General features: G+C 42.6%; 1 protein-coding gene, 1 long non-coding RNA gene and 1 pseudogene across 3 annotated transcripts; 1 reads left to right on the forward strand and 2 right to left on the reverse strand.

Moving 5' to 3' along the window:
* The first annotated feature begins 8,882 nt into the window (after nt 1–8,882).
* On the forward strand, nt 8,883–54,011 carry LONRF1 (LON peptidase N-terminal domain and ring finger 1). Of its 2 annotated transcripts, XM_059909194.1 has the most exons (12): nt 8,883–9,667; nt 23,259–23,377; nt 24,405–24,527; nt 27,565–27,714; nt 28,232–28,472; nt 28,571–28,667; nt 29,983–30,097; nt 33,245–33,366; nt 35,769–35,927; nt 36,040–36,202; nt 42,047–42,199; nt 52,656–54,011. In XM_059909194.1, the coding sequence occupies exons 1-12, from the start codon at nt 8,956–8,958 to the stop codon at nt 52,812–52,814; spliced, it is 2,313 nt and encodes a 770-aa protein (XP_059765177.1). In that variant the 5' UTR covers nt 8,883–8,955; the 3' UTR covers nt 52,815–54,011. The 2 variants fall into 2 exon arrangements, with proteins under 2 accessions (XP_059765177.1, XP_059765178.1); XM_059909195.1 differs by lacking the exons at nt 36,040–36,202; nt 52,656–54,011 and having other exon boundaries at nt 42,047–42,157.
* On the reverse strand, nt 24,380–104,158 carry LOC132356414 (uncharacterized). Its single transcript, XR_009499850.1, has 4 exons — nt 104,012–104,158; nt 101,230–101,343; nt 30,741–30,912; nt 24,380–24,512 (listed from the first exon to the last, which is right to left on the reverse strand). It is a non-coding gene; the product is annotated as an uncharacterized LOC132356414 (long non-coding RNA).
* On the reverse strand, nt 61,506–62,969 carry LOC132356717 (alpha-ketoglutarate-dependent dioxygenase alkB homolog 4-like; annotated as a pseudogene).
* Nucleotides 104,159–142,924: the final 38,766 nt, after the last annotated feature.

Here is a 142,924-nt window from a genome sequence, read left to right on the forward strand (position 1 = left end):
TCTTGGGGGCTAAAGAAGGTTTTTCCAGTGAGCAGAGACATCTCTTGCAACTGAAGGGGACACAGCTGAAGGTGAAAAGAGTGGACAGTGTCTAGTTTCCGGTGGCGCTGTTGTGTGTCTTGACTGTGGATGGCTATCTTTACAAACTTCAAGGGAAGCTGCCTGGTTAGCTCCAAGGTCTTTGTAGGCCCCGGCCTCTTTCCCTGGTGTCTCGCCACACCTGGCGCGCCGCTTACAGCTGGTTGGGCCAGGAGCATAGCATCAGGTAATGAGAGGCTGGGGCTGGTGGATCCCCGTCACCATTTGCACTTGGCGTGTCCGTGGATCACTTCTCTTTGCTGGTCTGGTTAAAGTCGCTCTGAAAGATCGCTGCGAACTTGAGTTACCACACGCTCCCTTGTGCAGGTAGTAAGCACGCTCACTGCACGCTGCTTTCCCCTGGCTAAGAAGGTAACGCAGACGCGCGGATGCGCAGCTCACGGCCATCATTTATCAAGACAGCTCTGCATGCCTCCGCATCTCGCGGGCCTCCTGTGTTCCGCAGGCCTGGCCGGCAGGGGGCTGAGCCGCAGTCTGCGCAGGCCCCACTTCTGCTCCAGAGCCCCCGGGTAGGGGGCGCTCAGAAGGGAAGGGGGCGCAGATTACCCTCCCTTCGGCCCTTTGCAGCCAGCTGGGGACGAGCCTGGGGTCTGGATCCAGACTGCGCCCATCCGAGGGCACCGAGCCAGATGTGGTGGCGCACTCGGGAGGGGCCTCGCGTAGCCTCGCGGACAGGCCCGGTCACCTTCGCATCCCTTGACCTGAGCCGAGATGCTCAGCTTCTCGCCTTCTTCTGAGCCTCCGCCTGAACCACCCTGTGGGGCCACCTTTAAGCCTCTGCTGCCGTTGTCACCTGGAGCCGCCACACCGCCCTTTACCTTTTGTCCCCACCCCTCCGGGTAGGGACACAGCCCTCCGCCCCCAAACCCCGCCACTGCGCTGACACCCTGGGTGGAAGCGCGGTGCGCTTGTGTCGACTCCGCCTCCATAGGGAACGGCCGACCCCTCTGGGGGCAGACCCAAGGGGGGTTTCTTAATTACAAAATGAAAAATTTCACATGTGGGCCCAAACTGCTTGGTTTTACACTGGAAAAGTATGAAAAGGCAGGGGTCTGTTTGTTCAGAAATGACAGCCTCTCTGAGCTGGAAGGGACTTCAGAAATTATGTGTCACAACCCCCTCATCGTACACAGAATTGGAGAAACTTTGACCATGGGTGTACAGAATCCAGGTGGTTTACTCTCTGGGTAAAAGGGGTTTTGGCCTTACGGCACACAACAGTGTCTTTTAACTCACACCGTCTCGGCCGTTGCAAACTTTTCTTATGTGTTGAAGTGGCTCTATTTTTTTTTCCCCAGATAAACACAAAACAACTTTGATTTATCATATAAACAATTCCAAGACATTCTTGAAGCAAGTTGTTTATGTAAACAGATATAGATGAAAGCTTCATAAACTCAGCTCTTGCTGGCTGCATTTGAGTTATTTAGTTATATTTGGAGCCAGATAACTTGGCCACATCAAATTTAAGGGAAACAAAAATGAGCTGTTTTGTTACTCAAAGTACCCCTTCTGGTCAGAAAGATTTGATCCAAATCTAGAGAAGCCTGCCTATGGGACAGGCCTTAATTTTTTTAGACCAGAGTTGATGTAATAGGGGACAATGATATCTTGATAACTGGATTAATAAATCTTCTAAGGCCAAAGGCACTTGTAGAAAAATTACCCTGGTAATAAATGTGCATGTGGGAAGCTTTGGTTCCCTCCACGCTGGATGAGAAGTATTGTCACCTTAGACATGAGTCAGATTTCAGGTCCTGAATTTTCACAGACAAAACCAGAGTCAGGATCAGGTTAAATTAGTGGCCAGAATTCTGGGGGTTCATATGAGTTAATCAGCTAGCACTGGGAAGGGTCATCAGAACTGACACTTGTATACTGAAACATGTTCCTATACTTCACATTTTACTTAGAGCTCTGGTCAAGGCATTTCTGATTACAAGGCATTTTATTCAAATTTATCACATGTTTTTGATTTGGTTTCCTAAGGGAGTTGATGTGATTAACTAAGTAGAGACATAAGAATATGAGATCTATCCTACTGGGTTAGATCCCTGGACCATTCAGCCCAGTATTCTCTTATCGACAGAAATACCAAAGGATGGATCATAGGAAAGCATTGTCTTCCCTGACTAAATTAAATTTCGGTAGAGTCTGACTTCCTTTAGTAGTATTTTAATGTACCAATTCTTAAACTTGTTCAAAACCCTTTAAAAATGCATTTTGTTTATTTTTGTGATAACTAGTATTCCATGCTGGATGAAAGAGTTCTTCGTGTTGTTTATTTATCTCACTTAAGTTTGAAAGAATGTCCGTTCTTACTTAAGTTTGAAAGACTGTCGCTTCATCTAGCTATGTCACAGCTGGAAAAGAAATGGAAAAGAGATCCTTCTCTCTGGAGCAAGGCCCTAAACCAGCCTGGCCTACAGCATGCACTGGACGCTGAATAAAGATGACCTATAATGCGTATCAGTCTGTGTTCCATATCTTCCTCCTCCGCTTCTTTCTCTTAACTTTCTCAACGACTAACCTGGTTGCTTATTCTACCATTATGTCCTTATTCTGACTCTCTGATCTATACATGTTCACCTCCTGGTTATGAACTCTTCCATCATCTCTCCTTTTTTTGACACTGACCTTGTAGACTGTCTTGGGACACAGATCATCTGACCTAACCTAGTCACTGGTGTTTTCCTACCTAACATGCATGATTTCCTCCACCAGTTCCAACCCCCTCCCCATACAATCAACATACTTCAGTCTTTCAGATAAAATTCTACAAATATTCACTTTGTCCAAGTCACTCATTATTTTATGAATTGCAAACTTGAATCCTTATGATTTATCTAATAACTCAGATTCTAAAAATGTCACAAAGGAGCTGAAAATGAGCCAAGCAAAGGTACACTGCATGCCTTTATCCTCTAAACCAGGTGACAGCCCAGTCAAGCTGTACAATCCTGGGAATGTACAAATGAAACAAAACCACGTGGGTGGGGGATAGGAGCAGGGGCTCCTCTGTATTCGATGGGTGTGGGGCGTTGACTGGGGATTTACCAGTTTACCAGATTCCCAGCACATACATGAACTTTCAAGGAGTAAATTCACTTGGTGTTCCTTTTCAATTAAGGTGATATTACAACTTCTCTTTCTCAAATTTAATTATTATTTTGTCCAGTCCTTTCCTAGGAAATCATGTTATAGGTCCATTCCGCATCATTAAATCCATAGACTTCACTCTCCCCTGTAGCTGTGGCACAAATAGCCAAAGCCATCACAAGCAGAAGCTGAGCATCAAAGCACACATGTGTGTAAGCTCTGTGTACCGTCTGTATGGAGCACCAGAGTCCCTTCCTTATTCTTTCATTCAATAGTTTTTTTTATTGAGGACCTATTACGTGTTCTAGACACTGAAAATCCAACAGAGAATAAAGCAGTTTATTATATAAAGTTTTCCCTGTACAATTTGTATTTTGGGGGGAGACAATAAACAAGAAAAAGAAAACATGCAGTATATTAGGGATAAATGCTAAAGGTAAAAAACAGGAAAAAGAGATAGGGAGACCAGGGAAGACATCACAGGTGCCATTTGCTCAAAAGTCTAAAGGAAGCGAGAAAGGCAGCCTGGAGGATCTCAAGCAGAAGAGCATCCCTGGCCAGGAGAACAGAAAGGACCAAGGTCCTGCAAGGCCGTTGTGTCGAGAGAAGTGTGAGAAAAGAGAGCGCAAAAGAGCTGGAGGGTAGGATAGACAAAGTACTGACTTCTGGGCCATGGTTGGGACTCTGGATTTTCTTCTGAGTTAAAATGAGAAATAGATGCTGTGTTTTGAGGAGCATAGTGTTTATGTTTTAAGGAGATTACTCTGGCTGCTGTGCCGATAACAGAATGAAAGGGCGTCATGACAAAAGCAGAGGCCAGTGGCAGCAATCTAGGTGAGAGATGCTGCTAGTGGCTGGGACCAGGGTGGTGGCAGGAGGGGAGTGAGTTGGAGTCAGAGTCTGGATACACTCTGAAGGTAGAACCAAAAGGATTTTCTGGCCCACCATATGTAAAGTGTGAGAGAAAGAGAGGAGTTGAGGATGACTCCAAGATTTTTTTGACCCATGTAGGCATCCTACCGGGTCTTCTCAGATGTTCCAAGACTTTCTGATTTTCCCAGGAGTTTAGTAAGCATTTCTAAATAATAATAGTAATAATAATGCTAGATCTTATCCAAACGAATAGTGCTTTATAATTTTCAAATTATTAAAGCTTTATTTGCTGTTAGGCTGTTTATTTCTTTGTTTTCTTGATTTATTTACACATGTGCACATATATATATTTGCTGCTTATAATTTTTCTCTATATCTGTTTCCACTTGCAAAATTTTTTCTCTTACCTAAAGAATACCAAGACCATTGTGTTATTTTAGGAGAGATGCTGATAGCTTGAGCCAGGGTGATGGTGGGGCTGGCAGGGGTTTGGGAGCAGAGGAAACAGTGAGAAGGGGTCAGAGTCTGTATATATTCTGAAAGCAGAACTAAAAGGATTCTCTGGCAGGCCCGATGGGACATATGAGAGAAAGGAGAAATGAAGAATATAAATTGTCCTAGTGTGTTAATGGTAAATGTCTTTTTATCCCCGATGAGAATGAAGAATATTAGGTGGTATCATTACTTTGTGTGTGACTCATTCAACAACGATTATCTAGTGCCCTCAGTGCTAGAGACACCTCAGTGAACAAGATGGGCAGAAATCCCAGTTCTCAAGGAGCTTACATTTTAGAGGACAGAGACACTTATATATATATATATGATGTCAGGTGACAGTAAGTGCTAAGGTGAGGGGTTGGGGGACAAGAAAGGAGGATAGACAATCCAGGAGAGTTTATATGTAGTTAATTCTTAGAACTTGTTAAATAATGTATGGGATTTTTTTCCTATGTCTGTTTCTGTTTAACAGCTTGATACTGGGAACTGCATTCATTTTATCAATTTGACTACCAATAAAATAGAATATGGGTTACATAGTATTTCTAGGTTATTCAGAGTATTAGAAAAGAATTAAGAATGGTGCCCTTGAGCACTTCGACAGTGTTCCCCAAGGGGATAACAGAATACTTTAATACTGGGTAGTATACTTGGTCAGACAGTAGTCATTGCAGGCAACTGGGTTTAGACATCTACTTACTGTCACCTCTATTTAACCTACTCAGTTTGTCCTCATTAAGGCTCTTCACTTAGAACACCATTATAGCAATCATATACTGTATTTTTAGCATCTTATATAAATTTCCCCACAAATGCCCGTTATATAACCAGCTCCCCTCCCCCCCCCCCAGGCTTTCCTCCAGCCTCTCACAGATTTATATAAGGGGCGAGGAGGGGTGTATGGGGGGATTCCTGTCCAGTGACTGCAGATGTTCATGTCCCAGAGATGGTTCTCCCTCCTCCTCCGGACAGGGCTGGGCGCGCACCAAACAAGTGTGCTTCTCATCCCTCTTCTCAGCCTTCACCTTCTGCTCTTATATTTTCATCAGGTGTCACATTGCTGTGCTCCTGTGTCTGGGAGGCTCTCTGCCTCCTCTCACTGTGTTCAAACCAACCCCTAGGACTCAGCTCCAGAGGCAGAAGGCACCTGAAAGAGAGTTCCAGTTCTAGCATTTTTCACATGGCAAACGAGGCTCAGCAAGGCCAGGGGATTTCCTCCCGGATATAGAGGCATAGATGTGGTCAAGACCAGGTCTCTGGATTCCCTTTCTAGTATGACTTCTATTAAAGCAGCAGCTTCTCAGGTCTAAGAGTCCCCGTGTATGTAAAACGAGGGGTATGCAAGGTGGCTCTAAAGTCCCTTCCATCTGTGCGTTACGTACTGATACGCTATTGGGTATGTACTGATTGTTTCATTTTAGAATTCACTGTTCTCAGTGCATTGACTAGAATGTTACCAACTGAAATGAATCAGGAAGAGGACATAATTTTGCTTGGCTCTTTAAAGCTTAAATTCAGTTTCTGTTTTTTTAATGGTAAGAATGTGAGGAAACAAATGGTAAATTCACCCACAGTAAAAAAAAAAAAAAAAAAAGAAAGAAAGAAAAAGGGGTTCAAATACACATCTTCAGCTGACTTGTGCACAGGAAAAGCACTATGTTACGTGATTCTTAAATAGTTTATCTAACTATATCAGGAAAAGTCTCCTTCTGTTGCAGTGGGGCGGGGGAGGGCAGGGATACGCAGGGAATGATGGTGATAAGCATTTTCCAAATTAGGAAATAGATATGCTTTTCTTCTTACTCTCTTACATAACTGATCTATTTTAGAAGACAACACAAAAAAACTGAAATGAAATACAAATCTCATGATTTTACTACTTTGTTAGCAAAGACACAAGTAACGCTGGAAGGGAAAGAGAGGAGAGTTTCACCCCATCCTATTCCTCTTGGCCCAGAGGACTCTTTTGGTTTTTTTTTTTCCACAGGATTCCCTCTCCTCCATGGCAGCCTGCTGGGTGAGTCAGAGACCAAAGTCCAAATTTTAGAAAATGAATGAAGAAAGATACTAATTTTTCTCTCCTCTGAATTTAAAAAGCAGTCGCATCAAAGTACATATCCTCTTTTGGTGGCATAGCATGACAGACAAGTGACCGGTCTTAGAGCCAGTGATCGTTTTGCCCCAGACTTCCTGATTCAGAGGGAAATTGTGCTGCACACAAAGGCCACAGAGGCAGTACAACCTCTTACATAAATAAGTTACATAAATGAGAACCAGTTACGTAAATGTATAAACGGGCAAACAGGAATTATAATCATTCACAAATGCCAAGGAGAACACGGCAAGATTCCTCCTACAGTCCCATTTTTCCCCCCTCACATTATCATAATTGTACTATTTTATTTCACACCAGAATCAGATGTGGCTATTTGTCACATTTATTGGGGGAAGAAATTCCAAAGGACAAATGATGCTTCATATTATTTTCTGAACCATATATTTTACTTTTGGGGGAAATTCCCTAATAAAACCTGATTTGAACTATACTTGATAAGAAACATAAGCGTGTTTATCAACTTATACTTTTTTTGTGTAATCATGAACACATGTATTCATTACTATTGTACATTTTGCAAGCGGCTCTTAAGGATAGGAATACATCACAAAAGTAAATGTCCATGGGCATAAGGATATTTGTTTTACTACTTGTGGTTTCAAGTTTCAGATGAGTATGTGGGCATCTGACTAATGTCATTCTTCTGTTTATTGAGGGAAGGCAGTAATTCAGGGGTCTAGAATTAGATTCAAGGTTGTACTTGTGAATCAATCCCAATACACCACACTTCAGATGATTAGGAGCTGCTCCTTGGGTCTCAGCTGGCAATCTGTTTCAGGTTCAATGTGGATGTTGTCTTGGGGGCAGTGTATCTACGTCTCTGAAGTCGTGAGATTTGCTAATTGTGTAGTAGAAACACATGTAACTCAAAGCAGTTTTGAGCCTAACTGCCTGTTCTCTGTAAAGAGGGATGTTGATTAAACGTTAGCCAGTTTCAGACATAGCATGCTCAGGTTAAGAGTCCTTTTAGCTCCATTTTGAAAATCTCATGTGAAATATTTTTATCTAAGATCTAATAATAGTGGAATGTGAGTAAAGTGATCTTAAAACGTTTGTATATTATTAGCTGTGTGATTTTGGGCAAATAACTTTCCCTCTCTGGGCCATTGTTTCTAACTATTTGAAAAAGGACAGCATTAACAATCTAGTACCTTATAATCAAATCTATAAATATTTTCAACGGAGAGCTTTAAACCCGCTGCCACCAAGTTTAAAGGAAATATAACCCATTATACAAAAACCAGATCATTTTCCTTCTCTTCTGTGGGCAAAACTGCAGACCTTGCTTGGGTTGCAGTGATATGACTTTCCTGTGAAAAACATTCACCTGGTGTTTTCTCTTTAAAAATGCCAAATATAGGCCTTAGCCAGCTGTTGGGCAGTAAATGAGATGTGGAGAGGAACCTGTGGGCCTCCTCCCTCGCGATGGGGGGGCGGGGTTAAACCAGAAAAGCATTAGTAATTTGGCACCACGGAAAATTGTCTTACACTGTGGAGGGAGTCGCGTCAGGTAGGTGAGTGGAGTTATTTTGTTCCTAAAGTTGACCTACTCTAGACTTGGGGAGTCACAAAGTCATCAGACTGACTTTGCGCGTTCCTAAGCCCTCTGCCTCTATGTGTCCGTCTGTAACTTGGGCATAAACTAGAGAAAACGCAGATGAGCACCTACACTACACCGGGAGGCTCCCAGGGGCCAGGAAGAGGGGGCGGGTCCCCACTCAGGTGGGCGTTTATGTCAGGGAAGGGTGGGCAATTTGGGCCTCAGTCCCGCGAAGCCGGCCGCCCGGCAGGAGAGCACCCACGAAGCAGGGATTAGGGGAGAGTCCGCGGCAGGTGCGGGGTCGTCCGGCGGAGAAACCAGTGGGGCGGGGAAGGTCTGGGCTCCTTCGGGCTTTGTTCGGTTACAAGCCAGGCCCTTATTCCGGAGAAGCCAATTAGATCCCCGCTGGGGGATCATCTGACCTCGCGTCTCCCGCCAGGAGGGGCTTCGGGAGGGGCTGGGCAGGCGGTAGGCTCCTCGGGGACCCGGTCGCGGGGCGGGGGTTGGGGGGTGGGGGGAGAGTGCGGGGGAGTCCCGGGCGCCTCCGCGCAGCCCAGCCCCGCCCGCGCCCGTCAGGCCCCGCCCCCGGGGCTTCCCGGGCGCGCGCCGCCCCGCCGTGTCCGCGCGCCACGCCCCCCTGCTCGCGGGCCGCGTGCGGAGCCGCGCGCCCCGGAGGCTCCGGGACCGTGGCAGCGGGCGGCGGCGGCGGCGGAGCAACCCTTTGCGGGCCATGTCTTCTCCGGCCGTAGCGAGGAGCTCCCAGGGAGAGAGCCAGGAGGCGGACCCCCGGCCGCGGAGCCGGGGCCGGTTCTGGGAAGTGGGCGGCGGCGGCGACCGGCTGGAGCGCGCGGCCGCGGAGTCGGAGCGCTGGGAGCTGCTGCTCCGCCGGGGCGAGCTGCTGGCGCTGGGCGGCCACCTGAAGGGAGCGCTGGAGGCGTACGCGGCGGCGCTGCGCCGCGGAGCCCCAGTCAGGCCCGAGTGCCTCGGTACCCTGGTGGACTGCCTGGTGTTCAACTACCGGCTCCGCCACGGGCTGGGCTGGAGCGCGACCCCGGCGGAGGGCGCCCACCCCGGCGCCGGCGGGCTGCTCAGCTGCCTGGGCTGCCGGGGCTTCCTGAGCGAGCCGGTGACCGTGGCCTGTGGCCACAGCTACTGCCGCCGCTGCCTGCGGAGAGAGCTCCGCGCCCGCTGCCGCCTCTGCCGGGACCGGCTGCCGCCCGCCGCGGCCGCTGATGCTGAGGGGACCTCCCCGCGGCCGCCGCCTCTGGCCGCCGCCATCGCTGCCTCGGGCTTCAGGACCAGCGTCGTTCTCAACCACCTGGCCGAAAAGTGGTTCCCGGGCGAGCGGGAGAGAGCCCGGGCGGCCGGGCGTCTCGGGGAGCTGCTGCACCAGGGGCGCTACCGGGAGGCCCTGGCCGCCGCCTGCGAGGAGCTGCGAACAGGTGACCGCGCGGGCCCCGCGACCCCACCCTCCTTTCCCCGACGGGCGGGCGGCCACGAACTCGCCTACGCCCCCGGGAGGCTTCCCGAGGCCGGCTGCCGCTCGCGGGTCGGGTCTCGGGGTCCCGGAGGGTGTGGGAGGGGGCGGCGCCCCGGGGTGCTTCGGTCACAGTGGGGATCGCCCTCGAGCCGACTGTGACGCGGCGCGGGGTTCCCTCCGCCGCGGCCTGGCGCTGTGGCGGGCGCGCCCGGAACGGAACGGAGCGGAGCGGAGCGGAGCGGCGCGGCGCGGGTGGCCGGGCGAGGCCGCCCGAGCGCGGGATGGGGAGGGAGTTGGGCGAGCCTGAGCGGCTGCTCTCTTCCTGCCGCGCTCTTTCCGGTAATTGGCCGCTCGGGCCGGGCCGGGTCCGCCACGGGGAGACGCCAGCCGGGGCGGGGAGAGGATCCCCAGACGAGGCTGGGTGTGCAACGTATACCTTGGTCTCCCACAGAAATCACCGGGGCAATTGGAAACCGCTGGAGGCAGAATTGCATAAGCGGGGGGCGGGGGGGCGTTGTGTAACGGGTGACGTCCGGTGGGCGTGGCAGGAGCTCGGCGCCCGCACCCCGCACCCGGAGGCCCCGTGGGCCGCCGGGCTGCGGAGCTGCTCCGGGTTGTTCCAGTCTTAGCTGAAAACGCCTGCCGACCTCGTTCCTCTTGATGATTTCCCCCTGTCTGCGTCCGAGCGTGCTTATTTCAGAAGCACACGTGTGCTTACTTTCGAAAACACCAAGTTCACGGTAAAGATAAAGAGGCAGTCTCTGATCGAGTTCGTTGCCACGCTTGTTTCCCTTTCCACTCTTGATCAAGCTGTGGGGAAAAGGCCTTGAAGATCTTTTGTCTGTTTCTTCACCTCCAAGAAGCAGTTTCGGCCTCCTAACTTAGGCTAGCACTTCTTTTTGGGCTGTGGAAAGGGACATTGCCGGAGTTAGTTCGCTATGTAAAATGAAGAAATGTTCTTTAATTCGGTGGTTTTCTACCAGGGGGATTTTACTGCCCCCCACCCCACCCCCAGGGGACATTATCTGGGGCAATATCTAGAGAGATTTTTGGTTGCCACCCCATGTGGGAGTGGTGCTGGTACAGCTAGTGGGTAGAGGCCGTGGATGCTGCTCAACACCCAGTGATGCACGGGACAGTCTCCCACACAAAGACCAGGCCCCACATGTCAATTTTGTCACTGTTAAGCCTTGTGTTAAGTAAGTATATTTCAAGACTAAGGTCTATACAGGCATGGAATGACACTTGGGGAAATAATCCCCAAGAAAACAGACTTCCAAAATATAAACTGATGCTAAGTATGAGGTGCATTCATAAACTGTAACTGAAAGTATCTTGTAGGTCTTTTACACCAAGTGCCCAGTCACTTTGAGCTAGTAACTGTGTTGAGCTGTTTAATACCTTTAGAGTTCAAAGCACAAACTTGGCATATTTTCATGTTTTCAGTATCTTTATGGGGAGTAGCAGTTATAAAATAGAATGATAGATCCAAAACAAAAGAGAACTATTTGGAATACAAAATTCCAATACAACTCAGCCTCTCTGGGTGAATAGAGTATGAATGGTGAAGTACAGACCATCTAGGACATGGTCCTCATTTTTTAAAAATTAATTAATTAATTAATTTTTGGCTGCACTGGGTCTTTGTTGCTGCGCGCGGTATTTCTCTAGTTGCGGAGAGCGGGGGCCACTCCTCGCTGCAGTGCGCGGGCTTCTCACTGCGGTGGCTTCTCTTGTTGCAGAGCACCGGCTCTAGGCACGCGGGCTTCAGTAGTTGTGGCACGTGGGCTCAGTAGTTGTGGCTCGCGGGCTCTGGAGCGCAGGCTCAGTAATTGTGGCGCACGGGCTTAGTTGCTCCGCGGCATGTGGGATCTTCCCGGACCAGGGCTCGAACCCGTGTCCCCTGCATTGGCAGGCGGATTCTTAACCACTGCGCCACCAAGGAAGCCCGGTCCTCATTTTTAAAATGAAGCAGAAGCTGCAGCAGTGAAATTACTTGCCCACAGTCACACACAGCCAGCTGATTGTGGAGGCAACACCATGTCCTCCATTTCTTCTAAATGTTGGACCAGGGTTCATCCTACCGGTATAACTCATCCAGTGAAAATGTTTAACATAAATTTCCAAGGAAGTTTTTTGTCACTAGTGTAAAAATAAAGGATGAAACTTACTGACAGCCCTATTCAGTATTAACATCCACTGATTTAGTGGTTTGACCTCTTAAATTAGGCATTTCATAAGAATTCAGGTCCTAATCCATGGAAGAACATGGAGTACATTTACTAATTAAGATTTAGCTTAATGTTTTATGACCAATAATCTTTTAATTAAAGAAGATTTGGGGCCTGGGGTTGAGGGTATTATTTTTAACAGAAAAAGACTGAAAGATCTATTCTTTCTCCTTTTTTCAGTTTGCATAGACTGCACGTGGGAATTCTGTCCACTCAGCTGCTTAATTCTACTTTTGCAGGACTAGAACCCAAGTCTCCTGACTTTCACCTCATCAGTCTGTTTTCCCCTCTTTTTTTTTTTTTTCCCCTCATTTTTAGGTCTTTCAAAAATCATTAATTCCATACTCAAAAATGTGTCTGAATGGTACTAATGAGGATAATTTTTTTCATCCTTTGAATTTTTAGTGCAAAGTAGGGAAAAAATCTTAGAGCTAACAAATTATAGTTGGTAAAGTACAGATATTATGTGTTTAACAGTTTATGGGCATAAATAAAAAAGGTTTAGTAGAGTTATAAATGTATTTGTACAGTTAAGCTTTAAATTTTTGAGAGCCAGTTATGTTAGGCATTTGAAATGTATTTATATAATTATACAGCTGTAGTTACTTAAGATACTTTCATTATTGTTAACAATGGAAAACGACCTTCACTATAATTTCTTCATATAATTCTTACAATGAAACAAGTAAATACTATTAACTAGAAAAAATAATCTAGTCTACAGTTAGCCCACACACATCCAAATTTAATCCCTGTCAACAAGAAAGGAAAGTTAGAAAACCTTTGCCAAAATCAGAACGTTCCCATTGAGATTACATAAGTTTCTGTTGAACTGAAATATATTTAGATAACATTTAATCCATTGATCTTTTGGTATTAACTCTCAGATGTTTCATAACTTTGTCTTTTTAGTATTCAAGGATATTATGTAAAAGTCTTTTCTGCATTGAAACTTTATACTTAAGAGTCTTGAAATAATGCAACTTTCCTGTGCTCTCTTTGATTTTTTTTCAATAAAGATTTTCTCCCTTTTTGTTTTTAATTAATTTATTTTTGGCTGTGTTGGGTCTTTGTTGCTGCGCGCAGGCTTTCTCTAGTTGCGGCAAACAGGCTAACTCTTCATTGCGGTGCGCCGGCTTCTCATTGCAATTGCTTCTCTTGCGGAGCATTGGCTCTAGGCGTGCGGGCTTCAGTAGTTGTGGCACGTGGGCTCAGTACTTGTGGCTCATGGGCTTAGTTGCTCCACGGCATGTGGGATCTTCCCGGACCAGGGATCAAACCGATGTCCCCTGCATTGGCAGGTGGATTCTTAACCACTGTGCCACCAGGGAAGTCCCTCTTCCTTTTATTTTTAATGAATTTTTTACACTGACTTGCCACTCTCCCCCCCGGAAGAAGACCAACAGAACAGTATAATTTACAGTTTGAACTGGTTAAAAAAAAATAAAGGTCATAAGGAGGAGAATATTTTATTTGAAATACTTGGAGAAGGAAAGTTTTGTTTTGAATATTAATTATGTAGTCCTTGACTATTACCAAGTATTTTAAAATTCTTTGTCATTTCATTGTCATAAAGAATCCTGTGGAGTACCATTATCCTCAGAGGGAAATTGAGGCACCTAGGGTTAGAGAATGCAGTACAGCCTAGTAGTTAGAGCTGTGCATGCTGGTGTCTGACGACCTGGGTTTGAATCCCAGCGTGGCCTCCACCTGCTCTCTGGCCTTGTTGGGCCTGTGTCTGACCTCCCTGTTTTGCTTTCCTTATCTGAAAAGTGAGAATAGTGTCTACCTCATAGAAAGATAGCAACCATAACAACAGCCTAGGGCTGTTGTGAAAATTAAGAGTCAAAACATGTGAAGTGCTTTGAATGGTGCCTGATGGATAAATACTCAGTAAATATTAATTAAAATATTTTTAAAATGTAAAATTTGTGCTCCAGCAACAAGGCGATTTAGCTAAAATTGAAATCTAAATCTTATAATGTCAAGTCCTGCTCTTTTCTACCACATCAATATTACCAGAGTGAGGGTTAAATCCTGATTCTCGCCTGCATATGTTAATTAGTAGTAACATTTTAGCATACATCAATAAAATATAGACATTGCAAGGCTTTCGTTATAAAAGGTAAGTCAAATTATAGGTAGATACTGAATACATTTAAAGAAAATGTAAAGGGTTTTTAATATCTTAGTCAACTAGGTTAACATGAAGAGATTTGAATTTAATTCATCAGTAAACTTATATATGCCCTAACTTATTCTGCAAAGTACCTGAAACAGTAAACATTGACATTTATATGGTGCTTTATACTTCACTGAGTATTTTCACTTCCATTATCTTAACTGATTCTTACAAAAGATCATGTGAGGTAGGAGAGCATGTATTAGTACCCCTAATTCACAGATTAAAGAGCTCCAAGAATTTTAAGTGACTTTTTTTAAGGCAAATAAGTAACCAAATTAGAACTGAAGAAAAGAGCTACAAGAATTTTAAGTGACTTTTTAAAGGCAAGCAAGCAACTGAGTTGCAACTGAAAGCAGAAATTGGGCATGTGAATATTGCTTCTAAGACTGAAGTTGATTTTTAAAATTAGCATATAAAACATAAATCTTAGGTGTTCTTGCTATTCATTTAACAAGTATTTATTCAGTGCTTACTGTATATGAGGCATTGTTTTAGATGCTGGAAATACAGAGGTGAGCAAAATCAAGTCCCTGTCCTCATAAAGTTTGTATTTCTTGTTTCTTTTAAAATTGCAGCAAATTGGCATTTACAGTATTGAAAATCACCAGAAAAGGGGCTTATTGCTTAACTGATTTCTAACAAACTGAGCCTATATCCAGTATATCTGTGATTCATCTTTCCTTTAATTCAGAAGTCACTTGAAGGATTTTTGCGGTGCCTCAGGGTTACTATAAAGATCAGTTATAACAGCATATTCTTATTGTTACAGATGAAAAGGGGGGTATATAAATAACTCTTAAGTGCTGTGTTTTAAATAATTTCCATGTTTTTACTTTTTTTAATTCATCAAATGATGAAAAATTTATCAAAACTCAGTTATCATAGATTTCTCATTATTTTTATATTAACCTTTGGCTTATTCAGAATTGTTTTTCTATTTAGTGGAATATTTCTAAGAGGCTTAGATATATTCAAGTGTAATTTTAAACAAATTTGTATAGTATTCTGCCTCTTACATTGTAAAGATACTTTTCAAAATTGTTATGTTTTACTGTAGAAGGTGAATGACTTAAGAGAACTCTAAAATGCAAGGCAGAAGTTTCTGTTCAGTTTTTTTCTTTTTCTTTGGTAAGATAAGATCATTCTTTTCTTTTTTCTTTTTTGCTTCCCCTCCTTTTGTCCAACCTGCATTACTGATCGCTAAAGATATTTCTCATCCAGCTAAGGTTTATTTGGGTAAAAGAGGTAGAAAATACTCTTCTAATACCTTGTATCAAGAGTTAATCTCATTTCTTTATCAACTTGTTTTCAAATATTTTGTAATGTTAACAGTAACTGTTATTTATTGAACACTCTTGTGCCGGGCACTATGTTAACCGTTAACATGCACTATCTTATTTAGTTCACAAAACAGTCTTAAGATGTAGGTATCGCCAGCATTTTATAGGTGAGGAGACTGAGGTTCAAAGAGTTAGGTAAACTGTCCAAAGTGGATCCGAAGCCAGATCTTCTGAATCCAATGGTTAGGATTTTAATTAGTATGCCAGACTACTATTCCTGGACTTTATTAATCAATCACTAACAACTTGTCAATTGGCAGCTCTTAGTTTAACTGTGATAACCAAGTTCTACCGTACTGAACGGGACAAAGAAATAGAAGCAAAGAAATTTGGTATTTCAGTTAGCCCTTGGAATTCCTGAAACAGCTCAACATATAAATATCTAAGAAAAAAGACCCTCAAGAGAAATACTTACACATGAACAATCCAGATAGCCAATAAATAGTTTTAAAGGTCAAACTCACTGAAAAAATGCACATTAAAATAATGATGCTATTTTCATTTGTGTTTTCCTAGGAAACAAATACACAGCTTCTGGGAGTGTAAAAAAAGTTTTATAAAAGAAGGGTGAGCAGAATGTATTGAGGACTGTGTACCTGTATAACTTTCTACACAGTCACTCAACTTTATAGAAAATAACTAAGGAAATAAACTGATATGTAAAAGCTTATAGATACATGTTCATTGCAGTATAGCAATGAATATATAGTAATGAATTTTTATATTAGCAAAAATTAGAAGTAATAGGGAATTTTAAAATAGATGGTATACGTAGTGGAATAGTTTGTAACCATTAAAAATCTTGTGGAGGGCTTCCCTGGTGGCGCAGTGGTTGAGAATCCGCCTGCCAATGCAGGGGACACGGGTTCAAGCCCTGGTCTGGGAAGATCCCACATGCCACGGAGCGGCTGGGCCTGTAAGCCACAACTACTGAGCCTGCGCATCTGGAGCCTGTGCTCCGCAACAAGAGGGGCCGCGATAGTGAGAGGCCCGCGCACCGCGATGAAGAGTGACCCCCCCCCCACTTGCCGCAACTAGAGAAAGCCCTCGCACAGAAACGAAGACCCAACACAGCCAAAAATAAATAAATTAATAAATAAAAATTAAAAAAATGGAGATTTCTTTTAAAAAAAAAAAAAAAAAAAAAAATCTTGTGGATATAATTACATTGACAGAAAAAGCAGATTATACACAGTATATATGGTATATTTTATAAAACTGTACATTAAAAATGTAATCTACACAAACATAAAAAGTACAGGTTATATGCCAATACTGGTTATTTCTCAATTCATGAGAGCATGAATTGAGGAACTTTAGGGGACAGATTTTAATGAATTTCTTTGTGGTGGGAAAAGCATTTTTAATTCTTAATTTTCTGTATTTTTCAAAGTTTAAATATTTTATAACTTTTGTTATTCAAAACAAGTTTCTTGAAGATGAAATAAATGATGTGTACACTCCTATTACTACCCATCACGTACTGGAAAACAGATGAGGAATCACCACTCTGGAGAACTCTCCCTCCACAGCCCATGTGGGGCCTTGGACAACTTAAAACTAGTTTCCTCATTGTAGCAGAATTTTATTTCAGTCTTTTTATTTGCCTAATGACTCACAGTATTACTGGGTTGAAGAGAAGAGAAAATGAGGGCATGAATTGAGAAGCTCAAGGGGACAGATTTTAATGAATTTCCCCTGGTTCAGCAAACATTTATCAAAGCCAGGATTTGAGGATACAGAGACAGTAAATAATGGAGGGAGCTCAAAAACAGATTTTTAAAATTAAATAAATGCTGCTCAAATACAGTAAAGGAACACAATCATAATAGCAAACACTTAAAATAGTGCTTAAAATATACCAAGCCCTGTTCTAAGTACTTTGCACACATTAACACTCTCCCTCCCTCCCTCCCTCCCTCTCTCTCTCCCTCCCCCCTCCCTCCCTCCCTCCCTCTCTCTCTCTCTCTCCCTCTCCCTCTCTCCCCCTCTCTCCCTCCCCCTCTCTCCCTCCCTCCCTCTCTCTCTCCCCTCTCCCTCTCTCCCTCCCTCCCTCTCCCCCCTCCCTCCCTCCCTCTCTCTCTCTCTCTCCCCCTCTCCCTCCCTCCCTCCCTCTCTCCCCTCTCCCTCTCCCTCCCCCCTCCCCTCCCCCTCCCCCCTCCCTCTCCCCCTCCCCTGTTATTACCATAGAGGCGAACAGCAAGAACTCTGGAGCCAGGCAGCTGGAGGTAGCATCTAGAATCCACCACTTACGAGCTCTTTGATCTTGGGCAAATTACTTAAACTCTCTGTACTCAGTTTCTTTATCTATAAAAATGTGGACAATGTTATACCCACATAGGATTGTTCTGAAGGTTGTAAATTATTTAGAACAGTACATAGTTTGTTGTTATCAAATAACTGTATTAGCTGAAAAAAAAGCATCTCACGTAACTTAAATTCTTGCCCTTTGCTTTTTTGTGGATATTTTTGCATTAAAGAAGTCTGCTTAGTGCATCACACGGGGAGATCAGCTCAGTGCTTTGTGTCCACCTAGAGGGGTGGGATGGGGAGGGTGGGAGGGAGACGCGAGAGGGAGGGGATATGGGGATATACGTATACATATAGCTGATTCACTTTGTTACACAGCAGAAACTAATACAACATTGTAAAGCAATCATACTCCAATAAAGATGTTTAAAAAAAAAAAAGTCTGCCTAAAATTAGTTCAGTTCTTCCCTTTGGGGTAGATTTTGTTTAATTTTTTATTTTATATTGGAGTACAGTTGATTAACAATGTGTTCGTTTCAGGTGTATAGCAAATTGATTCAGTTATACATATACCTACTCTTTTTCAAATTCTTTTCCCATTTAGGGTATTACAGAATATTGAGTAGAGTTTCCTGTGCTATACAGTAGGTCCTTGTTGGTTATCTAGTTTAAATATAGTAGTGTGTATATGTCAATCCCAGACTCCCAATTTATCCCTCCCCCCACCTTTCCCCTTTGGTAACCATAAGTTTGCTTTCTAAGTCTGTGATTTCTAAGTTTATATTTTGTAAATAAGTTCATTTGTATCATTTTTTTTAGATTCCACATATAAGCGATATCATATGGTATTTGTCTTTCTCTGACTTCCTTCACTTAGTATGATAATCTCTAGGTCAATCCATGTTGCTGCAAATGGCACTATTTCATTCTTTTTTATAGCTGAGTAGTATTCCATTGTATGTATGTACCACATCTTCTTTATTCATTCATCTGTCAGTGGACATTTAGGTTACTTCCCTGTCCCAGCTGTTGTAAATAGTGCTGCAGTGAACACTAGGGTGTATGTATCTTTTCGAATTACCGTTTTCTCTGAATATATGCCCAGGAGTGGGATTGCTGGATGGTATGGTAATTCTATTTTTAGTTTTCTGAGGAACCTCCATACTGTTCTTCATAGTGGTTGTACCAATTTACATTCCCACCAACGGTGTAGGAGGGTTCCCTTTTCTCCACATCCTCTCCAGCATTTATTGTTTGTAGATTTTTGATGATGGCCATTCTGATTGGTGTGAGGTGATATCTCATTGTAGTTTTCATCTGCATTTCTCTAATAATTAGCCTTGTTGAACATCTTTTCATGTGCCTCTGGGCATCTGTATGTCTCCTCTGGAGAAACATCTATTGAGATCTTCTGCCCATTTTTTGATAGGGTTGCTTGTTTTTTTGATATTGAGCTGTATGAGCTGTTCCTAGATTTTGGAGATTAATCTCTTGTCAGTTGCTTCATTTGCAAATACTTTCTTCCACTCTGTGGGTTGTCTTTTCATTTTGTTTATGGTTTCCTTTGCTGTGCAAAAGTTTATGAGTTTAATTAGGTCCCATTTGCTTATTTTTGTTTTTATTTCCATTACGAGGCGGATCTAAAAAGATATTGCTGCAATTTATGTCAGAGTGTTCTGCCTATGTTTTCTTCTAAGAGTTTTATAGTATCAGGTCTTACATTTAGGTCTTTCATCCATTTTGAGTTCATTTTTGTGTATGGTGTTAGAGAATGTTCTAATTTCATTCTTCTACATGTAGCTGTCCAGTTTTCCCAGCACCATTTATTGAAGAGACCGTCTTTTCTCCATTGTATAGTCTTGCCTCCTTTGTCGTAGATTAATTGACCATAGGTGAACAAAAACTCAAGTTTATAGCTGAGGAAACTGAGGTACAGAGGGGTTTGCCAATTTGCCCCAGTTCACAGCGAGTGAGTGGAGGAGCCAGAAGTTGAACCCAGGCAGTCTGGCTTCCAGGCTCATGCTCTGAATCCTTACGGGATGCTGAGTGGCAGTAGACGCAAAGGAAAGCGTCTTGGAGAAGAGACTGGTGAGCTGAGTCTTACTGGATTAGAAAAAGTTATCCAGACCGAGGGGAGTTGGTTTGAGGTGGTCTCACAAAGAATGCTAAGGAGGAAGCTCTGTGAAAAAAGGAGGAGACGTGAAGTAGAATGGCATGCATGGGGCTGAGTGAGTAGCTAGGTCTTGTTGGAGTCAAGTGGGAGGCTCATAACGATGGGAAATAAGGCTGGAGAGATGGGCAGGACCCAAGCAGGGAGAAACTTGGATGTTGTGCCAAATGCCTATTTATCTGTGGATGGTGAGGATATAGGTAAAACTGGAGGCAGGGGGTGCAGTGAGCAAGCTGCTACAATAGTCTTAACGATATTTTGGAAGCCAAAACTAAGGCAATTAGCAGTAGGATTGGAAGAGACCAGGGATGGATTTGGGAAATATTAGAGGAGGTAAAATTGACCACAGTTAAGAGTTTGATTTGGGACGTCAATGTTACTAACAGAATATAGTGACCAGACACCTTTTTTGGGGGGTGGGGTGTGAGAAGTGTACTGAACTTGAGGAAAAACACAGCAGGCTGTTGGAAATTTGATGCACCTGGAGGTAGAATGAGACAATCAGATGTGGGATTTAAATCACGCTCAGTACACTTAGCCCAAACCCCATCTTTATACTTCATTTTTCCCACAAATTGAGTCTGTAATGTGCCAGGCACTGCATACCTGCAGCTGTGGACTGAGAGGCAGGCCCTCCCGGTGGCCTGTGCAGTGAGGTGACTAGTTCATTCCAGCGTCTGCAGGGCCAGGTAGGGGGCAGACAGTAAATGTTTGTTGCCCGTTTCACACCTGAGTTAATCACACACACGCCAGGCTGATGGCGTTTTTTTTTCAGTTGCCTTTCGCAAAAGTGGACACGGAGGGCAGACATTCTGTATCCTTAGGCTATTCGAAGGGCCTCAATTAGTGCATTTGGCTCTTTTTTTTGAATTAAGGATCTGCAGGAAATAAGTGGGGTGGCCCTAATCTCTTTTAAAACATATTGGAGAGTGTGAACTCAACTGATGAGGTGGGTTTTTTTCCCCCCCAAACAGAGTCATTCAAATGTAGTCCATTGACATTTGAAGTTCTCAATAAAAACATGACCTATGAGGATTTGGGGAGCAAGAGTTTTAAAATATGATCCTCTTCTCATCTCTTCATGGGCTCCACCTCTTTTCTAATCCCAGTAGACACGACCTTTCCAGGGAGTCTGGATAGCCCGAGTGCTTCTGTGTTGAGATGAGAGGGGCACAGTCCTCTCTTGCTTCCCTCAGAGGGGAGAAGCATTGTAGATTGACTGGGTGCTTTAAAGGCGGAGGTCTCCTCCACCCCTTCCCTCAGTGCTGCCCTAGAGAAGCTGCGTAAAGGGCACCACTGAGCAGCGAGGCCTTGATCAGAGGGTGCGTTACTCATGAGGTCCGAATGTGTACTGCATCAAGTGTCATGCCATGGGGACTTGCTGTAAAAAACAACATGTGAGAAGATAAAAAGCCCAGTGAGGGATCCGTGTGTGGAGTGGGCTGCTTGTTGTGACCGTGAACCCCCTGTCTCTGGAGGTGCTGGAGCACAGGCGGGGTCCCAAGGATGCTGTTGGAAGCACCCCAGCTGTGCACGTCCTGGTCACCATCCTCTCCAGCTCAAGGGTTTGGGTGCTGCTGTAGTGACTGCTTACTCCTTGGACTGGTCTGGCACACGTTGCTCTCTGTTTCCCAAACTCCAGTTTTGCTTGTGAAATCAGGATCACATGGTGCCATTTCACAATAGAATTTTCTAATGAGACTGTAAGCTCTTCGAAGACAGGGATAAAGTAAAATCTTTTAAACCCCCGCAGGGTCTAGCTTGGTGCTAGGACTCTTCATTCTTGATTGATTAATCACATGGAGCTTTCAGTTTCTATGCGTTTTTGTTCAAAGATAATGATTTACAATTATATTGCTTTAAGAAACAAAAGATGGAATATGCCAGACGTGTCTTTTTCTACTGAGGAAGTAAGAAATATTTTCATGAAATATTAATTTTATTCTTGAAAATTTTTCATTGGTATAAATCTGAGGGAACAATATAATTCGGGTTCTCAAGTACCAGCAACTGAAAAAGGCCTGTCTAATTTAATTGTTAAATCTAGATTTATCTGTAGAAAAGCAATCATTTAAAAACTAGAGTAGGGACTTCCCTAGTGGTGCAGTGGTTAAGAATCCGCCTGCCAATGCAGGGGACACAGGTTTGAGGCCTGGTCCGGGAAGATCCCACATGCTGCAGAGCAACTAAGCCCGTGCGCCACAACTACTGAGCCTGCACGCTAGAGCCCGCGAGCCACAGCTACTGAAGCCAACGTGCCTAGAGCCCGTGCTCCGCAACAAGAGAAGCCACCACAATGAGAAGCCCACGCATCGCAAGGAAGAGTAGCCCCCGCTCACTGCAACTAGAGAAAGCCCGCGCGCAGCAACAAAGACCCAGTGCAGCCAAAAATAAATAAATTTATTAAAAAAAAAAAACTAGAGTAAATCAGGGAGCTATTAACGAGTTTTGTTTTATTATAGTTTTTTTTTGGATGAGGCATTACGTGTCTTTACACCCTTCCCACAATGAATGCTTTGTTTTATAAGCATACATTTTGGAAGCCTCCAAAGATGAATAGCTTTAAAAGAAGAGTCAAGTTATGTCATCTGTAGATGTACTGAAAATTAGTTTCTGGCCTAGACTTCAGTTTTAGAATATATGTACCTGTAGTAGTTGATTGTAGTATCATAAATGAACCAAATAAGTGTCTGAAATTTTGAGTGCAATTGGATACTAGTTTAGTTTCTCAAGTAGTGATGGAGAACATAGTGAAATTATCAACAAAGCTTTTTTCCCTCAAATATTTGAAATTAAATCTGTCTGGGGACTGTCCAACACATTTTTGCTAATGGCAGGAATTAAAATTTTTTCCCTCTTAAAAAAGCTGACTCTTATCAACCCATTTCCTCCAGAAGCAGGATCACTGTGTACTCTCCTAAGACCGTGCCTTGGTCAGTCTTTGTAACTATGGGGTCCCATGTGCAGTGGTTACACATATGGTCATTTATAAATAGGATTTCAAAATTGGTATAAAAAAGTAAGATTTACCACAAAAAGGCAAATCTTCTAAACATCTAAGACATGAGTCTTTTAAATTTTAACAGAATGACCTATTTTAAGAAAACATTTTCTTAGGGATGATTATTCATATTATAAAAATATTTTCAGTTTTTTTAAAAAGCATAATTTCCTCCACTAAAATAATCTACTCATAAGGATTTGATATAATTATAAATTGTAACATGCTAGTGGGTTGCACCTGTCCAGTGCTTGGTTCACTGCCTTTGCTTTGGTGGTTACTGACTAGATCAGTTCTTAATCTAGTGTGATGTATTTTGTGGGTTATACAATAATCTTTTAAAAATAATCAAACCTTCATAGTATATTTATTTCAGAGCCCAGCGACTTGACTCTGAAAATTTACAGAGCTGAATCATATGCTGGTCTGCGAGAGTTTAAAGCAGCCATAGAAGATTTAAATGCAGTTCTCTTTCAACTGCCAAATTGGCCTGAGGTAAAATTACTGTCTTACATTTGCGTACATTTACAAATTTCAACTGCAGGGACTATGCATTCAGTTATGGTTATAAATTATAATGGAATGGATTGGGTGATTCTTTAAATACAATATAGAGTTCTAGAAATCTAAGGTCAATATTTTGAGTGGATGAATATCATGACAGTTTTTTAAACTATAAGAAACCTTTGTCTCCTAACCAAAGAACAACCTGAATTCAAGGCACAGAAAAAAACAGACTTTAATATACAGCATTTCCTCAAAGAGATACAACTGGCCCTATTGCAGAGCTGGATCCAAACTGGTTATCAGTGGAGGAGGTTTTATCAACGGAAAGAGAAGAGGTCCTTGAGGCTGAACAGTTGACTGAGGATTGTGATGGGAACTGGATGATTAGGCTGTGGTTTACTGTGGTAGATGGGGTCAAAGGAGGTTGCCTTGCCCATGCTGTTTTAAAAAAAGACTTGCAGCTTGTATATAATATATAATCAGTTTACTAATTCTCCTTTTTATCAAACTGCCAAGGCAAATTAGTTCATCTCCCATATATATTCTTTAAGCTAGAAGTCATTTTTTTATGTGACTTTTTCCTCCATTCAAAGCTGTGCCTTTGAGGACAGTATAGTAAGGATGCTCTAAAAGTTATAAATTAATAAGGAAAATGATTCAAAATCCCGTGATGGCATGTCTGGTTAGTACAAGTCCAATGAATGTTAAGAGGGAAAATGATCGTACGGACAGCTTTACAACTGTTAAAAAGAAAGAACCCTCTGGACTTATCATTGAAGGGATATAATTAGCAATGTGGTTTTGAAGTCATTTTCTGGGCCTCAGTTCCCCCATAGGTGCCTCTCCAGGGTAGGGTGTAAATATGCCTTTAGAATGCTTGGGCCTCCTCAGAGTCATTCAGAGTTTCAAAATGAGTATTTCCAAGCAGACTTTTTTTTGTTTTCCCCTTGATACTGATTTTTTTTTAAAAAACAATTCCATCCGTAAAAGTCGTGTATATGTGCTTTTATTGAAGGTCTACTTCAGGAAAGGAAAAGTCCTCCATGATGCTGGTTTTTTAGGTGATGCCTTACAACTGTTTCTTCAGTGCTTAGCGCTTGATGAAGATTTCGCACCTGCAAAGCTAGAAGTAGAAAAGGTAATCAGTTTACCAACTATAATACTTCAAGGTAGGGCTACGACACAGGTCTTTTTACAAATGCCAATTAGAATCTTGGGGTAAGAACATAAGGAGTGTCCGTAAGTCAAATTCAGTAGCAGTTTGCCAAGTAGTTTTCAGGCTTATATACTTATTAGCATACTGAATTCTTACCGAAATCAAAACATTTCATTCAGAGATAGTTAAATGCATTATTTTTGCCTAGTTAAATTTAGATGTTCTCTAATAGTTTGTTCCATGGGAGCCAGACTAATCATCCTTAATTAAACATTGTTGTCATGATGTTCCTGCTCAGGAATTTTTATTGGCTTCCTTTGCCTCTCATTTCAGGTCTCAACTTTGCTTGCTTTCCATGGTTGCCAGTAGTATTGCCCCACTCAATTTGTTTTGCCTTAATATTCTCAGTACTGCATACATCCCTTTCCAAAGTTTGTACAGTGATGTGTCAGTAGGTGTTAATTAAGCGGAAAAAGGGAAGGGGGTTCTCTGATCAAATGACTTTGGAAAACATTGGGTCGAACCAAACCGATTTCTTCAGATTTTGTCAAGAGTTTTTGCTTTGCTAGCATGACAACAGCATTCAGCTTTTGCCAGATTTACCCACAGAGCATCTGGGATGACTAGAGTCTTTGAAAAATGTTTTGGGAAAATCTACCCTAATATAATTTCAGTGCCCTGTCATGATGCTCCCCTCGATGTCCCCCAAAGATGCCACATTATTTATTACCTTCGTAGTGTTTCTCGGAGTGTGGCTTTTTTTCAGAATCATCTCGGGTGCATGGTAAACACAGAGATTCCTGGGCCCTACTACAGACCTTTGGAATTACAATCTCCGGAATTGGGGCATAGTTTAGTTTAACAAGCACCTTGGGAGATTCTTATGTACCTTGAAGTATGAGAATTTTGAAATTTTTCTCAGATTCCAAATGCCTTATGAATACAGCTAACATTGCTATATCCTCTATAAGGTTTGTTTGCATACATGTTCTAGCCCACTGATTGATTTAACAAAAAATGGTTTACTGTTGTGTGTTTTCTGACTGTTCTCTTTGCTAGAGTGATCGCCCTGGTGAGATTGCAGACTTTTTAAGGGTTTATGATTTTGCATTTTCCATGCTGCTGGATATCCTTAACTTCTGTAAATATTTGTTTGTTCGTTAATAAGGTCAGGTGAATGCAAAATACCTACTACCTTGAAATATTTATTTTTCCTCAGTATTTTTTTTTTGTAAATTGTGGTATAATTTACCTATAATAAAATGCATGAATTTTACAGTTCAGTGAGTTTTGAGAAATTATACAGTCACGTAACAGCACCCCAATCAATAGAATAGTTCCATCATCCTAGAAAGTTCCCTCATCTCCTTTCCAGCAAATCCCCAATCTCCCTGCTTCCAGAGGCAACTACCGTTCAGATTTCTATCACCATAGAATAGTTTTGCTATTCTACAACTTCGTATACATGCAATCATACAGCATATACTCTTTTGTGTCTACATACTCTTTTGTGTCTGGCTTTTTTTGCTCAACATAATATTTTTGAGATACATCCAGTAATTTTTTTCTTTTTTATTGTTTACCAAGTATCCCATTGTATGAACACACCACAGTTTGTGATATTCACAGTTAGTGGCGATTTTCATTTCGATTGTTTCCAGTTGATGCTATGGACATTCTTATACAAGTCATTTTGTGGACATACGTTTTTATATCTCTTCAGTAAATACCTAGGAGTGGAGTTGCTGTGTTCTAGGATGGGTGTGTGTTTAATACCTTTTTTTAAAATCGGGAAATGTAAAAACATACCCAAATTTTAAAATGTTTGTTCATTATAGATGGGGTATTGCTTGAGCACATACAGATACACACACTTTTGTTTACATTGTATATATTTCCTTTTTAATTACATTGTAAAGACTCATGAAAAATTCTGATTTTTGTGTTGAGAGACAGTACAGCTGAAAAACCAAACCTCCAAATTGAATCTTTAAGAAATCGTCTGCTGTACATATACACACAGCTTATTTGACAAGCAAACAAATTTGAATCCCTCTCATTTCCTTGTAGCCAGGTTCTTCCTCTGTCTTAACCACCCTGCTTCTTTGAGAGTTTTAGACATATTCCTGAGAGAAGCACCCAAGATTTTGATACTGCAGCTGCCTCTCATATCGGACAGCTGCCATTTGGTGCCACAATTAATGCTGGGCAGTGGTGACTGACTGTGCAGGTCACTTGTTCAGGGAGAAACTAAATTCATTGTAAACACATGGAATTTTAGAGTTTTGTAGTTAAAGGTCCAAGTTCACATAAACACTCTTAAGTCCACCTTAAAATATACATTGGGATGAACCATGAACTACTTTGACAGGATAGGACTCACTGATGTTCAAAGGTAAATATTTTCCACTTCTCTTAAGATCTCTTCTTTCTACAAACCTCATATTAAAACGTCAACCTTGGACTTCCCTGCGGGTCCAGTGGTTAAGACTCCGTGCTTCCAATGCAGGGGGCACGGGTTTGATCCCTGGTCGGGGAACTAATAAGATCCCACATGCCTCGGGGTGCGGCCAAAATAAATAAATAAATAAAACGTCAGCCTTTACCTTGGGTACCTTCTCAGGCTACTAAACTCACCACCCCGTGCCTTCCTTTTGAATCATGTATTTGAGGTGATTGATTTGACCCCATTGAGGCACACCTTGGTTTTGCAAGACTTTTTAATCAATATGGAAGTTCTGCTTTTTACTTAACCTTTTCCTTCCCTGCTCATTAAAAATAAAGTTGGCTACAAGTTTTCTTTCTTTTTCTTTTAAATTGATGGATAGCTGACTCGGAATATTATATTAGTTCTAGGTGTATGATATAGTAATTTGATATTTTTGTAGATTATACGCCATATGAAGTTATTTGCTACAAATTTCCCCCAAATTCTTAAATATTAGGTAACTTTATATTAAATTATCCTCAACCAAATATTTTATATTTTTCATTACTTTTTATAATATTTCTCTTACAGATTTTATGTGATTTATTATCACCTGAAAACTTAAAAGAAGGCCTGAAGGACTCTTCCTGGAGTTCATTACCATGTATTAAAAACAAACCTTTTGGTTTTCCTTCAGTAATAGAAGAGTCTCATTGTGCCAGTGAGCTTAGCCCAGAGCAGGTAAGGGGGTGAGTAAAGACAATCATGGGCCTAGTGTATTTCTTTACAAGATAAGATCTTCACTTTCTAGTTTCAAGTACTAAAATCTGTTTAGGTACTTTCAACCTAGTAAGCGTTGTCTTAATAGAATTTCATCTGTGGCCTTTTCTTTTATACTGAAAACTTTTATGTAAAGTATATGCTCATTAATCACAAATTTAGGTCATTCAATGTCAGAAAACTTTCAGTCGCTTGGAAAATATAGAACACTGTGTTTATTTCAGTTTCCTTGGAGTAGGAACTATATTAGCATAACTGCTTTAACCTTATTATGATGTAAGCCAGCTTGATGTCCAGGGCTATCTAAGTACTGGCAAAAATCACTTACTTGCCAGGGTTTTAGAATTAAAAGTTGGTGCTGTTTAAATGAACAATAAAATGAACATTTTAAGACATCGAAATTTCAGTTTGGTTCTGGCGAGAATAAGGATAGTAAAGAAATACAGTTAGTTACCCTTCTTTGTTGTATTTTTTGTAGAATGAAGAAATAGCAGAGGTCACTTCAGAGACTGTCAAAGGAAGCCTAAACCATGCTCGGTCAGCACAGGCTATAAATTCAACAGACATGCCTGCCAGAGAGGATTGTTTAAAAAGAGTGTCCTCAGAACCTTCACTCTGTGTTCAAGAGAAAGGTGTTCTGCTGAAAAGAAAGCTGTCTCTCTTAGACCAGGATGTGATTGTAAATGAAGATGGAAGAAATAAGCTGAAAAGACAGGGAGGTAAAAATTTCACTACACTCATATAAAACACATTGATTTATTTAGAATGGCCTTCAAACTTCTTCCTAAAAAAGATAACCCCATCTCTGTTTTAATAGAAACTCCCAATGAAGTCTGTACGTTTTCATTAACTTACGGTGACATCCCAGAAGAATTAATAGATGTCTCAGATTTTGAGTGTTCTCTCTGCATGAGGTAAGTATGTACAGTTTTATAAAAGATGAATATTTTATATTAATGTAAATAAAGTACAGAGTAGATAAAGGTAATCTACTCTAATAACAGGCAATGTGAAGTAACAGAACAGTGGATTAAAAATCAAAAGATATGAATTTTAGTCCTAGGTTTCCCTTTCACATCTTAGGCAAATAATGTAATCTCTGAACCTTATTGAGCTTTTCCTTACTTAGAAAGTGGGGTCAGGGTTTGCATAGCCTATATTGAAGTCCTGTAAGAATCAGATGACTAAAATATAAAAAGTATCTGGGGAATTGTAAAGTACTATAAAAGCTCTACATGTTATTATTGAGACTCCATGGTTTTAGATTTGGGTAAGAATACAATGATGTATTGTGTGTATGTGATTCTATCTTGTTTGTATATCTATCTTAACTCTAAAATCTTTTTTTAAGTAACATTGGATAAGGATTTCCATTATGTAGAACGCTTGTAATTCTAAGACTGATAGTTTAAAAAGAACATTTTCCAGGTACATAAACTGTGCTGGAGGCAAGGGAACGGTGTAAAGCACCCGGCACTGTCCACACCGGGGGGGGGGGGGGGGGGGGGGGGTGGGTGACGAGAGGTATTTCTGAGCAAGTCCCTTAATTCTGAGTCTTGGCTTCTTCATCTGAGGCGAGGGGATTAGACCCAGATGATTTCTGAAGTACCTATACATCTAACAGTACTTCTAGGAACTTCCAAAGTATCATGTTTCAGGAAATAATTATAATGTAAGAAAAATTAGTTTTTCCATATTGTTTGAATATTAAGCCTCCTATTTCTTTAGGATTCAATGGTAATAATTTAGTGGATTATTTTGTGAATTTCATATAGTAAGGCTTTTATAAGCTTATTAAGAAAACCAATTTTAAAGTGATGATAAAAGAATCTGTACAAAAACAAATGAGTAATTATTAATGATATAGTTTACATCATTAATTTTGCACTAAGTCTTTGAAATCTGGTGTGTATTTTAGATGCACTGCACATCTCAGTTTGGACCAGCCCCATTTCAAGGGCGCCATAGCCACATGTGAGTGGCAGTTATGTTAGTACAGCTCCAGGCCCCCAGTGCAGGGTACCTCTGTGGATGGTGAACTTTTAAACGCTTCAGGAGGATATACTTGTATTTACCACTACCCCTTCTCTCCTCTCCTGCCCACCAGACCCTCCTTCTTCCTCCTCTACTCTAAAGAGAGATTAGTGTTATGGTTCCATTATTAGTTCGTTCAGTTTTCCCAATGGATAGTTTATTGTGAAAACTAACATGTATTTTGGTTGATTTCAGGTTGTTTTTCGAGCCAGTAACAACCCCTTGTGGACATTCATTCTGTAAGAATTGTCTTGAGCGTTGTTTAGATCACACACCATACTGTCCCCTTTGTAAAGAAAGCTTAAAAGAGGTAAACATTTTTATGCTTATCTGTTTATTGGTCTTAAGTGTAGCAACATGGTTTGATTGTATTCAGCCATGGCAATGATTAATAGGTTCAGAATAAATTACATTGTATATGCTGAATGACCAAAAGGGGTTCTGTTTCGTTACCGGTATGCTAGTGTTAGAGAAAAGTGAGTTTGGAGAGGGGAGGAGAAAGCAGGGAGGGTCTGAAGGCCAAGACCCCTTACTTAATTTTTTAAACAAAGGAGGTGTGGTCAAGTACCTGGTCAGGAATCTATTGAATTTTAATGATGACAGTACTGGGGAAGCCCAACTGCCCTGCCTCCCACCACCATTTTTAGGCTAGATTTCAGGTCTAGTCCAATCCCCTTAACATCTGGAGCAACTGTGTCCAGTAGAACTTTCTGCATTGATGGAACTGCTCTGTATCTATGCTGTCCAACATGGTAGCTACCAGCCACATGTGTAGAAGGAACTGTATTTAAAATTTTGTTTAATCTTAATTAATTTACATTTCAGTAGGCACATGTGAGTAGTGGCTACCGCATTGGACAGCACAGCTCTAGAAACTGGTGGCCTGGCGAGAAGAGAGGGGGGCACAGCTTCCCACTTCCCTCCTTGTCTAGTAACTGAAAAGCACTAATCACCTGCATTAGCAAACAGCTGCATCTCAGGTGGGTATCTTCCATAACCAGTGGGAGAGCAACACCCTCTCAGTCGTGCTTGAGTGACGTGAAGTCCCCAAAGGTGAGGCCAAAGCCTTCGAATTCTGAGTTCCAGTTGCAGTGGTAGCATTGATCAGGGAGAGTGCTTCTGTCCCTGGATTGTTTGAAGAAAAGAAGTGTCTTCCAGATAATTTAAAAATTGATAAAACCATTTTGCTATTGAAAACACAGTTATTTCCTATACATAAAACATAGCTCTGTACAGATATCCTATGGCATGTAGCATAACCAGCCTATATGTAGTAAAACAGAAAACCACATAAAGAATGTTCACAAAGTCAGGAAACATAAGATAAAAAAACTTCCTTCTTAAAGAGTTTGTTAGTTATTTCAACTAGTATACTCAATGTTTTCAGGTGAAGTACTCTAAACATGCTGTCTTTCCTGGTTTTCCAGAGTTTTTAGATACGCTCATATATTTATTATGCTTTTTTCAGATTAACATTTAGATACATTGCTTTAAATTTAGAGTTCTCTCACCTGAAAAAATGTCTGGACTTTTAAGGAAAATAAAATAAGGATATTATTTTAAAACATAACATACTGTTTAAAAATAACTTTATCCTTTGTCCTGACCTGAAGACACCCTGTATAATATAATTGGTAAAGTCTAAATATATATTTACAAGGATAAAATTGACGTGCTCTACAGTTTTCTACTTCTCCTACTTGTCATTTCATTTTGCTCATTTTTTCATTTGAATACATTTTAAAGCAGTAGCAGTATACTAGTCCAGTGATGTAACATTTTTTGTAGCAGTATACTAGTCCAGTGATGTAACATTTTCCTATTGTTGGGTATGTAAGTTGTTTTATTTTGTTTTAGTATACTGTGGTTTGTGTCTTTGACTCTTAGGGTAAATTCCTGGGAGGAGAATTACCGGATCAAAGGATGTATATTTATAAGACTCTTACTAAAACCAATTGCCAAATTGCCTAGGTTCCGAGTAATGTACAAAAAATAGATTCTTACCAGTACTGTAAGAGAGGCTGTACTTCCCACATTTAATACATGAGTCTTAAATTTTAAAACATCTTAATTTAATAGAAAACGGTAATGAAACTGCTTTTATAGTATCTGTCATTTGATTAATTTTATAATAAACTCTTCAGTTATGTGTGTACATATTATCTGCTCAGGAGTACGTCTCTCCAGTCTACAGCCCAGTGGTTCTCAAAGTATGTTCCCCTGACCAGCAGCATCTGTATCCCCTGGGAACTTCTTAGAAATACAGATTCTCAGACCCTACCCCAGAGCCACTAAATCAGAAACCCTGGGGTGGGGCTCAGCAATCTGCATTTTAACAAGCCCTGGTTCATGCTAAACCTTAAAAACCACTACTATAACCCATTTCCCCACCATTCATATTTCCTACTCTGTACTTCATTGGATAATGACAAAACTTTTTGCTGGATCTACAGAGAAAAAGGTGGCTTCTCTTTATCTTGTGATTGTCTCCCAAGAGTTTTTCCTCATTACTTTTATTAAATAATTGGTATTGGGCTTTTTTTTTTTTTTGGTCCAAAATCCTGCACACACACTGACCTGGTCCCTGGCCCTATGCAGTTCTTAGTTTAGTTACAGAGATATAATGTACCCCTGTCCATGTAATATAGTGTGGGGTATGGTAACTGCCTTTTATATGGTAAAGGTGGTAACTGCCTTTTATATGGTAAAGGGTTAAGTAAGGGATTCTTGGGAGACAAAAAAATAATTAACACTTTATGCAAAAGGTAAAATTGGAGCCAGATCCTGAAGGATAGTCAGATGGCTTTTGGCAGTTGGAAGAGAGAATAACACAAAAATGCATGAGGGTGGCAGTGTTCAGAGTATTAAGGGAGTGGCACAAATGGACCATTTTATACAGAGGGTGGCTCACATAGGAAAAGCAGCCTCTTAATAAGGGGATCATTAGTCATAGTGGGATGACAATGGAAGGAAAATCTGAAAGAAAAATTACCTGGAAACTCTGCCACTGAAATGGGGGACAAAAAAAGGGGAGTAGTTTTGCTTTTCTTAAATAAGGCAAATGCATCATTTTCTTCATTCCTTATCTTATTTTTGTTTCTCAATTCAAATGCTAGTTTCAGATACTCATGCACTGTGAGATGGAACTTGGCCTTTGGTGTGGGAGATGGCAGGGCAGCGCTGACTGCTGCTAATGAAGATGTATGATCATAGCAAGACAAGGGTCTTATATACAGAACTTGGTTCAGGTTGCAAGTATGTGTCTTTAATGCTCTTGAGCTAAGCCTCAGGCAGGTTTCCCTGTTTAGCACCATCCATTGTAATGGTCCCCCTCACTAATTCAGAACTGACTGTATAAATATGTAATAAAGACTTTACTATATCAAGTTAAACTGTTTTGCCTGTTTTATACTGTAGGAAAAAAAGCACTGGAATGTAAAATAATATTGTTTTTCAGTATCTAGCAGATAGGAGGTACTGTGTCACACAGCTGTTGGAAGATTTAATAGTGAAGTATCTGCCTGATGAACTGTCTGAGAGAAAAAAAATATATGATGAAGAAACTGCTGAACTCTCACAGTAAGTTTCTTCTCATAAAAATTAACAATCAAATTACGAACTACTACCCTTTGAAATAGTAAGGAGAAGCCTCACAGCAAGCTGGGTTCTGTCTTTAGTTCAACCCAGTGTAGTCAAAGGCATATTTTAAACAAATATTGGCCAGCTTCCCCTGTCCTCAACAGACGGAAGTTTTTAAAAGTTCATTTGGTAACTTCTAGATGTTCTGTTGGGAGTGACTGACTCAGCTCTCTGCCCTGAAGCAGTGTTTTAGGTGGAGGAGGGTTTTCCTCCAGTGACATCAGGCCCTGGAATCAATCGGGAATGGAGAGCAGGGAGGTGGTTGCTGGGAGCTGCATCCCTCAGGCATCAATCATGGTGGTGCAGGGGGAAGGTGGAGGATAAATGGCCTGGATTGGCAGGAGGGTTAGCCAATCAGAGGTTTGAAGGGGGTGGGACCTTGAGGCCTGAGACTGAAATTGGAAGGGGTGACTTAGGGGCTAAATTCTCAATTAATGAAGATATTGACTGTTAGCAGAAATGACTTAGTATCAGCAAGGTGAAAAACCTGGTGGTAACTTTGGGATTCAGTGGTACCACTAGTTAAGAGCACATAAAAGCTAATTGGGGCTGGGTAGGTTGGACATGGTTTTGTTGCTCTGTATAGCTTTCTTCTACCTTTCTTTTTCCTTTCTCTTCCCCTGTCTTTTCACCAGTCTCTTCTTGAGTGTCCAAGTTTCTTTCATGGGTTTCTAATTTCTTTCTTTTAACTGGACACTAAAGAACAAAATGGTCATTTTTATATGCTGTTTCTATTTTTTAAAAATACAGATTAAACATTTTATATTTCTTTCTAAGAAAAAAATACTTGTGCTTGCAGATTTTCCTTTTCAATATGTGTCTACCAAATGTCTTCATTGGGCCAGTGGCCTTCAATAGAAGAAAGGTTTCTAATCTTTTCTTTATAGAAGTTGATATTGATTTGTCTCCTCATGGAACTGATATTTTATTGGGTGATTTTATGATAGAAAATATTCTGATGTGAGGATTATAAGCCTTTTTGACCAACACTGCAAAAAGCTAGGATATAAGAATGCTTCGGATATATTTTTGAAATACTAAAACATAGTGACAGGACCAGACCCCTCACAGAAGAGTGGAAATCCATGGATGACAGAAAGAGTAGTGATGTGAGGGAAGCTGAGTGTGATGGAAAGGCTTCAGGGAATCTTGCTGTGTACTAACAGGGCTGTTATTTTAAGGGGTAGCTCATCCCCTGGTACTTACAAGTTTTGCTAATTAAGAGGTATACTGGCTCCCCCCCCCCCCAGTTTTTATGTTCATAAGAGTGCTCAATGAAGGCAGAATATACAGTTTTAAAAGTAGAGGAACTAGGACTGGTATGTTAAACGTGTGTATTAAATATTGCCTTTACTTAAGTAATTTGTGGTCTTTTTGAAGAAAGACTAGAAAATATAAGTGGGGGGGGGCATAATCTGTAACCCAAACGTAATCATCATTGGCATTTTGGCATATATCCTTCCCAATTTTAATGTATATAAATACATTTTAAATAAAGATGGGATCATTTTAATCCTATCATTTCTGTAACTTCCTTTTCTCATTAATCTGAACATTTAAATGTAGTATTTTATGGTTACATCATAATTTATTTTACTGGCCTTCTCTTTTTGCTTCTAAGTTTTGGCTACTATACACAGTGCTATGTTGAACATTCTTACAGTACTTGCAGGAAAAAAGTGAGCCTTTTGGTTCAAAGGATATGAATCTTTTTGAAAGCGTTTGATGCATATGGCCAGATTCTTCTTCAGCATGGTTGTGCTATTCACACTGCCAGTTTTCCCACACCCTTGCCAAAGCTGCACACTGCCTTTATCCTTCACATTTCTTGCCAATATGGCAATAACAGTGTTGTCATTTTAATTATCTGGAAAAAATGTTATCTCATTGAATTACCTGTTTTTGTTAATATGAAAATATTTTAATGCCTAAAAATTTTGAATGATTTGCTTTTTGTCTTTTGTGGGACCTCACGTTTTCTTATTGTTATCTAAGAGTAAGAGTATACTAACTCTGTCATGTTAGAAATATTTTAAACAGATTTTAATATAAAATAGTAATTATAATCAATTGCTTTGTGATTCATAAAGATACTTAGCTCTGTATGATAACTTTGTATATCAAATTCAAATTTACTAGTAAGAGGATCACCAACAGATTTTTTAGGATTAATATTGTATCAGTATGAGCTTAAATGAAAAGGATGCTGATTCCTTTTCTTACCAAAAATAAAAATCACCTGATTTTAGAGTGAATTTGCCTATTATTTATTACTGTTGCAAGCGTCACTCATTTTTGTTGTATGTCCTGATATATAATAATGAAACTTTTTTCTTCTTCAGCTTGACCAAGAATGTTCCAATATTTGTTTGCACTATGGCCTACCCCACTGTGCCTTGCCCTCTTCATGTATTTGAGCCAAGATACAGATTGATGATTCGAAGAAGTATACAGACTGGAACTAAACAGTTTGGGATGTGTGTCAGCGATACACAAAATGGGTATGCTTTTTATGTAAATATTTTTATTGATTCTGGAATTTTCTTTGAATATTGCTGAGAACTTGCATGCTTGTTGCTTGAACTTTGATATTAATTGGAGTTTTTCCTTTAGTTTTGCAGATTATGGTTGTATGTTACAAATTAGAAATGTACATTTCTTGCCTGATGGGAGGTCTGTGGTTGACACAGTTGGAGGAAAGCGGTTTAGGGTTTTAAAAAGAGGGATGAAAGATGGATACTGCACTGCAGACATTGAATATCTGGAAGATGTTAAGGTATTAAAAACTATTCTTTTTCAGCATGCTCTGGTATACTGTGTCCTAGGCATTGTACACGCATAAAGGCTGATAGGAACATTAACCAGTTCTTCCTGTCAGAGACCCTCAATACTTAAACAGATTAGCTCCAAGTTACCTTTTCCTCATCTTGCTCTTAACCATCGTGAGTTCCAAGAGAACTTGGGAGACCAGCACCGAGATATATTGTTCATTTCTACTGGCTTGACAGCCAGCACAGTGCCTAGAATGTATGTGTGTATTCGCATGGTAATTGCTTAACAATAGCAGTGGATTCAGTTGAACTTCCAATCCATGTAAGTTATGAAACCTGCTAATTCCTACCCTTTTAAACTGAATTTATTAGTAGTCAAAGCTGATGTAATCATCAGTAGATTGAACTTTGACGTAAAGGTAAACACATAAAATCCTGGAAGAATTGTTCTATATTCAGATATGCCTAAGATAACCTAAAACTGAACACAGCACCCAACTGTGTCTAACTCTAGGGCATCACAGATAAAGCACTGTCCGTATAATTGTTGGTTGTTGGTGATATCTTACCTGTGGAGGGTTATTGTGAAAATTTTCTTAGGGTTAATGCTAATAGGGTTAATGCTGCCCTTTTGGTATTTCCAGTACTTACTCTACCATCTGCAGTTAGTTTAGGTACCAGAAAAATGATTTGTGATACTGTAAATATCAAATGAAAGGCAATTTTCTTTGGAAGGGCATTAGAAAAACATAGATCTTACACTCTCACTTGTTCATTGATCTGTTTGAGCCCTTCATCTCAGTCAGCACTTATTCAATGTTGGCATTAGGCATTTCTACAAACAGTGGCTCATTAAAATTTCAAAACGCTATGAGATAGCTAGCAGATGAGGAAAGAACTGAGGAGTATTAATTTGCCAAAGATCCTATAGGTAGTGTAAAAAAATAATTTAAAACCAGCTCTCTGGCTCCAAGTGCTATGTTTTATCATTATATCATATTGCTTCTCTGCTGATAAACTTGATTAATCGGATATTACCTGTCCTATCTTATTATAAAGATGTTATGGGGAAAGTCTGCTTTGTGTAGTGAGCCAAGAGTATTGTATGAGTTGGAATTTTGAGTTGACTGATACAGTCTGTGCCTTAGGAATATTTGGTTAATGGAATTATTTGCTAAAAGGTGATATTCTTTGTAAAACTAATAACCTTATTTTACTTTTATGTAAATTCACATCTTCATATATTGGATTTGCTGATAAAATTCCTTGAGTATGTGGCTAATCTTATGACTATATATAAATATATGACAGTGAATTAGCATATTGAGAGTATTATGGATTTGATGTTTAGGAAACTGAATTCTCTATATCATTGTGGTCTTAGAAATGTCTCATAATTTTTCTTCATCTATATAATGATTTCTTGTTCATTCTGGAAAAGTTTCTCAAATTTGTTTTTTATATCAGTTGTTTTTTCCCTTGGTGTAGTAATTCTAATTTCTGTGACCTTTGATGACATTTTAAATTCTGTTATTGCAATGAAATTCCTTAACTTCAAAAGCTTGCCTTTAAAACTTCTGCCTACTTCTTAGCTCCTTTTTCTAACTCAGACTTTTATTTTTATCATTCCCTGTTTACTAGAGTTCATGGTTTGGTCCCTTGAATTTTGTAAAGGTAGAAAGCAGATACTTTTTTTTGGTAATAGTTTTTAACAAGTCACAAGTTTATTTTCTGGGGTTTTTTTTTTTTTTTTTTGGATCAAATTTTTTTTATTGAAGTATAGTTGATTTACAGTGTTGTGTTAATTTCTGCTGTACAGCAAATTGATTCAGTTACACATATGTAGACATTGTTTTTTTTATATTCTTTTCCATTATGGTTTATCATAGGATATTGAGTATAGTTCTCTGTGCTATACAGTAGGGCCTTGTTGTTTATCCATGCTATATATATAAAAGCTTACATTTGCTAACCCCAACTTCCCACTCCATCCCTCTCCCAGCCCCTTCCCCCTTGGCAACCCAACCACCAGTCTGTGATTGTGTTTCTGTTTTGTAGATAGGTTCATTTGTGTCATATTTTAGATTCCACATAAGTGATATCATACGGTCTTTTTCTTTCTGACTTACTTCACTTAGTATGATAATCTCTAGTTGCATCTAAGTTGCGGTTATTTCATTCTTTTTTATGGCTGAGTATTATTCCATTGTGTATATGTACCACATCTTCTTTATCCATATTCCTCTGTCCACGGACATTTGTTTCCACGTCTTGGCTACTGTGAATAGTGTTGCTAAGAATATAGGGGTTGCATGTATCTTTTCAAATTATGGTGTTCTCTGGATATATGCCCAGGAGTGGGATTGCTGGATCATATGGTATTCTATTTTTAGTTTTCTGAGGAACCTCCATACTGGTTTTCCATATGGCTGCACCAACTTACACTCCCTCCAGCAGTACAGGAGGGTTCCCTTTTCTCCACATCCTGCCCAGCATTTGTTATTTGTAGACTTTTTAATGGTCTACACGGGCCATTCTAACCTGTGTGAGGTGGTACCTCATTGTAGTTTTGATTTGCATTTCTCTAATAATTAGTGATGTTGAGTAACTTTTCACTTGCCTCTTTGCCATCTGTATTTCTTCTTTGGAGAAATGTCTAATTAGGTCTTCTCCCATTTTTCAATAGGGTTACTTGTTTTCTTGTTGTTGAGTTGTATGAGCTGCTTATATATTTTGGAAATTAAGCCTGTGTTGGTCACATTGTTTGCAAATATTTTCTCCCATTCTGTAGGTTGTCTTTTTGTTTTGTTTATGGTTTTCTTTGCTCTGCAAAACCTTACAAGTTTAATTAGGTCCCATCTGTTTATTTTTGCTTTTATTTCTGTTGCCTTGGTAAGAAAACATTGGTACAACTTGTGTCAGAGAATGTTTTACCTATGTTCTCTTCTAGGAGTTTTATGGTGTCATGTCTTATGTTTAAATCTTTAAGCCATTTTGAGTTTATTTTTGTGCATGGTGTGAGGGTGTGTTCTAACTTCACTGATTTACATGCAGCTGTCCAGCTTTCCCAACACCCCTTGCTGAAGAGATTGTTTTTTCCAACTGTATGTTCTTGCTTCCTTTATTGAAGATTAATTGACTGTAGGTGTGTGGGTTTATTTCTGGGCTCTACTCTGTTCCAGTGCCAGTACCACACTGTCTTTACATCATCCCACAGGTCTCTTATATTGCTTTCTTTTTTTTTTTTTTTCATTTGGCTTCCTGTCTGCTGTTCTGATTAGATAATTTCCATTATTCTATCTTGCAAATCACTTATTCTTTCTTCATTATTCACTCTGCTATTCATTGTCTTTAGCTCAGCTTTTGTCTATGCAAATGAGTCTTCTAATTTCTTTGTTTCTCTCTTATAGTTTCTAGCTCCTTTTTACAGTAATCTGCATTTCTCTCAATAGCCTTTCTTAATTTCTTCCATATTTTCATTACCTCCTTTCTGACTCCGTGTCTGTTAGACTGAAGAAGTCAACTTCATTGTTCTTTCAGGGGAATTCTCTTGGTCTTTTAACTGGGAGTGTGGTTCCTCTGCTTCTTAATTTACTTATATTTCTCTTACTTTGTGAGTTTAGGAGAAACAATTATCTACTGTGGTCTGGGAGGTCTATTTATATGTGGGGCGTCCCTGTGTAGCGTGTGTGGGTTTAATATATTTGGTGCAAGGGTTGTTATATGCCTGTCGCCTCTTTCCTCAGTGTGTGCTGGCTGTTATCCCCTTGTTAGGGGTTGTGCAGATGCAGTCACTGGTGCCTGGCCCTGGGAGGGGAGGCGGGAGGTGGCTTGCACCCACTCCTGCTCCTGGAGTCTGGGAGGGAGGCAGTGGCAGCTTGTGACAGAGTCTCAAGCACATGCCGGCGGTATCCTGCCCTCTGCGAGCGCACACACGGGAAAAAGGCTACAATGGCAGGTCCCACCCCTCCCCTTGAGCACCCCCCAAACAATGGCACCTGGCCTCTAAGGCGACCCAGGCTTCCTCCTCATACACACTCAGCTGCGGTTGCACCAGATTTCTAGCTACCACTCCCAGGCTGTTTCCACACAGCCAACCCCAGTCCTCTCGCTGGGTCTGATCTCTGAAGCCCGAGTACCAGCACCCAGCCCCGGCTGACATGCATCTCAGGCTGGGGAGCCCACAGTGGCAGCACTGACCATCTGTCCTCTCTCCACTCTGGCTGCCACAAACCAGCTGCTGTGTTCTCCAAGGTTCTGAAGCTCCCTACTGTCCTGGCCAATCTCCTTGCCAGTGAAGGGGCTTCCCAGGGTCTAGGAACTTTTCCTCTTTCCCAGCTCCCTCCCAGGGGCATGGGTCCTGTCCTGAGTCCTTTCTCATTTTCTTTTTTTTCTGTCTTCTTTTTTTCCTACCTGGTTACATGGTGATTTTCTTGCCCTTTCAGCAGTCTGAGGTCTTCTGCCAGTGTTCAGTAGATATTCTGGGAGAATCATTCCACGTGTACTCATTCCACATGTAGATTTTTGATGTATTTGAGGGAGAAGGTGAGCTTCACATCCTACTACTTCACCATCTTGATCCCAGCCCCACAAGTTTATTTCTTGCTCATATCAAGACCAATGTGTGTTAGCAGAGGACTGAATCTTGTATAGCCAATTCCAAGACCAGAATTCTTGAATCATATGGCTCTTCTACCTTTCTTTAAAATTTTTTCATGTGGTAAAATATACATGACATAAAATTTACCATTTTAACCATTTTTACATATGCAGTTCAGTGGCATTAAGCACATTCACATTATTGTGAAAAAGCAGATGCTTTTTCAACTTTGGTTTTATTTTTCATTTCAAATCCTTCAAAAATAAAAAGTATGTTCTTCTGTCTCTTGTGTGCTATAGTGTTACCTTTTATACGTCAGGATATTTTCAGAGTCCCATTGTTGTTTTTTATTGAGTCATTCTTGAAGTAGGAAAGGCTGACTCAGGCCTGGTATTTGTTCAGATGCATTAATGTATGTGAAATATAGTGCTCCCTGGCATGGACTGAGTGGGATATGAGTGTTAAAGAAATCAGTATGAGATGGATGAGTTAATGTTCCATCTTCCCACCTGTGTTTTATGAGACTAGTCTTCTGGATCTTAGGCTGGAAGGCTGATGCATTTAATTTTATATTTGCAGTTTGATGAACCAGTAGTCCAAAGGGCGTACACAGGGGATGGAGGTAGCCACAGCCTTGGGCCTTGACAGCAGCAACAGTTCATCACTGTATAATGATTGTATAATGTATTCTCTCTCTTTTGATATTCTGGCTTTATATGCTAAGTTATTTGTTGCAGTTTTTTTTTTTGACCCAGTTCCCTGGTAAAAGGTGTAATTATGCTTTTCCTCTGTCCTATTACTGCTTTTGCTGTGGCACCTGCACCTTAAACCTCCCCCAATCTTTCCTTTCATTGTAGCAACTGTATTCCTCTGTTTTTTTTGTTCCACTGCTTTCAAAGGCCGCTGATCCATAAAGATGAATCCCCAGTCCCTGTAGACCTTTATCTGAGAACTAACTCTCCACCTTACCCCTCCCACTTAGGGGCTGTTAGTTGGCTTCTGCAGTGCTGCACTGCTAACTCAGCACGGCTAGGTCAGCTACGCTCAGAGGTCAAGGCTTGCTGTCTTTCTTAGTCTGGCCCATTGGCACTCTGTGAGGCAGAAACGTATGGTGTTTACTGCATAAGAATAATACTCTGATCCAGCACTGAAATAGGTATTCCCTATTTTTTATGGGTTTTTTTTCCATTTCTATAGGGATGGATGGGAAGATTAGACACAGACACCTTACTGACTGTTGTATTTCTAGGTTGAGAATGAAGATGAGATAGAGAACCTCCGACAGCTTCACAATTTGGTCTACTCTCAAGCCTGCAGCTGGTTTCAGAATTTAAGAGACAGATTTCGAAGCCAAATTCTTCAGCACTTTGGATCAATGCCCGGGAGGGAGGAAAACCTTCAGGTATGATGGCTTTGATATTGTTTCCAAAAGTCTCACTTTTTGTGTAAACCCAAATTGGTAGATTTTTTTTTTTCTGTTATAAATTTATTTATTTATTTATTTTTGGCTGAGTTGGGTCTTTGTTGCTGTGCGCAGGCTTTCTCTAGTTGCTGGGATTGGGGGCTACTCTTCGTTGAGGTGCGCGGGCTTCTCATTGCGGTGGCTTCTCTTGTTGCGGGGCACAGGCTCTAGGCGTGCAGGCTTCAGTAGTTGTGGCGCATGGGCTTAGTTGCTCCGCAGCCTGTGGGATCTTCCCGGACCAGGGCTTGAACCCGTGTCCCCTGCATTGGCAGGCGGATTCTTAACTACTGTGCCACCAGGGAAGTCCTGAAATTGGTAGATTTTTAAGTTTCTTCATCTTCAGTTTTGCACATCTCCTTTGTCCTGTCTTTAGATTCATGACCATATTCTCTAGCACAGGGGTATCCACTGCATCTTATATAGGAAGAGGATGGAAACAGTGTCAGGTGAGATGTGTATAGGAGCAAGTGCACAAGGAGAAAGCCCCCAGCTGAGGATTTTCCAGAAGGGAGGGATAAGGAATTAAAAATGGGACATGGGAGATAGATAGGATCAAGATGGCAGAGGAGTAGGACATGGAGCTCACCTTCTCCCATGAATACATCACAATTACATCTACATGTGGAATGATTCTCACAGAACATCTACTGAATGCTGGCAGAAGACCTCAGACTTCCAAAAGGGCAAGAAAATCTACACATAACTGGGTAGGACAAAAGAAAGAGAGGAATTGGGATGGGACCTGCACCCCTGGGAGGGAGCTTTGGAAGTTTCCGGACACTGGGAAGTCCCCTCACTGGGGGGGAGATCAGCTGGGACAGAGGGGGAGCGTCAGAGACATGGAGGAGAGCACAACCACCAGTGTGCAGAGGGCAAAGCAGAGAGAGACCTGCCCAGATAGTCGGTGCCACCAAGCACTCACCAACCTGAGACACTTGTCCACTGGGGCAGGAGGGGGCTGGGTGCTGAGGCTCAGGCTTCGGAGGTCAGACCCTGGGGAGAGGACTGTGGTTGGCTGTGTGGAGACAGCCTGATGGGGCTAGGGTGTAGGGCCCCACGACCGAGGGAATATGGGAAGAAACCTGGGACTGCCAGAGAGGCAAGGTGCCACTGTTGGGGGGGTGTGCAAGGAGAGGGTCAGGACTGCCATAGGAGCTTCCTTCTCTGAGCACACACTCTCAGGCAACAGGGCACTGCCTACATGAGCTCCAGGGGCGGGTGCAAGCTGCAGCTGCCATCCCGGACTCCAGAGGCAGGTGCAGACCACTGCTGCTGCTGAGGGTCCCCCGACCACGTGCCAATCGCTGCCCCCTCCTCCCTGGCAGCATACATAAGCCACGCACCTGCACACCCCGATCCAGGGGACAACGGCCAGCACACGCTGAGCAAAGGGGCAACAGGCATCCAAACCAAGAACAGCCCTCATGCCAAAAAATTATTAAACCCACACAAGCTACGTAGGGATGCTCCTGCATATAAATAGCCCTCCAAGACTACAGTACATAATTGTTTCTCCTAAACTGACAGAGTAAGAGAAATACAAGTAAAATGAAGACACAGAGAGACCACTCCCAGTTAAAAGACCAAGAGAATTCCCCTGAAGGAACAATGAAACAGACCTCTTCAGTCTAATAGATACCGAGTTCAAAAAAGGAGGTAATGAAAATACTGAAGGAATTAAGAAAGGCCATCGACAGAAATGCAGATTACTGTAAAAAGAAACTAGAAGGAAGAGCCAAGAAAAATTAGAAAATTCATTTGCAGAGATGGAAGCTGAGCTAAAGGCAATGATAGCAGAATGAATAATGAAGAAAGAATAAGTGATCTGCAATATAGAATAATAGAAATTACCCAATCAAAACAACAGGCAGGAAACCAAATGAAAAAAACAAAAAAGAAAAAAAAAAAACAATGTAAGAGATCTGTGGGATAATATAAAGCTGGCCAATCTATGCATAGTAGGGATTCCAGAGAGGGAAGAAAGAGAAAAAGGGATTGAAAATGTATTTGAAGAAATTATGGCTGAAAACTTCCCAAACCTAAAGAAGGAAACATACCCAGCTACAGGAAGCACAGAGGGGGTCCCAAACAAGAGGAACCCAAACAGAACCACACTAAGACATATTATAATTAAAATGGCAAAAGTTAAAGAGAAGCTTCTAAAGGCAGCAAGAGAAAAACAGAGTTAATTACAAGGGAACTCCTATAATTCTATCAGCTGATTTCTCTACAGAAACATTGCAGGCCAGAAGGGAGTGGCAAGATATATTCAGAGTCCTGAAAGGTGAAAACCTGCAACCTAGGGTACTCTACCCAGCAAGATTATCAGTTAGGATAGAAGGAGAGATAAAGAATTTCTCAGACAAGCAAAAACTAAAAGAATACAGCAATACTAAACTTACCTTAAAAAATTATTGAAAGGTCTTCTCTAAATAAAAAAGCAGCAAGAAGATATAGGAAGGAGGAAATCACAATTGGAAAGTAAATAAACTAGCCAGTATACACATCAAAAAGAAAAAAAATTAAAAACCCCTATTTGTGAAAGCAACAATAAACACAAGGAATAGCAAAAGGATAAACATTAAGATGTAAAAAAGGACATCAAAACCATAAAATGTAGAGAAGGAAAGTAAGAAAATGTAGATTCTTTAAGAATGTGTTTGAGCCTACATGACTATCAGTCTAAAGCAAGCACATATAGGAAGGGGTTAACGTACTTGAAAAACAGGGCAACCACAAATCAAAAGTATACAATAGATTCACAAAACCCAAAAAGAGAACACAAGCATAAAATAAAAGGAAATCATCAAACCACAAAAAGAAAAAAGGATAAAAGAATCAACTGGAAAGCAAGGTTTAAAATGGCAATAAATACACATGTATCAATAATTACCTTAAATGTCAATAGACTGAATGTTCTGATCAAAAGACAGAGTGGCAGATTAGATTACAAAACAAGAGTCTATAATATGCTGCTTACAAGAGAGCCACCTTAGGGCAAAGGACACACAGAGACTGAAAGTGAGGGGATGGAAAAAAGGTATTTCATACAAATGGAAATGACAAGAAAGCAGCAGTTGCAATACTCGTATCAGACAAAATAGACTTTAAAACGAAGGCCATAAAAAAAGGCAAAGAAGGACACTATATAATGATAAAAGGATCAATATAAGAAGAGGATTATGCGCTTGTCAACATATATGCACCTAAATACATAAAGCAAATACTAACAGATAAAGGGAGAAATTGATGGGAATACAATAATAGTAGGAGACTTTAACACCCCACTCACAATAAATGGACACATCTTCTAGATAGAAAATCAATAAGGTACAGAGATCCTAAATGATACAACAGTGAGACTTAATTGATATTTTCAGGACATTATATCCAAAAAAACCCAGAATACACATTCTTTTCAAGTGCACATACTAGAGCACAAAACTAACCTCAAAAAATTTAAGAGTATAGAAATTATTTCAAGCATTTTCTCTGACCACAACAGCATGAAACTAGAAATCAACCACAGGAAAAGAAATGAGAAACAATTACATGGAGACTACTAAACAACATGCTACTAAAAAAACCAATGGGTCAACGAGGAAATCAAACAGTAAATTAAAAAATATCTTGAGACAAACAACAATGAAAACACAGCCATACAAAATCTATGGGATGCAGCAAAAGCAGTTCTTAGAACAAAGTTCATAGCAATACAGGCCTTCCTCAAAAAACAAGAAAAATCTCAAATAAACAACCTAACCTATCACCTAAAAGAATCAGAAGAACAACAAAACCTAAAGCCAGCAGAAGGAAGGAAATAATAAAGATCAGGGAGGAAATAAAATAGAGGTTAAAAAATATAGAAAAAAATCAATAAAACCAATAGCTGGTTCTTTGAAAGGATAAACAAGATTTCCAAACCTCTGGCCAGGCTCACCAAGAAAAGAGAACCCAAATAAAATAAGAAATGAAAAAGAAATCTCAACCAATATGCCAACAACTTTGACAAATTTGACAACCTAGATGAAATGGACAAGTTTCTACATACAACCCACCAAAACTGAATCAAGAAGAAATAGATAATTTGAACAGACTGATCACCAGAAGTGAAATAGAATCTGTAATTAAAAAAACAAACAAAAAAAGAAACTCCCTACAAAGAAAAGTCCAGGGCCAGATGGCTTCACAGGTGAATTCTACCAAACATCCAAAGAAGAACTTATTCCAATTCTCAAGCTCTTCCAAAGACTGAGAAGGAGGGAACACTCCCAAGGACATTCTATGAAGCCACCATCACCCTGATACCAAACCAGATGAAGACACCACCAAAAAAAGAAAAAAAAATTACAGGCCAGTATCTTTGATGAATATAGATGCAGAAATTCTCAACAAAATATTAGCAAACTGAATCCAACAACACATAAAAAAGATCATACACCACAACCAAGGGGGAGTTATCCCAAGTTCACAAGGATGGTTCAACATATGCAAATCAATCAGTGGGATACACCATATCAAGAAAAGACAAAAACCACATGATCATCTCAATAGATGCAAAAAAGCATCTGTCAATATTCACCATCCATTCATGATAAAAACTCTTACCAAAGTGGATATAGAGGGAACATATCTACATATAATAAAAGCTATTTATGACAAACCCACAGCCAGTGTAATACTAAATGGTGAAAAGCTGAAAGCCTTCCTGCTAAAATCTGGAACAAGACAAGGATGCCTGCTCTCACCTCTTCTATTCAACATAGTATTGGAAGTCCTAGCCACAGCAATCAGACAAGAAATAAAAGGTATCCAAATTGGAAAGGAAGAGGTACAATAGTCACTATATGCAGATGACATGATACTATATATAAAAAACCCTAAAGACTCCACACAAAAGCTACTAGATCTAATAAATGAATTCAGCAAAGTAGCAGGATACAAGATTAACATACAGAATTCGGTTACATTTCTTTACACTAACAATGAAAGGGAATGTAAAAATCAATACCTTTTAAAATTGCACCAAAAAATAAAATAAAGGACTAAAGAGAATTCAAAGAAATGGAAAGATATCCCATACTCTTGGATTGGAAGGATTAATATTGTTAAAATGGCAATATTACCTAAAGCAATCTACAGATTTAATGTGATCCCTATCAAATCACCCATGAAATTTTTCACAGAACTAGAACAAATAATCCAAAAATTTATATAGACCCATAAAAGACCCAGAATTGCCAGAGCAATCCTGAGGAAAAAAAACAAAGCAGGAGGCATAACTCTCCCGGACTTTAGACAATACTACAAAGCTACAGTCATCAAAACAGTGTGGTATTGGTACAGAAACAGACATATAGATCAAGGGAACAGAATAAAGAAATAAACCCATACACCTACAGTCAATTCATCTTCAATAAAGGAAGCAAGAATATAAAATGGGAAAAAGATGGTCTCTTCAGCAAGGGGTGCTGGGAAAGTTGTACAGCTGTGTGTAAATCAGTGAAGTTAGAACACACCCTCACAGCGTGCACAAAAATAAACTGAAAATGGCTTAAAGACTTAAGACGACACCATAAAACTCCTAGAAGAGCATAGGCAAAACATTCCCTAACACAATTTGTACCAGTGTTTTCTTAGGTCAGCCTCCCAAGGCAATAGAAACAAAAGCAAAAATAAACAGATGGGACCTAATCAAACTTACAAGCTTTTGCACAGCAAAGGAAACCATAAACAAAACGAAAAGACAAACTACAAAATTAGAGAAAATATTTGCAAATGATGTGACTGACACAGGCTAATTTCCAAAATGTGTAAGCAGCTCATACAACTCAACAACAAAAAAACAAACAACCCAATCAAAAAATGGGCAGAAGACCTAAATAGACATTTCTCCAAAGAAGAAATACAGATGACCAGTAGGCACATGAATAGATGTTCAACATAGCTAATAGAAAAATGCAAATCAAAACTACAGTGGGGTACTACCTCACACAGGTCAGAATGGCCACTATTATAAAGGCCACAGGGCTCTGCTCTGCCAGTGGTTAAGAATCTGCCTTCCAATGCAGGGGACACAGGTTCGATCCCTGGTAGGGTAACTAAAATCCCACATGCCACAGGGCAACTAAGCCCATGTGCTCTAGAGCCTGCGCCCCACAACTAGAGAACCTGCATGCTGCACCTGCTGAGCCCGTGCACCACAAGTACTGAGCCCACACGCCATAACTAGAGAGAAGCCCATGCACCAAAACGAAAGATCCCACATGCCGCAGTGAAGATTCCACATGCCACAACTGACCCCATGCAGCCAAATAAATAATGTTTTTTAAAAAAAAAAAAAAAAGGCCCCAAATAACAAATGCTAGAGAGGGTGTGGAGAAAAGGGAACTTTCCTACACTGAAGGTGGGAATGAAAGTTGGTGCAGCCACTATGGAAAACAGTATGGAGGTTCCTCAAAAAGCTAAAAGTAGAGTTGCCATATGATCCAGCAATCCCACTCCTGGGCACATATCCAGACAAAACTTTAATTCAAAAAGATACATACATCCCTATGTTCATAGCAGCACTATTCACAATAGCACACGTCACAAGACATGGAAACAACCTAAATGTCCATCGATAGAAGAATGGATAAAGAAGATGTGGTACATATATATATATACAATGAAATACTACTCAGCCAGGACAAAATAATGCTATTTGCAGCAACATGAATGCAACTAGAGATTATCATACTAAATGAAGTAAATCAGAAAGAGAAAGATAAATACTGTATGATATCACTTATATGTGGAATCTAAAATATGGCACAAATGAACCTATCATGAACCTATCTACAAAACAGAAATGGACTAGCAGATGTAGAGAACAGACTCATTGTTGCCAAGGGGGAGATGGGGAGGGAGAGGGATGGACTGGGAGTGTGGGGTTGGTAGATGCAAACTATTACATGTAGAATGGATAAACAACAAGGTCCTACTGTATAGCACAGGGAACTATATCCAATCTCCTGGGATAAACCATAATGGAAAAGAATATAAAAAAAGAATGTATATATGTGTATAATTGAGTCACTTTGCTTTACAGCAGAAATTAACACAACATTGTAAATCAACTATACTTAAATTAAAAAAAAAAAAGAAAAGGGGACATGGTACCATCTAGTAAATTGTGCCTATAAGACAGCTATGTCTTCGAGCCTCTTAGCTTTGCTGTTATTCTTTTGAGAGTTGTATCATTTTCTATACTTCTAAAAAATCTTGTCACCTCTTCTGTTATCCCCAGCTTTTTACCCTGCCACTTTAATTCATTTTTGTCTCTTCATGTTTATACGTCACTCCTCCTGAAACTATTGTTCTTATGGTCTTGATCTGGAATTTAGGGTTTACATTTAAGTTTAATCTAATTAGCATATAGCAGGTGCTTTCTGGTCAAGCAGAGCACTGCAAGAGGCATAAAGAAGAGTTCCTATCCTGGAAAATCTGGTAATAGACCCACCAAAGCATTAGGCATAAGCATTTTTGAATTGAGTTGGATACAATGATTGTGGTCAGATGGGAATAGATTACATAAAGGAATGGCTGTAAATGAATATCAGATGGACAGAGAATTGATCCCCCTGTGATGGACACTGTCTCTCATTCCAGTTTTCAAAGGTCGGCCTACATCTGTCTGAATCTCAATTGAATCCTTCACCTGAACTTGAAATTTCAACATCACATCATCTACAAATTGAGTTCTCATTCTGTGTCCAGCATAATATCAGTTGCCACGTGTTTGTTTTATCCTGGCTACCTGAATCTGATTGAACTTGATAGAAACAGCTTTTGATGAGCACAGAATTGAATAAGTACATTTTAAATGTTAACAAACCAACTTGTAGAAAATTTCAACATTACTTTCCAATCACCTCCATTACTTTCCAATCACCTCCACCACCCTCACTTTTATTATGCAGTCCTCTTCCACTGCTTTCAGTTAGTCATACTGTATGAGTCAGGATTCAGTCAGGAAAACAAAAGCAGCCACTCTATATATCCGGGAGTGAAGGGTTTATTGTTGGAATTAAAGTTGACACCCCCATTGGGAGAGCTGGAGGAGGGAGGATCAGATCAGGCCATCGTCAGCGGAGCTCAGGGACTCTCTTCCTGACACAGTGGAGCACGGGCTCAGGACTTCAGGGGAAGCTGCTGTCATCCCTGGGAATCCCAGGGCAGTCCCCACCAGTATCTCAGTTTGCAGTAATGGAGCAGGTGGTTTTCAAGAATGCTCTGGAAAGCTTCTGCAAATCTCACGTCTGCCCACACTTGGCAAAAGCCTCCAGAGAACAATGGCTTCCTCTCCCAACTTCCAAATCTTGAAAGAGTGCCTCTCATTGGTCATGTTTAACCTGGAACCACCCCCCCCCCACATGGGGGGGAGGGAATCCTGGGAAATGTAGTTTCTGATGTCTCGAAAGTATGGAAGGTGGCAGTGATGCTGAGTTGACAACAGGCAGGACACAGATAAGTCCAGTTTGATTCTAGGAGGAGCTTATTGATATCAATTCATGTCATAGCTCCTTTTGTCATTCTGAAACTTCATGTTGTAGGTTCAGTAAAAATCAATTCAGTGTGTAGTAAAGGTGGCTTAAACGTTCTTGTATATAAGTTCCTAACTCATTCCATAGCCAGTAGTCAGCCCCTGCAGCATCAGATGAAGTTCTTTGCTGGAGACATGTTTATTTCTCAAATGAAACTGGAAGCTGAGACTTTTCCTATATCCTTTCTAGGATTCCACAATTCTTTGAAGACATTTAAAAATATCAATTAACTTGTCTTAATATTTTATTTATTTATTTTTTTGGCCATGTCGTGTGGCATGCAGGACCTTAGTTACCCGACCAGGGATTGAACCCATGCCCCCTGCATTGGAAGCGCAGAGCCTTAACCACTGGACCACCAGGGAAGTCCCTTAGTGTTTTAAATATATATTTTAAGAAAGCAGTTCTCAACTGGGGACAGTTTTGCCCCTGTGGGACATTTGGCAATATCTGGAGACAATCTGACCATCAGAACTGGGGGAGGTGCTACTGGCAGCTAGTAGACAGAGGTCAGAGATGTGCTAAACATGCTACAATGCACAGGACAGTCCCCATAACACAGAATTGTCCAGCCCCAGAAGCCAGTAGCCTGAGATTGAGATACCCTGTTTAGGTCAGTGAAGAGGAAAGAGTGCTGGCTATGAGGCAGGTCTGGATTATTTGAATCTTGGCTCTGCCACATATGAGCTGAGATCTCTTGGACAATTTGCATTATATTTATGAGCTTCAGTTTCCCCATTTTATATGGGCATAATAGTGCCCTCCTTACATGATGGATAAAGGATTTGAGATAGCCATTCTGACAGGTGTGAGATGATAGCTCACTGTGGTTTTGATTTGCATTTCCCTGATGATTAGTGATGTTGAGATATCACCTCATACCTGTCAGAATGGATATTGTCAAAAAGACAAGAATAACAAGTATTAGTGAGGATGTGGAGAGAAAAGGAAACACTCGTGCACTGTTGGTGGGAGTGTAAATTGGTGCAGCCACTGTGAAAAACAGTATGGAAGTTCCTCAAAAAAATTAAAAATTGTACTATCATGAGATCCAGCAATGCCACTCCTGAGTATATATCCAAGGAAAATGAAAACACTAATTTGAAAAGATACATGCACCCCAGTGTTCATAGCAGCATTATTTACAATTGCCAAGATATGGAAACAACCTAAGCCCATCAACAGAAGAATGAATAAAGATGTGGGGTGTGTGTGTGTGTGTGTGTGTGTGTGTGTGTGTGTGTATCTACAATGGAACTCTACTCAGCCATAAAAAAGAATGAAATTTTGCCATTTGTGACAACATGGATGGACCTGGAGATTATCATAATAAATGAAATAAGTCAGAAAGACAAATACTGTATGTTTTCACTTCTATGTGGAGTATAAAAAAATAAAACAAATGAACAAACATAACAAAACCGAAACAGACTCACAGATACAGAAAACAAATGGTGGTTACCAGAGGGAAGTGAAGGAGGCGGAGGGGTAAAGGGGATTAAAAGATACAAACTACTAGGTATAAAATAGGTAAGTTACAAGGACGTAAAGTGCAGCACAGGGAATACAGTCAACATTTTATAATAACTTTATATGGAGGATAATCTATAAAAATACTAAATCACTACGTTGCACACCTGAAACTAACAGTATTGTAAGTCAACTATACTTCAATTAAAATTTTTTAAGTTAGAAAAAGAATCTAACACCATAAAGTGCTCAATACAGATTAGCTTGGTGGTGGTTTTTTTACTGCTGTAATTACATAAATATTTGTTTTATTAACACTATACAATGTGGATTCTTTTTAGGCAATTCCTAATGGACCCGCCTGGTGTTGGTGGCTTCTTGCTGTCCTTCCCGTCGACCCCCGCTATCAGCTGTCGGTTTTGTCAATGAAGTCTTTGAAAGAACGGTTGACAAAGATACAGCATATACTGACTTATTTTTCTAGAGACCAATCTAAGTAACCAACTGCTTGGATCTTCCTCTAAAATTACCCTAATCTGGCTGTGGTGATGGCCAGATTGTCCGCTGCCTTTGCACATCCAGTGCTGGTTTGAGAAATGTAATGAAACTGTTCTTTTTTTTTTTTCTTTTTCCTTCAACCTCCTGAATCATGTGGTTCTGCAAACAAATACCTTCAACTAGGATTTAGACCACTAAGAACTTGCACAGAAAAACACACACTAAATGTGTGTTAAACCTCTACATTGTGATGAAGTTGCACTATGTACCATACTCTAAATGAGAACTCTGTGTGTGGGTGCGTGTGTGTGTGTGTGTGCGTGTGTGCGTGCCCGTGTGGGTGGTATGGGTGCATTTTCTCTGGCTTTAAAATTTTAAAAGAAAAAAAAAAAAGCCATAGAGAGCAGAACTTGCCGAGGGTCATTTATTGCCCAAGTTTACAACAGTAGCTATACAAGTTTTTGCAAATTGAATTTGCCTCAGATTTCTCTGTCCTGATGCTTAATTTGCACAAGTACGTAAGCTATGGTATTGAGTATCACTCTTTGTCGGAAATACCGCTCTTGCTGAACTGTCTTGACCATTGACTAGGACACAGTTTCTTATTTATGTAAATACTTGCATCCCAATAGCCAACAGGCATCGGATGCAGAACCTAGAGCCAGTTTTCAGGAACAATTGCAAACCTGACTTGGTACTGTGCATCTATTCATAAAACACTTAAAACTGTGAAAATATGGTTTACACTTAACTGTACATAAAGGTAAATGGCGAACTCAGTTCAGTACCAGTTAGTTTGTACATTTTAGGGGGCGCTTTTCACATTAACTGCCCATCTATGTAATTTATAGTTTGACATGATTGTTTGTTTAAAAAAATTACATAGTATAAACCCATTAAGGATCTAAGGGAAGAGAAGAAGCTTAATGTAGAACTAAGCTTTTAAAGTATGTTGGGTTTTGTTTTTTTTTTTAATTTTCGTCTTGGTGCAAATGTTAGTTATGCCTTATTCATATCACAGTTAGATCACCATGCTGTGACATGGTCTGTATTCATGCTGCCCTAGATACTTTTGTAATTATTTGTTGCAGACTTGTGACTGTCCCTCTTAGCTTTCTTTTATGTAAGTAATTTGTAAAAGTTTCTTAAAAATTTTGCTTTTGCTTATTTAATTTTGAATAAAAGCTAAATTCATAATACTTTTTTTTTCTTAATGATTAGGTTAATGTCAAAAAAAGATCAGCGGAGGAATCAAGCTATACAGAGTAGAGAACAGATGAGTTTTGCCTACTGTTTTGTGCTGTGAGATGTAAGCTATAGCTTTCAAAATACTTTTTTTTTTTGGTCATCTTTTGACCAAACAATGAAGTGTCTTAAGGAAAGTTTAGGCCTAGAACCATCCTCTAAAGCAGGGGTCCCCCAACCCCCGGACTGGTACCAGTCCGTGGCCTGTTAGGGACCAGGCCGCACAGCAGGAGGTGAGCTGCAGGCGAGCGAAGCTTCATCTGCCGCTCCCCATCACTCGCATTACCGCCTGAACTACCCCCTACCCCACCCCAGTCCGTGGAAAAAGTGTCATCCACGAAACTGGTCCCTGGGGCCAAAAAGTTTGGGACCGCTGCTCTAAGGCACATTTTTCAACCTCTGAAAAATCCATTTCCCTTTAGGATAAAGATAAGGCTCTTAGTTACCCCCATTGGGGACACCTCTTGGCTAAACAGCCTTGATTCTTTCAGTCCCTGATTTCCCAGCTAGGAGTTTTAAAATATAAATAAATCATCTTTTAATATTGAATGTTTTAATTAAAAAGGCAGAAATGACTGCCTAGATAGAGAGCCACCCTTTGCCCTCACAATTATGCTAGTCACGAATCATGAATAGTTCTACAGAAAATGTCTAAAGAATGGGCCATTCCCCAAAAGTACCTTATCAATAGTTTCTGCAGTGTTAGATTGAGCTTTCTTGTAATAAAAAACTATCAGATGCCTGTTAAATAGCTTAAATAGTGTCTGGGTGGTATAAATGAAGAGTTTACCTATACAGTTCTGTATAGTTCTCAAAATATGTATCAGACGGCAGTAGGAGTTACCTGGTGCTGAATCTACATCCGTGGTATGTACTTGCGTGTGTCCACACATACACACGCACAAAGCAGCATTAAATGGTCTCTCTATATATACACACATATACTGATGGAAATTCATGGGTTTTATTTATCATTTGACCCTAGTTTTGTGGTAAATGATCTCTGATAGGTATTCTGTCTATAGATTTTTTTTTTTAATCTCTGGAAATCTTTTTCCTACTGCACTTTCCATTCAGATTATCAAAAAAAGAAGGGGTGGGGGGAGAATCTGACTTTTTTTTTTCCCTTATCACTTTAAGTAACTAAGTTCTGTCATGAATTCCGTATTTCAAGCCAAGGTACCTGGTTGTTGATCTTCTTTTCTTACACACCTGTCTCTACATATCCAGTTCTTCCTGTTCCTTGAGGTCAACTTGAATGCCTTCACTCAGCTAAAACCCTGAATCCATAGCACTTTCCTTGTACTTTGCTTATAGCACTTATGGGGATATCTGAATTAAATACATAAACCCTCTCCTGAGTATCAAGACCAGTGTCTAGCAGTTTAGACAGATTTAATCTCCAAGACATAGGCTGACCACTGAACAGAGTTGAAATAAATGCCAGTTAAGAAGGGAAGTTGAATAAAGATGGTTAGACTGAGCAAATACCTCGTCTTACCTTCCTCCCCAAGTTCATAACAATGACAGTAAAGAAAATGAAATCTAATGGCATTGCAAAACCAAAGTCAATGCTTTCTGAGGAATTTTTGAGATATGGAAACGGGATCTAATAGAGAAGATCAGAGGAGAGCATAGCTTTACCGAAATGGAGGGCGCAGGGGAGCCCCAGACTGGTAGAGGGTCTTGGAAAACTCGGGCAGATTCCTTGGGGAGGCTGTACTTGACACGGCTGGATCTTTTGGCCTCTCCCCACTTGGCCAGGGCAGCAGGCAGCAACAGCAGCTGTTCTCAGGCCAAAGCACCAAATGTGGGCGTTGGGCCAGAGAAGACCATGAAACCTTTATTAGCCACATGGGATGGAGGGCTCTCATGCACAGACAGCAGGCTGCCGACCTCGCTCACACGGCGTGCGTTCCAGCGTTCCCCACAATGAGCAGAGGCAGGCCACCCAGAACCACACCAGCACCCACAGGAAGGAATAGAGCTCCCACATGACAAAGATGAGTAGACAGTTAAGTCCTACGAATTTGAGGGAAAACATTCTAAACAATACAACAAATCCAGTGCCCTTCGATTTGAGGATGTGCAATTCCAAAAATTATCTGGAGATCTAAAATATGTTCCTCAGACAGTCCCTGGCACCACAGAAGCATTCAATAAAAGTTTCTGGAGTCAGTGAATGAATCATACAAATAAACTAAGCAGACGAGTTAAATAGAAGAATGAATTCAGACAAAGGATGAAGGAATGAGGCAGAGCGTTGAGTTGGGGTCCTTTCCAGAACACAATGCAGAAATCAGTAGAGGCAGAGTAGGAGGGAAATAACGAGACGTGGAGGAGAGATTCAAAGTTTTAACATTCATCTGAGAGAAGTTTCTTAAGAATAGGGAAGAAACAAATAATGCAAGTAATTAGCTCAAGAGTAATAATTTATGTGCTTTCTTAGGTACCAAGTTGATCCATTTAAACAGGACAATAAGGCAAACTTAGATGACCAGAGGACAGACAAAACAGCAATAACTCAACTGTCTGGCTCATCGATCCACAGGGAAATGACTGGCTCAATGAGATGAATTTTCTTCCTAAGCCAACACTTAAATGCCAACATTTTTTACAGATAGGACATTTATGACGCGGCTTAATAAATGAGCTCTCTTACAGACCTGCCTTCAAATAGCTTTTGGCTGTTCACCAAAATTTAAAAGTATCCCTAAGGACTTTTTTGGGGGCGGGGGGGGGGCAGGTCACAGTAGGATATTGAAAAGCGCACAGACTTCGTTTCAAAATGTGGTAAACACGCACATTTAATCCTCAGAAAAGTCCTGTGAAGTAGGTGGTGTCCTTGTAAGGATGAGGAAATGGAAACACTAAGTAGTTAAGTAATTTGTCAAAGGATTACACAGCTAATGTGTGGTGGAACTGACCGAACCTGGGCAGTCTGGCTCAACCTTACCACCACCCAAGTTCTAAGGCATCTAAGAAGGTTGATATGTGAAGGGTCTGGAAGTGACTGACGTGACTCCCTGACTTAGTAGGCTTTACACTTGGGGGAGGGGTGCATTTTAGAGCAATAACATTAGGACTTATTTTTAAGCACCTCACCAAGATGGTGAGATGGCCAAATTGGGCTCAGCCCTATATTTTTGGGAGCAGTGTAAATTGCTAACAACCTTTTTAGAAAGTAATATTGCAGTTATGTATCAAGGATCATTAAAATGTTCATAATCTTCAACCCAAGCTCATACTGTGGCATCTTCTTATCCCCCATGTTTCAAGTCGCAGAGACCCAAATTAAAACAAAAACCCACAACAGAACAATGGTATATAACACTGAAATTGGGAAAATCTCATATGCTTATATACCCCATGCTTATAATACCTTCTGCATTCTTTGAAATGCCTTTGTTGCTGTGTACTCAATGATTCTCAAATCTTAATCTACTTGATTTAACTGTAAACCAGTATCACTGGAATTAGTCAAGACAGTCAACAAACTCTTCCAAAAAAGTAAAGGAAAGGAGGGAGGACGGAGTGTATAGGAGATTCCTGAAATGAATTTTCTTATCATCAACAAATTGAATATGAAGCTAGAGAAATAACGATGTAGCAACATACAGATCACTGTTGAACAGCCTAACATGCTAGAACACATCTAAGCAAGGACAGCAAAGAAAACAAAATGGCAAGGCGAAAGGCCAAGGCCTTTCACAAGGTAAGAACTCCTTGTGCAAGCCAGGGAGTGAAAGAAAAACATACCTTTAGTTCCAAGGACATTTCCACATCTGTGGAGTTAGAACAGACTTAGGAATTACCAGACTTAGGAATTACCTCTCGTACTCAAATGTCCAAGCCCAAGACAGGATGTTAAGTGGCAAGTAAAAACAGATGTGCAATAACCAGGTCTCTTGGTGTGGAGTAGTGGCCTTTGACTGAGCTCCTCTTAAGTACCAGACCCCATACTAGGCACATACATACATGTATGTCGCTGCTGAAAGTCTAATGCAAACCTGACTTTTGTTCTTTTAAGTGATCTAGGTTCTTCCCTGGCACCCCAATTTTTAAATAACTTTCCCTGTTCTCTCTCAGCATGAAATAATAGTTGAATTTATTCAGTGTTTTGGACTTGGTATTTCACTGTAAATGTATTAAACTATGCCACAGATGCACATACATATATACACACATACATATCTCCAAATATACATTATTCTTTTTCTCTTCTTCTTTACCATTACATGTATGTTAGCCCATTTGATATTCTTTCATAGCTCTCTGATGCTCTATTTTCCCTTTCTTTGCTCTTTGTGTTTCAGTTTAGATAATTTTTCTTCGATCTATCTTGGAGTGTGGGCATTGGTTTGTGTTGAGGGGTTCACTAAATTACTCCATAATACTGCTGCCTGGACATCAGCTTGTGCAGCCAAGTGCCCAGTGGGGGCCTTGAACTGACACTAGCCCTCCCATGGGTGCGTGCCCCCCATGGAAGCCTCAGAGTCACAAGTTGCTGATGTGACTTCTCCAACACCCCTGCTGATGAAGAGTCTCTCCTGCCTCCTAGCTTTCTCCACTTGTGCATAAGAGCCCCCTGGAGTGAGCTTAAACCCTGCCCTTTATGGTTTGAATTAACTGATCCAGCCTTAACCTGGGACCCGCAAAGCACGGCACCTGTGGACCCTAATAAAGCCAAGTGCCCCAGGTCCTGCTGGTCCCACTCTGCCTGCATCCTGCCTTAACCTCCCCATGTGGCCCCTCGAGGCTGCCATGGACCTCCGCCAGGACCTCTGAGTAATAATAGTCTTCTCTATTTCACTTTCCCTTTCAGTCTTTGTTAAACTGTGGCTCATCATTTGACTCAGTACCAAGGTTCTACTTAACAAATGTTAATTTAACAAAATCACAACAGTTTGCCTGAGGATTTTTCTTTATGTTGGTGTTTTATACTCAGTTTTATGCTTTTCCTGCTGCCTGTGCCTCACGGCAGTTTATAATTTTTCAGTGCTTACTTGCCTGGTAAATAAGGGGGTTTCTCTCTTATCATGGGCCCCCCTCAGTTGGAGATACTCCACTCCAGCATGAACTTTGAAGATGGCTCTGCCGGTTTTGTGTGTAGAGAATAGGTTCCTACTGTTGAAAGCCACTCGGTTTGTGGTACACCACAACCTCAGGACCTAATACAGCATTCAATTCAGGCTGACAACAAGGATTATGATGCAAAGGCCATGTGGAAGTGGGTCTGAAAGTGGTTGAAAACTTCCTTTTTCAGATATAATTGATTCTAGTAACTGGAGTTGGGAAATTTGTAGGTAAAGTTGACAATAATGAAGAAAGGTAGGGAATGAAAGACAAATCAACAGATGAGACTCAAAACAATTATGCCTTGACTCCAGAAACATCTATTCACAAACCCATTCAGACTAGCTGTCAAATATGAGACATTGTATTTGTATGGAAACATGTTAATATAAATGTTTCAGACATTACATGAAATTTCTAAAAATCTTATATTTGTATTTGTATGGAAATATGTATGGAAATATGTTAATATAAATGTTTCAGACATTACATGAAATTTCTAAAAATCATATTTGTATTTGTATGGAAATATGTATGGAAATATGTTAATATAAATGTTTCAGACATTAAAAAAAAAAAAAAAAAAAAATATGAGACATTGTAGACAAGAAAATCATCCTCCTGATGTGGTGAAAAGGGAACCCTCCTACACTGTTGGTGGGAATGTAAGTTGGTGCAGCCACTAGGGAGAACAGTATGGAGGTTCCTTAAAAAACCAAAAATAGAACTACCATATGATCCAACAATCCCACTTCTGGGCATATATCCAGACAAAACTCTAATCCCAAAAGATACATGCACCCCTATGTTCTTAGCAGCACTATTCACAATAGCCAAGACATGGAAACAACCTAAATGTCCATCGACAGATGAATGGATAAAGAAGATGTGGCACATATATACAGTGGAATACTACTCAGCCATAAAAAAGAATGAAATAATGCCATTTGCAGCAACATGAATGAAACTAGAGATTATCATACTAAGTGAAGTAAGTCAGAAAGAAAAAGACCATATGATATCATTTATGTGGAATTTAAATTATGACACAAACGAACCTATCTACGAAACAGAATCATGGACATAGAGAACAGACTGGTGGTTGGGTTGCCAAAGGGGAGGGGGTTGGGGGAGGGATGGAGTGGGAGACTGGGGTGAGCAGATGTAAGCTTTCATATATAGCATGGATAAGCAACAAGGTCCTACCGTGTAGCACAGAGAACTACACGCAATATCCTGTGATAAACCATAATGGAAAAGAATATTAAAAAACAATGTCTATATATGTATAACTGAATCACTTTGCTGTACAGCAGAAATTAACACAACACTGTAAATCAACTATACTTCAATAAAAAAATTTTTTAAATCATCCTCCCATCCCAAGTCAACATATCTGAATGATTCTAGCACATCATATGTATACTAGTTACTCAATAAATACCTCTAGAATGACTGCCTATCTGAATATAAATATGAACAAGTGATTTCATGTTACTACTAAGTTGGTTTGATTTTCAAAACTGAGAGATCAATGGGGTCTCTGGGGAAACAGAAATTTCATGAAGTCAAGTTACTTTCATTCTTAATTTTACAGAGTCTTATGCTACTTCTGTACCATATTGTTGACAATATATGAAGGCTAAGAATGTCAGATGGTTAGAAAATCTAGATCTAAGTGAGACAGCACTGTTTTATTGTTGTTGGGCAAGGAATGGCGACTTTATTTGGAAAGCCAGAAGGCTGAGAAGACAGCAGACCAGCATCCCAAAGAACCATCTTCCCGGAGGCAGAACTCAGGCTTCATTTACACTAAAAGAGGAGGGGGTGAAGTCCTGGGTCCCGTCACACTTCCAAGGAGATGTGTTAATTCCTTCCTCCCTGCACCCGTTCACAGGACATGTCAGGATGTTTCCTGTGAGCAAGAGCCTACTTTGTGCCACGTGCTCTCACAGCGACAAGGGACTTTGTGGAATAAAGTAAGTAAGGTCTGTGCCCTCAATAAGCTTCAAACACTAGACTGGGGGGGGAGAGACTAGATTAAATAGTCCAAAGAGTGGCCATAGGGCAGGTCAAAGGGCACTGATCCGGCACACAGTCCATCGCAACCAGCTCTCACGCAAGGCTCACATCCCAGGGTCTGAGGATACTGAGCGGTCTTCTCTGAAGACCTGGGCTTCCTTTGAAGGAAGGAGGGAGATCTGCAGGCTTCCTGGATCCTACTCTAGTCCTTGAAGTCTCTGGCCAGGACAGACACGCCCATGGCTGCCTGAAGGTGGCGCACACGCGGCCCCGTGTGACCGCGGCAGAGGGCGTGCCGCCCTGGGTCCAGGTCCGTGCGGCTCTTGGGTGCCCAGCAGAGACCAACGGGGTTAGGGGAGAGCCGCCTCCACCTGCTGGCCCAGTACAGACCTACTGGGGCCATCGCACCTTCCACCAAGGCCGCGGGGAAGCTGGATGGGGCTAGGACGAGGAGGCTCACCGGCCCTCCCCACGCCAGGCGTGGTCCAGGTGGGGTCTGTGGCTGAACTCCACTTGTGGCAGTGGTCCAGCGTCCACTGCTAGACGCGCCGGAAGTCCTCCCAGATGGGGAAGAGGCCGGTTCTCCGCACCACCTGCCGGCCGAAGCTGGGGAGGCCTCTGAAGCCAGCAGTCCTTAGCTTCTGTTTCTGAAAGTTGCCTTTGGGTCCACAGTCCTGCCTGCTCCGTCCAGGCTGCGAGAGCTACCAGGGCTCATGGTCCAGCAGCTGCGCCATCTCAGCCTCCTTCTCCCTGGTCACGAGGTCCTCTATCAACGTTGCACTGGGAAGCGGCTGGCTCAGTCTTTTTTTTTTTTTTTTAGAACTTTTTTTTTTTTAAATTATTTATTTATTTTAGTTGTGTTGGGTCTTCGTTTCTGTGCAAGGGCTTTCTCTAGTTGTGGCAAGCGGGGGCCACTCTTCATCGCGGTGCGCGGGTCTCTCACCATCGCGGCCTCTCTTGTTGCGGAGCACAGGCTCCAGACGCGCAGGCTCAGCAGCTGTGGCCCACGGGCCCACTTGCTCCGCATCATGTGGGATCTTCCCAGACCAGGGCTCGAGCCCGCGTCCCCTGCATTGGCAGGCAGACTCTCAACCACTGCGCCACCAGGGAAGCCCCTGGCTCAGTCTTAAAAGTCAGACTCCTTGGCCCCCATGGCCCAGCCAGTGTCTGAGCAGTAGATGAGAGGTTGTGCTTCGTGTGGGTAGTGGTGCCAGGGCAGGGCCGCCTCCCTGCTGCTGCTGGACCAGACAGGTCCGGATGCCCTTGCACAGCATTCCTGAAGGCCCTTCAGGGCCGCCACCACAGCCGCCAGGATGACACTGTGAGGGCACCACTGCAGACAGAGGAAGGAGTAAGTACAAAACCCTAAGAGGAGAATGAGATTGGTGTGTGCAGGTATGAAAAGGAGGCCAATGAGGCCAGAGTTTAGGGATTAAAGAGAATAGCAGAAGCAAAGAACAGAGAATTAGGCAGGGACCAGATTACGTAATATTTTATAGACCACAGTAAGGACACTTTGGATTTTCTTTGAGTTGGTTTGGGAAGCTGTTGGAGAGTTTAAAGCAAGGGAGGCATATGCTCCCGGTGGCTCCCTGCTGTGTGGAGAATGAGAGAGTACTATTTTCACAGTTAGATCTTTGGTTCCAACAATATTTATTAGCGTCTACCATGTGCCCAGAACCGTTACAGGTATTTGGAATACTTGTATCGACTCCTTTTAAACTTACAGTTTGGTAGAAAAGACAGATACGTCGCAAATGTGTTACGTGCATGATCAGTGTTCCAGGGTAGGCTGAGCTGACTGGGGAGTACATGGCCACTGTGAAGTCAACGAAGAATGGAAACTAAATGGAGAATGGATACGGACTAGGATTGGACCGCTGAAAAAAATGGGTGTGGGCAGTGGTCCAGGTAGAGTGATCAACATGGGATCAGAGAACCACACGGAGTTTTGTCTTGCTTATGGTGTGCCCAGAAGGAAAGTGGGTAAGGGGAGAAGTAGGTCTAGATGAGGCTGAGGTGGTAGGTGGGTGTCAAATCACAAAGGCACTAGAAAGAGCTAGGACTTTATCCAATGGAAAGCATCCCTTATCAAACACTCACTTCATCCAGATTTTTTCATACATGACAGATCACAAAAGGCTGCCTCACTTTAGACCTAACCAATGTTATTCCTGCACTCAAAAGTTCACAACAAAATATCCATGGCCAGAAAAAAAAATTCAAAGTTAGTCTGATATCAAAATAGCTTTAATTAGCAGATGAAATCAATCAATATGCTATTTGTTGAACTTTTACTATGTATATAACATATAAATACTAAAATCTTATGCCTGTTGATTTTAAATCTCTGGGTGGTTCATAGGCATTAGGAAAAAATTATTTATATATTTTAGACTTTTAAATTCAAAGTATAACGCACATATAGAAAAGCGTACAGGATTCTGGACAAGATGGCAGAGTAGAAGGACTTGAGCTCACCTCCTCTCACGAAAACACCAAAATCACAACTAACTGCTGAACAACCACCGATAAAAAAGACTGGAACCTACCAAAAAAGATATTTCACATCCAAAGACAAAGAAGAAGCCACAAGAAAATGGTAGGAGCAGCACTTTCACAATATAAACAAATCCCATACCCACCAGGTGGGCGACCCACAAACTGGAAAATAATTATATTGCAGAAGTTCTCCCACAGGAGTGAGCGTTCTGAGCCGAACATCAGGCTCCCCAGACTGAGGGTCTGGCATTGGGAGAGGGAGCCCCCAGAGCACTTGACTTTGAAGGCCGGCGAGGCTTGAATGCAGGAGCGCCACGGGGCTGGGGAACAGATTCCACCCTTGGAGGGCACACACAGGGTTTCACATGCACTGGGACCCAGCACAGAGCAGTGACTCCACAGAAGCCTGGGCCAGATCTACATGCGGGTCTTGGAGAGTCTGCTGGGGAGGTGAGGGTTCGCTATGGCTCACTGTGGAGGCAAGGGCACTGGTGGTACAGGCCCTAGGGAACACTGCTCAGTGTGAGGTCTCCCAGAGGTCACCATTTTGGCACCGACACCTGGCCTCACCCAACAGCCTGCAGACTCCAGTGCTGGGACACCTCAGGCCAAACAACCAGCGGGGGTCGGGGGAGAAAACAGCCCCACCCATTAGCAGACAGGCTGCCTCAAGTCTTCCTGAGCTCACAGCCACCTCTAAACACACTCCTTGACATGGTCCTGCCCACCAGATGGACAGGCCCAACTCCACCCACCAGTGGGCAGGCACCAGTCCCTTTCACTAGGAAGCCTGCACAAGGCCCTGGACCAACCTCACCCACAAGGGGGCAGACACCAGAAGCAAGAGGAAGTACGATCCTGCACCCTGTGAAAAGGAGACCACAAACACGGAAAGTCAGACAAAATGAGACAGCAGAAAAGTATCTGCTGTCTTGTTCCAGATGAAGGAACAAGATAAAAACCCAGAAGAACAACTAAATGAAGTGGAGATAGGCAATCTACCCAAAAAAGAATTCAGAGTAATGACAGTAAAGAGAATCCAAGATCTCAGAAAAAGTATGGAGGCACAGACAGAGAAGATAAAAGAAATGTTTAACAGGGGGAGGAGTCAAGATGGTGGAAAAGGAGGACATGGAGTTCACCTCTCCCCACAAGTACATCAAGAATACATCTACAAATGGAACAATTCTCACAGACCACCTGCTGAACACCAGCAGAAGACCTTGAAAACCTAAAAGGACAAGAAAAATCCCCACACAACCGGGTAGCGTGGGACAGGACCTGCACCCCTGGTGGGGAGCTGAAGAACAGATGAGATTCCCACACCCGGGGAAAGCCTCCCTCACCAGCAGAGACATCAGCTGGGACAGACAGCTGGCGCACAATACAAGCAAACTGAACCCAACAATACATTAAAAGGGTCATACACCATGATCAAGTGGGATTTGTCCCAGGGATGCAAGGATTCTTCAATATCCACAAATCAATCAGTGTGATACACCACATCAACAAAAGACAAAAACCACATGATCATCTCAAAAGATGCAGAAAAAGCTTCTGACAAAATTCAACAACCACTTATGTTAAAAACTCTCCACAAAGTGGGCACAGAGGGAACCTACCTCAACATAATAAGGGCCATATACGACAAACCCACAGCAAACATCATTCTCAATGGTGAAAAACTGAAAGCATTTCCTCTAAGATCAGGAATGAGACAAGGATGTCCACTCTCACCACTTTTATTCAACATAGTTTTGGAAGTCCTAGCCACGGCAATCAGAGAAGAAAAAGAATAAAAGGAATCCAAATTGGAAAAGAAGCAGTAAAACTGTCACTGTTTGCAGGTCACATGATACTATACATAGAAAATCCTGAAGATGCTATCAGAAAACTACCGAATTCATTGATGAGCCATAGTAAAGTTGCAGGATACAAAATTAATACACAGAAATCTCTTGCATTCCTATACACTAACAACAAAAGATCAGAAAGAGAAATTAAGGAAACAATCACATTTAGCATCCCATCAAAAAGAATAAAATACCTGGGAATAGACCTACCTAAGGAGGCAAAATACCTGTACTCAGAAGACTATAAGACACTGATGAAAGAAATAAAAGATGACACAAACAGATGGAGAGATATACAGTGTTACTGGACTGGAAGAATCAATATTATCAAAATGACTCTACTACCCAAAGCAATCTACAGAGTCAATGCAATTCCTATCAAATTGCCAATGGCATTTTTCACAGAATTAAAACAAAACATTTTTACAATCTGTATGGAAACACAAAAGGCCCCGAATAGCTAAAGCAATCCTGAGAAAGAAAAACGGAGCCGGAGGAATCAATTCCCTGACTTCAGATTATACTACAAAGCTACAGTAATCAAAACAGTATGGTACTGGAGCTAAAACAGAAATATAGATCAATGGAATAGGACAGAAAGCCCAGAAATAAAACCACACACTTATGGTCAATTAATCTACAACAAAGGAGACAAGACTACACAATGGAGAAAAGACAGTCTCTTCAATAAGTGGTGCTGGGAAAACTGGACAGCTACATGTAAAAGAATGAAATTAGAACATTCTCTAATACCATACACAAAAATAAACTCAAAATGGATTAAAGACGTAAATATAAGTCCGGATACTATAAAACTCTTAGAAGAAAACACAGAAAGAACAATCTTTGACATAAATCTCAGCAGTATCTTTTTGGATCCACCTCCTCGAGTAATGAAGATAAAAACAAAAATAAACAAATGGGACCTAATTAAACTTAAAAGCTTTTGCTCAGCAAAGAAAACCATAAACAAAACGAAAAGACAACCCTTAGAGTGGGAGAAAATATTTGCAAATGAAGTAACTGACAAGGGATTAATCTCCAAAATATACAAACAGCTCATGCAGCTCAATATCAAAACAACAAATGACCCAATCAAAAAATGGGCAGATCTCAATAGACGTTTCTCCAAAGAAGACATGCAAATGACCAAAAAGCACGTGAAAAGATGCTCAAAATCAATAATTATTAGAGAAATGCAAATCAAAACTACAATGAGGTATCACCTCACACCAGTCAGAACGGCCTCGTCAAAAAAATCTACAAACAATAAATGCTGGAGAGGGTGTGGAGAAAAGGGAACCCTCCTACACTGTTGGTGGGAATGTAAATTGATACAGCCACTATGGAGAACAGTATGCAGGTTCCTTAAAAAACTAAAAATAGAGCTACCATATGATCCAGCAATCCCACTCCTGGGCATATATTCGGAGAAAACCAGAATTCAAAAAGATACATGCACCTCAATGTTCACTGCAGCACTATTTACAATAGCCAGGTCATGGAAGCAACGTAAATGTCCATCAACAGAGGAATGGATAAAGAAGATATGGTACATATATACAATGGAATATTACTCAGCCATAAAAAAGAACAAAATAATGCCATTTGCAGCAACATGGATGGACCTAGAGATTGTTATACTGAGTGAAGTCAGAGAAAGACAAATATCATGGTATCACTTATACACGGAATCTAAAAAAAAAAAAGGGTACAAATGAACTTATCTACAAAACAGAAATAAAGTTACAGATGTAGAAAATAAACTTATTGTTACCAGGGGAAAAAGGGGGGAAGGATAAATTGGGAGACTGGGACTGACATACAAACACTACTATATATAAAATAGGCAAATAATAAGGACATACTGTATAGCAGAGGGAACTCTACTCAATACTCTGTAATGGCCTATATGGGAAAAGAATCTAAAAAATAGTGGATATATGTATATGTGTAACTGATTCACTTTGCTGTACACCTGAAACTAACACAACAGTGTAAATCAACTATACTCCAATAAAAATTAAAAAAAAAAGATACAGGCACCCAAGTGTCCACTGCAGCACTATTTACAATAGCCAAGACATGGAAGCAACCTAAATTTCCATTGACAGAGAAATGGATAAAGAAGATGTGGTACATATATACAATGGGATATTTCTCAGCCATAAAGAAGAATGAAATAATGCCATTTGTAGCAACATGGATGGAGAATGACAAATATCATATGACATCACTTATATGTGGAATCTAAAACAAAAAGATACAAATGAACTTACTTACAAAACAGAAACAGACTCATAGACTTCAAAAACAAATTTATGGTTACCAAAGGGGAAAGGTTGGGGGTGGGTAGGAATAAATTAGGAATTTGCGATTAACATATATACACACTATACGTATAAAATAAGACAATCAACAAGGACCTACTGTACAGCACAGGGAACTCTACCTGATACTCTGCAATAACCTATATGGAAAAAGAATCTGAAAAAGAATGGATATATGTATATGTATAAATGAATCACTTAGCTGTACACCTGAAACTAACACAACATTGTAAACCAACTATACTCCAATATAAAATAAAAACAGAAAAAGAGAAGTGTACAAAGCATAAATGTACAGCTTTAATGAACTATCATAAAATGAAGATATCTGGGTAAAGCAATAGAACACAACTAGTACCCAGAAACCCCTTCATTCTCCTTCCAAATTACTACCCTCACCTCCTCCCCAAATGTAACTACTACCTTGACTTCTAAAACCGTTGATTAATTCTGCCTGTTTTTCAATTTATATAAATGGAATCACATGATATATATTTTGTGCTTGTCTTATTTCAATCAGTATTATTATATCTTATTCATTTGCTTTGTTGTATAGTATTCTATTTTATGAGCTTACCACAATTTTTAAATTTCTTCTACTGTTGACAGACGTGAATTATTTCCAGTTTTTTTGCTATTATGATTCATACATTTGTGTATGTGTCTTAAGACACAGACACACATTAAGGAGGTTAAAAAAGGGTGTGAGGCTAAGTGTGCTGGAATCACTCTCAAGTGCTGTGAAAAGCCAAGAATTGGTTGGCCCTGAATTTTGTGTCATTATGATGTATTAAATTGATAGAATATTGTTTTGCAATGTAACCCAGAGTTAGGAAGGAATCAAATGTTTTTCAGTTATCCTGCAGGGGAGGGAAAGTCTGAGATATGTCTTGACTGTTCACCTGCATGGGGTCAACCTACAATTTGGAGTGAGGCGAAAATGCATACACTATGAACATTTTTTATTTTATTTATTTGTTTGTTTATTTTTGGCTGCATTGGGTCTTTGTTGCTGTGCACGGGCTTTCTCTAGTTGCGGTGAGCAGGGGCTACTCTTCATTGCAGTGTGCGGGCTTCTCATTGCAGTGGCTTCTCTTGTTATGGAGCATGGGCTCTAGGCATGCGGGTTTCAGTAGTTGTGGCACACGGGCCCAGTAGTTGTGGCCAACGGGCTCTAGAGCACAGGCTCAGTAATTATGGTGCATGGGCTTAGTTGCTCCGCGGCATGTGGGATCTTCCCGGACCAGGGCTCGAACCCGTGTCCCTTGCATTGGCAGGTGGATTCTTAACCACTGCACTACCAGGGAAGTCCCACTATGCACTTTTTGATTGTTAACCTAATGCCTACAATCTTAACTATAACTTTAGAATTTAGATATGGGGATCTTCAGATAGAAATCAGAATGTCATCTTTTCTTAATTGAGAAAATAGAATTTCTTACCAAGGTAAAATTTTCTGATCTGTTTATAAAAACGTGTCAAGAAACACCTATACTCCATTTCTGCGTGAGATAATCTGGTGATTTGTTAAATATCCTGAATTTCTAAAAATTACTGTCTAGATTGTTACTCAAATCTCTTTCCCTGCAAAGACACACAAGCGTCACCTGGTGGCCAGCAAGATCAACTCTAGTCTGAGATGTCATGCTTTTAGAAAAGTCTCATTCTAGCCTATTTTCCTGCACAGTCCCGTGGGGGGATGGAGGAAATAGGGGCACTTGCTAGTAAATATCAAGGCTCACACCTCCTTTCCTGCCTCACACTGGTTACCAGAAAGACTTGAAAATGTAGTAAAGAGTATTGCCCAAACCTAGAAAACGAGGGTTAGGCTGACTGCTCACCACATGGTGATTTAGATGACTGCTTTGATGGCTTGTTTTAATGTAATTACACATATATAACACATTTTTATAAGAAAATTAAGTAATACAGACATATAATAAGCAACAAGTAAAATTTCCTCACCTTTCCTTCCTAGCATTCCCGTTTTCCAACCATATGGGCTCTGATCACTGTTTGGACATGTTTTTAGATAGAAAAGGCTTTCTGGAGGTTTCTTCATACTAAATTAGTAGAAAGTTGGGGGAAAAAAAAACCAATGTAGCAGGAAGCTCCATCTGCCACATTTCCTCAGTTGTAGAAATAAGTCTCAATTAAGAAATCTAGGGGGAGGAGTCAAAATGGCGGTGTGGGAAGATGCAGGTCTTCCCACAACTAGGGCACCTGGTGGCTGCTGGTGGGGGACCCTGATGCCCAAGGAGACGGGAGGGAACCCCCAAGTGAACCAGTAGGACGTGCGGGGAAGAGGAGGGAGGAGAAGTGGAGGCCGGACAGGACTGGCACCCCTGAAGCCAGGGAGATCAGGAGAAGTAGGCGGGAGGAGCAGAGGGTGACTGCCCGCCCACTCGGGCCCAGGGAGCCTGCTGAGCTCCCAGGCCGGTTCCCTGCTCTCCAAAGCCCCCTCCAGGCCGTGTGGGTCCTTGGGGGCATAGGAGGGAGGCTGAGGGGAGAACAGGAGAGGCAGCTGGGAGGGGCCCTGTGGGACCGGAGGAGCAGCAGAGGAGCGGAGGGCGTTTGCCCTGCCCACTCGAGCTCAGGAAAGCCTGCTGGGCTCCCAGGTGAGGTCCCCCGCCCTCTGAGACCAGGGGTGGGGGGCACGCCTGGGCCCCTTCTGTTCCTTGAGCCTAAGCCCCACCCCCCACAGCCCCCAAGGCCTTTTCCAGCCCTGTGGGTCCTGAGCATAGGCCCCACCCACCACCCAAACCTCGCCCTTGCTTAGGCCCCGCCCTCCACAGCCAAGGCCTTTCCCCCCCTCTTTGTTTTCCTTTCTCTTTTCCCTCCTCCTCTTTTTTACTATTGTGGTACTGTTGTACCTTCCAGTTGTTGATTCATCTATATTTTTATTTTTTATCTGTTATTTTCCTAGTCTAACTTCACTTTTTACTTTGTTATTGTTCTCTGTTTTTGTGGGGGGTTTTTTTGCCACCCCATGCAGCTTGTGGGATCTTGGTTCATGAGCCAGGGGTCGGGCCGAAGCTCCTGTGGTAGGAGCTCTGTGCCGTAACCACTGGACTAACAGAGGACCTCAGACCCCAGGGAATATTCATCAGAATGAGGTCTCACAGAGGTCCTCATCTCAGCACGAAGACCCAGCTCAACCCAACAGCCAACACGCTCCAGTGTTGGAAGCCTCAGGCCAAACAACCAGTAAGACAGGAACACAATTAAATAAATAAATAAGACAGCATATATGTCACAGATGAAGGAGCAAGGTAAAAACTTACAAGACCAAATAAATGAAGAGGAAATAGGCAATCTACCTGAAAAAGAATTCAGATTAATGATAGTAAAGATGATCCAGAATCTTGGATATAGAATGGAGGCACGGATTGAGAAAATACAAGAAATGTTTAACAAAGATCTAGAAGAACTAAAGTAAAAACAAACAGAGATGAACAACACAATAACTGCAATGAAAAATACACTAGAAGAAATCAATAACAGAATAACTGAGGCAGAAGAATGAATAAGTGAGCTGGAAGACGAAATGGTGGAAATAACTGCCAAGGACCAGAATAAAGTAAAAAGAATGAAAAGAATTGAAGACAATCTCAGAGACCTCTGGGACAAAACTAAATGCACCAACATTCAAATTATAGGGGTCCCAGAAGAAGAAGAGAAGAAGAAAGGGTCTGAGAAAATATGTGAAGAAATTAGAGTCGAAAACTTTCCTAATATGGGAAAGGAAATAGTCACCCAAGTCCAGGGAGCACAGAGAGTCCCATACAGGATAAACCCTAGGAGAAACACACCAAGACACATATTAATCAAACTAACGAAAATCAAATTTAGAGAAAAAATATTAAAAGCAGCAAGAGAAAAACAAAAAATAACAAAGGAGTCCCCATAAGGTTATCAGCTGATTTTTCGGAGGGAACTCTGCAGGCCAGAAAGGAGTGGTAGGATATACTTAAAGTGATGAAAGAGAAAAACCTACAACCAAGATTACTCTACCCAGCAAGGATCTCATTCAGATTCGACGGAGAAATTAAAACCTTTACAGACAAGCAAAAGCTAAGAGAATTCAGCACCACCAAACCAGCTTTACAACAAATGCTAAAGAAACTTCTCTAGGCAGGAAACACAAGAGAAGAAAAAGACCCACAAAAACAAACCCAAAACAATTAAGAAAATAGTAACAGGAACATACATATCGATAATAACCTTGAATGTAAATGGATTAAATGCCCCAACCAAAAGACACAGACTGGCTGAATGGATATAAAAACAAGACCCACTTATATGCTGTCTACAAGAGACACACTTCAGACCTAGGGACACATACAGAGTGAAGGTGAAGGGATGGAAAAAGATATTCCATAGAAATGGACAGCAAAAGAAATCTGGAGTAGCAATACTCGTATCCGATAAAATAGACCTTAAAATAAAGACTGTTACATGAGATAAGGAGGGACACTACATAAAGATCACAGGATCAATCCAAGAAGAAGATATAACAATTATAAATGTTTACGCACCCAACACAGGAGCACCTCAATACGTAAGGCAAATGCTAACAACCATGAAAGAAGAAATCGACAGTAACACAATAAAAGTAGGGGACTTTAACATGCCACTTACACCAATGGACAGATCATCCAAACAGAAAATAAATAAGGAAACATAAGCTTTAAATGACACAACAGACCAGATAGATTTAATTGATATTTATAGAACATTCCACTCAAAAGTGGCAGAATGCACTTTCTTCTCAAGTGCACACAGAACATTCTCCAGGATAGATCACATCTTGGGTCACAAATCAAGCCTCAGAAAATTTAAGAAAATTGAAATCATACCAAGCATCTTTTCTGACCACAACGCTATGAGATTGGAAATCAATTACAGGAAAAAAACTGTAAAAAACACAAATACATGGAGGCTAAACAGTGTGCTACTAAATAACTGAGAGATCAATGAAGAAATTAAAGAAGCTATTAAAAAATTCACAGAAACAAATGAAAATGAAAACACGACAACCCAAAACTTATGGGATGCAGCAAAAGCAGTTCTAACAGGGAAGTTTATAGCAATACAATCTCACCTCAAGAAACAAGAAAAATCTCAAACAATCTAACCCTACACTTAAAACAGCTAGAGAAAAAAGAACAAAGAAAACCCAAAGTCAGTAGAAGGAAAGAAATCATAAAGATCAGAGCAAAAATAAATGAAATGGAAACAAAGAAAACAATAGCAAGGATCAATAAAACTAAAAGCTGGTTCTTTGAGAAGATAAACAAAATTGATAAACCCTTAGCCAGACTCATCAAGAAAAAAAGGGACAGGACGCAAATCAATAAAATTAGAAATGAAAAAGGAGAAATCAGAACCGACACTGCAGAAGTACAAAGAGTTATAAGAGACTACTACAAACAACTATATGCCAATAAAATAGACAACCATGAAGAAATGGACAAATTCTTGGAAAGGTACAATTTTCCAAGACTGAACCAGGAAGAATTAGAAAATATAAACAGACCTATCACAAGTAATGAAATTGAAACTGTAATTAAAAATCTTCCAACAAACAAAAGTCCAGGACCAGATGGCTTCACAGGTGAATTCTATCAAACATTTAGAGAAGAGCTAACACACATCCTTCTCAAACTCTTCCAAAAAACTGCAGAGGGAGAAACACTCCCAAATTCATTCTACAAAGCCACCATCACCCTGATACGAAAACCAGAAAAAGATATCACAATAAAAGAAAATTATAGACCAATATCACTGATGAACATAGATGCAAAAATCCTCAGCAAAATACTAGCAAACAGACTCCAACAACCCATTAAAGGGATCATACACCATGGTCAAGTGCGATTTATCCCAGGGATGCAAGAATTCTTCAATATACGCAAATCAATCAATGTGATACACCACATTAACAAATTAAGGAATAAAAACCATATGATCATCTCAATAGATGCAGAAAAAGCTTCCGACAAAATTCAACACCAATTTATGATAGAAACTCTCCAGAAAATGGGCACAGAGCAAATCTACCTCAACATAATAAAGGCCATATATGACAAACCCACAGCAAACATCATACTCAATGGTGAAAAACTGAAAGCACTTCCACTAAGATCAGCAACAAGACAAGGATGTCCACTCTCGCCACTCTTATTCAACATAGTTTTGAAAGTCCTAGCCATGGCAATCAGAGAAGAAAAAGAAATAAAAGGAATACAAATTGGAGAAGAAGAAGTAAAACTGTCACTGTCTGTGGAAGACATGATACTATACATAGAAAACCCTAAAGATGCCAACGGAAAACTTCTAGAACTAATCAATGAATTTGGTAAGGTTGCAGGATACAAAATTAATGCAAAGAAATCTCTGGCATTCTTATACACCAACAATGAAAAATCAGAAAGAGAAATTAAGGAAACAATCCCATTTACCATCCCAACAAAAAGAATAAAATACCTAGGAATAAACCTGCCTAAGGAGGCAAAAGACTTGTACTCAGAAAACTATAAAACATCGATGAAAGAAATCAAAGATGACATAAACAGATGGAGAAATACACCATGTTCTAGGATTGGAAGAATCAATATTGTGAAAATGACTATACTATCCAAAGCAATCTACAGATTAATGCAATCCCTATCAAACGACAAATGGCATTTTTCACAGAACTAGAACAAAAAATTTCACAATTTGTATGGAAACACAAAAGACCCTGAATAGCCAAAGCAATCTTGAGAAAGAAAAATGGAGCTGGAGGGATCAGGCTCCCTGAATTCAAACTATACCACAAAGCTACAGTCATCAAGACAGTATGGTACTGGCACAAAAACAAATATAGATCAATGGTACAGGACAGAATGCCCAGAGATAAATCCACACACATATGGGCACCTAATTTACGACAAAGGAGGCAAGAACATACAGTGGAGAAAAGACAGCCTCTTCAATAAGTGGTGCTGGGAAAACTGGACAGCTACATGTAAAAGAATGAAATTAGAACACTCCCTAACACCATGCACAAAAATAAACTGCAAATGGTTAAAGACTTAAATGTAAGATGAGACACTATAAAACTCTTAGAGGAAAACATAGGAAGAACACTCTGACAAAAACCACAGCAAGATCTTTTTTGACCCGTCTCCTACAGTAACGGAAATAAGAACAAAAATAAACAAATGGGACTTAATTAAACTTAAAAGCTTTTGCACAGCAAATGAAACCATAAACAAGACAAAAAGACAACCTCAGAATGGGAGAAAATATTTGCAAATGAAACAACAGACAAAGGATTAATCTCCAAAATATACCAACAGCTCATGGAACTCAGTATCAAAAAAAACAAACAATCCAATTAAAAAATGGGCAGAAGACCTAAATAGACATTTCACTAAGGAAGACATACAGATGGCCAAGACGCACATGAAAAGATGCTCAACATCACTAATTATTAGAGAAATGTAAATCAAAACTACAACGAGGTATCACCTCACGCTGGTCAGAATGGCCATTATCAAAAAGCTAGAAACAATAAATGCTGGAAAGGGTGTGGTGAAAAGGGAACCCTCCTGCACTGTTGGTGGGAATGTAAATTGATACAACCACTATGGAGAACAGTATGGAGGTTCTTTAAAAAACTAAAAATAGAACTACCATATGATCCAGCAATCCCACCACTGGGCATATACCCTGAGAAAACCAAAATTCAAAAAGAGACATGTACCACAATGTTCACTGCAGCACTATTTACAATAGCCAGGACATGGAACCAATCTAATTGTCCATCGACAGATGAATGGATAAAGAAGATGTGGCACATATATACAATGGAAAATTACTCAGCCATAAAAAGAAACGAAACTGAGTTATTTGTAGTGAGGTGGATGGACCTAGGGTCTGTCATACAGAGTGAAGTAAGTCAGAAAGAGAAAAACAATACCGTATTCTAATGCATATATACGGAATCTAAAAAAAAAAAAAATAATGGTACTGATGAACCTAGTTGCAGGGCAGGAGTAAAGATGCAGACACAGAGAATGAACCTGAGGACACAGGGTGGGAGGGGGAAGCTGGGGCGAAGTGAGAGTAGCATCGACATATATACACTACTGAATGTAAAACAGATAGCCAATGGGAAGCAGCAGCACAGCACAGGGAGATCAGCTCTGTGCTTTGCGATGACCCAGAGGGGTGGGATAGGGAAGATGGGAGGGAGGCTCAAGAGGGAGGGGATATGGGGACATATGTATGCATACGGCTGATCCACTTTGTTGTACAACAGAAACTAACACAGTTTTGTGAAGCAATTATACTCCAATAAAGATCTATTTAAAAAAAGAAATCTAAAAATTCCACCCATGAGCTTTCAAAGATCCAAAAATTGTAACAATTGACACTAACATATGAATAAATACCAAATCTCAAACTTCATGCTGTCTATTAAAACAATACCACTTAAAGACTACATGTAGTGAATTTTCACCCTCACCACAATCTTCTACTAGTTTATCTCCCATTTGGTTGAGACTTTCTTGCCACTGGTGTTAAAATATGAAAAGTCATAGTCCATTGTCAAATCAAACTTTTTAACAGTTCTCTGGTCCTAAAGACATAAGCATCTCTGTAAGCTAGTCCAACCACACACATCTCTCCTTTTATTACATTAACCTATTGACTAGATCCTGGTTTTAGGCTCAGGAAGATAACCAGAGGATACTCCCCCCTCAATGATCTATACCCTATTATGGTTCTTCATGACTCTTAACGATTGGGAGTGTATGTCACTGGCATTCCTGTGATCCACTTAACATCTTAAATCCAAGCCAGTCCTTCCCCCCTGCAATCTGAGAAGTCACCGAGACCCAGGAGAGCTCTGGCTACAAGCACCTGTAAATGTTCTTTCAGGGCGGTCATGAAGCCAAGGTCATGTCTGTTTTCATTCACAAAATGAGTGTCTAGTATGTCCTGCCAGATGCTTGGCAACAAAAATGAGGAACACCAATTCCCTGCCTTCAGGGATGTCTCATTATAACAGGGATTTTTAACAAAGTTAAAAGACAAAACTGATTAGAATAAAACATTGATAACTTCTAAGATAGAAGCCTCTGTCCAGAATATATAAATAGTTCCTATAAATCAGTAAGAAAAAGACAAATAATCCAATATAAATGTTCAAAGGATGCAAATGGCCAGTTCACAGAAGAAATACAAATGATTAGTAAATAAAACTGTTCAACCTTGATAATAGTCAGGAAAATGCAAATTAAGATAACGAGATGTCATTTTTTAATCTAATAGGCTGGAAAACAGTTTAGTAGATTATTAGCATCCAGTCTTGGGTATGGGGAGACGGCACCCCAAGCTCAGCTGGTAACAGCATAAATCGGTGTCATGAGGAAGGGGCAACCTTTGGATTTTAACTTAAAAATACTCATATTCTGTGATCTAGAAATCTTTTCTTGAGGTATACTTCTAAGGGAAATACTCAAACATCTGCAAGGAGAAGGATTACAGGGTGTTTATAGCAGCACTGTTTGTAATGCCAAGACACAGAAAAACACCTAAACGCTCACCAATGGAAAAATGGGTAGTTAAATATGCTATTTAGTTCTAGATAACAGAGTGTTATGAAGCATTTAAAAAGAATAAGCTCCGTTTCTGCTGACATGGAAAGCTCTGCCAGAATATTTGCTAGAATGATAACCCATAACTTTATTGAAAGACCTACTAAGTACCCACTGTAATAAACGGGAAGGGCCCTGCCAAGGTACATCACTGAAGGATCACACAACACCTCTTTCCTCTTTTCTCTCTTTCTGAAAATTCCATTAGACAGATTTTCCCCACTTAGATTTTTCTCAACTTCTAGTTTTCTTTTGTCTCCAATCTCTATCTACCTTTTTTCTTAATGTTCAACATTCCTGGAATTTCCTCAGCATTAGCCTTCAAAACTTATCGTGAATTGTTATTTCAGTTACCATTTTTATAAACTGCAAAGAATTACTTTTTCTGTTTTCTCTTTTTTTTTTTTTTAACATTCTCTTCTGATACTATTAAGTGTAGCTTTTGTCCCCTTCCTGCATCTTCTGTTTCCACTCAGCCTCTTTTCCCCATTTGCTGGTTTTGGTCTTCATTTTTCATGTCAGAGCTTTTCCTTGAAAGTGTGATGACTTCTGGCCATCCATTCATATTTTAGAGAGACTCACACAGGTAGGGCTGGGTTTGTTAAAGGCTGGTGTAAAAAATTAATGAACAGAAACCTCAATTAAACAGAATCTGGAGACCAGAAGGGGGAGCTCTCAGGCCCTATGACCACAGCAGAGCCCAACAGGAAGAAGAAAGATTCCTCTTCTTTCCTGGCAAGGACTCAGCTAAGGAAAAGCCATGGACTCTGTTTGCTATAACCCTCCCAACTTCCTTTTCCCCCCGTAAAAGCGCGCTTCTTCCCTTGCCATGTGGGAAACTCACATGCTGCCCATCATGGTTGCAGCCCCCGAACTGCATTTCTCTGCTGATCCTGAATAAACCCATCTTTGCCCATCTTTGCTGGAGAAATAGCTGTGCATTTGTTTCAGGCCAACACTGCCGTCACAAAGGACAGCAGAGAAACAGCCTTCTCCCTGAGGGACTTCTGTGGCTGTATTTTTCTCCAGCGTTCTTCAGTTTCTCCAGAACGGAATGCAGGTGTCGCGTGTGGGAAGGAGGTTGAGGACCCACCATTCAGGGTGCAGATTTTTCTTCAGTTCCTGCCTCTTTATCCTCCTGGTCTAATGCAGGCCTGATGTCCCTGAGATCAGCACCTTCGGATCAAATCCTCTTGAGTGTAAACCTCCTGAGCATGGGCAGCAGGTGAACAGATTAATTCACACCCCCTCCCCACTTTTCCAGCCCTCTTCACAAATCAGACTGCCTCTAAGTTCTCGGCCCCTCGGGCCACCTTCGGTTATCAGTTATCCCCTCACGCAGGCCGTTGGCCTGAACTTTCTCTGTTCTGTTCAGTCATCACCTTCTGTCCTCTTTCTGTCTTCTTAGTATTTGTTGAGAAATTTTTCCAGGCAAAGGAGATAAACATATTTGGTCATCTTATTTTGAATTGGAAGCCCCAAATTAATCTGTCACTCTTAAAAACGGGGTTAGTTGTCCAAAGAAGAAAACCATTCACTAGGGCTATGTCTTTCTTTGCCACTAGGTGGTGCTGCCACATCTGAAGATGAAATGGGGCCAGTCACCTCAGCTTCAGAGGGAATTGGATCCCTGTTCTTAAGGATTTTTCTCTCATTTGGACGAAACATATGCTCTTACATAAGGCCATTGTGCTTTTAAAGTTTTTTTTTCTGTTTTAGAAGAATATCCTCCATATTAGCAGGGGCACACTTTTTTATCCATAATCTTTGAAGCCTGAATGATAAATGAATATTTTTACTAATATTCGCTAGATGTGAAATCTTCGATGAGTTCACTTACCTTTTCCAAGCCTCACTTCTCTCATCTATAAAATGATGAAAATAATAACTATATCTCATATTGTGTAGGAGTTAAATATTCATTGCATATCTCACAGGGGCATAGGGTGGGTACACAAAAAAATGCTAAGAATGGCAACACTGTTAGAATAAACATTAGGCTTTTGATCACTTCAAAAGTCAATTTACAAACCAGGAAGAAATAGAAAATATGAACAGACCAATCACAAGTACTGAAATTGAAACTGTGATTGAAAAACTCCCAACAGACAAAAAGTCCGGGACCAGATGGCTTCACAGGCGAATTCTATCAAACATTTAGAGAAGAGCTAACACCTATCCTTCTGAAACTCCTCCAAAAAATTGCAGAGGAAGGAACATTCCCAAACTCATTCAATGAGGCCACCATCACCCTGATACCAAACCAAAGATACCACAAAAAAATTACAGGCTTATATCACTGATGAACATAGACGCAAAAATCCTCAACAAAATACTAGCAAATCGAATCCAATAATACATTAAAAGAATCATACACCATGATCAAGTGGGATTTATCCCAGGGATGCAAGGATTCTTCAACATCTGCAAATCAATCAGTGTGATACATACACGACATTAAAAAACTAAAGAATAAAAACCACATGATCATCTCGATAAATGCAGAACAAGCTTTTGACAAAATTCAACACCCATTTATGATAAAAACTCTCTAGAGGGCTTCCCTGGTGGCGCAGTGGTTAAGAATCCGCCTGCCAATGCAGGGGACATGGGTTCAAGCCCTGGTCTGGGAAGATCCCACATGCCGCAGAGCAACTAAGCCTGTGCACCACAACTACTGAGCCTGCACTCTAGAGCCCGCGAGCCACAACTACTGAGCCCGCATGCCTAGAGCCCATGCTCTGCAGTAAGAGAAGTCATAACAATGAGAAGCCCGCGCACCACAACGAAGAGTAGCCCCCACTTGCTGCAACTAGAGAAAGCTCGCTCACAGCAACGAAGACCCAACACAGCCAAAAATAAAAAATATAAACAAATAAATTTATATTTAAAAAAAAAAATCCCCAGGGACTTCCCTGGTGGTCCAGTGGTAAAGAATCTGCCTTACAATGCAGAGGACGCCAGTTCGATCCCTGGTCAGGGAACTAAAATCCCACATGCCATGGGGCAACTAAGCCTGCATGCCACAACTACTGAGCTCGCGTGCCTCAATTAGAGAGCCTGTGTGCCGCAAACTACAGAGCCCACGTGCCCTGGAGCCTGTGAGCTGCAAGGAAGAGCCCGCATGCTGAAACGAAAGATCCCGCATGCATGCCTCAACGAAGATCCCGTGTGCCACAACTGCGACCTGATGCAGCCAAAAATACATTTAAAAATTTTTTTTTGAATCCCCTAGAAAGTGGGCATAGAGGGAAGCTACCTCAACATAATAAGGCCATATATAACAAACCCATAGCTAACATCATTCTCAATGGTGAAAAGCTGAAAGCATTTCCTCTAAGATCAAGAACAAGACAAGGATGTCCACTCTTGCTGAGGCAGGAGATAGATGGGCCCCAGGCTGAGCAGCTGGAATCTTCCCCTGTGGACAGATACTCCAGGATAAGGATAACGGCAGGAGCAAGGGGAGCTGAGTCCTGCTTGGAGAGAAGATAGAGAGACCACATACTTCTCATTCTTCAGGTCAAGGACACTTTCCCGACTGCGCATGCAACAGAAAGGTTCCCCAGAGGTCAGCGAAGGGAGGGGGTGTCAGACCATAATACGTTCTTCTTCCCAGAAACCCTTGCACTGGAATCCATCTTGTCTAAAAGATGCACACGCACACAGGGGAGGGCCCTGAGTTAGACCAACTATGGACTCAGAGCCAGGCAAAGCAGGATGACTGGCCAGAGGGAACCGGGAAGAACTGCCCCATATAAGTGATCTGAACTACCCCAAGGGTGCGACTCTTTCTCTGGGCCCACCCATGGGTGTCTATCCACATGTATTTTCTTTTCCTCCTCAAAAACACTACTTGTTTCCCTACCTTCCTTCTCTTTGTTGAAATTCCTTTCTCCAAAGCAGACAACCCAGGGCCTTGTAACTAGCCACTGGCCCTGGAGATCTAGTGGCTAGGATTTGGTGTTCTCACTGCCGCGTCCTGACTTCAATCTCTGGTCGGGGAACCGAGATCCTGCTTCAAGCCACTGCAGGGCGAGGCCACCCAAGATCATTTTTCGTGCCCAAACCTGGGAATTCAACATAAACCACAGGCTTTGCCCGGCTGCTGCTTGAGGCCCCTGACTTTCGCTCTTGCCCTGTTTCTCTCGCTCTCTGCTTCGCTTTCTTTTCAAGACCCACGGGGCCTAATCTCGGTCCACTCACTGCGTTATGGCTCCCCCAGGTGAGGGTGGCAGCAGATACCCCCCAGGCCGTGCAGATCCAGCTAACACTGGGGTGACTGCTGCCGCTGTCCTCTGGGACCTGGTGGAAACGTGATTCCTCACCGTGAAGGAGTCCAAGGGGTGCCTGCCTCTCTCTCCCCCTCTCTCCCTCCTTCCCTCCCTCTCTCTCTCTCTCTCTCTGTCTCTCTCTCTCTCCCTCTCCCCCTCCCTCCCTCCCTCTCTGTCTCTCTCTCTCTGTCTCTCTCTCTCCCTCTCCCCCTCCCTCCCTCCCTCTCTCCCTCCCTCCCTCTCTCTCTCTCTCTCTCTCTCTGTCTCTCTCTCTCTCCCTCTCCCCCTCCCTCCCTCCCTCTCCCTCCCTCCCTCTCTCTCTCTCTCTCTCTGTCTGTCTCTCTGTCTCTCTCTCTGTCCCATATGGAACCCTCCTCTATGCTTTTCTTTCCCACCTCGCTCGTACAGCAAGGTCTCTTTCTCACTTCGTATCTCTGCACCGTTTCAGGGAAGGATTTTCTGGACCTCATTCCTAAACTGCGTCCCCGCCGCTGCCAAACTCACTGTTGCCTGTGTCAGATAAAATTGGGAAGTGCCTGATGATTTTATCTTAGCCTCCAGATAGATAGGGTAATGGATTTTGGGTTCTTCTGTTGTCTAGTCTTTCACATCAATGTCCAAAAATCTACTATGAGAATTTCTCTACCTCCCGGCCCCTTGGGTCTTGAACCTGTGCCATCTTCCATAGCGCCCAACTCCGATTTCTCCAAGGGTTCCTCTTTGCATCTACCAGACTCCCTTACTCCAGGCCTTGGCAGCCTACACACTGCTACGGACAGCCTATTGGGCTGGCCACTACACAGAAGCCTGCATTATAAACTTTGTAGATGCTTAATCACGAGGAATACACCCCAGCATAGGAAGACCTGACATAGGGCATAAGCTCTATAGACCACACATCCCTCCCTAAGGGGAATCCCGGCAACCGGTCTGCACTGGTTCAGATGTCCTCCCCTGGCCACATGGGGGACCCCTTGCACAAGGTACCAAGGATGACTGGAAACGTCTGTTTAGGAGTCGATGGGGAAGTAGACGTTGCTCCAAACCCCATCAGCAATAAGACTGAAGGAAATTTAGAGAATGCTCTGAATCTCCTTCAAGCGCCTGCTTGTACTGTTTCTGGGACACCAAATTCCATTTCCAGGAGAGCTCTTTTGTTCTCGGTTGCAGGTTACCCAACATGGCAGGATCCCCTCCCAAGCCAGAAGAAACACCTCTGGAGTGTATCCTTAAGAACTAGAAACTTCTTTAAATAGACGGGTTAAGAAAGGAAAAAAAAATTCTACTGTAACACTGCCTGGCCTTTGTTTAAGTTCCAGGATGGAGAAAAATGGCCTGAAAATGGGTCTGTAAATTATAATACCATTCTGCAATTGGATCTTTATTGCCGCAAAATAGGAAAGTGGACTGGGGTTCCCTGTGTTCAAGCCTTCATGGTCCTTTACCAAAATCCCGCCCTAGGTGGCTCTTGTAATCAAAAGCCTGGGGAACTAGAAAACCCTCGCGACATTTTAGATGATCCCCTCCTAACTCCCAACTCTCTGGGGGGAACCGAGCTCCCCCTACTCCTGACAGTACCCCTACTTCTTCAGAGCCACCCACTTCTCTGGTGTCACCTACCTCTCCAGAGCCCTCTGACCGACCCCAAACTCCACCTCCCTATGGCCCTCTATACCCTCCAATACCCCAAGAAAGAGAGACTAGTCCCTCCGGGGTAACTCGCAGTAGAACCTCCTGTCACCCAGGATCAGGGAAATTATCCCCTCTTAGGGAAGTGGCGAATAGCAAAGGAACAATCGGAATATATGTGCCCTTCTCTTTAATTGATTTAGCCCAATGCAAACAAACACTGGGCTGATTTGCTGAAGACCCTAGCTTGCTGAAGGGTTTCAGGCCCTAACTCTAGCCTTTGATTTAATTTGGAAGGATGTCCAAGTAGTCCTATCTACTTGCTGTACCCCTGAGGAGAAACAGAGAATTGGGGAGCAGCCCAGGGACACGCTGACCTGCTGGCCAGGGACCAACCCGAACATTCTGTTACGGGTGGAGTCGCAGTCGCAAATCAGGAGCTCTGCTGGAATTATGATTCCTGGGAGGGGACAGAAGCCAGGAAGCACATGATCCAATGTGTATTAGAAGGGATAAGAAAGTGTATCAAAAAGTCAGTGAACTATGAAAGGGTTAAAGGAGTGACTCAAGAAGAAAAAGAAAATCCAGCCCTCTTTTATGGACGGCTTGTGGAGGGTTTTAGAAAATATACTAACATTGATCCCTACACTCCCGAAGGTCAATCCCTGCTGGGACAACCCTTTATCTGCCAATCTGCCCCTGATATTAGGTAGAAACTCCAAAAGTTACAATTAGGACCACAAGCCCCCATGCCCCACCTCCTAGAGGTGGCCTTTGGAGTATTTAATAATCAAGATCAAGCTGAGGAGGAAGAAAGAACCAAACGTGAGAAAAGACAGGACAGGGCTCATGCAAAACTGACAGCCGTTGCTGTCAGCCACGCCTTGCAACCTCAAGACAACCCAAGGGGGCCAAGAAAGTTCAACTATCTGTCTGGAAGTAAGACCAACAAGGAGGAAGGCTCCAAGTGCAAGTCAACAGGCCACTGGGCCCAAGAATGCCCCTAGGCCGTGCCCAGCCTGCTAACAAACAGGTCATTGGAAGTGGGACTGCCCTCGGTCCCAAAGGGGAAGGGGGGCCTCCACTCCTGAGATTGCCATGCTGGACAAATCCCCCCATGAGATGTCTATCCCCATCAAGGAGCCCCGGGTGGTCCATGATATGGCAGGTAAGAAGATCGATTTTTTTAACTGACATGGGAGCCACTTACTCTGTCCTGATTTCTCATGCTGGGCCTCTTTCCTCCAAAAGCTGTACTGTGACTGGTGTCCAAGGAAAGCTTCGCCCCCATTACTTTACTGGGCCTCTCACTTGCCAATTTGAGCAGCGTTTGATTTCACATACCTTTTTAGTTGTCCCTGAGTGTCTTACCCCACTACTGGGGAGAGACCTTCTGGGCTCCCTCGGGGCCACATTACAGTTAGGAGGAAAGCAGCCCCTTATCTTGACCCTGACTAAGGTAGGTCAAGGGCCTGTTCCCAGCCGTATTCTCCAACCAGTGAACCCTGCAGTTTGGGACAAAGGAGTCCCTAGGAGGGCCATAAACGCCCAACCTGTAAAATTAGCTTTAAGCCAGAAGCTGCCTACCTTAACAAGAGACAATACCCCATAAAGTTGGAAGCAAAGAAGTGTTTACAACCCCTTGTAGATAAATTCTTAAAACATGGCCTCTTGGTGTCCTGCCAGTCTCCACGCAATACTATTTTTCCAGATGTTAAACCAAATGGGGAATATAGAATGGTACAAGATCTTAAAGCAGTAAATGATGCTGTGGTCCCTATTCACCCCCTCGTGGCCACTCCTTATAACACATTAGCCCAAATCCCTGACGATGCTAAATGGTTTACTGCGCTCAACTTCAAGGATGCCTTTTTTTGCATCCCAGTTCATCCCTCCTCACAGTATCTGTCTGCCTTCGAGTGGACTAATGCCCTCTCAGGCCAAATGCAACAATACACCTGGATAGTACTGCCTCAGGGGTTTCGGGACAGCCCACACTCCTTCGCCAAGGCCCTAGGAAAAGAACTAAGGGAGATAACACCTAAAAGGGGCTATTCTACAGTATGTAGATATTGATATATTAATATGTAGTCCCTCCATGGAGGCCTCAAATCAGAATACAATTGAAGTCCTTAATTTCCTCGGGGCCCCGAGGTTAGAGTCTCTCGGACAAAGGCACAAATCTCAAAGCAACAAGTTAAATATCTGCACTATATTATAAACCTCGGAAGTAGACAGTTATCTCCAGATAGAAAACAGGCTATTATTAGGCCTAAGCACTCTAAAGACAAACACCTTTTTTGGGCATGGCAGGATTTTGCAGAATTTGGATTCCAGGATTTGGGATAATGGCCTAAGCCCCTGTATGAAGCCACTAAAGGCCCAGATACAAAACCATTACTTTGGACTGGGGAACAGGAAAAGGCTTTTAATAATAACAAGCAGACCCTCACCAGAGCCCCTGCTCTGGGTCTCCCCAGTCTGAAAAAGCCATTCATCTTATACGTGACTGAAAAGCAAGGGACAGCTCGGGGGGGTCCTAGTACAGAAGCTAGGGCAAGTTCCTCAGACTATAGGCTATTTTTCCAAACCACTAGACTTGTGGCCCAAGGTTGGCCTGGCTGCCTTCGTGTCGTAGCTGCCACCACTTTAATTAGTGGAAAAAGCTAACAAGCTTATCTTTGGACAGCCACTGGAAGTCCAGACCTCCCATCAAGTACAAGGGATCCTGGAGATCAAAGGCCACCACTGGCTAACTGGAGGTCGCCTTACTAAGTACCAGGCTTTGTTCCTCGACTCCCCAGAGGTAACCCTTAAAACTTGCTGCACCCTCAACCCAGCTACACGGATACCTGCTGACAGCCCAGAACTAATACATTCCTGCCTCGAAACCCTTGACCAGGTCTATGCCTGTAGGTCTAATCTAACAGATCAAGCCATAGAAAACCCTGAGGAAGAATGGTTTACGGACAGCAGCAGCTTTATTAAGGACGGGGTCAGGAGGGCAGGGTATGCTGTCATGAGCGCTCATAGTGTCACAGAAGTGAAACCTTTGCCGCCCAACACTTCAGCCCAGAAGGCTGAACTGATAGCTCTAACCTGAGCCTTAACCCTAGGGGAAGGAAAAATTGTAAATATATACACAGACTCAAAATATGCCTTCCCTGTTTCACATGCCCACATAGCTATCTGGAAAAAAAAAAGAGAATTTTTAAATACAAGAAATTCCCCTAAAAAATGAGGCTGAGATTTTACATCTCATAGAAGTGGTTCAAAAACCAAAACAGGTTGCACTCATTCACTGCTGCGGGCACCAAAAGGGAACTTCTCAAATTACCCAAGGGAACAACAGGGCAGATCAGGAAGCCAAGAAAGCAGCCCTGATACCCACAACAGAAATGGCATTGATCCCATCCCTTGCCCCTTCTAACGTTATACCCAGATACTCAACTTCCAAAGAGACCTGGCCACGAGACCAAGGGGGAACTAAGGGAATAGATGGCTGGTGGCACATAGATCAAAAATTGCTCATACCTCTTTCTGACCAATGGAAAATTATTAAAGGGCCACATGATTCCTCCATCTGGGGGAGAGAGAATGAGAGAGAAAACCACTCCATGCCTGCTGTGGTCTTCCAGCTTTTTACAGGAAAGGGCTCCCAGAGACACTCAGAAGGGTTACTCGAGCCTGCGCCCTCTGCACCACCCATAATCCAGAGGCAGCCTCAAGCCTCACCCCCTCCCCCTCTCGTTAGCCCAGCCCAGTGACGTGGGACTTACCCAGGAGAGGACTGGCAAATGGGTTTCAGTCAGGTGCCCTCTTTCCAAGGCTTCAGATACTTATCAGTATTTAAAGACACTTTCACTGGATGGGCAGAGGCCTTCCCCAGTAGGACAGAAAAGGCAACCGAAGTGGCTAGAGCACTTCTATCAATAAAAGAAATCACTCCTAGGTTTGTGTTACCCTGCCACCTCCAGAGTGACAGTGGACCCTCATTCAAAGCCAGGGTTACCCAACAGCTCTCACAGGCCTTAGGAATCAGATACCACCTGCATTTGTCCTGGAGACCTCCGTCCTCATGAAAAGTAGAACAGGCTAATCATACCCTAAAGAAAACCGTGGGCAAACTGTCAGGAAACCAGAACCGTGGTACCGCCTGCTGCCAATAGCTCCCTTAAGGGTCAGGGTGGCCCCTAAAACAACCACAAAGTTAAGCCCCTTTGAAATGACACATGGAAGGCCACTCCTTACCCTGGACATGCTAACTGGCCCAGAAACCCAAGCCCATCTTAAATACATTATAAACCTAGGCCAGGTCCAGAGGGCTATACAAGAATACGGCAACAGAACCCAGCCCGCGAGTGGAGATTAACCAAGATGGCGGAGTAGAAGGACGTGCTCTCACTTCCTCTTGCGAGAACACCAGAATCACAACTGGCTGCTGGACAATCGTCGACAGGAAGACACTGGACTTCACCAAGGAGGATACCCCACGTCCAAGGACAGAGGAGAAGCCACAGTGAGACGGCAGGAGGGGCGCAATCAGAGTAAAATCAAATCCCATAACTGCTGGGTGGGTGACTCACAGACTGGCGAACACTTATACCACAGAAGTCCACCCACTGGAGTGAAGGTTCTGAGCCCCACGTCAGGCTTCCCAACCTGGGGGACCGGCAACGGGAGGAGGAATTCATAGAGAATCAGACTTTGAAGCCTAGTGGGAACTGATTGCAGGACTTCGACAGGACTGGGGGAAACAGAGACCCCACTCTTGGAGGGCGCACACGGAATAGTGTGCGCATTGGGACCCGGGGGAAGGAGCAGTGACCCTGGGGGAGACTGAACCAGACCTACCTGCTAGTGTTGGAGGGTCTCCTGCAGAGGCGGGGACTGGCTCTATTTCACCGTGGGGACAAGGACACTGGCAGCGGATGTTCTGGGAAGTACTCCTTGGCGTGAGCCCTCCCAGAGTCAGCCATTAGCCCCACCAAAGAGCCCAGGTAGGCTCCAGTGTTGGGTTGCCTCAGGCAAAACAACCAACAGGGAGGGAAACCAGCCCCACCCATCAACAGGAGCTCTGACCACCACAGCAACAGTCAGCTCTACCCACCACCAGTCCCTCCCATCAAGCCTCTTAGATAGCCTCAACCACCAGAGGGCAGACAGCAGAAGCAAGAAAAACTACAATCCTGCAGCCTGTGGAACAAAAACCACATTTACAGAAAGACAGACAAGATGAAAAGGCAGAGGGCTATATACCAGATGAAGGAACAAGAAAAACCCCCAGAAAAACAACTAAATGAAGTGGAGATAGGCAACCTTCCAGAAAAAGAATTCAGAATAATGATAGTGAAGATGATCCAGGACCTCAGAATAAGAATGGAGGCAAAGATTGAGAAGATGCAAGAAATGATTAACAAAGACCTAGAAGAATTAAAGAACAAACAGAGATGACCAATACAATAACTGAAATGAAAACTACACTAGAAGGAATCAATAGCAGAATAACTGAGGCAGAAGAACGGGTAAGTGACCTGGAAGACAGAATGGTGGAATTCACTGCTGCAGAACAGAATAAAGAAAAAAGAATGAAAAGAAATGAAGACAGCCTAAGAGACCTCTGGGACAACATTAAGCGCAACAACATTCGCATTATAGGGGTCCCAGAAGGAGAAGAGAGAAAGGACCCGAGAAAATATTTGAAGAGATTATAGTCAAAAACTTCCCTAACATGGGAAAGGAAATAGCCACCCAAGTCCAGGAAGCGCAGAGTCCCATACAGGATAAACCCAAGGAGAAATACACCGAGACACATAGTAATCAAAGTGGCAAAACTTAAAGACAAAGAAAAATTATTGAAAGCAGCAAGGGAAAAACGACAAATAACATACAAGGGAACTCCCATAAGGTTAACAGCTGATTTCTCAGCAGAAACTCTACAAACCAGAAGGGAGTGGCATGATATACTTAAAGTGATGAAAGGGAAGAACCTACAACCAAGATTACTCTACCCGGCAAGGATCTCATTTAGATTTGATGGAGAAATCAAAAGCTTTACAGACAAGCAAAAGCTAAGAGAATTCAGCACCACCAAACCAGCTCTACAACAAATGCTAAAGGAACTTCTCTAAGTGGGAAACACAAGAGAAGAAAAGGACCTACAAAAACAAACACAAAACAATTAAGAAAATGGTCATAGGAACATACATATCGATAATTACCTTAAACGTGAATGGACTAAATGCTCCAACCAAAAGACACAGGCTTGCTGAATGGATACAAAAACAAGACCCATCTATATGCTGTCTACAAGAGACCCACTTCAGACCTAGGGACACATACAGACTGAAAGTGAGGGGATGGAAAAAGATATTCCATGCAAATGGAAATCAAAAGAAAGCTGGAGTAGCTATACTCATATCAGATAAAATAGACTTTAAAATAAAGAATGTTACAAGAGACAAGGAAGGACACTACATAATGATCAAGGGATCAATCCAAGAAGAAGATATAACAATTATAAATATATATGCACCCAACATAGGAGCATCTCAATACATAAGGCAACTGCTAACAGCTATAAAAGAGGAAATCGACAGTAACACAGTAATAGTGGGGGACTTTAACACCTCACTTACACCAATGGACAGATCATCCAAAATGAAAATAAATAAGGAAACAGAAGCTTTAAATGACACAATAGACCAGATAGATTTAATTGATATTTATAGGACATTCCATCCAAAAACAGCAGATTACACGTTCTTCTCAAGTGCGCACAGAACATTCTCCAGGATAGATCACATCTTGGGTCACAAATCAAGCCTCAGTAAATTTAAGAAAATTGAAATCATATCAAGCATCTTTTCTGACCACAAAGCTATGAGATTAGAAATGAATTACAGGGGAAAAAAACGTAAAAAACACAAACACATGGAGGGTAAACAATACGTTACTAAACAACCAAGAGATCACTGAAGAAATCAAAGAGGAAATCAAAAAATACCTAGAGACAAATGACAATGAAAACACGATGACCCAAAACCTATGGGATGCAGCGAAAGCAGTTCTAAGAGGGAAGTTTATAGCTATACAAGCCTACCTAAAGAAACAAGAAAAATCTCAAGTAAACAATCTAATCTTACACCTAAAGAAACTAGAGAAAGAAGAACAAACAAAACCCAAAGTTAGCAGAAGGAAAGAAATCATAAAGATCAGAGCAGACATAAATGAAATAGAAACAAAGAAAACAATAGCAAAGATCAATAAAACTAAAAGCTGGTTCTTTGAGAAGATAAACAAAATTGATAAACCATTAGCCAGACTCATCAAGAAAAGGAGGGAGAGGACTCAAATCAATAAAATCAGAAATGAAAAAGGAGAAGTTACAACAGACACCGCAGAAATACAAAGCATCCTAAGAGACTACTACAAGCAACTCTATGCCAATAAAATGGACAACCTGGAAGAAATGGACAAATTCTTAGAAAGGTATAACCTTCCAAGACTGAACCAGGAAGAAACAGAAAATATGAACAGACCAATCACAAGTAATGAAATTGAAACTGTGATTAAAAATCTTCCAACAGGGCTTCCCTGGTGGTGCAGTGGTTGAGAATCCGCCTGCCAGTGCAGGGGACACGGGTTCGAGCCCTGGTCTGGGAAGATCCCACATGCCGCGGAGCAACTGGGCCCGTGAGCCACAAATGCTGAGCCTGCGCGTCTGGAGCCTGTGCTCCGCAACAAGAGAGGCCACGATAGTGAGAGGCCCGCGCACTGTGATGAAGAGTGGCCCCTGCTTGCCGCAACTGGAGAAAGCCCTCGCACAGAAACGAAGACCCAACACAGCCAAAAATACAAAAAAAAACCAAAAAACAACAATCTTCCAAGAAACAAAAGTCCAGGACCAGATGGCTTCACAAGTGAATTCTATCAAACATTTAGAGAACAGCTAACACCCATCCTTCTCAAACTCTTCCAAAAAACTGTGGAGGAAGGAACACTCCCAAACTCATTCTATGAGGCCACCATCATCCTGATACCAAAACCAGACAAAGACACTACAAAAAAAGAAAATTACAGACCAATATCACTCATGAATATAGATGAAAAAATCCTCAACAAAATACTAGCAAACAGAATCCAACAACACATTAAAAGGATCATACACCACGATCAAGTGGGATTTATCCCAGGGATGCAAGGATTCTTCAATATACGCAAATCAATCAATGTGATACACCATATTAACAAATTGAAGAATAAAAACCATCTCATTAGATGCAGAAAAACCTTTTGACAAAATTCAACACCCATTTATGATAAAAAAATCTCCAGAAAGTGGGCATACAGGGAACCTACCTCAACATAATAAAGGCCATTTATGACAAACCCACAGCAAACATCATTCTCAATGGTGAAAAACTGAAAGCATTTCCTCTAAGACCAGGAACGAGACAAGGATGTCCACTCTCACCACTATTATTCAACATAGTTCTGGAAGTCCTAGCCACGGCAATCAGAGAAGAAAAAGAAATAAAAGGAATACAAATTGTTAAAGAAGAAGTAAAACTGTACTGTTTGCAGATGACATGATACTATACATAGAGAATCCTAAAACTGCCACCAGAAAACTGCTAGAGCTAATTAATGAATTTGGTAAAGTTGCAGGATACAAAATTAATGCACAGAAATCTCTTGCATTCCTATACACTAATGATGAAAAATCTGAAAGAGAAATTATGGAAGCACTCCCATTTACCACTGCAACAAAAAGAATAAAATACCTAGGAATAAACCTACCTAGGGAGACAAAAAACCTGTATGCAGAAAACTATAAGACACTGATGAAAGAAATTAAAGATGATACCAACAGATGGAGAGATATACCATGTTCTTGGATTGGAAGAGTCAACATTGTGAAAATGACTACACTACCCAAAGCAATCTACAGATTCAATGCAATCCCTATCAAATTACCAATGGCATTTTTTACGGAACTAGAACAAATCATCTTAAAATTTGTATGGAGACACAAAAGAGCCGGAATAGCCAAAGCAGTCTTGACGGAAAAAAAACGGAGCTGGAGGAATCAGACTTCCTGACTTCAGACTATACTACAAAGCTACAGTAATCAAGACAATACGGTACTGGCACAAAAACAGAAACACAGATCAATGGAACAAGATAGAAAGCCCAGAGATAAACCCACGCACCTACTGTCAACTAATCTATGACAAAGGAGGCAAAGATATACAATGGAGAAAAGACAGTCTCTTCAATAAGTGGTGCTGGGAAAACTGGACAGCTACATGTAAAAGAATGAAATTAGAATACTCCCTAATACCATACACAAAAATAAACTCAAAATGGATTAGAGACCTAAATGTAAGACTGGACACTATAAAACCCTTAGAGGAAAACATAGGAAGAACACTCTTTCACATAAATCACAGCAAGATCTTTTTTGATCCACCTCCTAGAGTAATGGAAATAAAAACAAAAATAAACAAATGGGACCTAATGAAACTTCAAAGCTTCTGCACAGCAAAGGAAACCATAAACAAGACGAAAAGACAACCCTCAGAATGGGAGAAAATATTTGCAAACGAATCAACGGACAAAGGATTAATCTCCAAAATATATAAACAGCTCATTCAGCTCAATATTAAAGAAACAAACACCCCAATCCAAAAATGGGCAGAAGACCTAAATAGACATTTCTCCAAAGAAGACATACAGACGGCCACGAAACACATGAAAAGATGCTCAACATCACTAATTATTAGAGAAATGCAAATCAAAACTACAATGAGGTATCACCTCCCACCAGTTAGAATGGGCATCATCAGAAAATCTACAAACAACAAATGCTGGAGAGGGTGTGGAGCAAAGGGAACCCTCTTGCACTGTTGGTGGGAATGTAAATTGATACAGCCACTATGGAGAACAATATGGAGGTTCCTTAAAAAACTAAAAATAGAATTACCATATGACCCAGCAATCCCACTACTGGGCATATACCCAGAGAAAACCATAATTCAAAAAGACACATGCAACCGAATGTTCATTGCAGCATTATGTACAATAGCCAGGTCATGGAAGCAACCTAAATGCCCATCAACAGACGAATGGATAAAGAAGTTGTGGTACATATATACAATGGAATATTACTCAGCCATAAAAAGGAATGAAATTGAGTCATTTGTTGAGACGTAGATGGATCTAGAGACTGTCATACAGAGTGAAGTAAGTCAGAAAGAGAAAAACAAATATCGTATATTAACGCATGTATGTGGAACCTAAAAAAATGGTACAAATGAACCGGGTTGCAGGGCAGAAGTTGAGACACAGATATAGAGATCAAACGTATGGACACCAAGGGGGGAAAATTGCGGTGGGGTGGGGATGGTGGTGTGCTGAATTGGGCGATTGGGATCGACATGTATAAAGTGATGTGTATAAAACTGATGACTGATAATGAATGAATGAATGAATAAATAAATAAATAAATACATACATACATACCCAGCCCACCCCAGGTAAGAGCCCCAGTCACTCCATTGTAAATCCTGGGGACTGGGTACTCTTAGAGACCTGGAAAAATGAGTCCCCCGGCACCCAGCTACTCCCAAAGTGGAAGGGTCCTTAACAAGTCCTGCTGAGCACCCCTACAGCAGTTAAGCACCAGGGAGTCACGAGTTGGGTCCGTCTGTCCAGGATTAAACCTGCCTCCACTGATATGTTACAGGAACCCGAAGACCCACATTCCAGCCATTCCTATGAATCCACCCCTTCCCGCAAGTCTCCATAGGACACGGAGGACCCTGGACAGCCTGAAAAATCCAGGTGGACGAGGAAGCCTCTCCAAGACCTAAAGCTCTATTCAGGAAGGACAAAGAGACTTCTTAGACCCAAGGCTAAGTACCCGCAGCCACTATCTTCCTTTTTGCCTTCCAGAACACTAGTCCACTTACAAAATAACTGACATGCTCTGGTAGAGTTAGATAATCACTGTCCTCCGTGCTCTCACGTTTGCTTTCGGAATTTATTACGAGTGTCGCTGTAGCCCTGCACCTATGCCCGAGACAGAACTCCTCTACCCATGCTGGGTGGTTTAATATGACTCACCTGAAACCTCAGGACCCATACTTAACCACTGGGTTTCAACTCACTACAACACTTCTTTTAATGCTCGTGCTTTCCAGTCATTTTTCAAGATCAAAACTCTGATTGAAAAAAAAAAAAAAAAACACCAACTCTGATTGGTGCAACTATGAAGGTATTAATTACTTTAGATTTTCTCTACCTCTTTCCCTTGTCCACAGGACAGACAGACAACTCCCTGGTTCACACCCTGCAAACTCTTGCTTCCTCCCCTCAGTTGACAGAATGCTGGATGTGCTTACCCCGCGAGCTAAGTCCGTCATCGACCATAGCGACCCCTTTGTCCGTCCCGTAAAGAATTTTAGCCAAGTTCCTGAGGGAAAATGGACTTTCAAAGACCCAAGACTCAGTGCTGTGATGTACAGAGTCAAATTGTTCATCTTCCCATAGAAAAAATTCTCATGTCTCTTGCCTACCTCTTCCTTAGCAGCAGCAGCAGAACATGAGGTCAAAACTGGGGAATGAAAAACTGGCATTAAGACACCCCAGTGTTTTATGATGCCCCTCGCCCAAGCCAGAGGTCCAGTTGCCCGTTTGTGCTCAAACCCTAACCCACTACCTGATGGAAGAAGGATCCATACTGGTGGAGCAATTGACAGAACGGAATGGATGGAGTGCACTGGGTATATGGTTGGAAAATATTTCCACAACAAAAGGATTGGATGGCTAAGCTTTAAAACCTTAGGCCAGTTAGTCTATTGTGCCCCAACAGGATACGTCTTTGGATGCCACGTAGATAAACAACCGTGGGCTACTAACTGTCTACGCAATCATTCCACACCCACGCAGTGTAGGCTGGGAACCTTGATTTCCCCTTTCTCAATCCACTCCTCAAATGAATCCAAGCACTGGGTCAGTTCATTAAAACCATTCACTGGATTGACTCGAAACTTACCCGGGAATATCCCAGATGGAGATGCCTATTTCGTTGGGTATGCACTGTTACCATGGTGGGGGGACAGCTGCCCACCAATACGTCCTTCAAAACTTGCCTCGCACTCTTACCACCACAGCCAGTGAGACTGCTAAGTCTCTTATTAATTTACAGAGTCTCTAGATTCCCTGGCCAAGGTGGTACTTGACAACCGACTGGCCCTGGAGTATCTACTGGCAGAACAAGGAGGAGTATGTGCAACCACCAATGCTTCCTGTCGCACGTGCGGTAACACCTCTTCCCAGCTAGAAACCAACACTGAGAAAATTCAACAATAAGCCACCTGGCTTCAGCAGGTGATTGATTAACCATCAATCCTCGTTATTCAATATGGGCGGGAAAACTGAAAACTGGTTCTCTAGTTTGTTCCCTCGGATCCCACAAGGTATTAAAAACTTTTGGACAGGTTTCCATTTTCTTATACCCCTCCTCTTTTCAGTCATACTGATTTATGTTATATTTCGCCTAGTGCTTTGTTGTCTTCCATACTGTTATAAATCTATAACTAAGACCTTTCAGCCCAAGTAGGAGGGCTGGGACCAACAGGTTCAGAACTTCCATTTTAGAAACGGAGAAACATGCTAAATTTTAACCCTGAGATTAACAAAAATATGTTGACCATGTATAACCAGATTCTTACCCCTGCTTGAGTCTCGGATTATAACTGTCTTTCACTAGTCTTTAGCCCCTGCTCCTCTAATCTACCTATTCAGCTTGTTTCCTCGAGGGCACAACAGGATAATGGTGATGCATGGATTCCAGCTGCTCCCTGAAAAAGACCCTGCCAGAATAACAGCAGAAGTCACCCTGGGGTCCCTCAACAAGATATGGCAAGAGTTGCATGGCTCCAGTTAGGTAGGGTCTGTAAGCCCCACGCCAGCCTGAAGAAGCTACAGAAGATAGACCTTCGGCCTTCATCTTCCCAGTAAAGATTTCGTGGGGTCCACGTCTCTCAGGGGGAATTTGAGGCAGGAGATGGATGGGTCCCAGGCTGAGGAGCTGGAATCTGTCCCCTGTGGACAGATACTCCAGGATAAACATAACGGCAGGAGCAAGGGGAGCTGAGTCCTGCTTGGAGAGAAGATAAAGAAACCACATATCTCTCATTCTTGAGGTCAAGGACACCTTCCCGACTGCACATGCAACAGAAAGGTTCCCCAGAGGTCAGAAGAGGGAGGGGGCACCAGATCATAATATGTCCTTCTTCCCAAAAACCCCTGCACTGGAATCCATCTTGTCTAAAAGATGCACACGCACATAGGGGAGGGCCCTGAGTTAGACCAAATATGGACTCAGAGCCAGGCAAAGCAGGATGACTGGCCAGAGGGAACCGGGAAGAACTGCCCCATTTAAGTAATGTGAACTACCCCAAGGGTGCAACTCTCTCTGAGCCTGCTTGTGTCTGTCTAGCCACACGTACTTTTTTTTCCTCCTAATAAACACTTTACTTGTTTCACTACCTTCTGTCTCTCTGTTAAAATTCTTTTCCACAAAGCAGATGACCCAGGGCCTCGGAACTGGCCACTGGCCCTAGAGGTCTAGTGGCCAGGATTCGGCATTCTCACTGCCACGGGCTGGCTTCAATCTCTGGTCTGGGACCTGAGATCCTGCTTCAAGCCACTGCAGGCTGAGGTCACCTGAGATCATCGCCACTTCTGTTCAACATAGGTTTGGAAGTCCTAGCCACAGCACTCAGAGAAGAAAAAGAAATAAAAGGAATCCAAATTGGAAAAGAAGAAGTAAAACTGTCACTGTTTGCAGAGCACATGATACTACACATAAAAAATCCTAAAGATGCTACCAGAAAACTACTAGAGCTCAATGAATTCAGTAAAGTTGCAGGATACAAAATTAATACACAGAAAGCTTTTGCATTCCTACACACTAAAAATGAAAGATCAGAAAGAGAAATTAAAGAAACAATCCCATTTACCATCACGTCAAAAAATACCTAGAAATAAACCTACCTAAGGAGGCAAGGGACCTGTACTCAGAAAATTATAAGATACTGATGAAAGAAATCAAAGATGACACAAACAGATGGAAAGATATACCATGTTCTTGGATTGGAAGAAGCAATAATGTCAAAATGACTATACTACGTAAGGCAATCTACGGATTCAATGCAATCCCTATCAAATCACCAATGGCATTTTTCACAGAACTAGAACAAAAAATTTTTAATTTGTATGGAAACACAAGAGACCCCAAATTGCCAAAGCAATCTTGAGAAAGAAACACAGAGCTGGAGGAATCAGACTCCCTGACTTCACACTATACTACAAAGTTACAGTCATCAAAACAGTATGATACTGGCATAAAACCAGAAATATAGCTCAATGAAACAGGATAGAAAGCCCAGAAATAAACCCCACACCTATTGTCAATTAATCTACAACAAAGGAGGCAAGAATATACAATGGAGAAAAAATAGGCTCTTCAATAAATGGGAAAACCAGACAGCTACATGTAAAAGAATGAAATTAGAACATTCTGTAACACCATATACAAAAACAAACTCAAAACAGATTAAAGACCTAAATGTAAGGCCAGATACTATAAAAGCCTTAGAGGAAAACATAGGAAGAACACTCTTTGACATAAATCACAGCAAACATCTTTTTGGATCCACCTCCTAGAGTAATGAAAATAAAAACAAAAGTAAACAAATGAAACCTAATTCAGCTTAAAAGCTCTTGCACAGCAAAGGAAACCATAAACAAAATGAAAAGACAACCCTTAGAGTGGGAGAAAATATTTGCAAAAGAAGCAACCAACAAGGGATTAATCTCCAAAATATACAAACAGCTCATGCAGCTGAATATCATAAAAACAAACAACCCAGTCAAAAAATGGGCAGAAGATCTCAATCGATGTTTCTCCAAAGAAGACATACAGATGGCCAAAAAGCTCATGAAAAGATGCTCAATATCACTATTAGAGAAATGCAAATCAAAACTACAATGAGGTACCACCTCACACCGGTCAGAATGGCCATCATCAAAAAATCTACAAACAATAAATGCTGGAGAGGGTGTGGAGAAAAGGGAACCCTCTTACACTGTTGGTAGGAATGTAAATTGGTACAGCCACTATGGAAAACAGTATGAAGGTTCCTTAAAAAACTAAAAATAGAATTACCATATGATCCAGCAATCCCACTTCTGGGCATATATCTGGAGAAAACCATAATTTGAAAAGATACATGCACCCCAATATTCACTGCAGCACCATTTACAATAGCCAGGACATGGAAGCAACGTAAATGTCCATCAACAGAGGAATGGATAAAGAAGATGTGGCTCCCCTGGTGGCGTGGTGGTTAAGAATCCTCCTGCCAATGCAGGAGACACTGGTTCGAGCCCTGGTCTGGGAAGATCCCACATGCCGCGGAGCAGCTAAGCCCGCGTGCCACAACTACTGAGCCCGCGTGACACAACTACTGAAGCCCGTGCACCTAGAGACCGTGCTCTGCAACAAGACAAGCCACCACAATGAGAAGCCTGGGCACCGCAACGAAGAGGAGCCCCTGCTCAGCAACGAAGACCCAACGCAGCCAAAAATAAACAAACAAATAAATAAAAGAAGATGTAGTACATATATACAATGGACTATGAGTCAGCCATAAAAAGGAATGAAATAATGCCATTTGCAGCAACAGGGATGAACCTACAGATTGTCATACTGAGTGAAGTAAGTCAGACAGAGGAAGACAAATATCATATGATATCACTTATACATGGAACCTAAAAAAAAGGGTACAAATGAACTTACGTACCAAACAGAAATAGAGTTACAGATGTAGAAAATAAACTTATGGTTACCAGGGGGTAAGGGAGGGGGGAGGGATAAATTAGAAGATTGGGATTGACATATACACCCTACTATATATAAAATAGGTAACTAATAAGGACCTACTGTATAGCACAGGGACTCAATACTCTGTAATGGCCTACTTGGGAAAAGAATCTAAAAAAGAGTGGATACATGTATATGTACAACTGATTCACTTTGCTGTACACTTGAAACTAACACAACACTGTAAATCAACTATACTCCAATAAAAAATTTTTTTAAAATGAACAAACATAACAAAACAGAAACAAGCTCATAAATACAGAGAACAAACTGGTGGTCGCCACAGGGAGGTGGGTAGGGGGGGATTAGGAAAATAGGTGAGGGAGGTTAAGAGGTACAAACTTCCAGTTACAAAATAAATGAGTCACAGGTATAAAATGTACAGTGTGGGGAATATAGTCAATAACTATGTAATATCTCTGTATTGTGGCAAATCATAACTAGACTTATTATGGTGATCATTTTATAATGTATAAAAATATCAAATCACTATGTTATACACTTGAAATTAATAAAATATTGTAAGTAAATTATATTTCAATAAAAAAAATGATACAAATGAACTTACTTACAAAACAGAAACAGAATCACAGACTTAGAAAACAAACTTATGATTACCAAAGGGGAAAGGTGGCAGGGGAAGGGATATATTGGGAGTTTGGGATTGACATATACACACTACTATATTTAAATTAGATAACCAACAAGGACCTACTGTATAGCACAGGGAACTCTACTCAATATTCTGTAATATCCTAAACCAGAAAAGAATTTGAAAAAGAATAGATATATGTATATGTATAACTGAATCACTTTGCTGTACACCTGAAACTAATACAACATTGTAAACCAACTGTACTCCAAAGTAAAATAAAAATTTAAAAAATAAAATTTTAAAAAAGTTTTGTTTGTTTTTGTAAAGCAATGACTTTTTAAAAATTTGAAAACGATTATACATAAAAGTGGTCTGTGTATGTGATATATCCTATAGTCAATGACCCACTTGAACTCTTACCACTTTGAGGAAATGGACTCAGATCCTGTGGGCTCAGTAGGTCATCTTATAGACATTTCTGAGGGTGTATGGCCAACTTGTGTGGATTTCCCCTTCTGGGGCAATTGTCTTTGATCCTCAGAGATATGTGTTTTTACTATGAGACACTGTCTCAAGGCCCAGGTAGTCTTCTTTGAGTTCCATTAGAAACCATAGTATCCTTACAATAAATTCCTAAGCCAGCTTACCTTAGCTTCATTTGGATTCTGTGACTCATAATCAAATGAGTCTTAACTAGTGCAGCAAGGTGAAATAATAAATTATTTTAACAGCACCAGAATTTCCCTTAGGGATGGAACTTTTTTTTTTAACCTGAGAAAAATACCTTGAGAAATAGCTTAGAACTTATGGTGAAATTCCTAAGGCAGAACTTGGCAGGAGAGAGCTGAACTGCTCCAAAAGGAACGAGCGGGAATTTGAAGGTGGAGAGCAGTGCAATGTGTTTGCTGCAGCGGTGGACACATGCAGTGCAGATACCCACAAGCTCAACACTTCAGCAAAACTGGAGGGTGCTCCAGAGGTGACCCCAAAACGCTGTAAACCAGGTTCCTCTGCACAAACCTGGTGGGAACTGGGGGGGAACTCTGAGATCCCACTGCACGTGGAGTAGATTTAAGCCAGTTTTACTTTGATTTCAAAGGTTAGGCTACTTCTGACACTGGAATTACACTACCAAGACACCCAGAACTACCAACATTTCCGAACACCCCCTAAGAGGGTGAAAGCCATGAGAACTGACTGTCAACCAGGCACACAGCAATAAGGGCCCGGTGCGGGTGAGTGCATGCTACACAACGGGACACAGCGGTGAGACCACTCACCACACTGCTCGTCCGCCCCATCCGGGCACTCCTGCTCTCCGTTGCAGAGCCAGGCCACAGGAATGCATCTCCCACCACATGCAGCTTGCCTTGTCATCTGACACTGTATTTCATCTGCAATGAAGGACCAAGAAGCAAAGCCATCAGAGTTCTTGGATTCCTTGGGTCCAGGAGACCTTTTCATGTAAGCTGCATTCACTGTTCTCTTTGGAAGACCTTCCTTCAGCTATTATCTAGGAGAACGCTAGGGGGGTTCAGTACCCTGAAAACCCATGCAGGTTCTCCAGTGACGACCCTTGGGGGCCATTCTTTCTGATGCTGTGGAGTTGCTGCTGGAGAGCTGCCATTCGCCTCCCCGTTGTCTTGTTAGAATGGCTCAGACTTACACTTGTGCTTACAAAGATACAACTATTCTTCCAGGCCTGATTCGGTCTTACAGGCTCAGAGTATGAAGCGTTGCAAGTTTAGAGATCTAGGTTCAAAGCACTTAACTTTAGTTTCCTTTTAGACATGGGTTGATACAGCTTCAAATGAAGTTAGGGTGTGGGGTCCTACATGCCATCTTTATAAGAATACCTCTAATAGCCTGGTTATAAATACTTAAGTTTTCAGTTATCACAGGACACTGATTTATATTATCAGTTTTATTCAAATCATGAACTTGTGTTTCTCAACCCTGAATGATTAATGGTCAAAAATAAGCCTGTTATGGATGTGGTGCTCAGAGAAGGCCTGGTTGTACTTAGTTTACTATTTTGTCCTAACTTTCAAAGAGAAAAAGCCAATCCTTGGTTCCGAGAAAACATAAGCCACATGTCCCATTTGGCAGAAGTCTCTGTAAGACGCAGTGAAGACCCTACCCCAGGGACAATGTATGCACATGGGATGGAAAGTCGTGTGCAAAGCTATGTGATGGGAGTTGACAGTGGAAGCCCACCGCGCAGACTACACCTTCTCTGGTAAGGAACCAGACCTCAGTCTTACTTGCATCCCTCTAAGACAGTGCTTTTAGCATAGTTACTCAATGTTTGATTTTAAAAGGCTGGCTTATAAATTGCATTCTAAATGAAAGACTCAGGAGGTACTGGTTATTAATGAATAGCTAACAACTTTGCCAGCTACTCACATACCATCTGGGCAATCCCACTTGACTTGACCAAAACCATTCAACTGAGAGCAGGTGAGGTCAGCAACCCCTAAGATGGGATCCCAGGCTCAGTCGTCAGGCTACTAACTAGGTTGGAGTTTTGGTTAGACCACGTACTAACAACATCACCTCGGGAGAGTTACTGCCTCCCTCTGGACCTCAGTTTTTCTTGTCTGTAAAGTGAGGCTAGTAAATAAGTGGTTCTAAGAGGAAAATGCAAGGATTAAAAGAGTACAAAGTCACTGGGCACAATACCCACCAAATAAATGCTCCCAAAGTGTTAGCTCTTTTGCTACCTCTTCTAGCAGATCCTTCCAGAAGGATCCCAGTTAGGGCTGCAGGCAACCCTCAAAGACTCACACTGCTAGGTGAGTCCCACCTGGAACACTATTTGCCCTGGTGATTCTCAGTCTGGAGACCCAGTGTGCACATGGATTCTGAACACCGTCTGTAGATGGGTCTCAAACATTACTTTTCAAATTTAGGTAGATGCTTGCTGTGAATAAATAAAAAATGTACTTATTAATCTATTTACATATTAAGTTCATGGTAGCTTTCTCATAGTCTGTCAACATACAAAGTACAATGATCATGGGCTGTTCTACAACAGACATCACAAAGATGTCTTCACACCAGAAGATCTGGGCGAACACTGCTTAGTGAAAAAGGCAAGTAACTTTAAATCCTGTTTCCGGAGTGGAGCAAACAGACCACTGTTTGGGATTCCTGCGCAGAGATGCCCCACCAGGTTAGGCAAAAACCCTGAGGGTCAGAACCCCTCCTGGAGGGCAAACAGCTCAGAGACTAAGTGACATCTCCTCCTAACCAGTTAACAGTACCTTGACCAACAAAGTGTCTGCATAAGTTAAAAAATGAGTTAAAATCTGCCTCCATCCATGAGGGCCAACTGGGAGCACCTGTCAGGAGAGATGGGCAATTCTGCAGGCCAGGTCGTTTGACAAACACTGGGCACCTCCTGCACCTGCCCAGGTCACCAGCCACCAACCCTACGGGAACTCAGGGTGTCTTAGTCACCCTGGGACCCCGACTCAGCTCTCCTCTGCCTTGGGGTCCGCCTACACCTGGGTGGTATTAACAAGCGCCGCTGGAAGTTGTTTGCTAACCGCACCTGGGCCCAAGCTCCGTTTCCCCGGGGCTGTTTCTGGAGGGAAGCACCTCTTCCCAAGGTCCCGGGCCTCCAAGAGGCTAAATTTGCTGCCTGGTTAAACCTGGGCGGCGGGCCCATCAGAGACCAAGGCTAGAAAGCCAATTCCACTCCCTTGGATGTTGGGAAAAGGAAGAACCTAGAAGGGAGCGTAGTGCGGAATGAGCTTCCTTTCCCACCGGCCTGAGGGCCAGAGAGGAAAAGACATCCAAACCATCCGCTGAGCCCACCCACCAGGCAGGCTTGTTAAGGAGTAAAGGGCTGAGAAGCAGGGGGCCCCTCCAGACAGTCTAGCCTCGCCCTCCCAGACGAAAGGTCACCGCAGGACGGGGGACACGCCGCGCACACCCAGCGAGGGCGCCCCAAGCTCTCCTCCGCCCCCGCCCGGCAGCCGGGCAGCCCCGCGCCCCGCAGCCTGCAGAGCGGGATGCGGTCCCTCCCGGGGCGCCCCACCCGCGGGCCCCACTCACCTGTCGCGGAGCCCCCGAGGCCGCCCAGCGCGGCCAGCACGGGCGGCAGGAGCAGAAGGAGCGCCTGGCGTCCCACGGGCGCGAGGAGACAGCGCGGGGACCCGGGCGCGAGGCGCGCTGCGCCAGGACGCCACAGGCAGGTGGAGCGCCCGGGCGGCTTTAACTCGCGCTCCCGCCGCGCACGAGGAACGCCGGCGCCGGTGGGCGGGGTGGGCGGGGTACACTGGGAGTTGGCGCCGCCCAATCACGGGGAAGAGCCGCCGGGAGCGAGAGGGGCTGCAGACCAGGTCGTGGTGCCTCCCATCTCTCTCCCTCGGGGTTCTCACTGGGTACTAGCGCCTGGGACCCCGCGCCCCTCCTGCAGTGGGACAGCAGACGCTCAGCCGATTCAGGGCCCCTGTCACACTCAAGATCAAGTTAAGGTTGGTCAGCCATACTTAAGGCTTCTTAAACTTTTTTAATTTTAATTGAAGTATAGTTGATTTACAATGTTGTGCCAGTCTCTGCTGTACAGCAAAGTGACTCAGTTATACACAGAGACATTCTTTTTTAATATTCTTTTCCATTATGGTTTATCCCAGGGGATTGGATATACTTTCCCGTGCTATACAGTAGGACCGTGTTGTTTATCTGTTCTAAATGTAATAGTTTGCATCTACCAACACCGAACTCCCCGTCCATCCCTTTCCCTGCCCGCCCCCTTTGGCAACCACAAGTCTGTTCTCTATGAGAGTCTGTTTCGGATTTGTAGATAAGTTCATTTGCGCCATATTTTAAGTGATATCATATGGTACAGTACTGTATGGTATCTTATGGTATTTGTCTTTCTTTTTCTGACTTACTTCACTTAGTATGATACTCTCTAGTTCCATCCATGTTGCTGCAGATGTTACCAAACTTGGGTCTGCTTGCACATGGGCAGTAAAGCCAAGTGGTGAAGGAAAGCGTTCGTTGCAGGGCCAAGCAAGGAGTCCAGGGCAGCTAGTGCTTAAAATACCCAAACTCCCTGAAGGCTTTCAGGGAAAGGGTTTTAAAGACAGGATGAGGGAGGGTCGTTGTGGGGTGTGTGATCAGCTCCTGGACATTCTTCTGATTGGTTGGTGGTGAGGTAATCAGGATCAACATCATCAACCTGGTTCCAACTGGTCTGGGGTCTAAGTGCTTGTGGGCAGCATACAGTTAACTTCTCCCACCTGGCAGGGGTTTCAGTAGCTGCAAAACAACTTAAACAGTGTGGCTCAGAATAGGATCTATAGCCCTTGAGGAGGAACTTGACTTTGTTTAATGGCTAAACTGTTATTATTTTGTCTTGCTTGACTGTTTTCCTTTCTGCATTTTTTTCATTTCTCTGATTAAATTTACTCTTTGACTAAAGTTTTTCTACAGACAAAAGACAGGCAGAGGACATGGGGTGGGGGGCTGTTCTGGGAAGGCCCCAAAGGGTCCTGCTCGGTTACACAAACGGCATTATTTTCTTTTTTATGGCTGAGTAGTATTCCATTGTATGTATGTACCTCATCTTCTTTATCCATTCATCTGTCAATGGACATTTAGGTTGTTTCCATGTCTTGGCTATTGTGAATAGTGCTGCTATGAACATTGAGGTGAATGTGTCTTTTTGAATTAGAGTTTTGCCCAGATATATGCCCAGGAGTGGGATTGCTGGGTCATATGGAACTCTATTTTTGCCTTTTTGAGGGACCTTCATACTGTTTTCTATAATGGCTGCACCAACTTACATTCCCACTGACACTGTAGGAAGGTGCCCTTTTCTCCACACCCTCTCCAGCATTTGTTATTTGTGGACTTTTTAATAATGGCCATTCTGACCGTTGTGAGGTGGTACCTCATTGTAGTTTTGATTTGCATTTCTCTAATAATTAGCAATGTTGAGCATCTTTTCATGTGCCTGTTGGCCATTTGTATTTCTTCTTTGGAGAAATGTCTATTTAGTTCTTCTGCCCATTTTTCAATTAGGCTGTTTGGGTTTTTTGTTGTTGTTGTTGAGTTGTATGAGCTGTTTGTATATTTTGGAAATTAAGCCCTTGTCGGTCGCATCATTTGCAAATATTTTCTCACATCATTTGCAAATATTTTCTCCCATTCCGTAGGCTGTCTTTTTGTTTTACTTATGGTTTCCTTTGCTGTGCAAAAGCTTTTAAGTTTGAATAGGTCCCATTTGTTTATTTTTGCTTTTATTTCTACTGCCTTGGAAGACTGACCTAAGAGAACAACAGTACGATTTATGTCAGAGAATGTTTTGCCTACGTTCTCTCATAGGAGTTTTATGGTGTCATGTCTTATGTTTAAGTCTTTAAGCCATTTTGAGTTTATTGTTATGTGTGGTGTGAAAGTGTTCTAACTTCATTGATTTACGTGTGGCTGTCCAACTTTCCCAACAACCCTTGCTGAAGAGACTTTTTCCCATTGTATATTCTTGCCTCCTTTGTCAAAGATTAATTGACCGTAGGTGTGTGGGTTTATTTCTGGGCTGTCTATTCTGTTCCATTGATCCATATATCTGTTTTTGTGCCAATACCATGCCGTTTTGATTACTGTACCTTTGTAGTATTGTCTGAAGTCTGGGAGCATTATGCCACCTGCTTTGTTCTTTTCCCTCAGGATTGCTTTGGCAATTCTGAGTCCTTTATGGTTCCATATAAATTTTAGGATTATTTGTTCTAGTTCTGTGAAAAATGTCATGGGTAATTTGATGGGGATCACATTAAATCTGTAGATTGCTTTGGGTAGTATGGCCATCTTAACAATATTAATTCTTTCAGTACAAGACAAGAACATTGGATAGTTTTCCATTTCTTTGTTGTTGTTGTTTTGTTTTGTTTTGTTTGTTGTTTTTTTTGGGCCATGCTGGGTGGCATGCGGGATCTTACTTCCCCAACCAGGGATCAAACCCGTGCCCCCTGCAGTGGAAGCTCAGAGTCTTAACCACTGGACTGCCAGGGAAGTCCCTCCATTTCTTTGAATCATCTTCAGTTTCCTTTATTAATGTCTCATAGTTCTCAGCATATGTCTTTCACCTCCTAGGTTTGTTCCTAAGTATTTTTTTAATGTTATTTTGAAATGGATTTTTTTTCTTTTTTTACTTTGCCTTTCTGATGTTTCATTGTTGGTGTAAAGAAATACAACCTATTTCTGTATGTTAATCTTGTATCTTGCTACTTTGTTGAATTCGTTTATCAGTTCTAGTAGTTTTTGTGTGGAGTGTTTAGGGTTCTATATGTAGTATCATGTCATCTGCATATAATGACAGTTTTACCCCTTCCCTTCAGATTTGGATGCCTTTTATTATGTTTAAGTTTTTGAATGGATACAACGTTCACCCCTGTGCAGCCATCTTACTTCCCCACCTCCACCCCCAGCAAACACATAGGCACTAAGCAAGCACTAAGTTGGTCTCAGTCCAACTCGGGCCTCCTGCACAAAGGCTGCACTAATCATGGGCATGTTTCTGTGGCCGAATCTCAAAAGCAGCAGGCAACAATTTAATTCGCTCCAAGTCAATAAAGCTCCATGAACCCCAGCAAGTAAACCAAGCCTCACTAGTAATTATCAGCAAAAGATTATTCATGTAGAACTATGATGCGTAACATTTGACAGTACCCAACGTAGAATATTTGTAATTTTCTGACAATGACTAACAATGAAGAGTGGCATTAAAATGCATCAGAATTAATTCTGCTACAATCCTTGATTTAGAAGGAACTCCCACAAAAGGCTATAACACACAGGAAAACCCCAACTGATAATATGGTCAAGGGATAGACAATTCACAAAATAATTTCACAGATGCTTTATAAACTTTTTCTCAAATAAAGTGACTGCAAGAATATTTTATGTAGAAAAAGGCTAATGTTGGTGGAATGGGTCACAGTGCATTACTCATATCTGTATTACATATACTACCCATCATATAATTCCCTCACTTGAATAATTCCTTATATTAAGCAGCCCTTGGAATCTGCCCCCAAATCTCATTTATGATGCTAATCACTCTTTTGGGTTAAGAGGTGATTTTTGGCTTCGATTTGAGAATTTGTGAGAGTTTCAGTCAAAGAGATCTAATGAGATAAGCCAGATGAGCATGTGGACCAGGCACCCAGGCGCCTCCCTCAAGGTACACAGACTAGCCCACCGCCACCGCCCGTGACACAGGACAATTCAGATCCAGCAGTGTACCCAGTTCTTCAGGGCCAACCCCTTGTCTGCCTATAAAAAGTAGAATGTAGGCATTTTCTCTACGAAGTCATAAAAATAACTACAAATTTTCAAGAGTGGTAGGCTAGTGGAATGTTATTTTTCCTGCATTCTCATAGGCTCGATTATTCTCACTGTCTGATCTTTTTAGAGTTTTCACAGCCTAGTCCTGCTGACCTGGCTAGTCGGTATGGATTAGGTTTGGCTGTGAGTGATGGAAAACTCAAAATAACATTTTCTTAAACAAGACACAAGACTCCAAGTAGGTGGTAAAGGGCTGTGTGGTGTCCGCAATGGCTCCGTCGCGCTGCAGGACCTGACAGGCTCAGGGTTCTGGAGACGAAGAAAGGGGTCCTGGATGCTCGGCAGGGTCTGCTCTGGAGCGTGGACGGATTCAGTGAGAATCACACGTAAAGTGTTTATTCCTGGGTTGGACTTCTACCAATAATTAATCAATATTAACTTGGTGAAAGGGCAGTGGGGGAAGCTTCTGTAGTTCTAGAGAAACAGAAAGAACCAGCGCATTCAACTCAACTCAGTGGCATTTGGTATAAAAATCCACTGTACTCGTTCCCCAGGAGTACCCCACTCCATAAGAATAAGCCTGGCCGAGGGCAGGTACTCGGGGCGGGGGGGCAGGAGGAGCTGTGACGCCCTGAAAGACCTCTGGAAAACCCTTTAGTATGCTGAGGGTCAAAATAAGTCATAAACGGATAGCTGTCCATCCCTAAAAGAGGACATCTCAGTGGAAGATGCCTGGGTCTCCTTCAGAATCTTCCAGACCGAACGCATCAGAAACCAGAGGCCCACTCGGGCCCTTGAAGCTTCACCCCATGGCCTCCTGTCCTCAGCTTCCATCCCGACCATGCTCCACAGATCCCTGCTGCCCCCAGCCTGCCACAAACAGCTGACCTTGAACACTCGATTCCCATAAGGGCTCCGGTAGCTAATCCACTGTGACCATGGGAACCTCCTGCCACCTTAGAAATGCAAGCTCCAGACTTCTCCAGAGCCTTCCACCAGGCAAATCTAGGGAGGCCCTGCAGGAGAAAGCCTGGGGGGGCGGCGGGGGGGGTGTTTCATTCTGAACCATTTGAGTGCTTCTCAGTGCAGTCAGCCTGACCTCAAATCGCTGCCTCCTTGGGCCCTGCCTGATACTCCCATTCAGCTGTTCTCTCTTGTTTTGCCAATCCATTTGGCGCCTTACCTTAGCTCCCACTTGTTACTTGGCCCCCAGGCTTGCTGACCCAGCTTAGAATGTTGATTTTGGCTCTGACTTGCATTCCTTGGGGACTTGACTTTCAGTGTTTACCTGTCTGTGATTGCATCAGAACTTCCAGCAACAGAAAACCCTCATTCCTCTGCCCCATCCCAACCCCTGCACCAAGTGGGGCCCTTTGCCAGCCCCGCCTGACCCAGGAAGGCGATTACCGAAGAGGATTCTGGTGGAGAATCTACCTGCTCTCCTTGTACCCTGTGCACACCACTGGTCCTGCAGGGCCCTGGAGAGGGAGGGGAAAGGGACCTGATTGAATTGATTCCACCTCCTGCGTGAATTATTAATACCCATTTAACCGTCAAGCTTATATCTTAGATGTATTTCTGGTTTTTAGAAGTAAATAAATGTCATGAAACAAAGTGAAGTACTCAATATTTGGGGTACAAAGAGCCTCAGGCTGGTGTCAGCCCCTTCCTCCTGGAGGTGGAATCGCCCCGAGGCTGCCCTCAGCTGCATCTTATTTTTATCTCTCCCTATTCCAAGTCTGAAATCATAGATCCCATAAATACTTCCATTTTTCAGATGACTGCTATGGCTGTCACAGTGGGTACACAGATACGGGAGAGTATACATACTTTGTTTTTTGTGCGTGATTTGGGTGTTTTGGTGGCAAATCATATATTTGTTTTATATTTGATTCTTTCCTTTTTCCTTTGGGTGCTGGCATATAGAACTGTCTGCTTCCAATTCCACCTTGAACAGTGGCTCCAATGAATACCTTTGGGTTTTCTGTCCCCACTCAATGGAAGAGCTCCACAGATTGAAAGACAAGAAGGGGATATATCTGACTTACCTTTAAAAAAGCAATAAATTAGGTTTTAAAAAGTAAGATAACTGGGACTTCCCTGGTGGCGCAGTGGTTAAGAATCCGCCTGCCAATGCAGGGGACATGGGTTCGAGCCCTGGTCCGGGAAGACCCCACACGCCACGGAGCAACTAAGCCCGTGCACCACAACTACTGAGCCTGTGCTCTAGAGCCCATTGGCCACAACTACTGAGCCCGTGTGCCACAGCTACTGAAGCCCGCGTGCCTAGAGCCCGTGCTCTACAGCAAGAGAAGCCACCGCAATGAGAAGCCCACGCACCTCAACGAAGAGCAGCCCCCGCTCGCAGCAACTAGAGAAAAGCCCGCGCGCAGCAACAAACACCCAACACAGCCAAAAATAAATAAATAGGAAAAAAAAAAAAAAAAGATAACTGGTGTCTTGAGTTTTAGTAGATATCAGGTAAGGTTCTATTCCTTCCTTATACCTTGTTACAAAGAAGTGTTATGAACTGCAGGTAAACAAAATCTGCTGCTGGCCGGGCTAACATTAGGGCAGATATTTCTAAAGTAGTCTAACTAATGAGGTTAGTGCAACACTGTGATATGATAATCAACATATATTTTGGTCTTTGTCCTGGGCTCCTGGCCAGAGCTCCCCAAACCTTTGTAATGTCCTAAGTGATAAATGTGCTAGGAGCATCTTTTTTTTTTTAATTGATTAATTAATTAATTTGGCTGCATCAGGTCTTAGCCGCTGGCACATGGGATCTTTGTTGCGGCGCGCGGGCTTCTCTCTAGTTGGGATGTACGCGCTCCAGAGCGCGCGGGCTCAGTAGTTGCAGTGCTCTAGCTCAGTTGCCCCGCGGCACGCGGGATCTTAGTTCCCCGACCAGGGATCGAAACTGCGTCCCCTGCACTGGAAGGCAGATTCTTAACCACTGGACCACCAGGGAAGTCCCTAGGAGCATCTTTTATCCTCATATTTGGCCTCTGACCCCAGTTCCTGACGCAGAGCTCCTAAATCCCTTGGAATTTCCTGGGTGATAGGAGTGTCTTTTGTCCTAATAAGGCGACTCTTAGTGGCTTCCTCCAGAGGCTGGGGCTGGTCACCAGGAAGACCAAGCGATGGTTAGAAGCTTGGAATTTTCATCTGCACTCCTCATCCACCAGGGAAGGGAGAGGAACCAGAAACTGAGTTAATAACCAATCACGTTTTCATGATGAAGCCTCTATAAAAATCCCTAAACTACAGTGTAAAAGAGCTTCTACACATCCACGTGCTAGGAGGGTGACGCACCCTAAACCCACAGGGACAGGAGCTCCTGAGCTTGGGGCCCTTCTGGATCTCGCCCTGTGTATCTCTTCCTCTGGCTGTTCATTTGTATCCTTTATCATATCCTTTATTAGATAATAAACTGGTAAACGTGAGTGTTTCCCTGAGTCCTGTGAGATGTTATAACAAATTATTGAACCTGAGGAGGGAGTCTTGGAACCCCCAATTTGTAGCCAAGTTGGACAGAAGTGTGACTGACCTAGGGACCTACTACTTAGGACTGGCATCGGAAGTGGGGTCTGTCTTGGGAGACGGATCCCTTAACCTGTGGCTCTGATGCTGACTCCAGGTAGACAGTGTCAGACCTGAAATTGAATTGTAGGTCACCTACCTGGCGTCAGAGAGTTGGTCGATGTGGGAAAAAACCCTACACGTCTGGTGTCAAAAGTGTTGTGAGTAGAGAGTAGAGGAATAGAGTTTTTTCTCTCATTTAGTGAATTAAAGTCATCAGGGACTTTACCAGGTAATATCTGGTTATATATACAAACCACATGTGGATCCCTGAGTCAGAGATGCATATGAAATTTTGTGTAGTTTTGGAAACGCTAAGGATATGGAAATATTTGTAATTAACCATTACCTGCATTTCCCATGAAAACTTTACTGAGAAAGCCTGCCCAACCTCTAAACCCCAGAACAGGAGTCTTTGAAATGATCTGCACAGAGTTCTCTCGATAACTGTCAAGTCCAGGTCATTAGTTGTAATAAGTCTAGATGGTTTTATAAAGCTGATTAATAAAAGCCTTAAGTAATCATATATAACTTCCTACAGTATATAAGATCTGTGTAACTCTTATAACATAAACGGATGTGATTATGCTATGGAAGCCAGCAAAGGAAAAGACCTGCTTTGGGGTTTCATTTGGTATCCAAATGCAAGGTCACTGGAAGATGACTAAGCTCGGAAAATTTCCATGAGCCAATGGACAATTTTCTAGTAACAGCTCAGGACTAGTGATACTGAGTTGTATATGAGGCCAGAGGTTTATATCAATATCAAGTTGGTATTAATATCAATTTGCAAGTTTGTTTTGGTTAGATGAGCTTCAACTGTGAGAATAAGCACATGGTGGTGTAGGATGTTTATCTTCCTTCCTAGAGTGATATTACTTTTGTTATCGGAAGAAAAAGGATAATTTCTGGAACATTTATCTGTTTACCATGGCAAAGCCAGGAAATGTGTCTATTGACATTCAAAATAAGAAATACACTTGTAGTTCAAAAAAGAAAAAATAGTTTCCAAAATTGGATACCTTTCAAACATTTGTAGATTTTTGTTTAATTTGAGTCACTGACAATAGTTAGTCAAACAACATTGCACTTTTTATTTTCTGTTTGAGAAGCATAGACAGAAAGGAGCCAAAAGACTGAGAAATTGAAAACTACTATAAAACTGCCCTCATTTTTCCTAATTAAAGAGTAGACTAGGGGATTCCCTGGTGGTGCAATGGTTAAGAATCTGCCTGCCAATGCAGGGGACATGGGTTCAAGCCCTGGTCCGGGAAGATCCTACATGCTGCGGAGCAACTAAACCCGTGCGCCACAACTACTGAGCCTGTGGTCTAGAGCCCATGAGCCACAACTACTGAGCCTGTGTGACACAAATACTGAAGCCCGCGTGCCTAGAGCCTGTGCTCCGCAACAAGAGAAGCCACTGCAGTGAGAAGCCCGTGCACCACAACGAAGAGTAGCCCCGGCTCGCCGCATCTAGAGAAAGCCCACGTGCAGCAACGAAGACCCAATGCAGCCAAAAATAAATAAATAAATAAATAAATAAATTTATAAAGAAAGAAAAAAAAAAAAGAGTGGGCTAGTCTGATTCAGAAAAGAGCCTGAATCAGTGAGGACTTCCTAAAAATGTAATTTATGGCAGCCCTTGACAAGGATAGGAGAATCAAATTTAAAGCCTTAGAAAATTTTAAAAATTGTTTTAATAAAATAAAGACTAATCACTTGTAACTCCTTGGTTTCTCCTTCTTCTGTTTTAATGCATTTGCTTTAGCACTTAATGGACTAAACACACACACCCCTTCTTTGATTATTGCTGGCAATGTGGCCTCTCTGGAATGACACAAAATTCTAGATTAATAGAATCCAAATTAATAAACTATCTTGGCTTTGCCTTTATAATGTCAGTTAGAGATAGATCAGTTGCTGGCTTTTGGGGGGGTGTGTTTTTTAACATTCCCAGAAAAAGAAGTTACAGCTGTATGACAAAATGATTGTACATTTCTACTGATGGCCGCCAGAGGTCTACTCACCACTGCAAATCCTCCAGGCCTTGCTACTGAAATGTGAGCCACGGACAAGCAGTGTGGGCATCCCTGCTGGTAAGAAATACAGACTCTCCAGCCCTCCCCCAGAACTACTGAATCAGAACCTACACCGTAGGTGATTCGTATGTAAAGTTTAAGAAGCACTATCCTAGGTTATGGGAAGAAAACATTTGATATTCAATATATGATCAGAATTAAGAGATCAGAAAGCTCGGAGGATCTCGCCATCCAGTTCCATGCTCAATCTCCTATCTTCTGATTTGTTGGTTTTTCATAAAAGCATTACAGCTCAAAAACATTTTTTCTCAAAAACAATCTCCCTAAAGTGTTCCTTTCATGACACATTCTAATCCCATAAGTTATCATAGTCGTGAATATGTTTTATCTAATCTCTGATTTATAGATTTGGGGAGTTGAAAGAGCCCTTAAATATGATCTAACACTAGTCTAAATTTTCTCATTTTACAGAAAGAAACCCTTGGGCAGGGGATTTTCAGAATGTGATCCAAGTGAGATTCCCTTTCCCTCTGCTCCCAAATCCAAAAGACTTTCCTCTTAAGAGCCAGGACCTACAGTGGGAGTATATGAGGGTTTGGGCTCTCCATATGGATCACTCCCCACCCCCGCTTCTTTGCAAAAGAAGTGGTGCTGAGCGGGGTGAGCTTGGAGAAGGGAACAGAGCTTGTCAATCAAGATGTGCAGAACCCTAGCATCTATTCTTTCCTACTTGAGTGTGCCAGGGTTCCCTAAAGGGACATAGAGGTTTGGACAAGCCCTCCCTGCCATGGGTGCTGAGAGAGCCCAGGATGATGAGAGATCAAGGATGCTTCCTCTCGATGTCTTAGAGGGGGACTGTCAGTTTCTATACCAGGACCACAGGGAGGGGATCTAGAAGAAGCTTGGATCTAAAGGTGTCCAGAAGCCAAAGAGGACACATAGAAACAACATTCAGATCTTACACCCAATGGAACAGACCTACTGGAGCAGACAAATGGGTTCCTAAGAACTAAAATTAAAAAGAGCACTTAAGAACAAAACTATAGGACAACAAATAAAATTTAAAAAGACTTCCTAGAGCTTTAAAAAACCTTACCAATTCAGCATATGAATCAAGCGGGTAGATGGTAGCTAATGAGGATCCTATTCGTGGCCTAGAAGGTCGAGGACCATCAACATCACAAATCCCAGAGCAAAACATGCAAAGAGATGGCAATCACGAGGGAAAAGGAGAAAGATTTGGAAAATGGATGCAGGATTCCTATCATCTGAATAATATACATTCTAAAAGAAGAAGAACAGAAGAAGTAGAAGAAATAATTTTAAATAACTTAGGAGAAGATTTTCCTAAGCCAAAGAAAGACCTGAGTTTTCAGAGTAAGAAGGCTCAGAATTCTTGGCTGGATTGAGGAGACAAACACACACTTAGGCATAACCTGGTAAAACAAGTTTCCAGGATTTCCCTTTTTTGACTGCTATTGGACTTCTTACCTGCAACACCAGAAGCTAGAGGTCTGTGGATTCGTACATTTAGGCTAGTGAAAGAAACTCCCAAGAATCCTATATCAGGCATTTCAGTTGTTTACCTGTTAGGTTGAAAGAAAGATATTGAGGACATGGACTAATTCAGAGAATAAATCACTGAGTTTCCCGTCTTAGGTAAGCAATTGAGAAAAGGACCTTTCCAAAGACCAAATGTTATATACATCTAGCAATCATCTATCTATATACACATCTATGCTTATATGAATATACATCTAGCATTTTTAGGTGAGTTATACTTAAAAAGGTATATCTGAATATCCCGTCTGCCATATTACCAGAAATGGAACTGGTCTGTGTGTGCGTGTGTGTGTGTGCGCAAGTGTGTGTGTGTGTCGGCTTTTTTGCTCCAGGAAATCTAACCCTTCACAGGGCCTTACCTTACTGCATGAATGACTTCAGTGTCTCAGCTGGGCTGCCTCAGCCTCAGAGCCTCTCTTCTACCCTATCCGGCTACCCTGAAAGCATTCTAAGACAGATTTTTGCTTTGACTGGACTTTTGTCATATCTGGTAGCAAGAATTCAAAGGTTGTTTTCCAGTGGAAATGTAAGATAAGAATCACATGCTTCAGTGGATTTCTGGGCTACTGAATAATTTCATAATTATGCTAACTAATAAATGCCTGCCAAATACAGAAATAAAGGCATGAAAAGAAGAGGTAGGTACATGTCAGTAACTGAAAAAAAAAAAAAAAAAAAAAGAAATCCCTAGGTCTTGTGGGACACTGGGATACTGATCATTGATGACTGATCGTGATTGGTATTAGATAACTTTAAAATTACACTCAAGCTAATGTCGTTTGATGTAAACTTGAAATAGTGGAAAGTAGCTCCTGTCTGGATTAAGGAAACATCTTTCAACCCCTACAGACTCACACTCAATAGCAATTCCAGCATAATATCTATAGTTTGTTCGATAAAGTAATTGTTTGAGTTACACTGAAGGCTTCATTCTTAATTTCTTATTTCATTTCCTTACTGTTTGTTCTCAGTGCTCTCATGTTCACAGTCACTTTCTGTCTGAAGCCACCTCAGAGTCTTCTTTTTATCCGAATTGTGCCATCTACTTAAAAGAATGATAATTCTATGTGTACAGCTCTGTCTTAATTTCAAGGCAATATTTATTACATTTTCCCCACTTTCTTGAATCATGTGTTGTAATGTGCTTGTCTTCAGATGACTTTTTCCCCCCGAAGATGCTGAACTTTCAGTATCATTCTGCTGATTCATTTGTGTTGCGTCATTCATCGCATGCCTTCTATGATTGATACTCAAATCTAGTAAATTAAGGAAAGAATTTCCAGGAATTAAATTGCCTCAAATCAAATGAAGACATTATCATGGGTAGGTTTTTGTTTCCTAGCAGACGTATTGGATGTGTGGCAGGGTCATTCACTGAAGCATTTAAAACGGGTTTCTCCTAAGTGTCCATAGACAGATGAGTGGATAAAGAAGATGTGGCACATACATACAATGGAATATTACTCAGCCATAAAAAGAAACAAAATTGAGTTATTTGTAGTGAGGTGGATGGACCTAGAGTCTGTCATACAGAGTGAAGTAAGTCAGAAAGAGGAAAACAAATACCATATGCTAACACCTATATATGGAATCTAAAAAAAAATGGTTCTGAAGAACCTAGGGGCAGGACAGGAATAAAGATGCAGACATAGAGAATGGACTTGAGGATACGGGGAGGGGGAAGGGTAAGCTGGGACGAAGTAAGAGAGTGGCATGGACATATATACACTACCAAATGTAAAATAGATGGCTGGTGGGAAGCAGCTGCATAGCACAGGGAGGTCAGCTCCATGCTTTGTGACCACCTAGAGGGGTGGGATAGGGCGGGTGGGAGGGAAACTCAAGAGGGAGAGGATATGGGGATATATGTATAGGTAGAGCTGATTCACTTTGTTATACAGCAGAAACTAACACAAATTGTAAAGCAATTATACTCCAATAAAGATGTTAAAAAAATATAAAAAAATACAATGGGTTTCTTCTTTCGGTTTCCCACTGGTGTTCCTAGCTGCTGGGTGCTGACCTTGCCTCAGGTACTTTGCACTTCTGCAGAAAGCAGAAGCTGATGGAGGACAAGGTCGCTACCTTCCCTTCACACGGGTTGGCGATCACTGAAGGCAATGTGTCCTGTGTCCCAGGGAGGGAAGAAAGAGACACTTTCTGTTGTTCTTATTGTTTTCTCCTCCCTCCCTCCCTCCCTCCCTCCTCCCTCCCTTCTTTCCTTCCTTCCTTCCTTCCTTCCTTCCTTCCTTCCTTCCTTCCTTCCTTCCTTCCTTCCCTGTCTTTCTGTAGTGAGATCATTCCAAGTGTCCTGGAGACCCACACCCCAGCACCACTAGAGGAATCCACGTGATGTAACTAGACACACCAGGCTTCATGGCAAAAGAGGAAGGTGGTCTTCTTGGGCTGAGAGTGAGGAGCAGCTCACTTCTAGGGACCACGGGCTCGGAGAATTATGTCACGGGGCAGCCGGGATGCACACTGAGAAGCACATGTGAATCCTTCTCCCTTCTGAGTACCATTCTCAGTACTATCTGTGTTTCAGAGAGGGGAGGGGGACATTTGTAATGATAGAAATGGAACTTTCTGCTGGTCCCCTCCGAATGGAAAGCCCAAATCAGAATTAAGCTGAAGTAAGAAAACAGTTACATTTCTTGGATACATACATGGATTAAGGTTTGCAAACGCACGTCCTCCACAAATATCTATCACAGGATAGCAGCACTGTACTGGCCCCACTGCCATGACAGAGTTTTGATTCTTGAGACTAAGATACCTGCAGACCATGTTGATTCTACCCACCTTTGAGAAAATATATGTGGAAATCTGTGCAAAGTAGAAAGTGCTGGAAGCGATTATAATTACTAAATAAAATAGGTGTCAGGTATTGCTTAAAGGACTTGGAGTGAGAATCCCTGTGAAGCAGTATTGAAAATTTGAGGAAAAAAAATTGAAAAGTTCCTTTAGAGATTTACAAAACTGAATTTTAATACAAAACATCACCCAAAAAATCTTTAATTTCAGGGTTGCCAATAGCAATGCACTCTGAATCTCAAGTTTGGCAATTTTGCTGCACTTCATTTTCTTCATGTGTTCGAGTTTGGTTGAAACTATGAAATTGCCATTTTGTGGGACAAAAATTGTCGACTGTCAATGATTTCATGTAGTTTATTTACCCAAATAAGTGAGGGGGCTTCTGGTTTCTGGTCAGACGTGTGAAGAGTGTGAAAGTCCTCATTCCTGTCTTCACAACAAGAAAAAGGCTGAACAAAGTGAAGAGTCACAACTCTTCTTAGATCCACCCGAGAACTGAGGTCACAGGCCAGCTATCGCCCCTAAACCTGGAAAGACAGACAGGTGGAGACAGTGGGTCACATCTTCCTGGGAACAGAAGCCCAGGAGCAGAAAGGTGCAGTCAATATGGATACGAACACTAGAAGGGGGTAATTGACAAGTTGCTGGAGGCTTAGTGTGGGTGCCTTGAGGGTTAGAACCTCCTGGCATCCCAGCCTCAGGGAGACCCCCCCCCCCACCACCACTTTCATGAGTTTTACCTCCAGGAGCTCTGCCAAGTTCTCCTGTGAAGATTGGAGAAAAATCCCCTTGTCTTTCTGGCAGGTGGAGGGGCAAACAAACATTGTGAAATATACCCAGAGCATCCTGTTCTCCTTAGCAAGAACCACCCTCAAGGGAAACTATTCTACCCAAGGCTCAACGACCAGGCTGAAGAGAAGTACCACCAACTCTAGCCCCTTCTAGTCCTCAACGTGGGGAATGGGAAACGCCCGAGACAGGCTCAGTAAAAGGCTGAGACCTAATAGGACTGTAAATGCCTCCCCTCCCCACACCTCACCACCACGTGACAGAGCTCCTGGGCTGTAACAGGGGAATACGGATTAAGAACTGCAAGCCTCAAGACCCTATTTAAGGAGTCTTTGGGGAAACCCAAAGACAATAGGGGAGACAAAAACAACCGCACTAGAGGACATTTTAGCCTTGGACAACGCAGCTATAGGAAACAGTAAACAGCCTAACTCCTAGCCAGATAAATGTAAAACCTCACGCATAGCCTCTCTACCTCAGCTCCTTCTAAGGGTAAACTAGAGGCATGGATAGTGAGGAAGCACCCAGGGAATCTCTTAGAGGGGAGGGTGGGGATACACTGAATCTTTTCCACAGCGTTTATATACAAGTCACCCCCAGGCGGTAGCAGTTAATCCTGTGCAACACTGCCAAAGATTCACAAAGAAACATGACCCTTCTTGAAAGATTTACAGATTACCAGTGCTGAAAGGATTCATCTAGGGCTGGTCCCACCCTTATTTCCGCAGATAAGAGCCCTGAGTTCCAAAACCGATGAGCACTGCCCTGCGCAATATAAATAAGGGGAGAGTCACATCTGGAACCCGGCTTTCCTCACTGAAGAAAACAAGCAAATACATTGAACAGGAAGGACTCTTGGGATGTTATCTTAGAGCTGAGTTTATTTTTTGTCTCCCACTGTTCTGGTATATTTGCTCTGCAGTGGAAGTTCTTCCCTTACCTCTGAAGGAAAAATACATCTACTGTTAATCAGCAGGTTCTTGATGTAGTAATTTACAGTGTTCAGACCTACATAATGAGCAAAATTTCGATCCGACTTAGAGGAAACATCTCACACTGTCCTTCCTTCCGCTCATACACCCAAGCTGGGCCTGCTGAGCACGGACCCCCTCAAATGGGAAAGGAGGGAGGGGTCATTCCCTCTCTTTTCTCCTCCTCCAGCAACAGTGTCTGTCCCTGTGATGTTGTGGTTTATAATAAAAAACATATATTTCGTCTTCATCCCTGGTTCTGACACAGAGCTCCTAAAACCCTTGAAATCATCTCCTAAATGATGAGAGTGACAAACGTGTCTTTTACTTATTTATTTATTTATTTTATCTTTGGCTGCATTGGGTCTTTGTTGCTGTGCGTGGGCTTTCTCTAGTTGCGGTGAGCTGGGGCTACTCTTCGTTGCGGTGCACAGGCTTCTCATTGCGGTGGCTTCTCTTTGTGGTGGAGCACAGGCTCCAGGTGTGCAGGCTTCTGTAGTTGTGGCATGTGGGCTCACTAGTTGTGGCTCACGGGCTTAGTTGCTCTGCGGCATGTGGGATCTCCCCAGACCAGGGACTGAACCCGTGTCCCCTGCATTGGCAGGTGGATTCTTAACCACTGCGCCACCAGGGAAGTCCCAACAAATGTGTCTTTTGTAACATTGATCACATAACTTTTGGGTGCATCTAAGGATGGGGGCTGGTTGCCAGGGAACCAACCATGTGGTTTGAGGATTGGCACTTTTGGCCCCCCTCCCCCATTTTCCCTACCCCAAAAAGGGGAGAGGGGCTAGAGATTGAGTCAATTGTCAAAGGCCAGTGACTTAATCAACCATGCCTATGTCATGAAGCTTCCATAAAACCCCAAAAGGATGGGGTTCAGAGAGCTTCAGGGTTGGTGAACACGTGGAAATTTGGGGAGAATGATGCAACTGGAGAGGGCATGGACGCTCCGAGCCCTTTCTTCATACCTGGGCCCGTGCATCTCTTCCATCTGGCTGTTCCTGAGTTAAATCCTTTTATAAGAAACAGGTAATCTAGTAAGTAAACTATTCCTCTGAGTTTTGTGAGCCATGCTAGCAAATTAATTGAACCCAAGGAAGGGATTGTTGGAAGCTCAGATCTACAGCCGGTGGATTAGAAGCACAGAGAGCAAACCGGACTTGCTGCTGGCGTCTGGGGAGGTGGGTGGCAGTCTTGTAGGACTGAGCCCTCGGCCTGGGCGATCTGACACTGTCTCCGGCGGGATAGTGTCGGAACTAAGTTGAATGGTAGGACACCCAGCTGGCGATGGAGAATTGCCTGTTGGTGTGGAACTCACCCCATCCCCTGTTGGAACTGATGATCAGAATTGTTTAGACCTGATTAGGTTGATGCAGGGAGAGCAAGAAGTAAAAGGCGATGGAGAGTTTTTACTTGAATGGTAATGTTTTAAGGTGGTTTCGTGCTCTCTGAGTCCACTCTCTTCCTCCTGAGGCACTTCTGAGAGTTTCTGAGACTCTTTCCCAGCGGTCAGCAAACATGTTCTGTAAAAGGCCAGGTAGTAAATGTATGAGGCTTTGCAGGCCCTACGGTCTCTGTTGCAACTCAACTCTGCCATTATAACGCCATAGACAACATGTCAAAGAATGGGTATCCTGTGTTCCATAAACCTATACAAAACAGGCAGCGGCCTGCGGGCCTTAGTTTGCCAGTCCCTGACCTCTGCAACCCTGGGAAGCTCCCACTGAAGTGCCTTTGACCTGGGCAAATGGACTTTATTTTGTGGCTGTTCACGCCCCTCTCAGGCCTTTGGGAAGAGCAGAGCCCGTCACCTTCTCCTCTCCTGAAGCCTGGTGCTTTCCTGAAGGCCACCCAAACAGGTCCTAAGGCAAATCTTCATTCCTTCTCTTGGTCGTAGGCTCACCAGATCAGGCCCATGGGAAACACTTACAAATCATCCCCCAATCCCCCCAAAACTGAGCAGCCAACCCTCAACCTGGCAATCTACTTCACTCTGCCATCAAAACAGCTGGCCAGGCAGTTCTGGACCTTAGATTCCTCGGGCACAAGTCAAATCCAAGTCCACTCTGTCTATCTAGATGTAGGGCACAAGTGTTCTGAGTGATCCTTCAAAGACCCCCTGCCCACCCTCTCTGCTTGAGGTAAGAGGCATAGGTAGAACTTGTAACATGATGATAGCCATCTCCAAATAAATGATCTCCACAAGCCCTTTCCATCTCCAACAAAGCGACCTCCTTGACCCTTAGTGTAGATGAATCATCTGACAAGCTTTCCCATTTCCATGGGAGAGTCAGTCTCACAAAGCACCTGGAACACGGCATCTACTGTCTTCATGCCTCAGATAAACTGAGACAGGAGATGCCAGTTTCACATTGTGTGAATAAAGCACCATCCCCTGACTGTGCCCAGTGATTCAGTCCCCGTGTTTCTCTTCCCTCCATCTGAGTTCCAGTTCTCCAGCATGTCTCAAACTGGGGTCATCTAGCTCTCTCACATAAATTTTAATTTTTTTGTGATGAAACTCTAAAAGTTGTGATGAACACACACAGCAAGTTAACACATGCATGTTCACAATCTCCCTTTTTCTTTCACTGCACTCGTGAAACAGTGGGGAGGAGCTGCCAAGAAGGAAGAGGACAGATTTGAGGGGAGAATGAGGAGGAAGAGAGAGTGAGGAATCGCTTGGAGCCGGGGACAGGGAGGAGACCCTGGGGTGATGGATGGGGAGGAAGGATTTTAGGATGCTTGGCTGTGTGTGTGATGCACCCATTTAAAGCACTGAACCCTCCTTCTAAGAAAAGCCGTAAGAAATATCTATATTACTCTTTGAGGTTTCTGGAAGAGACTGCTCCCCCCCCGCCACCCTTTTCTTTGTTATTGTTGGTGGGGAAGGTTGGCATCAGCAGGCAGAATTATGCTTCAAGATGGTCCAGCTATATTCAGGCTGCATTCCAGGTTGGTGGATAAATACAAGTATTGCCACCTGATTTCAGTGCCCGTGTCTGTCTTACCAATGACAGACCACCCTTAGGTAGGGTAACCCTATGGCCGGATTACCCAGAGCAGTCCCTCTTATTGTCTGTTGTCCCAGCATAATAAGAGGGTGTTATTACACCCTCTTTCACTTTCAAAAGTGTCCTGATTTGCATGATACATTATCTGGTCACTTTGAGTGACAGCTTTTAACTTTATTGCAGTGCTTCTCGCTGCTCGTGTTGCTGAAGATTAAAGTATGTTTTATACTATGAAAATAGAAGTCAGTTATTTCCATTGACAAAATCAATCTGGGACTTAAAAAAAACAACTGTTCAGAGAGTTAGTCACACATTGGATCCTCATGGTTCCAGAAATAGGAGTAATTTAATTAGCCTCTGTTGCACAGGAAGCAACGACTGGGATCCTACATCACTGTGGCACCAATGTTGTTATGGTTCACCAGCTTGGCTATCCGTTAACATTGGTACCCAGAGAATTTATTCTTCTCACCTTCTACACATGGGCAGTTCCAGGCATGAACACCTCCTGTCTCCCTTCCTCCTAACCAATATATTTCTGGGACTTCCCAAATAACCAGACTGTTCACATCAGAACCCCCAAGACACCTGCCATATTCCTCATCTCCTCCTCTTGTTTTTTCCTTTTCCATATCTGCTGCTTACAAAGGTACTTGAAGGAGCCACCTTCTTGCTACAGCTGATGGAATCACAAATAAGGCCCAAGGTCAGTGCAAAGGTGACCTTGCTCAGTGCTCCCTAAGCTGTCTGTCCTCAAGGGGTCGCTGCAGAGCCAGCTCCGTGGAGAACTCAGGAAAGGATCCCTGCTGGCTCCAGTTGGTCTCTGGGTCCAAAACCCAGCCCATCCTATCACATAAGGACTTTCTAATAAGTAGAACTGTTTGAAAGTAGAAAGACGTGCCTGGTTAGGTCATGATTTGCCCATAATACTGGCAATATTCAAGGAGTAACTGGATCTGGGTCATTCCCAGGCTGTTATAGAAAGAGTCTCTTCATTGGGTGAGAACTTAGACGTCAAGGCCACCAGGATACCTGCAATTCTGGGTCTGCTATTCTGAAATTAAGTTACTTACTTAATTAACATCGACACACTTAGAGATATGAAAAGAATTTTTTCAATCATGGTACATTGTTTAGATCATGCGATTTATAAACTAGAAAAAGAGCATGGACAAAAGATGTGTTCTCTAAGCAAAGCTATCTTTTTGGTTTACGTGATTATTTTTCTCCCCTCTTAACTAATATTTTGGTTTGGGACAAGACATTCATTTCGGACTCTTTATACTCTTGGCTTACCTACTTAGATCTGAATGTCAAACACTTTGATACCTACACTTTATAACAGAGCCGAGGCTGTCTACAGCTGTTAGTGATGACTGGACCCAGACCCGTGCTGTGGTGTGCGTGGCAAGGCACCTGGTGAGCAATCACTCAACGCCCCACCTTCCCCTTCAAGGAGATGGGGTTGGTAGGTCTCTTATCACTTCCTGGCTTCCTGTCACGCACTATGCATCAGGGCAGGGTAATTGACAGGATGTATACCGAGTTATGAGTAATAGTCTTTCCCCAACAGTACCTAATCTTTTATTTGGTTGCTGTTGCCCTATCATTAGCATTTCTTACAAGGACAAGAGGTCTGCCTAGCGGAAGAGCTGACACATTTGTGGGGAAATAAAGTTGCAACCAAGGTAGCTACTTTCATTCCATTTGCAGAAAAGTTAGGACTTTGGAGAAGCAAAAAACAAACAAACAAAAAACATCCCAGGCAACCAAAAAAAACAAACCCCAGCACAGTCTAAATCATTTTTAAAGGCTTAGTTATGCTCTCATATTTAAAAATACAATGTTACATAAGCCATGCATATGCAAAGTATATGTGATATCCAAATCCATTCCCTCCTCTGTAAATAAAGGGGTGTATACAACCTCTGTGCTCTCTCTCCACCCAACAATTTGATATGAACCCAAGCCTTATGAAGATGGAAATAATTAATTTTAGAAAATGTAACTAAACACATTTAAATGTGTTTATGTATACACATATCTGCATTTACCCTGCGAAAGCAATACAGTCAAATATTAAAGAATACATATCCTCTCACAGGGAAATAAACTGGGAGAGTGACTTTGCCTCTGCTGGTGCACAGTGACATGAAAACCTTTCCAGCTCGGCCAGGTCTGGCCAACTAGCCTACTGTTGCTTGATGCACCTCTTCCTTCCTGCACCTTCCCTATTACACTCTTCCATTCCCCACCCTGTTTCTAAACCTTCTTCAGTTTGTAACTTCATAGGGATACATTTAGAATCTTGCAGCTCTTTTTATGGTTTTATGACCTCTTGGGAGAAAAGCTCCTCTAAAGAGAGAGATGAAACCATACCCTGAAACTTACAAGGCCCATTATTAGGTAGAAACAAAATGATTAACTGAGACCCCCCCACCCCCGACAGGCTTGCCTCCAAAAGTACCAGGGAAAGAGCAGGAGTGGAAACAACTTGCTAAGGGCGCATTCGACTGGGCATGGCACAGGAGCATTGAGGGACTAGGATAAGGACAGGAAGCTTTGGCTGTCACAGGCTGAAAAGCCACCGCGTGGAACACATGGAACACCCTCGCCCCCAAAATTGCACACACGACCCAAGAAGAGGCATGAAGGCAGCCGCACCTGCGCATAGAACTCTTGAAACTTACACTTCCCACCAGTCATTTCTGAGCCCCCTCCCCATCTCGCTCCCTACGCCCAGGGTAAATACCCCACTCAAAAGCTGATTGGGGAGACAGATCTGAGCATTGCCCCCATCTCTTTGCTCAACTGCCCTGCAATAAAACCTTTTCTCTCTCTGAAAAAGACCATTGCTTCGGTATCTGGTCTTTCCGTTGTGCAACGGGCAGTGACCCCGTTTGCTCCATTACAGAGAAAGAGAGACAAAGTTATTCCCCTTCATTCCTTTTGTCTTTATTACCATAGATTTCTTTCTCCTTCCCTGTTTCTCTAACCTTGCTGTCTCTTTAAAACTGTTAAAACGATTTTATTAAGTCTAAATACATGAGAAAAATGTATCTTATGGTTCACGACTTATGCAAAAATATTTAATCGTTAGCCAACTGGTGGGACTGAGACAGAGAAATATTACTCTGTATTTTTTTTCTCCTCTGCCCACAAGTTTCTATCACCATTTGGGTACAACACAGGGTACTGCAAAGAGCACTAGAATGGGTCTTAGAAGACCAAATTTGGGATTCCTGTTGAGCTCCTACTAGGTCTGACTTCCTCATTTCATTTGTGCTATGCAAATTTAAGATATATGCAAATATACATATGTATGCACACACATACGCAGATATACACACGTATTTTTATTTGATCATGTAATCACTGCAAACTTCATTCTCTTTTTTTGCTTTATTCAGTATAAATTGATAAAGACTTGTCTTGCCAAAACTTTTACACAACGGAAGTTGATTTTTTGAGGGTATAGTAATATTGTTTTTCATTTGGCTTTCAAATAATCAATATTAGGAATCAGAGGTATAAGATATGTATAAAGATGTGCTGTCTACAGGGGATGTCAGACGTATGCTAACCCTCCATTGTGTAAAGAGATCATCTCTAAATCCCTTGAGTGACTGTTTAGCTAACGTTTAGAATCTCTTAAGCTTATATTTGATGCTAAACCAAATAGGCCCTTAGGGAAGAATTAAGAACAAGCCAGACAGTATAAAACTCTTATTTTGTTAAAGTTGAATAGTATTTGTTGCATTAGGTATAACCAGGGTGATTACTCTGAGGGTTAGTTGAGTACTGTCTGCCCGCATAGCCTCTAAAATAAAGAGACCCAGGTACACATGTGGACTAAACGGATTAAATGCTTTTATCTTATTATTTGCCATTCGGAGGATCGCCCTTTCAGTAACCAGAATGTCATTCAGATTAATAGACAAGGTCATGCCTCCACTACCACAATGAATCAAAATTGTGGGGGCAGGGGCGGGGGGAAGAGGTGAGGAACAAATCTTGACCTAAATGCCATGAACTTTCTTTTTGTATTCTTGAGGCTTGGATTTTATCCATAGAAACACTAATATTATTCAAACAATAGGAAGTAGAAAAGATTCATCACTATTTAGCAAAACTTTAAGGAAACAAAGTCAACAAACATTCCTAAAAAAACAGATTTTTTAAACACTAACTCTCCTTTGGGTTAATATTGTGATAACCTAATATATGTTCTTTCATTTCAGGAAAATTATTCATGAACATTTTTTTTTGTTAAAACACAGATTTTGCCTAAATTCTAAGTTAAAGCAATGCAAATACTTCTCTGTAAGGCTAGTTGAATTTTTTTTTTTTTAATTAGAGGTTACATGTTCAGTAATCACTTGTATTTATTGCTCTTGCCACAGTTTTTTTTTTTCCGGGATTCTTTGGAGTTTTTTCTTATATTTATTCATGAATAAGATTATTTCTCTTTTTCCCATTTCTTCTGTTTGGACATAGCTCTGCTGGGTGCTTCAGTAACTGCCAGGTCCCACCATCACTTCCAGGTACCACAGCAGGTTTGGTACCAGGGTTCTGGTCGGGACCTGCTGCCTCTCCTAGGCAGCATGCTTTGTGCACGGGGTGCCCAACCACACTCCTGCTGAGCTGCCAGTGCTATGGTCTCTGCCATCCTCCTGGCACCATTGTTTCCCACTGTTCGCGTTTACCCCCCAGGCACCCAAAGCTGGATGTATAGTTGGCCCTCTGTATCCGCAAGCTCTGCATACCTCATGGCAACTATTTACATAGCATTTACATTGTATTAGGTATTATAAGTAATGGAGAGATGATTTAAAGTATATGGGAGGATGTATGTAGGTTATATGCAAATACTACATCATTTTATAAAAGGGACTTGAGCATCCATGGATTTTGGTATCCGAGAGGCATTCTGGAACCAATCCCCCCGTGAGTACGAAGGATACTGAGGGAGGACTGTACTTCAGGCTTAAGCTGGCATACACTCTGTATAATGTAACCTCCCCGGTAAGAATAGGAAGAGAGTGAGGGGAGAATTTTCCCAAACCCCTTAAGTAAGCTTACTCGTGAACTTCTGTTATAATATATGTAGACTGTTAATTCTTATCCATTGCATGTAGCCGTTCTTTACTTCTTCAGTTCCTTTACTTCTCTGTGCTTCAGTCTCCCCATCTGTAAAGTGGGGATAATAATAGTATTCATCTTATAGGGTTTCCGTGAGGCTTAAATGAGTTAATAAATGTTTCATGCTTAAGAAAGGGCTTATAGAGTGACTGCTATTTAAGTGTTGGCTGTGATTATTTTCCTAGCTTATTGTAATTCATTTTGTCATATCCTGTATTTCATTAGCTAACTGAATGGTTTTCACAGGTGACCTAAGTTTGTTTTTCCCTTTCTCTTTTTTATTTTTGTCTCCCTACTTCCGATGTGAGGATTTTCCTTTGAAATATCCTTCCTGCTTTTGTTTAGCGCTTTTGCTAGGATTCCTGATGTGGTTGATTTCTCATTCATTTACTGGCTAATCTCATTCAGCTTTTCCATCCCTTCCTAGGCAAAAATGGAAGGGTAGGTGGTGCTTAAGAGTCAAATCACGGATAAGCCAGATTTGTGACAAGTGAGGCAGGATCCAGAAGAGGAGGATGTAAGAATAAATTATCCCAGAGGCGGAGAGGATGAGGGGGGATGAGAGGAAGGTGTCCCTTGCTCCCCACAGCCTCCTCCCAATCCAGGGACTGTATGAGCCTTTCAAGGCTTGATGGAGAATCAAGAAATGGAAGTCCCTCCTGCCCCCACTCACCCGGTCCCCCATCACTTCAGCCAGCTCACGGTGCCCTCAGCTGCTATCACTCACCAAACGTGACATGCTTCTCAAATCCCAGGCCTGTGTGCACCCCTGCCTTCTTCCCAGAAAGAGCACCATTTCCTTCTTTGGGAAAACCATCCTCCACCTCTCAAGACCCAGCTCACAGCGTGGTCCTAACTAGCCTCTGAGAAGCCTTCCCCTCCCCCCATCTCCCTGACAGGGGCCCTGACTATTTGTCCCAACTCTTCCTTCCTGTTGCCACCAGCACAGAACTTACTGGGGTCTTCATGATGAACCGGGCTTATTTCTCCAATTTGAAAGTGAGCCCTTGGAAGGCTGGGACTTTTTATCTACAGGCCTGCTAAAGGGCCTGGCACCTGGTAACCAAACCAAACCAATGGTGGTTACATGACAGACTAAATGACAGCAGAGGGAGGAGAGAAGAGAAAAATTGATAAGAGGTGAGATTGTCCGAAAACTCCCTGTAAGTACAGGATAGTAAAATATTGCCAGATTGTAATAAGTAAGGGAGAACACTGGGAACAAGAAATTGTTAGGAAGAATTCAATATCTTTCCTTCTGTGAATGAGGCACTTGACCCAGCTGTACCCTGCGAACCTCTGTCTACCTGGCTAGTTCAGCTGGGGCTGCTACACCTCACCCCCAGGGCTAGACATGACTGAGGTCAGGTTCACGGCTCCGCATTCACCCCTTCCTGAGTATGCAATTGGCCACTCCCAGGAGGGTGAGGGATCCTGAGAATGGAGCATGTAAAGTGCTGTGTGCATGAAGAGCCAGGGAACCAGCTGATCTCGCCAGCCATGTGCCAGCTTCTTTCCCTGCCTCTGGGCGCTGTCCTTCACGTCCTTCACAGCGGTGACTTTAGAGCCCTTCAGAACTGGGGGCCCCCAGCTCAGTGCTGTAAGCAGCCTACTTGCTTCAGCTCCAGGCTTCGGGCCCCCCAGCCTCACCCTGGTCCTAGGTCTCAAGTTCAAGGTGAGGTCCCGTCTCAGTCAGGCCTGTGGCACCTCTGTGAAAACTACTTGTTTTAAAGTCACAGGCCATGTTCCACAATCAGGCCTCTGCCATTCTCTCTCAGCTGCTAGATCCCATCTTTGGAAGTGCTGAGCCCATGGGTACCATTTCTGAGTCAGTGAGTTAATTGTCTTGAGTTCCAATCCATTTTGTTGAGAAAATGGGCCCCTGCAAGCGTTTGATGGGGGACGCTTCTACAAAGTGGTGCAAGAGCAGACCTCCCACTTCTCAGCCCAGGGAGTGAACGTCATTGATGGCCTACTATGTGCGGGGGGCAAGGCACAGCCTCGCCTTGTCCTCACCAGAACGGCGTCTTCCCTCCCCGTGGAGGTGGCTGGTAGAGGCAAGCGGCTTCCTCCCACTCGCTCCCAAGGAGCCCAGAAGAGCAAACCCATCCAAGGAGCAACCAAACGTTCAGTTTGTTCCAAGAAGAGGATGTGTGGGACTCGGTGGAAGAAACCTGTGCTGAGTCCCCTGCCCGCACCCCGGGGCCCAGAGCAGAGCAAGGGACCTGGCGGGGGAGGAGGGCCGCCCGGCTTCCTCCTTTCCTTGGCGCTCGGTGTGCAGTCTTGCTCGCCTCCAAGTCTCGGCGTCGGGATCCCTCTGATTCACCTCTTGCTCTGACTGGGAGGGTGTTTCCAGGGCATTCCATCGGCCTGAACTCAGCGGCAGCCCCGGCCTCGCCCACTGCCGGGGCGCCCAGGGCGCTACTTCCTGAGCGGCCTGTCACCCCTTCACCCCCTCTTTCTGCGAGGAGCCCACTTTCCTGGGAACCGGGCAGGTCACGCCTTCCCAGAGGCCTTGGCCCGTCCACATGGAGGGAGATTTTGTGCAGAGCCACGAGACCGAGCTTTCTCTGAGTGTCCCCGGACCAGGGAGGGGAGAAATCCCGAGCTGTGCCTCAGGGCTTCCACTCCACAGGGATCATCTGTGGAACAAGAGGACATCTTCTCAGTCGCAGGCACCCGTGTGGTGCAGGGAGGCTACCAAGGGACCCTTCCCTTCAGCCAGGCCGGGAAGGACACCGGGAGGCAAAGCTGGCCGTGCGGAAACGGGGGTGGGGGGCCGCCTGGGGGTGTTTCTTCTCCATCTTCAGGAGTCGGTGTGGAAAATTCCAGTTCAGGCATGAAAACGGAGCCCTCAGAGGGGCCATGGAAAAATGTAGATTGGCCCAAAGGACATAATGAGATCTCCTGATTCAGATGAAACTTCCAAAGAAAGCTAAAGGTTTAGGCCTTCACTGAGTTCTGTGTAACCAGATGATGTGGTGACTTTGATGCCCTCCAGCTCCCTTCTTTTTTGAAATGGAGTTAATTGTATGTCTTGCCATCCCCCAAAAGACACAGAAGGAGCATAAGCACTTAGACGGTGGTGACATTATAGTAAAAAAAAAATCACTAGTGTTCAGTCATCCCAAAGCAGGACTTGGAGCGCCTGGGAGAGACCAGGTGCCGAGACCAGGTGGAGAAATTCCTCTCTGAGCTTTAACTACAGGGTTAGGGTTTCGGGTCTGAGCTCTGCCTGAGAAGGTGCGCAGACTCAGAAGGGAAATGAATGGTGTCCCCTGAGGGCTGACCACCTAGACAGGGTGGGTGGGTCAGCTGGGAAATTCTTATGGATGGGGGAACTCTCGGGGCAGTATTTTAACAAGTGGCAATGTCTCCCCACTAATGGAAGGTGGAAATCAAGAAAAAGCCAAAGAGGGTGAGAGAGAAAGATCATGTGAGACGAGGAAAGAAGAAAGAACCAATGGGTAGTGCAGAGGGACTCAGTGTCAGGAGAAAATGAATGTTAACATTCCAAAGAGTCTCTGCTACAGCAAGCCATTCAGCCACCTTGAGAAAGCCTTAACCTCTTGGAGAAGTGCTTCAGCTAAACACAAAGACTGCGGATAAATACTCCAAAGGAATGATGGTTAGAAAGAGAACAGGATAGAGGCTCTGCTTTAGTGACTGTAATTGCTAATAGTGGCAGTAGAAGATCTTAACCATTCATATATTTTAATAGCTTTAATCATAAGTTAAAAGAATAGTTGTATCTATTAACAGCTTATCACGTACCTCCTCATTTTGCCCCAAAACAAGGCCCTCAGAGCACTTACAAAGCACAGAAAAGACCGACCCAGATGCCACCCTAGGACCACGGACCACAGAGAGGGCTCCAGTCACAACAGCCAGATTCTAATTCTAATTGTCATCAGTGTCCCTCTGATTAGAGTTGCCCAGTGAGCCAGGATGGCTTGTCCTTTGTACACGGTCCTCAGCTGGGTCCGGCTGGTGTTTAAAGACAACAGTCATGTTCAGTCCCCTTTTCGGTTGGAGTGAGCTGATTGTCCGAGGAGACAAACCCCAACATACTGCCAGACTGTCTAAATGAAGGATCACAGTTAAAACTTGACAGGAAAAATAAATCCCTGAATTCCTAGGCTAAATGTCCAGGTACCATGCTGGGCCTGCATTAATAATAAAGTTCCTGACATCTGTGAAAGGGCGGAAACCTTCACCGCTTACAAAACAGGCGCAGTCATCATTTGTTTATTTAAGGGGAAATAGCCTCTGGAGAACCACAATACTGGAAAAGACATCACAGATTATCTTCTAAGGTAACCCCTGGGCTAAATTTTTCCTCAAAAGATTTTAAATGGACTGATTATAAAAAATAAACATATTTATAAGTGATTACTAATAGTGAGGTCATGTTTGAGAGACGGAAAAAGAAAAGCTGTAGTTTTAACCAAGCTTTAAGAAACTGCAAGTGTAAAGAGAGAAAGTAGCTTCGAAGTTGTCCGGGCCTGGGAGGAATGGGCGCTTGAGAAGGGATGGCTAATGTGGCAGTGTCTTTATGGAATAATAAAAATGTTCTAAAATTGATTGTGGTGATGGACACAAAATTCTGAATTTACTAAAGGCTATTGAACTGTACACTATAAACGGGTGAATTGTATAGTATGTGAATTATATCTCAATAAAGCTTTTAAAAAGGAAAGCATTTGTATGATAATTGAGTATTTTGCTTATAGCCTGGGGATCTAGAGAACTAAAAGGAGTACAGCAGCACTTCCCAAACGTTAATGTGCAAACAAATCACATGGGGATCTTCTTAAAATGCAGCTTCTGATTCAGTAGGGCCTGGGTAGACCCTGAGGTTCTACATTTCTAGCAAATTCCCAGGGATACAGATGCTGCTGGCTCATGGGTCACGTTTTGAAGGATGTCAAAGATGTAAAGGATAACGTCATTTTCCCTGAAGAATTTGAACAAAAATTGGTGAGACAAGGTGCCCAGAAACTACTGATTAAAAAAGATGTGTTTGGGGCTTCCCTGGTGGCGCAGTGGTTGAGAATCTGCCTGCCAATGCAGGGGACACGGGTTCGAGCCCTGGTCTGGGAAGATCCCACATGCCACGGAGCAACTGGGCCCGTGAGCCACAATTGCTGAGCCTGCGTGTCTGGAGCCTGTGCTCCGCAACAAGAGAGGCCGCGATGGTGAGAGGCCCGCGCACCGCGATGAAGAGTGGTCCCCACTTGCCGCAACTGGAGAAAGCCCTCGCACAGAAACGAAGACTCAACACAGTCATAAATAAATAAATAAATAAATAAAAGAACGTGAATTAAAAAAAAAAAAAAAAAGATGTGTTTGAAAAGAGGTGTGTGTGTGTGCAAACTTTAAGTGCTATACAATTTTGTGAAAATTATCCAAATTCCAGCCCTTAGAACGCTCTAAGAAAATGAACATAACTTTTTTCAAGCCCTGACTATCCCCATCCTAAGCCCATAATCCTTTCTTCGCGTCTATGAGTCTCATGGATAAAAGTCACAGGACATGGTCATGTCATTGATCTCTGTTTTTTTCCCATATGGCTACCCTGTTCCTTACAGGATAGGATGCTGGACAAGTGAGTGGGGGGTTCTCACCTGGGTGTAAAAGCGACTTAGGGAAACTTTCTGAGATTAGCATAGCTCTTAGTTGCTGAACAGTGCTACACATTTCTGTCAGTCAAAAAAGCAATGACTTGAGGACATTACTTAGGGCTTGGGGCATCCAACAGTGATTGCATTACAGCTCAGTGACTGACAAAGAGAAAACATGACTTCTCACCCTAGGATTGTGGCTTGTCACATGTTTCATTGACTTTTTTTTTTTTTTTTTTGGCTAAGCCAAAAAACAACGCAGGATCTTAGTTCTCCAGCCAGGGGATCTTAGTTCCCCAACCAGGGATCAAACCCATGCCCCCTGCAGTGGAAGCACGGAGTCCTAACCACTGGACCTCCAGGGAATTCCCTCATTGACCTTTTTTAATGCAGACAAATTTCCTGAGGAGATCTATGGATGCAAGAGTGAGTTAAATAGGAGTTGGAAATGTTTGTACCTCTCATGTGTTCTTAAAAAAAAAAAAATCTAATTTCAGCATCCTGCAAGATCCCAGATTTTACCAAGAGCTGGATATTATCAACTCAGATAGAAGCTTGAAAAAGGTTTTATGATCTTTATGGCACACGCGGCAGCCTCTGCCCACTTTGGAGACTTTCAGCTCTTGTCAGGGCCCTTGTATTGTCTTAACTTCCTCCGCCCTTTCTGGATGATGGGAGCTCGGGGAAAGGCATAGCACCCACAAATCCACCCGGCTACAGCCAGAAAGGGTCCGTCGCAGTCACCCCTGACTCCGGATGCAAAGAATATAGTCATTCTCAGCTAAAGCAAACACTTCCCCATCTGGGAGGCCCACTGAGCGACAAGCAGCTTTTGATGTAGACATCACTCCCCCAGAGAGCTATTTGTTTGGAGGCTTTGGGGGGGAGAGGAAAGAAGCTTGTCTGCCAAGATGCCGTGCTATCATATTTTTGCTTCCTGCAATGCGATCCTCATGGGTTTGGGTAGAAGCGGTTACCCTGGCACTTTCAAAGGAAAGTTGCTTCTGAAACCAGATTCTTCCTGCCAGAGCCCTGACATGCCTTTATTAAGGCTGATGAAATAATCTGCTGAGGATTGAGCTCACAGATCTTTCTGGCCAGAAACGGACAGAAACCAGGCATAGGTCTGAACTCCACCAAGTGTGGCTGTCAGGGACACTGGGCTAGGTTCATGGAGCCTTTATGCCAGAAAGACTGAGAAATTATTTTGGAAAACTGAATTCCTGCTGTAAGAACATCACACTGAGAAGCAGCTCAAAGGGAAGGCACCGTTGGGCCATTGCCAGGAAATGAATTGTGTCTTAAAGCTGGTCCGAATTTCAGGAAACCCAAACAGAGCACTACATAATGGAAATTTTTCTCAACAGTATTCCTTAAAAATCACTGATAAACATTTAAATGATTTGTAAACTTATGCACACTTACGAATTCAGGTGATTCTCATTAAATTTCTTCCTACATTTTACCTAAACATTGAAGAAAAATGCACCTCATATAGAGGAACTCACATGAAATTCTCTATTGCAAGTAACTAAGATGACGCGTATCCAGCCTTTCAGCCCTGAGCCCCATTTCAGAGGTTCAGTGCTGGGGATATTGGGACAGCCTCATTAGAAACCCTATGGGCCACCAAGCTGGCGTCTCAATGACACTCAGACTCAGCCTTAAGGAGAAAAATCTCCCCAATGAAGAGTGAAAAATAAGCAGCTTGAGAAGTGTGAAAACTCTTGCTCCCTTTCTGCCCAGGGAGCCTCAGTTCGGGGCAGAAAATGGAATCTGGTGGTTGGAGCCATGTGGCAAAGAAACCACACTGCTCTCTCTGTCCAGCTGTCCTGCCTGGAGCTGGGCGCCAGGGTGACAAGCCCGAAGTAGGGAGACACCTCAGGAGAGTGACTGTGGCGTCACAGCAGTTTCAATGTGAGTACCTGCCTGGGCCATCCCCTACGTGCCCGTCACAGGCCCCTCACCCCCCGAGGCCTCAGCACAGGGGGGCGGCAGCTTGGCAACCAGTCAGGGCTGAGCAGAGGGTCTGAGGAAAGAGAATGTCCTCCTCTGGGTACCACGGAGGGGGGCATGATCACTCTGGGAGTGCAAATAAGGTAATTCAATTGAAAATGGCACTAATAAAACTTGTGTGCATCTGTTACTACCCACCTCATGCCTACACATTTTAGAGGGACAGATAGTGTTGGCATGACGTGCCAGAAAAGTTGTAAAATGTTCCTTTGAATTTAACTTTTAAATTTGTTTTATTTATTTATTTTTGGCTGCGTTGGGTCTTCGTTGCTGCGCGCGGGCTTTCTCTAGTTGCGGCGAACGGGGGTTTCTGTGCGGGCTTCTCATTGCGGTGGCTTGTCTGGCTGCAGAGCACGGGCTCTAGGTGCGCAGGCTCAGTAGTTGTGGCACATGGGCTCAGTAGTTGTGGCACGTGGGCTCTAGAGCACAGGCTCAGTAGTTGTGGCACATGGGCTCAGTAGTTGTGGCTCAGGGGCTCTAGAGCACAGGCTCAGTAGTTGTGGCGCACGGGCTTAGTTGCTCCGCGGCATGTGGGATCTTCCCGGACCAGGGCTTGAACCCGTGTCCCCTGCATTGGTAGGCGGATTCTTAACCACTGCGCCACCAGGGAAGCCCCGAATTTAACTTTTGATATTAGTTATGGAGCTCAATGTAGTCACTATTGGAATGGAAAAACAGAAAGCAGCTTAGGTGTAAAAGACAGAGGCTTTTCGGTGGGGATGGTCCCTGTGTGAACAGGAGTGAGTCTTTCTTCAGAAATGTGGAGGCAAGACCAATGGGTTTGACCACAGAAGATGTGGTTCCAGTCTGGGTCCTGTCACTCACCAGCCATAAGGACTCTCCGGCAGGTCACTTCCTCTCTCTGAGGTTCACTGTGTGCACTGTCCTTGGGGAAGCTGTACCTCCTTGGAGGGCTGGTGTGAGATAAGACATGTGAAAGTGCTTTGCAACTGTACGGCCCTGGATGATGAGTGGGGCATCATTTTTCCTAAGCAGTGGTCCCAATCATCCACTGTAAACTGTGCATCATAATCAGTTCCATCAACACATTTATTAAGCACCCACTATATACAATATAAGGGGCTGGGGTCGTTTCAGACATGGTCACTGCCCTAAAGGAGCTCATGGTCTACTTAGTGAGAAAGAATATACTCCATCGCCACTCTTATTACAATGAGATAAAAAAACAGGACCCGCCTCTCCATGAGTGAGCCAGGAGTGAGTCAAGAGCACCTGGTCAAGAGTGACCCAGGAGGGACTTCCCTGGTGGTGCAGTGGTTAAGAATCTGCCTGCCAATGCAGGGGACACGGGTTCAAGTCCTGGTCCGGGAAGATCTCACATGCCGTGGAGCAACTAAGCCCGTACGCCACAACTACTGAGCCTGTGCTCTAGAGCCCCTGAGCCACAACTACTGAGCCTGCATGCCACAACTACTGAAGCCTGGGAACCTAGAGCCTGTGCTCCGCAGTAAGAGAAGCCACCACAATGAGAAGCCCAGGCACTGCAACAAAGAGTAGCCCCTGCTCGCCGCAACTAGAGCAAGCCCGCGCGCAGCAACAAAGACCCAACGCAGCCAATCCGCCTAAAATGTAGATTTCCTGTCTTGATTCCTACATACAACAGAGAAATGTTCTACAGAGGTAAAATGATATTTCAAACACAGGACTTGAAGTCTTTTGGAACAGAGAAATCAGGTAAACAAGGAGACTATTATTATGTCATTCATAGTTTTCCAATATTTTCATTAGACACCAAACTAGAAACTTCTGTTTATACAACCCAGGGAGTTCACGAATGAAACGTTGCCCAGATGAAGGCATTCCTTTCTCGGTGCTCAGACCACAGGGGTGTGTGAGTGAAAGCTGGACAAAGAACCTGGATTACATGGCCGGTTTCTGTTCACTAAACATCGGGGTGTCCGCTTACAGACACACTGACAGCAAACAGAGTCCCGCGGTAGCATTCCCAGGGCTTGTGACATGCTCTTAACAGAATCATTCCAGGGATATTAAGTGTCTCTCTCCGACAGCCTTTCTTTCCCTTCATGGTAACGTTAGAGGTACCACAGAGGAGAAGTTCCAGACCTTCCAGGGCTTGTGCCCTGGAAGGTGATAATCCTGACTCTTCAGCAAACTGCTCCTAGAGAGGAGCTCCCAGAGAAAGCTCCTTTGTAGGAGCACTTGTGAGCTGGGCATTGTTCAGCAATGGTTATCCTACCCAAAGGACATCAATGCCCATGTCACAATGCCCTTGGTTTTCTTCATTCCAATGCTTTCTCCGATGGGCTGCTGCCTTTCCAGAGTTGAAACAAAGGGGGCTGCGCAACGATCAGGCAGGGCCCAGCAGCTGGCTCGGGGCTGTCTGCAGGCTGAGGGCTGCAATCAAATGTGTGATTCATAGCTGGGAGGAGGCTGCCAGCTCCAGCTGCAGGGGTATCGTCGGCACTGGCCGAGAAGGCTCTCTCTGCTCTGTGCCCTTGTGTGCCTTCTGCGCTGGAAGCATGGCCCGCACACTCACCCCACTTCTCTACCCCAGTCCCTGTTTCCATGTGGAGCTGTTCCACTGAACAGAACAGCCAGCGAGCCCCTTCATTCTGTCCATAGTCAATCAGGTACTTGAAACAGCGCATGACTCATGCCGAACTCGGCCAAGACCAACAGCATCAGGCTCCTTTTGTTGAAGAGTTAACTCTAAGTTCCATAAACAATTTCCATTAGTGGAGTTCTTGTTGCTTACATGGCACTGTCTACAGTCAGGGAAAAGCCACAGAAAAGCCAAGCCGCAGAGTAGCACAATCTTTTCCCTCCTTGAACACTCTTTCTGGAAGATCATTGTGGAAACATTTTCCTCTGCGACCTGGCCATGGTCAGCAGGTCGAGTTTGCGGTACGGGCTCAATGCAGAGCTTATCAAAGAAGTGCTGGGTTCCAAGTGCAAGAACCAGCAGTGCCACTCCAGAGAGGAGTGAGGGTCAAGGATAAAATTCATCATTAAACTCAGGGGTCTGCTCTCAATGCTGACTGCGGTTTGGGGCAAACCTCAGGATTTCTATCTGGGAGGAAAAACAGTCCATACCTCTCCATGGCAATGAAATGGGTTGTCCTAAGAACTGAGGAGCTATAGCACTAAGGGATCTTTAAAACTTTGGTGGATGAATACTCTTCAAGCTGTGCAAATGATGTTTTTAATACCTGGGTCGAAGGCGATGAAACCCTGTCAATTCTCTGAATCAAGTGAGGGATCAAGTTTCCTCCTCAATTTAAGAAAGCTTCTGTTGACACACCGCTAAGAGAGAAAACCAAAGTGCTCTTGCATCTCCAGTCTACTAACTTTTGTGTGAGACAAAAGAAATATATTTGCCTCTGCTCATTTGGTTCATGGCCCACAGGAGGGATAAAGAAGAAATCAGTGAGGATGGGTGGGAGCAGGGTGGAAATGATGGAGGGATGGCGACAGGAGATGGGGGGGGGGTGATACTTCTCTGAGTATATTTTTTTGGAATAGTTTGGGCTTTTAGTGCCATGTTATGTTTTACATTCTCAAAATAAATAAAGCCAATAAGACTGAGGGGTAGGGGAGAGGCGATCTCTGTCACTCCTTTAGGAAAACCAAAAATTGTTTCCATCATCATGGTGATAGGAATGGTCAGTAAAGAAAGGACATAAATAAAGGGCACAATTTTTAAAAATTTATTTATTTGTTTATATTTATTTATTATTTTTGGCTGTGTTGGGTCTTCATTGCTGTGCGCAGGCTTTCTCTAGTTGCGGCGAGCAGGGTCTACTCTTCATTGCGGTGCGCGGGCTTCTCTTGTTGTGGAGCACAGGCTCTAGAGCGTGCGGGCTTCAGTAGATACAGCACGTGGGCTCAGTAGTAGTGGCTTGCGGGCAGTAGAGCGCAGGCTCAGTAGTTGTGGTACACGGACTTAGTTGCTCCGCGGCATGTGGGATCTTCCCAGAGCAGGGATGGAACCCGTGTCCCCTGCATTGGCAGGCGGATTCTTAACCACTGCGCCACCAGGGAAGTCCCAAGTCTTTCTAACTTTTAAAGGAAACTGCTATAAACTTGGAAATTGAAATCTACGCAATCTAGAGTTCTATAGTTTCCACATGGCTGGAGCTCTTTGAGAACAGAATAGTGTCCATATGATCCCAGTGAAGGTCTTGACAAGAGTGATGCTGTGGACTGAATGTTTGTGTGCCCCCCTCTCCCCCCAAAATTCATACATTGAAACTCAATTCCCCGTGTGATGGTATTAGGTGGTGGGGCCTTTGGGTAGTAATAACGTCATGAGGTTGGGGCCTTCATGAATGGCATTAGTGGTCTTATAAAAGAGACCCCAGAGACCTTCCTTGCCCTTTCTGCCATGTGACGATACAGTGAAAATATGGCCGTCTATGGACTAAGGAGTGTGGTATTACCAGAACTGAATCTGCTGGCACCTTGATCTTGGACTTACCAGCTTCTAGAACTATGAGAAATAAATTTCTGTTGTCATAAGCCACCCTTTATGGCATTTTGTTATAGCAGCCCTACTGGACTAAGACATAAGAATACCTTTTTGGGGGTTGTGGGAAGTCCTCAGGGCTGGATCCAGGCAAGTGATAAAACAGGTGGTTTGTCTCTGAATCTTGTCTTCTCATTTCCTGCCTTCTCTTCCACTCTTAGATGAAGAGTTCAGTTGCCATGCTCAGTTCCCTTAACCTGTCTCCATTCCTGATTAGCCCTGATAGGGCATCAAGTCAGGAGCCTGAAGAATGACCTTTAGGTCCTAATACCATACATAAATGTTTTGGTAGTCTAAGCACATCTGGTGTTCAGGACAGTGTTTTTGTAGGAAATAGCTGTAATCACTTCTGGTAAAAGATCTGGAAAGATTTGAATCCAGCATTCAGAATATATGATAAGTGTACATGTTCAAGTCCTACTGGGATAGCCCAATACCAAGTTGGCTTGCTGGCATGCAGAAAAACCCCAAGTAAACTTGACTTTGCTTCCTCCACTCCAGAAAGTTGGGATGGATGTAGTCAAGTCCCAGGAGGAAACATGCAGATCAGAGAAGACTGAATACCCAGGACCCAGTAAGTTTCCAAACTGACCATGGAAGTTCTGGCCCATCCCCAGTTCCCCCTCAATCAATGATATTGTGTTTGGGTTAATTTGGACTCCTTTCCTTAAGATGACCTCCTTTCCAGGGCACAGGTCCTCCGAAGACATCTCTTGCCTGGAGTAGGTTTCCTTGACTGTCATTAACCACATAATTAGCATTGGAAAAGAGAAGGAAAGAGTAATTTGTCAAGACTTTTGTCCCATAGACCTTACCCCAGATGTTTTATTCTTGTCTTTTATTTTTAGCAATGACAGCAGTTGGTTTAAATTTTGGTTTCTAATAAATCAATTCCATTTACCTCACCCTCTATTAAATATGCCAAGCAGATTTTACGTTATAAATCTACTATTTTAATGAGATTTAATGAGCTTATCCTTAGATCTTCAAAGATTTATAGACATTCATCAGAGTGGGAAAGGGCTGCTTCCTTTATTGGCTGTATATTTAAAGAACACATTTCAGAGAAGTCATTAAAGTAACGTGTGTCTTCCCTCTTCAAAATCTTCATAACTGTTTTGTGTACATGTGTGCATCACAAAAGAGCTTTTTCCAGCCCCAAGCCTTTGAAAACCAGGACATGTCACACAGTGATAACTACAGCTCCCCAGAGCCCTGTCTTTTTAGATCTGAGCCATGTGTTTTGATAAATAAATCATCCCTGAAGTGCTTATCTTGCTTCTGGCAAGGATATAATAATTTAGATGCCTGCTTCGTAACGCCTACAGGAAAGAGAACGATTCCACATCTTGGCATGAGAAAGGGAAAGGCCGTTAACAACCCAAATTACAATGTGGAAAGGATATGGGGACGACTTGACTCAGAGTTGGAGGGAAAAAACCCTGGAGATTTAAATACCAGTAGTTGGGTCTAAAGCCAAGAAAAAAAGGAGATGAACTCACAGATAACAGAACTATGAAATAGCCATATGTTACGAGACTGTCATCATATAAAGGTCCCTGCTTATTTCTGAACCTCAGTCTGTGGAAGAAACTTTTGTTTCTGGACTTAATCCATTCGGTGCTTGAACTTTCTGTGAGGTAAAGCCATGCATCCCAGGTGTATTTTGGGGTAACAAAAAACCAGTTATATCGAGCCCCTGAATTTTGTGTGAATGAAGCTGTTTGCCAAAGCTAATATTTGTAGCTACGTGACTTACTGTTCACAGAAGAGGTGGATCCATGGGGATGAGTGGGTGGCCAGTGCCCTGCAGAACTACCTCGATGAAAAGAGGCCTGAACACTCCACACTTGGATTTCACCAACTGTGGATAGAAGAAATTGCCCTATCTAGAAAAATGTTATTTTGTATATGTGCTATTGGGAACATTATTCGATGCCTTCAAACAAGGAAATCCTTGGCAAAGTCCCTTCAAAACCAAGCACAAGGAAAATGTTTGTTCCTCCCGATGAACAGTTTCCTAAAATTACACGAATTCTGCAACCGGTTGTTTTCTACTTTTCTAAGTTGGTGGACAGCTCAGAAGTAAGTTTTATGTTTGATCGCTATCATTCTTCTCAATTAGAATTTATTGCTATAGTTCCTTTTCTTTCCACCTTTATTTTTGGGTTCATTTTGGTTCCTAAAACCTTTTCTACCATCTCAGTTGTTTGTTTTTTTTTTCCTGAAGTGGGTGGCATATAAAAAAGGTGCAGTTAATTCAGAGGTTTAAAATGTGCCTCTTGAGACGTTTATTTCCAAATAGCACTGCATTCCCCTGGCAGAATATTTGTTTCCTCCCTCTCCATTGTTTATTTATTTGAAGTGAGAAAGAACAAGAAAGCAAAAGACAGCAAATCGAATTCAGAGGGTTTGCCTGGAAAATTCCCAGGAAGAAACAACTGACAAAATAATACCCCCTGAAACAGACAGGTCCTATGGAGAATTATGATTTCCATGTTCAAAACTCTTTCTCTTGTACAAACATAGTTGGAAGTTGGTTTTAGCCACTTCTTCCCTCAATGCTCAAGCAACAGTTGAATGACAAATGTGCCCTGAAGCCCC

The sequence above is a fragment of the Balaenoptera ricei genome, chromosome 21 (genome assembly GCF_028023285.1).
Source record: "Balaenoptera ricei isolate mBalRic1 chromosome 21, mBalRic1.hap2, whole genome shotgun sequence".
In the NCBI taxonomy this organism is placed as follows: domain Eukaryota; kingdom Metazoa; phylum Chordata; class Mammalia; order Artiodactyla; family Balaenopteridae; genus Balaenoptera; species Balaenoptera ricei.

Excerpts from the sequence above, each read along its gene's own strand:
- LONRF1 (XM_059909194.1), top strand. The coding sequence starts at position 8,956 with ATGTCTTCTCCGGCCGTAGCGAGGAGCTCCCAGGGAGAGAGCCAGGAG. Across the intron at positions 23,378-24,404 it reads AACTGCCAAATTGGCCTGAG|GTCTACTTCAGGAAAGGAAA; the intron begins GTAAAATTACTG and ends CTTTTATTGAAG. Across the intron at positions 42,200-52,655 it reads GGAGGGAGGAAAACCTTCAG|GCAATTCCTAATGGACCCGC; the intron begins GTATGATGGCTT and ends GATTCTTTTTAG.